Below are 132,306 nucleotides of genomic sequence, written 5' to 3'. Positions count from 1 at the left end.
TGCAAATTGATTATGACAGGAATTTTAAAATATAACAATCTTTTTGTTAAAGGGGATCAGTGAGGTTTCGCAAAGAAATCTCACAACAATATATGTTAGCAAATAACTGTTTTCACTGGTTCACATGGGAACAACAGAGAGTTTAACAAAAGCAGCTAAAACGGTCCACAAAAATAGGACTAGTTTTACAATTTCAAACCTTGCCTTTCTGAAAAAATAAGCTCATGGTCCCATGCATAGGAAGAAGCACAGTTAGTTCTCCTGAACATTTCAATTGTGTTTTTGTTGTGTATAAATCATTGAGTGAATAATTATCTAACAAGAAAACTCTTGTTTTCTTCTTATCTCCAATTAAAGATGCCTGAGAAGTGTTGTATTACCTTTGAGTAGCTTTACTGAGCTATTTTTAAACTCTTAAAGGCCATTTGCTAAGCAGCATAATAGCATCTACTCAGGGCAGTTGTATAAATGAACTGCTGGACAGAGAAATTGTAAACTTTAGCAGCTTGATTTTACATTAGCCTTTGAAATGTTATTGTCTTAATTAAAGAACATTACAATATTTAATATTTCTTAGCTATTTACACATCACAAGAAATAAAAATTAAAAAAAAAAATATTTAAAATGGTGAAGTCTTAAACAAAGACTATCAGACAAAATCTGAAACCAGCCATTAAGTTTTAAAAGAGAAAAAGAAAAAAAAAAACAAAAACAAAACACTTTATTTCCTTACATCTTATTTGTTTCTAAACAGTGCACCTGTTTTTTAAACTGTCAATGAAATAACATAGCATCATTAGCCCGGATTTACTTAGCTAGTCCTCCTTAGAGTTAACAGGAAATAAAGCTATTGAAATACTTCTTTTCACTAAATCTGCAGTGGTCCAGGCAGAAGATGCTTACCTAAATCTGCCAGTGTCAGAGAAAAACACGCACTGTGCATGGTGCCTAGGATTTTCAGAGCTGCCTAAAGCACTAGGTCCTCCCTAAGTACCAGGTTGAGGGAATTTGGGATTTCCAATGCAAAACTCAGTTTGGATGCAGCAGTTCATGGTGCTCATCTTCAGATACCTTAATGCAACCAGTTTTTCAGAGAGCAGGTGCTCGAGGCTTTCTGAAAATTTACTCCACTTATGGTGTCTCAAGCTGGATATCCAAAACAAACACAAAGAAAGGCAGGGAGGCCACTGATTAAAAATATCTTGGTCTCGGGTAATCTCTTCAGCGGGTTTTGATGTTCTCTATCCAGTATTGGTTCTACCACTTAAAAATGGAGAACTCCTTTTCCTGCTCTATGCTTGCTGAACTACGAAGAACTCAGAGGACCAACATTTGTATTTACGCCAAGTTTTATAGCTGCCCACTGTTTCCATGATTTAAAAGAGGCATAGTGGGATTTATCCAACTAGGACACAACCTGTATGCTTTCATGGATGGCTCGGTGTAGCTGTTTTCCCGTGGATGTGAGTAAATAAATCTCTTTCCCAGAGTGGTTGTGGTCCTGTTTTAAGACTCTGTGGGCAAACCAGGAGCTAGATATGGAAAGAGGCCATAAGGTGTATTTTATTGGAGTTCTTTCCCACTGAGCTCAGAAGCAAATTTCCATCCTCCTGGGGATATTTGCATCCTCTGTTGATATCTGTTCATACTTTACAGGTGGAGCAATCTCAGTGCCAAAGCCCTCCCCCGTTTTTTTTAATCCACTAGGAATTGGATTTTCTCGAAACAGTATCCCTTAGCTATAAATAGTGATTTACTATTCATAAAGTCCCTAAAACCATGCAACCTTTTTTGAACAGCCATTTTTTAAAATCTATGCCCATTTCACACATTTTCTCAGGCCGTTCAGAGCCTTCTCTGAAACCTTTGGAGAAAAAATTGGGAATGGAAGTAGAAATGTTAAGTATACAACCAGGATAAGGAGTGTGGTATGTGAAAGTGGACCATGATCAAGAGGAATACTTGTTATTCTCCCATCCAGCCTTCAGAAAATTTGGAAAAAAATGCCGACTGTTCTACAGATTTTCTTCTGAAGTTTGGACAGGGAGGTTGTGGGATGGGAAAAGCTGTAGAGAATATGCAAGTAATTACCACAGCTAGATCCAGAGCTGCTGTTAAGAGGGGAGCCTTATGCAACTGGCTCTACCCTCACCAAAGATCTGCTACACCTGGAGGAGGCTGCATGGTTTTCTTATTGCACAGAGGTGAAGAGACCCTCATGAAATTTTTATTTTTTTTTTTTATACCTCTCCAAAGAAACCCCGACAGGGTTTCACCCAGACACATTTTTATTTTTTTTTTAATTTTTTTTTTTTTTTTTGCAGGAATGGGGATTATATTTTGCCTGCATTAAAAAAAAAAATGAATAAATGAATAAAAATGTACACATCCAACCCACTCGTGGGGCTGGCTGAAGTGCCCTCACTGCTAGACCAAAGGCACTGCGGGAAAGGCCAAGTTCAGCCTTTCACCGACTTCTGCAACGCTCTGGAGATGGCTGGTCAGGTCCTAAATCACAGCAATCTCAGGCTTGCTCTTGTTTTTTGCCTTCTGTGTCCACATCTTCCCCGGGCCGGCCGCGGTCTGGGCGTAGCACCCCTGACCCTCCCCTGCCTCCAGCATCCCCCCAAATCCCAGCCCAAGCCCAGGAGGGTGGCTGAGCAGGCTCTGCACCACCCACCCAGGGGACAACCCCTGGCTTGGCAGCACCAGGAGGGCAAGGAGGGTGTCCAGAGGGATGCTGACCACAGGCGTCCCAATTTGGGTTTTGCCGCCTGTGAGTTGGCGTTGGAGACGTCGCTTGCTGTTGTAGGGGGTTGGGGGTGGTAATTTTGTTAATTTCGTGTGTGGAGTCGCAGGGTGTGGGCTCACACCCGACGTGTTGCTCACCAGGAGCTCGGTAGTCTAACCTGGGATTCGGTTTAGGTCTGTGTACTGTGCTATCGTAACAGCTAATTGATTCTAGTCCAGTAAAATGTGTTTGTGTGGGGAAAAAACACAAATAAGTGTGTAACAAAAAAAAAATTAGTTCTAATGTAAACAGGTATAAAAACCATAAGAAATGTATATGATTACCTGAGAAGTGGGCACAAATAGACAAAAAGACACTAATTATATTTATTTTTACAGCTAATGACTCCATTTCCTTTTGTAATGTCAAATGTCGGGATGTTTTTCTTATTTTCAACTAAGCTAGCTAGGTGCTTGAATAAAAACTTCAAAAAGCAGCTTAATAACTGGATTAAAGCCTGTGCTATTTTCTGTTCATGAGAGAATATTGTTAGCGTCGTGTTCTCTGTCATTATCTTCTATTTCACAATGTATCAGAATTTTAATGCCCATGAATTAACAACAATTAAATTGTGTTGTTCTTTCCAATATGATAACTTCTCCTTATTGACTGACTGTTCTACTTCTGTCCCAGAAAACACAAATAGGGAAAGGAACAGATCAAAATATGAAAATATTTAGTTTGCCATAGTTAACAACATGATCATAACACTAAGGGGTGGAAGGGGAAAGACTACTCTGTGAATATGATTCACAAATAAAATAAAGAGAACTGTGTTCCAAATCCTTTGGTTTATGCTTCCTTGAAGCATTTTTAAAGTAGAAGTGCAAGTACTAATTTCTTCTTCCTGCTTTCTGCCATCTTCTGAAATAAAATAAGCTGTAAATAAAGAAGGTGCTTTTAAAATTAATTTAAAGTTATGGTTGATATGGCACTGCACATCCATCTCAAGAAATCGGATGTAGGGCAGTGTTTCATGTATGAGAAAATTTATTAAACTATTTATATAATCCTCCAGCCTTATGAATTAAAACCCAACAAAAAACATCTCTCTTTGTAAAGTGAAACAAGAAAAATTTCCAGCATCAGGCAAGAATTAATTATTCAAAGCACTTGGCCAGATTTTCAGCTTCTGTAATCACTATTTCTGCATTCTCTTATTGATCTGTGCCAGAAAAGTTAACCCTGAAACTTGCCTGCACTGCACCACTTTGCTGGGAAATACTAATATTCCATACAGTTTTGGTACATTGGCCATGTTTAGAAACAGGACAAAAAGAGCAAACAGGACAAAAATTTGGAAAATTTGTCACTCAGAACAAGGGAAATCTGTGCTATCTTGAGTACACGACTGAGAAAAACATCCTTTTGCTTCTAACAAATTCTAACAATTTTGCTTCTAACAATTAAGTTTAAACAATTAAATTTAAAAAAAATTTAAAACTTGCAGCATTTTCACTTCACAACATTATTAAAATTGCCTTTTGTAGGAACAATCACTCAGTGATAAGGATTTTAATTCCCTGCAACGATATCTAGCTGTTCAAAACAGAGTCACTGTCTTCATGCTTGGAAGTGGCTGGATTTAAGACTTGATGGAAGAACCTTCAAAGCCAGAAATCGGAGGATTTTCACCCAAACTCTCAGAAAATTGGAAACACTGCCATGGTGTTCAGCCCTTCTCTCATTTACTCCAGAATGATACCAGGGGCTTTCTGTTCAACAACAACCAGACATCCTTCCTGAATGTTTCAAGAAGATGAATTTTACCCATTTTTAGCCATTTTCAGTCATTTTCTCCCTTTTTCAGAAGCAGTTACAACAGATTAACAAATACATTGTGGAGCAGAAAAATCTTAATGCCAGATAATTTGTTATGTAAAAAGATAAGATTCCTCTAATTAAAAAAGACAATTAAAACCAAAAAACATTAAAAAATCAAACCAAACCCAGCAAAAAAAAACCAAACCAACCAAACAAAAAAGAAACAAAAACATAAAAAAAAACAAAAGCAAAAAACCAAAATGAACACCCACCACTGATGGAAATTATGTAATGATAACAACTGAAAAATAATTTCTCCTCTTCCCGTGCCATGAACAGTGAAGGTCCCTTTAAAACATGCAGGCTGTTGAAGAAAAAGGAAAGAAAACACAAAGCAATAATTTAGTGCCTGATCTTTCACACAGAATATGTTATATTATAGTTATATATATATATATATAGCTATATATAACTATATATAACTATATATAACTATATATAACTATATATATATATATATATATATATATATATATATATATATAGTAATTATTAGGCTTCATGTTTAACCATATAATTTAAAAAACCCCAACTAGATCAATAGCAAACCAAGAGTTTGGAAGGGATTTTTAATTTTTCTTTGCAAAGCCTCAGTCTGGTGGATTTTTTTGAAGGGGGTGTCTAAGAATGTCTCAATCCATAAAGACACAACACTGTAAATTGTAAAGCCCGTCTATTTCTTCAATATTTTGCCAGAGGCAAGCACTTGTTTGACAAATGAAAACAGCCCTAACAGAGGCCTCAGCTAATGAATTATTCACTGGTATATTTTCCAGTGCACCCAGTGGGTATTTCATGGATTAATTTTTTTAAATGCCAGCAAACAGACCCAAAATGGTATTTCTTGGTACAGAATAAGGACAGATTGGGGCTTGTTCTTTGCCTAAAAAGATACATTGTGAGGCATTTCAGCTCATTACTTCCTACACGGATGTTCACTGTACTTATATACATGATGCTGTTTTCTTGCTACTTTCATCCTGATTTAATAGCTGGAAGAAAATCGAGTTCCTTGTTTGCAGAAAAAGGTCACGTTTAAAAATTTTGGCTTTCCAGCTCAAACACAAGAGAGACAAATTGAGAAACCTTCTTTGCAGCAAAACTGGGCCTGCTTCTTACAATTAACTAGGATAAAAAAACAAAACAAAACAAGCTACGTGAAATGAATTTACATTCTGTGCTAGAAACATGAGCAATTGGTGGCTCTACACTTCCCTCACTTTCAAGGATGTTTTCCATGAGGTTTTAGCTCTTTGTTAGTTTGGAATATTTCATTTTCACCAGGAACAAGAAAACCACACCTCAGAAACCAGCGGGAAGGATGTCAGGAGGAAGCCAACATCATTTCTGCCCTGTAGACACTCACACTTATGTTATTAATTAAGATGGAAGAAGAACTTAAACTCATTACTTGACCCTGCTTAGCCCTTCCTTGGACTTAAACGTCTGCTAGCCAAGTGTTTCTAAATTTTTGATTATAACAGAAATAGCAGTGATTTCTCTGGTTAGCTGACAATTTAAGTGCTGTGCACACAGGTTGAGGTCAGCTACATTAAAAAAAAAAATCACTGCAGTTAACTGAGGGCAGCCATGAGGTTTTGAAGTGCAGCTCCCAATGACCTCCACCTTTTTGCCCTTGGCCTCGTTTTATACAATTTCTGTGCATGTGATTTAGGTTCTCTTTGGAGGAAATTAAATATGAAGCTCAGGACGAGGTGGAACATCAAATCCCATCCATAACAGGGGCCTGAAGAAATCCCTGAGCCCTGGGACATCTTCAAAACACATCTACAGGGTGGGATTTTGTCTCAGGGCCTGAACTAAAATGCAACCTGGTGAAAGAAGCCCAAAAACTCAGCACTGTGCAGATGCAGACGTGTCTGGCTGTGGTCAGTACTGAAGATCCAGTTGCTCCAGTTTGGAGGGCAGCCACGGGACCATTCCCCAGATCCTGCTCTCCCTTTCCAAGCCCTCCCATGGAATTGTGTTGGGGCTGGGAGATGATGGCAGTGCTCAGACACTGAGTGCACCTCAAGGCATTTAGCCCTCCACCAGGGTTCCCAAGAACAATTACATTTTAAACACGGGGTTTGGTTTGTTTTTTGGGGTTTTTTTGTTTTGTTTTGGTTTGGTTTTTTTGCAGCCTGCCAAGAGAATGATACAAAAAAAAAACAAACCAAAGTTTGAGAGTGATTTTTGGGCTCTCAAAAGTGTCTCAAGCTGGCAGCACTAAACTGCAATCATACCACTTTAATCAAGCCTCCATACCCTAACCAGCTCCAAAGAAAACCCAAGTAATCTGGTTTCTGTCCATTCTTTTGGGGGAAACCAACAAAACATTTCTTTGTTTAGAGACCAATGCAGCAGAGTGTGATTATCATGCACCCAGTGTTGCTTTTGTGCGAAGCCAGTTAAGATTTTATGCTGTTACTGACTGCAATCAAGTGTATCTCAGCTTTACTGCATCAGCTTGTCTCAGGGGAGCTTCTTGGGATATTTAGTTCTGGAAAATAGAGTGCTCAGCACAAAACTAACGTTTGGGGTATTTTTAACCCCTTTTTTTTTAATATTTCTCTGCATCTCAGTCCCACAGTAACACCTTCACCTTTATTACCCCCAGAGGTGGCATCCAAATGCAGAAGAACATCCCCAAAACTCAGAGCTACGAAAAAGGCCTCCAATTCTCACAGCTTCTGCAAACACTTCTCAAGTTATCTCAGAGACAGTTATCATAAAAGGGCTGCATCAAGGATGGCGCCAGGAAAAACTGCCTTTCCCATTTTTAAAACATGACCTTCAAGGCTGAATGCTTCCAGAAAAGTTGAAACCTACGCTTACAAATTTCTAAAGATAGCATATAAGTCTCAATCTTCTCTGTGAAAGGGGATATAAATTGTAAGTAAAAAACTAAAAAGCTAAAGAAAAAAAAAATAAACACAAAAAACAGACTTAAAAATATATATATGCCCTGAGAAATAAGCACACTCATAGCACTTCTTCGTGATAATTCTTAATCACAATTAACATTATTTATAGACATGTCCATCTTTCCAATGCATTTTTCAAGGCTAAAGTTTCTGCACTGATCCACAATACAGATAAATTTGGTAATTTTCAGCCAATCCTGTGACAAATTCTTTAAAAAGGCTTTTATTGGATATGTCTAAGCTGCAGTAGCAAAGCATTCAAGCAATGAAGTAATCAGTCAAGCAAGGTTAGCTGTGCATGGAATTCAGCAGGACTTCTCACAGGTTAGAAGATTTCTTTATTTTATCTATATTGTATTTAATTTAGAAATTTCAGTAACAAGGGGTTGCTAACGTGTATAATATTATAATGTATCATATAATGTATAATATATATTCTACACATTCTATATATTCTATATATTCTATATTCTGTATTCTATAGTATATAGTATATAGTATATAATATAGATTATATATTATATAATATAGATTATATTATATATTATTTGTATTATATATTATATATTATCTATAGTATAATTACTCATGTGAATTTTCATTTGGATTGTCTTCACTTTTAAAACACAATCAGGGCTCAAAAGAATTAAGAGCTGATAGACTTGTCATGGAGAGTCACATGGGAACTTCTGCTGCCCCAGGTGGGGCAGTAACAAAAAAAAATAAATAAAATAACTGATATGATTCTATGTGTTAGCTTTGGATGCAAATAGAGGATGATTTTGCTTAAAAGACAACTCAAGCAGGAAGAGTTGCAAGGAGCAGTGTGGATTAAGTATTTCCCCACCCGATAGTTTTTTCAATCTCTGATGGCCAATGGAGATTAAATTATAAAAACCTTGTGTGAGAGACAGTCATCAAGGCAGTCCACAGCTCCAACACCTGATTTGGTGCTAAGAGGGAACTTAATTTTCTGTCTTTTATTCCTAAAGATCCCATGGGAAACGGGAGCAAAGAGTCAGGGGCAGTCACTCCATGCCAAGGGGATGAGGATGGAGATGGCTGAACACAGCCCTGCATGCACATATCGGTAGTGCTCCCTGGCCAGACATTGGACCTGGCCAAAAGACCTTGTTCAAGGCTTGATGGAAGTACCTCAAAGCCAGAAATGTGAGGATTTTCACCCAAACTCTCAGAAAATTAAGAACAATGCCGTGGTGTTTAGCCTTTCTTTCATTTCCCCAGCAGCTTTCTGTTCAACAGCAGCCAGTCATCCTTCTTGAATGTTTCAAGATGAATTTTAGGCATTTTTAGCCATTTTCTCCCTTTTTTCAGAAGCAGCTACAACAGATCAACAACCTTTCCAAGGTCTTAAGTCAGGGCTCTGTGGCTGCCCCTGGATCCCTGGAAGTGACCAAGGCCAGGCTGGACAGGGCTTGGAACAGGCTGGGACTGGGGACAGTCTCCCTGCCCATGGCAGGGGGTGGGCTGGATAAAGGTGCTTTTCAAGCCAAACTTTTGTCTGATTTCAAGAAAAAACATGAAGAAGATTTCGGGGTCAGAGCTGGGCTTGTCAAGCTTCACCCACAGCACCCAAGAGCCATCCAGGACCTTCCTGACTGCAGCCCCTTTCTCCTGAGTGCAGCCTCCTGCCTGCACGTGGGCTGAAAAACCCTCTGCTCAGAGGGCTCTTTTGGCAAAATTTGTGAGGCCTTGCACCCCACAATCACCACAGAACCATGATTTGTGAGTATCCCTCACGATGAAATTCAGGCCTGTCAGTGGGAAGAGGAGGCCGCGACCGACCAGCAGCTCGTATCTGCTCTTGCATAGCTTTCTAAACTTCATTTCCATTGCAAATTAAGCAATCATTTCGGTCCATCTTTCACACAGGAGTCCATCTAGAGCCATATCCTAAAACATAAACACTTTTATCAAAGCCTTTGCCTAAACCTTATGTAGCAGGTTACAAAATGATATCCAGGAAACGTGACTTAGATTGATGAAGAACTCCGAGATGAAGAATCTGAAGAGCAGTGTGGAATATTTCCATTGTGGCAGGGATTAAAAATTCACATTAATAAATCCACCACACTTCCCAAATGCAAAGAAATGGTTTATTAATCAGAACTCTTCAGCAAAAACTTGCTGCAACCACTTGTCCTAAAGTTGTAACATTTGCTCTGCTGCTGAAGGATTCCCCATCCATTTGGTAAATGCCTGTCTATAAGCACTAAAAATGCAAAGCAGAGTGCATATTTAATTTAGTGGGGTTTTTTTTGTTTTCTCTGAAGCTGTGACCCAAGTCACTGAGTGAAAGAAAACAAACTCAAGGACAAGGACTCTGAGGTCTCTCTGCTCCACCAGACTATTCCTGCACAAATTACACTTCTAGCAGCCTGCCCAGGCTGGAGAAAGCCATCAGGTGAACCTCAGGGACACTGCAAGGGTCACATTTCACAGCCCACTTGTTCAGCAACAGCCCCAGAGTGACACTTTTGTCCCAAATCACTCCCCCCGGAGCCTTCTTCAGCTCCTGGGTGGATCATTGAGATTTTCAGCCAGAAAATAAAGCATTCAAGGTTTAAGTCCTCAAAAAGTAATTTTAATTTAGCTACATTGAACAGAAGTAGCCTCCTTACACCTCTTCCAGGCTAACACTGCATTTAATCCTATTTCCAGGGGTCCTGATGAGGGATTTTGCTTCATTTCCCTGGATAATGGCAGCGAGGCTTCACAAGCTGCACAGAGCAGATGATCACAAACCTCCAAACAAAATAAAAGGCGTTGCCTCCTTTTGGGATAACATTATGAACACCCAAGAATGGCTGCAGCTCACAGAGATCCCAGATAGGCAGAGATGATTTAGGGCTCGCTGACAGATGCTAATTGGCTAATTACACAGAGCAATTTAGGGCTGGCTGAAGCAGACAGGCACTCCGGGTTACTGAGAGGAAGAGAGAATTGCAAAGTGGTGCTTCCCTGAAGATCAGCACATCCCAATCCTCCCCACTCATCCCAAACCAGCCCACTTTGGAGAAAAGTCCCAGACTGCTGGAAACGAGCACCTCTCATCTCATACTGCTGTGGGCTTGGCTAAAATTTCCCTAAATTTTCCTAAAATTTTCCAGTAGTGTTGCAGTAATTACATAAGGCATTAAAATCCTTGGCATCACGCTAAACCTACTGAATTATATTTAAATTCAATTTGCTTACTGCCCGGAATTACAGACTATTATTATTATTGTTATTGTTATTGTGTTGTTTTGTTTTGTTTTGTTTTTTTTTGTTTGTTTTTTTTTGGCCAAACCCCTCTGTGGTTTGTGTCCACCTCACAGGGCCACCATGAAAATGGTGGTGCCAGGATGAGAAGTGGTGCCTTCATTCCTTTATTCCTGACTTTCTCAGGTGCACAACCAGCAGTCAGAGGCCCTCTGGTAAATCAGCATGATGGGAGTGAAGTGAAAAACAGGAGTTCCCTCGCAGAACAAAGCCAAAATTCACTGGTCTTAAAGGATGTCTCTGTCCCCTTTCAGGTTTAGATTCAGCATTAGATCGGTGTCCTCGGTTTTAAGTTAGGACAAAATCAATTTGAGGAGGGGGCCAAGCAGTCGGTTACCATAGCTTAGAAACAAAACTGGAAGGTTTGTGCAGGACATTTCTTCTTTTGCAAAAATCAGTTTGTATTTCCTTGACTTTCTCTGTTTGTGGCAGTGGGGGCCACATCAAGGAGAGTGCAGGAGAGCCTCAAGGGTTTCCTGCAGCAGGAGAGCAGGAAAACCCTGCTCCAGAGATGTGCCTGACCCATCATACCACATTTCCCAGAGAGGGGGAAACATCACCAGTGCTGGTCCACAGGTGTGGATGTGCAAGAAGGACGAGCCCAGAGCAGGGAGGGATTGGCCTCCAGCCTCAACTCTGTCCTTGCCATGCAGAGAAACCTCCAACTGAGGCCCTGGCAAAGGGGCCACGTGGTAATTATAAGGCTTAGCCCAAACCAAGGGTGGGTCCAACTCCAGCACTCAGCTCAGCTTAAGAAATTTTCATTTATAATGCCCTATAAATGCGTTTGTTCACTTATTTGCACTTCCCCAAACTGAAAGTTGCTTAAAATACACAAAGAGTGAGATATGCACCTTTGGTGCTCATGCAGGCACCTTCATCCAGGTGATGGTGACATTTGCCACCGTGGGTTAATAATTGTGAAGTGCTTGGTGATCCCTCAGCACAGAAGCCATAATGTAAAAGGTACAGGAAATTATCACTGCTGGTAATGTGGTCATCCTGAATACTTCCTCCTCATCAGCAGCATTATGTTGAGAAAAAAAACATTCTAGAATCTGGCCTAATGTAAGAATTAATTGGCTTTCAAAATCAGAACACTTGGGGGAACGTTCCTGGTTTTTTCCCCCTTTGCTGGGTTAGGAGGGGACAGCACAGCAAAAGCTGGGCAATCTGCAGCAAACCCAAACCTTCAATCCTCTTACAAAAGACTCTTTTACTTTTAAAACAAGTGCTTGTCCTATGATCCCTTATACATCCCCTTTGTGTCTGTGGTGCTGTGCAATTTTTTTCCCCCTTGGATAGGGTATCCTTTCACTATTCTTCTGCTTTCCAGTGAGGGGCTAGGCAAGGACAGCAGGCTTATTTAAAGTGCTCTCCCAAGGCAGTGCAGCGTTTCCTCCTCTCCTTTTCCAGTGGCTGGTGGATAACAGAGACAGTTTGTGAAGATGTAGTCAAAAAAAACCTCAGGGTTTTCTGTGGGGCCGTTTGTTCGACGCAAAACCCACGGCGTGTGCCAAGCCCACGACATGGTGTTCAGAGCCAGAAATTTAATGGAAATTGTTTCAAGTTTTTATTTCCTGCCACAGGCTTTCTGAAGCACTCTCAGAATTTTCCTTTCAGGTTAAGCTAGAGCTGTTCTGTATAAATATTTATGTTAGGGTGTGAAGGGGGAATCACCTTCCGTGCTCCACCCAAAAAAAATGTTGGAAAAAATGATGCATTTTTGGTAGTCCATTTCAAACATGTGGACAAGGGCACTCTTTGACTGTATTTTACTTACTTTCTGGCTGGCATACACTGCAGCCTTTGCCAAAATCAAAAAATACAGAAAATATTATATTTTTTAGAAGCTAAGGGAGAAAATATTTTTCCCTGATCCCCACACTCCCCCACACCTTTTTTTTTTTTTTTTTTTTTTTAACTAAGTTTAAATGAGCAGCATTCTGTAAAAGCATGTCTTCTGCTCAGGAAGTCAGATGTAGACATGAGGAAAACACTAGCCCAATCAATTGACAGAAAAATGCCTTTCAATGATGTTTCCACACCGGAAAAATAAAATGGGCTGATTCTGTAAGGTGCTTTAGCAGCCAGAGATCCCTTTTTTGCCTATTCCTCGCTGATTTCTCGGAACACGGGGAGGAAGAACTCATCCTTAGGGGCCACAGGGCCGAGCAGATATATTTTCAGGTGGGGAAGGAGGGACCAGAGGCCAGTTTTGCACTTTTTTCTTGAGCTTGGGGTCTGGGGAGTTCAGGATCCTTGCATTTCTGTCTCCATACTTGATTCTTAACCTGTTTTACCTCTTACTTTCTTCAGGCTGGAAGCATCAACAAAATCATGGTGTTGACTGCACCTGGTGCTGTTTCACCCAACCAGCCAAAAGATTTGGGTCACAGGAGTTCCCACTGGATAAACAAAAATCATGGAACCACAGAGCAGTTTGGGTTGGAAGGGACAATAAATCCCACCCATTCCCACCCCAGGCACGGCAGGGCCAGCTCCCAGTGTCCCAGGAGCTCCCAGCCCCAATGTCCAGCCTGGCCTTGGGCACTGCCAGGGATCCAGGGGCAGCCCCAGCTGCTCTGGGCACCCTTAAAGAAAGGCCACTACTGACCCCAGCACTGTGACACTCTCTAAAGTAGCCTTGGAATTGTTTTCTTTTATTTATAGCAGGGGAATTAGGGAAGAAAACTGTGATAGTTGTGATGGCCAGATGACAGCACCCAGGTGGCTTTGAAGCCCTGTGGTTTTTGTTACCACATTTACCCCTCACAGGATGAGTTTGAGTTACTGATGTTCAGAATCTGCAGCTGAAACATAAATTTGGTGAGGCACAAGATCTGGCACAGTCAGATTCTGACTGAACAGAGCTGTGATTTAGTCCTGTGACCTTCCTGAAGGACAGCAGAGTCACAACTGCTGCTCTGATTTTTCCTACCAGACCTTCCCAATATTTTTCCCTCGGAGAGAGAGGGGGGAACACATGCACTGAGGCTAATGAGCAAAAGAATGAATGAAAACTGAGCCAGGATGTGCCATTTAATTCCCACACTTCATTTATTGGCTTAATTTATTTTTGAACTTACACAGCTAAAGCTCTATGCCAGTTCATGCTTGTAATGAGTTTAGATCACTGTTTAAGAACTCACTTTGGACATATTTGAAACTCCTGTTATGTTAAGTTTATATTGAATTAGTGACCGACTTGCAACATAAAAAGTAATTATAATGAAAACCTGGCAGTACACCACCACAGTTTCAGGGCAAGACTTCACAAAAGAGGCCATTCATTCTTCCCTAACTTATCCATAAAAACAAATATTAGGCCAAAAAAATTCTGAGGTATTGTTTCAATCAGGTTGAAACCGATGAGTTTGATGGAGTTTGTCATTTGTGGAAGTCCTCCATCAGTTTCAATTAATTTCCTAGCCTTTAAATAAAGACCAGATGACTTCTTAACAAACAGCACTTTACAGATAATTGGGACAGAACTGAAAGCCACTGGGTGAAATCTGCAGTTTTGTGGAGTCCAAGTTCTGCATGAAAGGTAATGGAAATTGTCCACTCTGAATTGCAAAGAGCCCTGTCTCCCTAATGAAATTTATGAAGGCCCCAGACATTCCTCAGCTGGCATTTTTCAGCTCTGGGGTTCTCCAGCCCTACCAGGTACTCACAAGGACTAAGTGAAAAATACACTGGAAATCCATCAGGACTGGGACACAAGAAAGGCCCTCAGAGACAAGTAAAGTCTTCAGGGAACATTTGCCTTATTAGAACAGGCAATGTAGCTGCTTTCCTGCCCTAAAAGATCCAAAATAAAAGCTTAATTCATTCAGTCTGGATCCATGCTGCCACACCTAGTACAGGCAATTGGAGAATAGGTGTTTCTTTGCAATGACCTTTTTTTTTTTCCAACCTGCTTCACACGTCCTGCAGCACAGAGAACACCTGAGCTGGCACAGTCCAAAAGGGAAAAAATAAAAAATAGACCATGCAGGGATGAAGGCTCATGAGTCAGCTTGTTTGTTTTCTCGTTTGTTGGGATTTTTTTTTTTAAAAAATCGGAAAAAAAGTCATGAAGTCATTCTTGTTTCCAGGAACAACTGAACTTTTCAGACTCCAAATTTCCCACTCCCTTCCTCCCCACTTAGGGAATTCATCCTAAGGGGGAGAAAGGCTGCCCATAACCCTTTTTTCCAGTCTATTTAGAAGGGTACAAGTTTACTACAAGCTCATCTGCTGGATGGTGACTCCAGATTTGTTGTGCTGGCTCTCGCACGGTCCCAGGGCGTGCGCACATCCTTATCTCTCCCTGGCTGCAGATGATTCCCTCCACTGCCTGCTCCTGCAGAGCTTTGTGCTCCAGACAGCTCCAGGCCTTGAGCAATCCCCATCCCTGTGCCAAGGAAAAGAGGCAGGAGGGAAGGGGCAGGGTTTCACATCACATTTTTCAGGTCCCTGGCAGACTGGTTCTTACGTCTGAAGTCACTGTTTTACCGGGAATTTGGGGCAAACACAGGCAGATTTTTCCACGTGGGTCCTGAGGGGTGAACTTTCCTGCACCTTTTTTTTGTGAAGGAACAGCCTTGTGAAGCAGCAAAATCTCCTGCTAAGCAAGCTGGTCCTGGAGGGAGAAAGGGAGAGATTCTCGGCCCTAATGAAGAGTGATCCCAAAATGAGCTGTGTCCTCCTGGCCCTAAGGGTCCACCACCCTCACTCCTTGGTGCCTTGCACCCAAAAAAAAGTGCTGCAGGGTACAGCCAGGCTTTGGCATCTCTGCTGATGTGCACCAGCCTGTCTGGCCTCTCCTTCTTCCAGGCAGAGTGAAAAAAAAACAACACAAAACCTTAAGCTAAACAGTCCGGGATAACTTGTCAGTAGTTTGCAGAATGGCAACACCCTTAAAGGCAAATCCAGCAGAGGAAAGCATAGGTTTCCAATGCATCCACCCCAAAAACTTCATTTTCCTCTTGAATGAATAGAAGCCCTTCCCAGTTTCTGCTCTTGGCTGGTTGGGATCTCTGCTGGGGTTTGGGGATGCGCCTCCTGCATCCCAAATCCCTTCCTGAGTGCCTGGACCCTCAAGCCCAGCTGCCTTAAACACGCCAGGTCCAGTTCTGCTGGCTGCACCATCCCTGCTCTGGTCCCCCAAAGCCTCTCAGGCAGCACATACTCGTATTTTACCCTGTCTGTATTTCCAGGGCAGGCTCATGAAGGCTCCAGCTGCACACAGCAGACTCAGGCTACAAAAGCAGCACCAAAAACCTGCGTGTGTTTGGGTTTATTTCCTACAGAGCAGGGAGAGGTCCTCTAAATATTTCCATTTAGATGTGGGGTGCGACACGGATCCCTGTCAGGCGCCTGACACAGAGTGTGAGGACCCCTGAGCACAGTCAACAGCAGAAAAACATGTCACTGTGTGGGACAGCCAGACGTGTGCCAAGGCCTCAGCTGAGCCCCAAGTGATTCATTGCTCCGAGTGTGTGACTCAGTTTTCGTTGGCACCTGCGCCTGGCTCACTCATGTTTTGGCTTGGTAGATCTTTTAATGAAAAAGAACAGTGGCAAGTCGCCTCACAGACTGATTGGGACAAAGAAAATGAGGAGGGAAAGCCAAGGAGCGCAGCACTTTCCGCATCCTTTTGTTAAAAGCCACGGAGACCTCGATTCGGAAGGAGCAGCTGCTGAGATGCCACCCACAAAAATGTGGCAGCGTTCAGGAATGGGGCATCTGTCCAAGGAAGATAACAAAGGCCACCCATGGGTGGAGGAAAACTTGGAAGGACAGCAAATTCCTATTACTCACACCATCAGATCTGGGGCCTGCAGGTGTCTTATCTTGCATCAAGTGACGGCAGAAGGAAATAAAGACATCAGTGCTCTCCTGATCCACACAGCACCAAGGGTTTGGGAGATAAAGCCACCGCCATGGCAGGGGTGGAATCTGTTTTTAAAATGTTGCTGCTTGACACTGTGTCAGCGCTGGATAAATTTACTCCAGCAAACTGAATTTGAGACCTCTGGGGCAGAAGGTGGGATTTGTTTTGAACAAACCCCCAGCCAGTCACACCCTCGGGTGTCACCTGCTCCTCTTCCACAGAACTGAAATGGGCACGTCCAGCTGGCCCAGTCACTGATGGACAGGGGACAAGGGACACCAGGTTCCTGCCACAACCCCCAGGTTTGTCCTGATGCACAAAAACAAGATGTTTTTCTTTTTGCCTACGTCCCTCAAACTCTTTAGGAGCCACAGCTCAGAGTTTCCAGCTGTGTTAATTACAAATATGCCCAAGATTCAAAGGTGTTTGGCCAAGGACTTTCTGAAAGCCTCACAGTCCTGGGTTTGTCTGGTATTTTATGGATTTTAGAGGACTCTAGGTCCTGCCCATGTCAGACCCCTCACCTCACCCATGGGGAAGACACAGAGACCCAGAAAGGCTCATCACGAAGTCCTCACGTAGCATCACGTAGAATTTACTGAAAGAATATTTTCCCTGCCTTGACCTGAAATTCAAAACTCAGGGAAAAGACCTCTTTAGGGAGCTGGGGGATGTCTCAAACACAGCACTGCCATGGCATCCACTTCCCCCCTGCCAAAAACATCAGCCTCCATTGCTCAGCTGCCAAACATTTACATGCTAGCTCACAGCACCGTGCTCCAATCTGCACAAAGATAGTGGAAGAAATAGTAAGGACCAATGTGTAACAAAAAACACAGCAAATACCCCCAAAACAGACCACAATTCCCCCTGCCAAATTCCAACCACCACCCATTTCCCTCAAGCTTTGAACATCCTGAAGGAACCTGTCAGGAGGATGACAAGCAATAAATTTCACTGGAAGCCACCGAAGGAGCACTTCACTTTGGATTGATTTTTTTTGTGATTGCCTCTCACTTGACCAGGAAATCTTCCTCCTTCTTGCAATGAGGTCTCTCCTAGGATGCAGGGAAGGGATCAGTGCAGGCTGGGTTCTGTGCAGGCATTTTGCTGGTCACAAAACATCTCACCCAGCTCATTTCTGTGGCTCTGGTGTGCACCACATTAAATGGAGATAACTTTGCTCCCTGTGGGCTGCTATCAGACGTGTGACAATAACCCACAGCCACTCTCCTCTGCTGACACAGATGGGGATAGGATGCAAGGGTGGTAGTCACAAAATATCCCCTAGGAATCTTGAAGATTTGTTGGTTTTTTTTTTTAATTTTTCCACTTGAGAGTGAAGGAGAAGCTTCTGGAGGGCCCTTTGGATCTCAGATTTCAGAGGGAGGATCAGGGGCCATTTGGAAACCAGCAGGAACTCGTAAATCAGACAGGAGAGGACTTTGGGCCCACAGAGGGGAGAAAAGGGAGATCACTAACCCCTTCATCTTGAATGTTGACTTAGCCTCATTGACTGGACACCTCAAGATAAACTGCCAGGCATCTTTTGAAGAGACAGTCCTGCTGCTTACTGCTTCTTGCCAAGAAATCGGCGAGTTTTGTCTGCATCTCAGCTGGAGCTCGCAGCTGTGGTCACAGGAGTGCTGGAAATGTCTAATCCAAATTCTTGTCTCATAATTCAGCACTTTGTGCAGCACTTGATGGCCCCCTTTGCTGCCAAGCTTGTGCAGCTACGGCTCCTCTGCCTCACCCCATTGCCACGAGGTGCCCAGGGTTGTCTTCCAGCAAATTCTCTGCTTGTTCAACCCTCTGACCCACCAGTGCACTTCAAATTGTTCTGTACTGCCTGGTGGCACTGGACATCACTGCCCTCCCTCACTTCTTCATGAGAAATGCCCAGTGCTCCTCATTACTTTGGCTTTCTTTTAAAAATACCTGCACAATAACACTCACTTTGAGCAATCATAAATGCACCACTTTGCTGCCTGAGCCCTGCTGAAGTTTGCCTCTTTCACCCACCCAGTTCCATGACTGAATAAGAAATTGAGCTGATGTTAATCAAGTTACAAAAGAAAACAAAAACAACTAGCAAAGGACACACACACACACACAAAAAAAAAAAAAAAAAAAAAAAGGCAAGAATCTAATGAAAATAGCTTCCAGGCATTTCACAGTAAACAAAGTTTAGATAAACAAATTTCACTCTGGAGGAGATTTTAGCTAGCAAAAGTAACCTTTGTCTCCAGGAGAGACTGATGCATTTGGCACGCCCAGCTGTTGGGTTTGATCCTCAGCTGTATTTCAACCCTTCAGTCGATGAAAAATAGATGCAAAGCTGACTTGGGTTGCACTAAAGGCATTCCTCTTGCAGGCAGTGTGCAAATAATTGTACATTTCCCAATCCTTGTCAATTTGACGAGTTTTGAGTGGAGTTTACAAGGATGCTGCACTGTGGAAATGAGGCACAGATTCTCAATCTTCTTTCTCTTGCAGGTTAAAACTCCAAAAATCCAGTTTTAACAGCAGCCCCATTATTAAGGGAAGAACACTGAATCACCTTCCACAGAAATCCTTTGTTCTACACAAGTGCTGCCTTTGGAGATTTTTTTTGGAGACATGTTTTTAGAAGAAATAAGAACCCATGTGAAAGTTGCAGAGGTTTGTGTCACTGACAGAAGAAACTGCACAGATGCCACTGTTGATATTTTTATTCTAAGCTGCCTGCATGCCACCTTACTTGGGTAAAATATTGCACTATTTCTAAAATTAGGGTTTGTATCCACCTTGGCTGGTTGGGTGACACACTAACAAAAAAAGGCAGTATCAAGGTTTCAACAAAGTCAGGGGCAAAGATGGGGGGTGAGTGTGCAAAGAAAGCATGAGGAGAACAGGAAAGAAAAAAAAACTTCCTTCAAACAAAAGAAATTTCTATAAATCAAAGTAAAGAAAAATATTGGAAACATAATGGTGGAGAAGGAGAAGGAGAAGGAGAAGGAGAAGGAGAAGGAGAAGGAGAAGGAGAAGGAGAAGGAGAAGGAGAAGGAGAAGGAGAAGGAGAAGGAGAAGGAGAAGGAGAAGGAGAAGGAGAAGGAGAAGGAGAAGGAGAAGGAGAAGGAGAAGGAGAAGGAGAAGGAGAAGGAGAAGGAGAAGGAGAAGGAGAAGGAGAAGGAGAAGGAGAAAGAGAAGGAGAAGGAGAAGGAGAAGGAGGAGAAGGAGAAGGAGAAGGAGAAGAGGAAGAAGAAGAGGAAGAAGAAGAGGAAGAAGAAGAAGAAGAGGAAGAAGAGAAAATAATTACTGTTTTTCCTGATATTAGGCAATTTTCTGTTGCTCATTAACAGTAGGTTGCATTCAAGCTGCAGTGGTGTTTCAATCATGTGACCAGACAATTCCCCAAACCAACAAGAGCATTCAGTATTGCTTTTTGTCTTTTTTTTTCATTTTTGTTTTTTGTTTGTTGGGTTTTTTTTGTAAATTCTAGGCACAAGGAAAGAGTTTCTACAAAAAAAGTGTTTCTGCCCCCTTAAAAAATAAATAAATAAATAGGAAGATCCATTTTATTCCTTTAAAATGGAGAAAAAAAAGACCCATCTGACTGAGAGTTAGATCTGCTGAGCGACGGGTTTTGAAACGGGTCCTCAGCTGATCCCACACGGGCGCGGGCAAACGTAAACACCCGGAGCTAATCAGAGCTCTGGCCAGCTGACAGCAGCCCATGAAAAGGCTGTTTCTCTCCTCTCTCAGCAGTGGGCCCTCGTTCCGTGACCGTGCTCGGATTCTTGTTGGGACCACAGGAGAAAACAGCCCTGTCCTGGCTGGCGTTTGCCCTTGGCCACCACCGCGGCGCGGCACCGCCGCCAGCAGCTCCGCGGGGTGTTTGGTTCCAGGAGGGAAGATGCTCATCCCCAGCTGCCCCAGGAGGAGCAACTCAGGGCACCAGCTAGGCCTGATCCCAGTATTTGGGTGAGGAAAAGCTGGAGAATCCTGCAGAAGGTCGTGAGTAGCCAGAACCACCATTTGCCCCAAGGGCGTTTTCCAGCAGTCGCTGAGCGCTGGTTGTATATGAATTTCATTGTTGCACGTCCACCCAAACCAAACCCATTTGAAATGTCACTGAATCCACTAAAAATAGTGAATTTGCCATTTAGCTAAAATAAAGATAACGCTCAGGTTACCCAAAAGGCCTCAAATCTTGGCTGATCTTGGAAGAAGACAACCGCCGGAGTACAGCTCTGAAAAATTAGACCTTCCTAAAAAGATCACTCAGTTACAAACCAAATAGAAATGTTCTCCTGCTTGCATTGATCCATGCTGGGCTCTAAAGCTGCCCTTTCACGCTGACAGCTTTATTTCACTCCAAACAGGCGCTGGTATCATCACACGCCGGCCATGAATTATTTATTTGATTAAAAGGCTGACATTTCTTGGCAGATAAACACATCTTCAGGGCACTCAGGCAAAAGACATTACGGCCTGGCCCCTTCCACAAGACATCACAACTTAGGAGTGACCTTTGTAATGCCTGGTTGTGGAGTCCTGGAGTGAAGGAAGCAGAGCCCAGCTCCTCTCAGTGATGCTCACTCAGTAACAGGAGGGGAAGCAAAGGGCACAAGCTCAGCACATTAAAATATTTAATTTAACTTTTAAATTATTTTTTTCCTAATATTTAATTTAATTTTAATATTTTAATATTTAATATTTTTATTATTTAATTGTGAGGGTGGTCAAACACTGGGAAAAGATGTGCAGGGAGGTTATAAAGTCTCCATGAATCTAATATAATAATACATAATATAACCATAATTGCCAGTCATCTTGGTCTGGCTGACCCATCTTCAAGCAAGGAAGTTTGCACAGGCTGACTCCAGAGGTGGTTTCCACCCTCAGCTGTGATTCCAACTAAATGAAGGTGTGACAGTGTCACATCTTCAATGAGACATTGCAATAATGTCACGTAAAATCTGAGCACAAACTGCTCTGTTTTGCTTTCTATCTTCACACCTTTTTCCCTGAGTAATTAAACCACGCTCTCTGTAAGCCAAAACCTCCTCCTCCCCCACCAGCACCCAGCTGGCTGTAAAAAGTCACAATCACTTAAGGTTTCAACTACTCCAGTCACCATTTTCTACATAATTTGTGACCATCTGGGGGATGAAAGTGAAGCCAGCCCTGGTGGATACTGACATTCTGCTGCCCTGAGACAGCCAAGCTTCACCAGGTGCCACTCACTCCTGCCCAGTATTTCTGCTCCAGAAGGGTGTCCAGGTCTACCTTGACCACAGCAAGCCACAGAAAGACCAGAAGTTCCCAGTGAAAACATGTTTTCTTTGTTCTTTCTCTTACTCTGGCACTGTTTGTTGGTCGTTCCTTCCCACAGTGACCAAACCAGAACACCTGGAGCTTTTTTCCCCCCATTCCTGGTTTATTTCACCATTTCCAAAAATACTGTAAACTTGCATTTTTCACTTGCTGACCCACAGACCTGGACCGGGGAGAGTGGCAGGGAAAGAAGCACACAGGCTGCTGGAGAGGTCTGAGGAACAAAATAAAGAAGATTTAACTCCCTGGAGGAAACCACAAAGATTTTAGAAGCCTGAAGATGGGGAGGACTTGCTGATTTTACACCATAAGATATTTTCCTTTGCACTTTCAAGTTAGCAAAATATACATTTTTTTTCATCAGATTCTTCCACATCACTAACGTATCTCTCTGTTGACGAGTCAAGTAACAAAAATACACAAAACTCGAGTTAGAGGTTCTGTGTTCCAGGCATCAATTAACCATTTTAAATGATTACCCAGTGATAAAAGCAACCAGACTGCAAATGGAACTATAGTGGGCATTGGGCAACAGTGGCGATTTTAATAAGAGAATAATATATATAATTCTCTTATTATAATATATATATTATGTATAATATTATATATTATATATATCAAATATTACGTATAATTTTATATATATTATATATTATAATATATATTATAATAAGAGAATAAGAGAAGACATATATTGTAATAAGAGAAATAAGAGACTCTGTTGATAGACATTATAAGACAAAACTGTCCCCCTACCCCAGAGTCTCCAAGTAATGAAAGGATTTCAAATAAGATTTGTGAAATTCTGCATGATTTGGGGAAGACTTGAGGCTCATACTTTAAAACCCAGACTTTAACTAATAAAACTACTGAACTTTACAACCAGGAAAGAAAATAATAAACCTTTTCAAAAGTGCAGTATAAAGCCAGCATTTCACTATTCTTGTCATTCCATAAGATTAAAAGTGAGGGTACTAATAAAAAGGTGAACTATCCAAAGTCAGCTGGGGAAACAGTCTGTGTGCAGAGGATATTTGTGGTTTCTCTGAAGCATCCAGGGCTGATTTGGCTTCATTTGAATTTCCCACATTGTCACCAAGACAAGCAAGAGCTGCAATTACTGTAGCAACTTCCACCAACAATCCTCCAGCATCTGAAAACAAAATTTTAAGTAATATTCACCTTCAAATGGCAGCCTCCCAGCTTCAAGAGAAATTAAGCAAGCCTTAATTAGAAGAGAGTCATGCTGAAGCCCAGAGGTCTGGGGACAAAGAGCCCAGACCTCAGCTGTTGGTCCTGTGACAGGAGCAAGGGATTATTTTCTCCTTTGGATAACTCATGGAACGCATCAGTTGTTTTTTGGGGTTTTTTGGGGTTTTTCTGTAGGAACCAGGCTTCATGCAGCTGCTGGTTAATCATGAGTTAACTGTTGTTTTTTGGGGTTTTTTGGGGTTTTTCTGTAGCAACCAAGGTCCATGGAGCCGATGGTTTATCACAAGTTAACCCATAGGTGCGGCGGAAAGAAGCGAAAACGAAGTAAAACAGAAAAAGAATTGAAATAAAATAAAATAAAATATAAACTAAAATAAAATAAAAAATAAAAATAAAATATAAACTAAAACAAAAAATTAAAATTAAAATAAAATAAAATAAAAAATAAAATAAAATAAAATAAAATAAAATAAAATAAAATAAATAAAATAAAATAAAATAACATAACATAAAATAAAATAAATAAAATAAAATAAAATAAAATAAAATAAAATAAAATAAAATAACATAAAATAAAATAAAATAAAATAAAATAATAAAATAAAATAACATAAAATAAAATAAAATAAAATAAAATAAAATAAAATAAAATAAAATAAAATAAAATAAAATCTCTTTCTGGCAGGCTGTTTCTCCGTGCAATAACCCTCCTGTGTGTGACATCTAGCGTTGGCTTGCTCAAAGGACAGGGCTCTGAGAGCCCCGTGCATGCTGCTCCGCAGAAAAGAGGAGGCAGGAGGGGACACCCGGGGCCAGGAGGTGATGGCACTGCTGTCCCCATCAGTGTCACCCCTGGGTCACCCCCTGGGTGCTGAGGGGATCGACCCTGACACATTTTCTAAAGGAAATAAGTGGGGAAAGAACCTGGAATTTCAGGGTTCATCCAGCTGATCCCAGCCACCCGGCAGTGGTGGGCGGGGGAAAGTGCGTTGTTACAATGCAATTATTTGATAACAGGCTGGAAATTGCCTTATCCAGGCTAGCAAGGCTATTACCTGTAATGAACCTGAAACAAATTAACCGAGTTTATTTCATTTGGAGAGCGAATAAAAGGAGGTTTCGCAGGTGCTCTCCGGGTAGTGCAGGAGGTCGGTTCATAACCAGAAATCAGTTAAGGAAAGAAACTTCACTGAGCGAGCTTTAGTGCTCTAATTTCCATACAAATTGCCAGGAGTGCCTGAGTTGTATTTCAGATCCTTAATTGGATACGAATGTAATAACCACTGCCAGGAGGAGGCATTGACATTTGCAATTTCAGCCCTTGTCAGTGGACAGGTCCAATAAATAAAGTGCAGAGGAGAGGTTTTTTCAGAGGATCCTGAAAGTATTTTAAGTAAAAAAAAAAAATAAAAAAAATAAAAAAAGGAAGTTGAACAGAAAGTGAACAATTCTTGTGTCCCTCAATCCTCTGGATACTATTGTAAACCCACCCTCAGCTCTGCACCTTCTTTGGAATACCACTTTTATCACTTATATTGCCAGGGGAAAAGTACAAAATCCTCAGGAGCCTTTCTTGTTGACTGCCTGATAGGAAGAAGAAATATGCTTTTAAGCTTGTGGTTTTTAGTTTCCATTTGAAACGTTATTTCTGGCTTAAGAATAAATTCGCTATTTTAGCCAAGGCTGTCTAGTGATATTAAAAAAAGGGAAAGGTTATAGGCAGGTAGAGGATTTATCATTCCTTTAACTGATCTAATTCAGAAAAGACATTTTTTCAGGGCAGGAAAAATGAAGCCATTTCAATCCTCTGTTTCAACAGAAAAACTAACATCTGCTGGGAGTGCAGCCCTTTCTTTTTTTTCCCCCCTCTCAATGAAGAAAATATTTAGGTCAAACTGCTGAGCTCTGACTTGAATCTGCACATCACCAAATTTTTGTGGCCCACCCATACACACAGAGTGACTTGCAGCCCACTGTGGTGACATCCAAGGATATTCCTCCTCCTCCTCCATGCAGGACAAAACACGTGGCACGTTTTCCTTGTAAAAAAAAAATAAAATAAATCAGAAAATACCATGAATTTCATTGGCCACATGAGGTCACTTTTTCTCTTGAGCTGGGAACATCAGTGGATGGGGTACCTGAGATTTTTGGTTTGGCCTCTCTGTGCCAGAAGCCAAATCAGGTTCTGAAAGAGATGCCTCATATTGCAGGGGGCCACAACTAATCACAGAGCTAATAAAAATAACTCTGCCCACACCCAGCTACTAATAGGAAATAAAACTCCTGAGGAGCAGCAGGGAATCAGATGCCTGGGAAACTAATTTAGAAAGTCTTGGCTTATAAAGCACTGATATTTAACACAAAACCCCTATCACAGTCCTTAGCTGGTTGCACAGGATTAAAAACAAGGTAGCATAATAACCTGAAAGTCTGTGGACACTAATCCTTAGCTAGAATCTGTTAAATCACAAACCCCTGCTAAATCTCTCACAGGAATTTGGTTTTCCTCCTTCTCCCTTAATTCACCTGCACAGATCCTTAACCACACCCACATTTTTATGCTGAAGGGGGAGAGTTTTGTGTGTTCTCTCTGTGTGCCTGAGCCCAACCAGCTGGTCCCTAAACTGTCCTGGTGTTATTTCAGCAAAATGCACAGAGAGGAAGGGAAAATAACCTGAAATCTCAGGTTGTTCTTGTGTGAGCACAGCCTGGGAGCTGAGAGCTTTACATGTGGCTGCTGAGGAGGAGGAAAACATTTTGCCCCCCTGCTTCAAGGTTCAACATGAAAACTGGTCCTGATCTGGTCAGAAATTCCAGTTTTCTCGTGGGGTAACAAATGCATGAGGATGAGGAAAAATCCAAGCAGAAGTTTCTCTGAAAGCACACTTTTTAACACTCTCATCAGTGTGGTCTGCTTCAATAAGGGATACACAGTGCCACTGTGAAGGCTCAAAAAGTGCAGATTATAATGTAATTATAAATAATATAATGTATATAAATATGTGTGCAAATATGGAATGTATACAAATAACATATGTAATATAATAATGTATTACATATCATATATATAATATAATGTATATTAATATATAACAATATAATAATATATAATAATATATTCATATATAATTTATATATTATATATTATCATATAATATATTACTATATATTATATATAATAATGTATTATTATATACTATATAATATAATATATTGCTATATACTATATATTATTCTACTCTGTTATTCTGTTATGTTATGTTATATTATGTTGTTATATTATATTATATTATATTATATCATATCATATTATGTCATATCATATTATATCATATTATATTATATCATATTATATTATATTATATTATATTATATCATATCATATCATATCATATCATATCATATTATGATATTATATTATATTATATTATATTTATTATATTTATTCTATTCTATTCTATTCTATTCTATTCTATCATATTATATCATATCATATCATATCATATTTATTATATATATTTTTTTTCCCTTTCAGTTCAAGAAACTTTAACAGAGGTCACAATGAAAAAAAAAAATAAATTAAAAGGCACTGGAAATTCCCAAGTCAGTTCAAAATAAAATTATTAACAAAATTCACACTGCAGCCATTGGTGCAAACCTTTATGTTGACTTTTGAGTGTGTCTGTGTCTGCCTGTCACCAGAGAAGCTCTTTTTTTCCAGTGTACCATGAAGGCATCAGATTCAGCTCCTACACCACAGGCCCTGTAACCTTTGTGGGGTTTTTTGATTTTCCAAATCACTCAGCTGTGCAGATTTCGTTGAGAGGCAGGAATGTTCAGCTCGGTAATCTCCTAGCAAAACCTTAAAAAAAAAATAAAATCAAAACCCAGTAACATTGCAGCATTTCCTCGTGTTAGCAGATTAAAGGAGTGGTTACCATGGGAGGAGAATTGGGAAAAGCCTGAGTTGCAGCCATGAGGGCAGGGAGAATTTCAAGATGCTCCTTGGCAGGGGTTGAAAGAACAGGATGGGCACAGGAGCCTCCAAGGCCACTTTTACAGACTTACAAGGAAACTTTAAAAACTAAAAACTGGTCTGTGCTGATGGCAAACAGTTTCCTCACGATGCATTTCCTGCCTGGGTGTTTGATCTTGCTGATAATTGTGTTCAGAGCTCCGACCCTGCCACTCCGAGCTCCTGAGCACAACAATGAAGAAAGTCACGGAGGTCTCATCATTTGATTTTGACTTTATATTGGTAAACATTGACTCTGGGCCCGGTGTTAACCACACTGCAAAATCACATCCTGTACCACAACCATCAGTTTTGGAGCAAAGCCTGAAATCTCAGGTGCGCTGAAACATTTTCTGTCGGAAATTTGTTTGCACAAGCCCGGATCTAAATGAGGAAAAAGGGGTGTGGAGGTTTAAAGTCTTGTAAAACCAAGTTCTTTATGTTAATGCATCTCCTCAGGACCCTTGGGTGTAGGTATTTACCTGCAGGATGATGCTATAAAAAAATATGGCTTTTTGGCATTGCTTGTACACTGATTAGCAATTAGTACAGTCATTTTTTAATCTATTGTGTGTTTTCCTTCCCAGCCCTGATCCATGTCAGATCAGATTACATAAAACTGGTAATGATATAAAACTGGCATTGTAGCCAGCCAAAGCAATCCTTTCAATAACAGAACAGCTATATTAATTATCAGTGAACAAAAATATATGCTACAGGTTTGCAAGACATCTCAAAATTATACCTCACCTTGATAACCTCCCAGGAATTAAAAGTCTCTTAGTTACTTGGGAATCTATCACCAACAAGGACAACATTTAAGGTAGTGAATTCTCCATAAAGATATCAAATATTTCCTCTGTTCATGTATTTTCTTCCTCTTGAGGTTTCGGGGTGGGGGACAAAAAAATCCTGACTAGTTTTCCATTTTTTCCTGAGTTTTTTTGTCTCACTTTTAAGTTTTCAGTAAGTAATTTTATTTTTAAATAAATAATACAGGGAAGCAAATAAAGATTTTTCACGTTTCACTCTGTGACTGAGGATATCTCAGATGTTAGGCAGCTGCAGGAAAAGTAAAAAAACAGAGGGATACAGCCCCTTAAAATGCAAAAATTTCCATTCTGCTACTAGCTGTTTTACCCAGGAATGTTTTGCCCTGGGGCACAGCTATATGGGTTTAATTTTTCTGCATGTGTGGAGTTGAAGGTGTTGTAATGATAAATAAAATCCATGTAGTTCCATCTTTCCTGGAGTTTATCTCATTCTTGAGTGTGGAGAGGCTGACCTTGGAAGGACACTCAGTAACATCCACCAAAACTTAGCCCCAGAAAATGAGCTTTTCATGATCTTTCTCTAGTCTCCAGCTCCTCCTCACCTACTCATGAATCAGATATGTGATATATTAATGGATTTGTATCATCTGATTCTAAAGTTTGTGATAAATTTGATGCTTTTCCCCATTTCAAGGAAAGGCTGCATAAACCACCTCCTTGTGCTTGAATTGCATGATTTCACAGAAAATAGATTTCACAGAACCACAGAGGTTGGGAAAGCCCTCCTAGGCCACTGAGGCCAGGCTGTGCCCACCTTTCAGTGACTAAATTGTTCCTAATATCCCATGCAAACCTTCCCTGGGCGGTGTAGGTGAGCAGACAAAATGAGTTTTCCTCACCAGAAAATGTCAGAGGTGGGTTTGAGGGAAAGGGAGTGAAGAGGTTTGCGTTTAGACCTCGGAGCTGCTGTGTTAATGAACGCTGGAACAGCTCCCAGGGTGACCCCAAAACACTCAACAAGCCAGGCAGGCAGGTCAGACTCAGCTGAGCTTCCATAAAACAGCTCAGAGGTGTGAAACTCAACATTTCACATCCAAAATCAAGTCACTTTTTGGGGCCAATCTAGCTAACCAGGATCCAGTATCTTGACAATCTCAAAAGACTTTTTTGTAGCCTCAACCCCAAATTTTTCCTTAACTTTCACATCTGGGATCTCTTCTTCGGGAAGGATCCCCCACTCCACTCCCAAGAGCAGCATTAAGTGATGCTGGATGTCCAAAGCTCTTATCTTTAGGAGACATTTCACTCCAGCAATATGTTAATATCACTTCAACTTGAAAAATCCCTTGAAAAGTCCACATAGCCTGCCATTTTAAACACAAATGTTTGGATTTACAAGTGCAAACAGCTGTTCCTAACAATTTTCAAGGACTGGAGGGTGACAGGAAGTGTAGCCCACTTGTGCAAACATGGGCTAAAAGGTCTTGTCCTAAAAAAGCTGCAATGATCAGCCTGGCTGCAGCACAGTTTAAATTCACAGAAATCCACGTTTTATTTAACGTGTTCCTGTGGAAATGCCCTTTCAGGAGACACAGGGAATGCTACCCTGCCATGTACTAAAAAAAAAAACATGTATTTTGGAATTTTTGATCCTTGGTAAGGATTTTTGATCCTTGGTAATCCAAGATCCTTTCAATTTCTGGATTTTGGATCCTTTCTAAGGATTTGAGCACATCTGGAAGCTGTCCGGGTTTAAGCAGAGGTGGAAGAAGTTCTCTTCAGGGGAACCAAAGGGATCCCTCATTCAGCAAGCAAACAGCACCATCAGAAATATCTGGTGCTTCTTCCACCCTTCCCAAGCTTATTAAAAGTATTTATTTTGACAAAAACAAGGTACTTGGCTGAGCCAAATGTTTGCTCTAACTCTGGTAAAAGTAAACTGGAATCCTGTTGCTCTTTGCAATTAAATCTTCCATCACCTGCTTAGAAAAGCCAGTTTTTTCCTTTTCTTCTTTTCCTTTGTTTTGTTTTTTTTCTCCAAACCTGTGGAAGAACAGGGCCTTTAGTGAACACCCATGTCTGCTGCAGTGACCTGTGCCAAACCTCTGCTTTGCTCTTTTTCCCTACCAAGCAGGAACATTACGTGCAATTATCACCTCGAAGACTGTAAGAATCACTCGACCCAAATTCCTGCCATTCTCCTGCTACCACAGACAACCACTGCATTTATTCCCTTCCTTGAAGTGACTGCCCTCCTGTCTCAAAAACGACTTTTACTGCCACCACTGCATGATGTAACTTCCAGAGCTTAATCCCAGCGCCTTGCTCCCTGCACTGCTGCATCCATGCAGGACCACCAACAGTGTTTGTCTTTTCCTCTCTCCTCCAGCCACCACAGAAGGTAGCTTGGTGGGCCATTTTCAGCTTCATTTAATTTCTCCCAGCTTTTGGCAGCTGGAAATCTGGAGGAGTTTTGGTATTGTCATGAATCCATTCCTGCCCCAGCAATAAATTCCTCACTTGCAGAGCTCAGGGCTCTGCTTCTCTGTTTTTTCAACATAGACTGAGCCTCTACAGCACTGACAGCTGATGGCTTATTTGCTATGGAAGACAGGATTTGCCATCAAATGACACTGTACAAACCCTTTAGCTTTCTTAAGTCTGCAGCTTGAGGGCTGAAATGACACACCTTTTTCTGCATGATGTTTTTGTCCTTACTTCTTGTCTCTGCCATGCTAACAGCTTTGTGTAGCCTCCAAGCCTCTGTCCATGTTTCCCCCAAGCGTTGTTTGCATCTTTTTCATCATTCACCAGGAAGAAGAAAGAGCCCATGGAGTCCTGCACACGTCACTGCTTAAAATCAGTAACACAAGTTGTGTGTTTTCTCTGGAAAAGAATGGATTTGCCTTTTTGCACCAGCTGTTTCAACTCCCATGGCCCAGGGATGCTCTCTGCTTGTGCTCAGGGCAGAGATGTCACCTACAGGAATGAAGAATTTTCTCTTGGGAAAGGTATCACATTGACCTTAGCCATACCCACATGGTGAACCTCAGCGTTCCTCCAGCCACTGCCCTGCCAAAAGGGCAAAAGATTTCTGATGCCAAAGCCCTCTTGGCAGCAAATCCTGGGCCCCAGAGGCTTGTGTTTTCTCCCACAGGGCTCCTCCATCCCCAGCCTCTGACAAGTTGTGATGCCTCAGGCAGGAGATCCCTTTTAACCAAAAGAGGTTCTGCCATCGTGGAGTTGTCTCTAAGTCCATGAAGTTGTGCATCTGTTAGGCTGTGGCTGGAAAACAGGAATGTGTGCCCCAAGCAACACCTTCTCTTGCTGTTTGGGAAGGTCTCCCAAAGGAGGTGTCCTGGCTGATCTCTGCCCTGTGTGGGGTCAGACTCTGGGGTGCCCGCTGGGAATTCAAACCCTGTCGGTGCCTGAAGGGACAGGAGGATGTTCAGAGCAGCAGTGGGTACACTGCAGAGACTGTCATGGGCACAAAAAATGCAAAATCTGTATTCAGATCATAGAACCATAGAACAGCTGGGGTTCAAAAGGGCCTCAAAGCCCCTCCAGTGCCACCCCAGGCACGGCAGGGCCAGCTCCCAGTGTCCCAGGAGCTCCCAGCCCCAATGTCCAGCCTGGCCTTGGGCACTGCCAGGGATCCAGGGGCAGCCCCAGCTGCTCTGGGCACCCTGTGCCAGGGCCTGCCCACCCTGCCAGGGAACAATTCCTGCCCAAGATCCCATCCAGCCCTGCCCTCTGGCAGTTTTGAAGCCATCACCCTTTGTCCTGGCACTCCAGACCCTCGTGACATCTCTGGTTTTGTCCCCTATCCATCCCTCCACTCCAACCCCAAGGCTGTTCCACAGGCTGGAGTTCAGGGATGCTCCAGGGGAAGGAACGATGGCATTTGTCACAGTAGCACCCTGGCTTCACAGCAGAGCCAACCCTGTGACACCAGTGTGTGCATTTTGCAGGGTGTTGGTACAGAAACATTTCGGGGTTTACATCAGTATCAGAAAAATTCTCCAGAGCTGAATAACTTGCCGTTCCCTGTCTAAATAAACAAGCATGGGTGACAGATTTTTTTTTTAGGGTTTTTTTTTGTTGTTTTTTTTTTTTTCTTTTAATAAGGAATGTTGTCAGTCCTACTTTATTATGCGTAATAGAAGGAGGTGAAAAAAAAATCAATATAAGCACTGCATCTAACCTAATTAAAACTACAATCACAATGTTATCTGAATGTCTTACAACATTGTTTAAATCCAACAAGTAGACAAGAAAACAACAAATCTATGCAGGGTTTTTTATACATATGGTGAGAAAGTTTGCAAAGTGTTAAAATATATTTTCTGTTCTGTGTGTTTCTGGTACAAGGAAGTGATGTGTAGATTAGTGTATATTTATGAACAGAGCCTTGACTTTTACAAGCAATAATCAACTTCAAAACATACAATGTATATCTTAAAATATCCCCTAAAGCTGCTCATATAAAGTCAAATCCAGCACCTACTAAAGTTCAGCCAGCTGACTCTTTGACTCCAGTGGGCACTTGACCAAGCCCATGGTAATTGTGACGTACCTGACAGTCTAGTTGTATTCATATGAAAAAAATCACATTGCATAGATTTAAACAGGAAGACATGCAATAACAAGACAAGTCACAGTATAGCAAAACCTTGTTTCTTTGGTGAAACAGAAGCAGATATAAAAGTTACAAAGATTTTAGACTTTCATTCCCCACCCCACCCCCCCCAAAAAAAAAAACCAAACAAACAACAAAACCCACACATTCACATTATACACTATACAAGATAATAATATAAATAGAGAAAAGTATTATGTGCATTGTTTTGGGGGCGAGGGGTGGGGAATGGACCGGCCAACGCCACAAGGGTGGGGAGCAGCCTCTGCCATTCCTCAGGGCCAGGGGATGCTGTCTGAGCTCTGGTTTCAGCTCCCAGCCAGCTGTGGCAAGGTCACTCCATGGGCAGCTCTGCCCTGTTGGCTGTGTTTCCATTCTTCTCCTTTCCCTCTCGGTTTTTTTCTCCCCCATTCGCAACCCCAGGCGAACACAAAGGTGTAAACCTGGCGCCTCTCTGTGTTTTTCATGTTGCTTTAAAAGGTACATCCTAAGGAGCTTAATTGATTTTCACTTTTTTTTTTTTTTTTAAATCATCATTATTTTTTCCTTTTTTAAACTTTTTTTTCTCTTTATTCTTTTTTTCTCTTTTTTTTTTTTTTTCACTTTTTTTTTAGTGTTTTTTTTGTCCTGTGCCCAAAGGTGTGCAAGGCACTTTTCAGGAATAACAATCCTTTCCGTGGAGAGGCCGTTTCAAACATCACCTCCTACCCTCACTGTACACATCCAGGCCAGTGGTGGCACTGACCAGGGCAAGAAACCATAACAGAAAACTCCTACGTACACACTGCACCAAACTACAACCTAGAACCAATCTGTGCACACACTTCTTCAGAGAAAGCCAAGATCCTGATTCTTCTGTCGGTCACGCACAGCTCTCACCCATCTAGCCGCAAACAAATGATCCTGTTTTAGCAGGAATTTTTGTCCTCTGGGGAAAAAAGAGCAAGCTGAACTGAGAGATGGTTCCAAAAGTGGAGCTCAGGGGCTAATACTGCACTTGGTGAGCTCTTTGAATCCTCTTTGTATGGGTAAAATAACATCCAATAAATTAAATCAGTATGGCTTACTTCATTTATTTATGTACGCTTCACAGCTGCAGCATTCATACACAAACATTCATTACTTTATAAAAAGATTAAAAAATGGTTATATATACAAAATTATTTATTTTTGCTTTTTGTTTGTTTTCTACAAAAAAAAAATCCCCCAAACACCAGGTCTACCTCCATTTTAGAATGCAGAGACCTGTAATATAGACCTTGTGGTTAATATCGTGAAAGTAATTTTTTTTCCTTTTTTCCTTTTTTTTGCCTCCTTCCTAAAAAAGAAAAAAAAAAAAAAAAAGTGGCCCTGGCTGATAAAGTTAATGTATTAGCACTTGGAATTTTACAGGCTCTCTCTCTGTCATACACAACTCCTCCACGCAGTCCTTTCTCATGTGTGCTGAAGCTGGAATGGAGAGCAGGAAAAAACGTTCCATATTGCAGTCCCTCCTTCGTGCTTTGTGCCACTTTTATGTGCTCTGTCTAAACTTTTCATCTCATGGGACACAAACTGTACCTTGGGTGGGAATTGGCACAGTTCCCATTAAAAAAAAAATAAAATAAAATAAAATAACATTTAAAAAAAAAAAAAAAATCATGTCACTTGTGTGTTTATCTTCACCTGATAATTGCAAATTTCAGTCAGTGAAGTCTTTATTTCAACCATTTCCAGCCTAGGTAAACAACACAGAAACAACGTCATAAACGACTGAAGACCTCCGACGTTCTAACCATAAATATGCCTGAAATTAGTGTGACTTTTCATTTTATATACACGATTTTAAAAACAACACACAGTCAAACAACATTAAAATCATCTTATTTACATTTTCATTGGTGCTAAAATTGAGCTGTTTAAATATTGCAGAAGGCTGGTACATATCATAAAATGGTCCACACCGATGGCATATAGAAAACTAATAATCTTTATAGGCTGGAAATGGTTTCCTTTTATCCCCATAAGCACTTCTCCTCTTTTTTATTTATTTCTTAAATTTTCTGATAAACACCATAATTTTTCTTTTTTCCTTTTATTTCTTTTTTTTTTTTAATTTTTTTTTTTTTTTTTTTTTTTTGCAAAACGCGCCGTGAATACTGCAGTCCCAAAACGATTCGATAATACTCCTATAAGTGATAGAAAAAGGCACAGAAAGTTACGACTTTGGCTGAAATGGTGGAAATCCCCAATTCACCATTTAGCTCTCAGCGCCTGGAGTCCTGCCACGTCCTGATCCAGCGGTGGTAGTGCTTGGACGAGTTTAACGACGTCCCCTTGCCTGATGAGGAGTGTTTGTAGTAGTATTTCTTAGAGTAAGTCCTTTGGTATGTGGAGGCTGCAGAGAGAAGGGAGGAGAGAAGGGGAAAAAAAGAGAAAAAAAGGGAAATTCGTTTAAAATAAAACTGGAAATGGGCTGCTGCACTTTGCAGCACAGTTGCATTTACTTTTGGTTAATTAGGGGGTTAACAAATGATTAACTGGAGCTGTGGAAGTGTTACAGGCACACACAGCTGCAGGAAGAATCACTGGCATTATTAGGAACCTGCTGACACAAGGATCTTCTAACTTTAAAAAAATCTTCATGCCTTCTGTAGTGATGCCTTAGGATTTTTGCCTTTATATTTTTCAAATACCTGCAGTGCACTGGTGCACAGCTCTGAGCTGCATGCAGAGTGTCAGCCACTGTCCTCACACTTTGGTCACACACAACAATCCCTCTGGGCCCGGAGCTCAAGGACACCCCACAGCCTCAGGCCCCAAAAGCACAAACAAAAGTGACTTGGGGGGAGCAAACTGGGGCTAAATGACTTCATTAGCTGAAGCTGTAATTGCAGGGTTAACCCTGATATGTGAATGGACCCAAGTTAGAACTGTCTGAAACACTCTCATCCATTTTGGGTGTAGCCCCTGGGAGGCTTTTCACTGCCCACGGTGTGTCTATAGAAGGAACCTTTAGTAAAGGTTAAGTTCTTTCAACTCTGTCTAGCCTCTGCTCTAGGCAGCCACTCCCAAGGCTACTCCAAGTAGAAACAAAAGAGGAAAATTTCCCATTATTTTTGGAGGCTTGGTGGGGTTTTTTTTGCCATAATCCGTCCTACCAGATTTGCTCCTCTCTTAAGATACACATTCATAACTTCCCCATCTTAAATCAGCCAGCAGTTTGTGATTTGTCACCGGTTTGCACTCAGAGAACTCACGATTCATGCAAGTAATTTTGGGCATATCCCATCGTCCGTTCCCCTGGCAGCGGATGGTGGGGATGTGGCGCTGGATGAAACCGTCCTTGCAGTGGTATCTGATCAGGGAGTTGATCTCATAACGGGGCTTCATCTTCCCGAAGGTCTTTGCGTTTTCCACGACAGGAGGCTGGCCACAAGCCACTGGAAGGAGGAGAGAGCATCACCCAAAACTTCAGTTTGAACTGGGACTGGCCTCTCTCTGAGCCCTGGCTAAGGGAAGGTGACGAGGGACCTCAGCTGGACTCCCGAGAGGAACATCCAGACCAGGACAGGGGGATCGGTCAGCCCTGTAGATCTCCAGCTTTGTAAATCAAAACCAATACTGATGGAAGTTGGAAAATGGCAGATATTGTGATCAGCATTGCCTTTTTGGCTTAAATTCTAAGTGTAAATTCAATATGCCAAAAATTTGGCATACTCACACAAAGAGGTTGTTTTCTAGAAACCTGAAAACCAGTGAAGTGACTACACGCATTGTAGGAAAAAGTCCTTTTTCCAGGACTCTTCATGTCATCCTCAATGACAGGCTGTTCAAAGGGACTGAACACTGCTGGATCCATCAAGGTCCAGGGAATATGGTAAGAAGTACTGAATGTCAATTTAGCAAATTATGCTTTTGTCACTGCCAAGTTTGTACCTGTTCCTTTCTTGCAGGTGTAAGTAAGGTGATAATTGCATGGGACATCATTCCACTGCCCGTTCTCATGCCAGATTATAACAACACAGTCTTCTCCAGCAGAAAAGAAGCTGTCTGGCTGGTTTGGTCTCCAGTTCTCATATTGCTGCAGAAAAGAGAAGCAAAACCATCATTCCCAGTGCTGGAGAATATTTACATTAACAAAAGAGCACATGGTATCACCTGTGGTGAAAAGTAATCTCAACTGTTTGATTCAGGCTGCTAAGCAAAGGTAGATTTTATAATTTCCTCCCACTGTATTAAAGGTTATCTCAAGGGGAAAAATATTCTGCTCTGCTTCTCATTTACTGTAAACTGATGTCAGGTGAACAAAACAAAGAGACACAAGGAAAACTGGGTCCTAAGGGTGTCAAAATCACTCTTTCCTACATAAATGCCATGAAGTATAATGCAAGAAAATAGAGTAAATAGTCCATGACCCTGATCAGTGCACATCTACTAAGTGAGAAATTACAGACCAACTTCCCAGATTTGGATTATTTATGACATTGGATGACTTCATTCAGTTAATGAAGTCATTCCACAGGAGGACGTGCAGAATTAGGTGCAACATAAGCAAAAGAGTCAGAATGTGGCCCCCAAAACCACTGGAAATTGGTGTTTCCACTGAAAATGCTAGGTGGCAGACTGAGCCCAGACATCAGCCTCTCAGCTTTAGAAATGGTGATTCAAATTCTGCCCTCTGTCGAAAAAACCATCCTCAAGCATCTGTGAAAATACATGAATAAAAGCAGAAAGTGCTTCTTCAGAATGCCCTTAATCTTCTGAAAGTAGAAATATGGTTTTTGGTATGTGCAAAACAAAAAAACTCACAAAAAAAACCCTTCAAATGGCTGTGAAATACCAGCACAATGTCATTTCTGGATGAAAGTTCAGGAGGATTCAGTCTGTTTTTACAATCAATCAGGAGGAAAAGTAGCAAGACTTTTGTCAGACTGATTGAAACTTATGCAGCAGTTCCTGTCAGGGGACATACAGCCTCCTGTCCTGGCAGCCAGCAGAGGTGGGATAATCCCTCACCTTGTTCCCAAAAAAAGCACAAGATTCTGATATTTGCATAATGTTATGTCAAGAAAAATGAGAAAATATTTGGAAACCACACCTAACGATTTTTTTCTGGGATTTCTGTTGTGTCACTCCAGGAAGAATTTAAGGAAGGATAAAAATAGATATCTGTAAGAACTGGAATTCACATAAATGCCAGACACTACCCAGGCAGCTAGCCCCTTGTATGGGCAAAATGACACCGTTTCTGCAGTGCTTATATTTTCCCCAGTGCTTACATCTTTCTGACTAGAGCTGGCCCATATAAATGTCATAAAAGTTTAGCTTTCTACTTTCTTAATTTTGTGAAATAACCCCTATTCACTGCCTGGGTGAACACATTTTAGAAATAAAGTTAACATACCCCACACAAGTAGTATTTACCTTACAATGAATCAAAGTATGAAAGGAAAATGAGTTAAATACTTAACCTTTTCCTACCACGTGTCATCTTACCCATCATAGGTTTTAATTATCCAGGCAATTTAACCAGCACAGTCTGAATAAATTTCTTCTGCACTGAATTTATTACCTCCAATAAAACATCCCCCTTTTTGTCTGGAACTAAATTAACTCCATCTCAACTTTTCAGTGTTTTACAGTCCTAAATTGCAGTGCACACCAACTCATGTACCCAAGCCTAAGAATCCGTTCGCTTTCAAGAGCGCGTGCATAGATACACACAAAAATTAAATAAAACTGTAAGGTTAGTGGCAGGAGGTTACATCAATAATGTCCTGAGAGCCAAGAGAAGATCTCCACAAGCCTTGCAAGCCTGTTTCTTGTGGAAGTGATACTGCAGAGCTGCTTGCTTCCACAGGGATGAGAGTGTGGGAACGGAGGATATTTAGCGGCTATTGGGGGCGTGTGAGCTGGAGGTGCTCAGTAGCCTGCCAGCTCCCAGCCTCAGCACACAGACTCCACATGCTCCCACTTGCCTTGCCAAAATGACTCCAAAAATTTGTGTTTGCTTAGCTGGCAGGGCTGCAGTGTAGTGGCAGAGTACTACATCTGGGCGCTGTGGTTTGTCCAAGAATGTCTGATATCCTCCAGCATGACTTGCTGTTACCTCACATCTGATATCGTCATTGCACAGATTTATTTTGGCTGAGGAGCTCTGATTTTGCCTGGCTCTGGTGCCAGAATTGCTTAGCAGAGGAAGTTCCAGACTGCTGAATTGCTTTCTTAGGTCTCCACCCAGCCCCTCTGTAGTTTTTCAATTCCTTATTTAGACACTGATAATGGGACAATGATACAAGGAGATTCTCACAGTTTAAGTGGAACAGGCTACTAGACAAATAAACTAGTATTTTGCTTTTCTCTTATGGACTAGATCTTTGCATGAACATAGGCATGAATCTGGTTTTTACTAGTGTAGATCTGGGTGACTGTACCATCTGCAGCAAACCCATACCAGCAAGAAATTAATGGGAAAATACCTTTGGCAATGCTCTTAGCTGTATCATTCATAAGACAAAACCTAAATAGAATCAAACACTTAGTGAATACATGGAAGAAAAGTTGCAGTTAGGTTTTTAGTCCTTGTCAGCTCTATTGACACTGGGTGATTGCACAGTGACCTAAAAACTGCCACTACTCTGGTTTTTAAGCAGCATTAGCACAACAGACGTGATTTTTTTTCTCCGTATTAAAATGCAAAGCACTTCCAGAGTGTACATTCCTGTACATATCATCTTAATTATGTACAAGACTCAAAATGCACCTCAGAGGAGGTTTGGCTGACCATGCCTCTCCTCCAGCTGAGGGGGGTGTGCAGAGGAAGGTCCAGAGCAATCACAGAATCTCGGAATGCTTTGGGTTGAAGGGAAATTTTAAAATCAACCTAGCTCCAGGGACAAGAGTTTGGTCCCTGTACCTTCATTTGGTCCTTGAGGAGTCTGCCTGACCATCATTTCAGGATGAAAACTTGAGTTTATACTCTTTATGCTTTTAATAATACTGTAATAATCAGTTAATATTGTACTTTTTTTTGGGTTTTATTGTTTAAATCAAAGTCTTCCCTGTCACACTGGGTTTATTTGTCCTGGCTTTCTCTGCTAAAAGGCCCTGAAAATTTTCCTGCAGAGTGTGGATGATCCATGGCTTAGAGATGGAGCTGAGCTGGGGTTCAGCTCTTCAGGCTTCCTACGAGGCACTAGATAATGCACTTGGCTGGCCATTCACAGCCCATAAAACAGGGAAAATGTATTCTCTTGCCTCACAGGAGGAGTTTGGGCATGATGGCTTCAAAAGCCCATGAGAATATTTTATAAGTTCCACATTTTTGGGGAGGATTTCCTTACATGGCACTGCATAAACTCACAGTCGTGTTGGGTAGCAGACTGACTTGTCACATGAAATGAGCTAAAAAAATCCAGGCCTACAGCAAGAGCTGTAAAGCAGAAAACTTTACTAGCCTATTTATTAGTCACCACCTATTCTCATTCAGATGACTGCTAATTAAACAGAAGGAGCATAATCTTCCCATCATGGACAAGATCCCACCTCATGGGAGATTTGTTGTTTAAACTGTCAGATAAGCAGCCTTTCTTGACTTAGGGCTCATTTCCTAACTCATGGGTAATCCACTCAGCTCTTCCAGGTGCTCACACTGCCCAGGTGAACCCAGGAGTATCTCAGCTTTGAGACACTCCTTTGGAAATTTCAGCCCTTCCTTTATTTCCAAAAGGCTCATGGAGAGCCTGAGATCAATCACTGGGATTTTGCATTCCGAAAGAGCCAGCAAGCATTGTGTTTAAGGAAGCACAATAAAAAATCCACTGCTGCCAACAAAACTTTACTGCCTGACCTCAGTATTGTGTAAAGGCCAGTAATCTTCTGCACAGCACTGAATCTAGGAAATCATTTACTTGAAATACATCTACTTAGATGTACAGGTTAAGGCTTTTCCTTCTGGGGAAAGGAAACACGTTTTCAGCATGTTTAAATAAGATGTCTTTACAAATGTGTCTTGGCACTTCTTGGAGCTTGTAGTTGTGACTTTTATTTTCTTTCATTCTGGCTACTTCCCTATCTGATTCCTCCTTAATGCAAGACTGATGAGGCAAATTAAAGAAAAAACAACAGTGGTTGTTTTTTACCTCTTAAAAGAGGTAAGGACTGGCTGATTGGATACTTTCTGTGCCATTTCACCTGAAAGTGAAGCAACATTTCCTGCCTGGTATTTATCACTAAGCTAAACCCACCACTGCAAACCTCACTATCACCCTTTTCTTCTCCTGCCATAGCTCTGATAAGAACAGAAATACACTTTTTTTCTTTTTTGTTTCAACACAATAGCAGACAAAGTCTTGGACACCTTTATCAGGAAAGGCCCTGAATGAGTCCCTCGCTGTGGGGGTTGTTATAATTGGACAGCTTGAGTAAAAATTACATCTCACTTTCAGTGAGTCTCGGAATTACTCGGTGGCTGAACTTCAACGAGATCAGCACGAGGTTACAATGAGCACAAGCCCAGGAAACCCTCATTTGTGACTCATGCTGCTGCACAGCACTGATGCTGTGACAGGAGACACTTGGAAAGTTCAAACATGACTGCACTTCTTTTCCATAGGAAAAAAAAAAAAAAATCAGATTTCTGTGAAGATTTGGAAATGTATGAAATATTTCCATTAAGGTCACCTAGTATTTAAATGTATTTTTACATGAGAAAGACAATAAGTTATCTTATAGTGCAGTCTGTAAATTCCCTCCAGTCCTGCAAAGGATTTTTCTGTTCAATTTTATGAATGGAAGCAGCTGACAGAACACACCAAAAGTGTTCTTGAGTTTAAAAACTCCATTCAATGAGAGCTTAAGCACACACCTTGATTTAAAGGCAGAGGTCATGCCTTACTGGGGACAATCACAGGAAGATCACATGCAGGATTCAGACAGATGCTAAAATAATTGCCTGAAGGAGGGACCAAGTGTGTGCATAAATCTTTGCTGGGAGAAACTCAAATCAAATTGAAGACAGCTCCTATATTTAAACCTATCTACAAGTACACACAAAAATCACATGTCGTGATCCTGACATTTTTTTTTAGGTTCTGGTTGAATGCCTTCCCTTTAGCTCCTAATCTGAGTTTTATTTGCCTAGGACTTGGGAAACTGGCAGGGTTTGGGCCAGGCAAGAACCCAACACTCCCCATGACTGAGTCACACTGTGAGCAAGACAAACTCCCAGGAGGAGCTTTGCTAAGTGTTTCTGCAAAAGATTTCACTAGCAGGGGTTGGGTTTTTTGGTAACAGAGAGATGGAATGTGTTGAAAAACTTTCTGTGTCCAGTGCAGCAGCTTGCAAAAGAAGAAAGGGCCTCTAGAAAACAGACATTTCTGTGCACCTAAGGGTACCCACAAGAAGTGACTGCAGATTGAATAAGCAGGAAAACCTCTGCAAAAAGAAATTATTTGGGGAATAAACCTAATGAATTGAAATTCAAACAGTGGAAAAAAGGCTACCTGACAAAATTGAGACATAAAAGCACCATCAGTCTTGTAGTTTTGGGAAGCAATGGTTGTGTGGTGGAGCAGATGACTAGCTCTGGGATGTTTTTTGAACAGTACCATAGAATGATGATTTTTCCATGAGAAGCAGAAAACTGCTAGTATGGCAGTGAAACCCACTAGGTGACGCTGTCTACTTGCTCCAGAGCCCAGAGTTGCTCCAAAATTATGATTATTCAGAAAAGACACCTCTTTCATTAACTCTTTCAGAGCTAAATGAAGCCGTGGACTTTTACCTGCTCTTTACCGTGTTCTGTTTTCACAGTAATAGCTTTCATCACACAGTTCAGTTTTGAGGGTATGCTCTGTGTGATGGACCCTCAGAAGTCACTTCAGCAGCTGAGAAATCATGTTAAAAATGAGTGGCAAAGAAAGCAGGGTGGCAAGTGCTGGTTTGGTGCAATTCCTGTTTGTTTTGGAGTCACACTGACATGAATATATATTAGCAGTGCGATGCAGTTGTGTGGGGTGAGATTTAATCTTTTTGTGCACAGCTACCAGGAGAACCACTGGGAAAGACAAAAAAAAAAAAATGGAAAATCCTGCACTTTGTCAACAATAACTGCAGGTTTGAAGCTGTCCAAGTATTTTAGCCCAGAGTAACAAGTAATTTCAGCCCAGCAGTAACTGCAGACCCCCCTGGTAAAAACAAGACAAAACCCCACTTTGTCCAAGAGCCCCTCGTTACAACATCCTGGACCAAAAATATACCTGTCATTAGTAACATTATATAGTTCTCCTCCATTTAAACTCAGGTCAAATGAGCATCTTAAAAAGAGGCCGTAATGACTGACTGCAGCACAGAACCAAAACATTTGGTAGGTTTAAAACCTCCTTCTCCAAGGATCCTGTGGGACGTGGGCACAATGAGCTTTTTGTTTGCAGCTGACTACAGCACTTTTTTAGTTTGTTTGCTTTACTTAACCCTCAGAGGCAGGCTCCTTCACTACAATACTCCCTGCCTTTTGAAGGTTTTGGGTTTTTTTGTGTGTTGTGTGTGTTCAATGAAGTTACTCTTTCTGAGAGGGGTGCAGTTACAGATTTGCTCAAGCTAAAGCCTTCTGATTCACCAAATAAAGGAAGGAAAAGAGAGAGCTTTGCTTTCGCCAGAATTAAGTTTCTGGGTTGTTTTCCTTTTTTTTTTTTAATTTTTTTTAATTTTTTTTTTTTTTATAAATGTAGCTACCTAACACTGACAGCCCGAGGAACCAGCTTTGCACAACACAAAGCATTAAACACCCCTGCGCCGAAGGGGAGGAAAAACCAAGGCAGGGTCTCTGGACAGCTTTAAAAGTGGCAATATGCCCCGTCCCTTTCCTGGCTGGCAGCATTCTCCCAGTGACAGACAATCTGGCCACAGACGCTGGCCAGCTCCTTATTACAGCACTAATCTTATGTAATGGCAGTGAGCTCACCGCCCTACAAAGCACTAATTATCAGCAGCGTTTTCCAGGGGATGTGAATAACCCCCCTCGTGGGGCGGGGGGCCCTGGGCACAGCCCCAAGTTGCTGTATGTGCTTAATCCATAACATGAATAGCTCCAAAGGGCTCCTTGTCTGCCGTGCCTGCTCACAAGGGTCCTTAGCAATCACAAAGGGGGAGCTGCCAAAAGCAACACCAGATTTTTTGGCTTTTTTTTTTTGCCTTTTATTTTTTGGCTTTTTTTTTTTTTGCTTTTTTTTTTGGCTTTTTTTTTTTTTTTTGCTTTTTTTTTCCTGTTTGGATGGGTGTGCTTTACAGCTGTAAAAGTTACCCATTCACAGAGCTAAGTGAATTATTTAAATTCGATTTCGCTGGCGTGTTTTCGAGCGTCCCGTTGTGTCCTCTCTCCCTTTGATCAATTATTAAATGCCTCCTCTGATAATGCAAGTTTTGTTGTTCTGTAGTTTGTATTGCATCACATTTAAAGCATAAAAAGATCCAAGCAGGCAAATTCCTCTGCTCACACAGTTGTGTGAGTGTTTGGCCCTTGCTTCCTTCTCCTGCATCACTGGGGTTTTTTTCCCAAACCTGTTTGTGATTACTGCTTAGAGCTCTACAGATAATTGTGGGATGAAGATTGTCCTTAATAGATACTTTAAAAGAGCTGTTCACTGTTAGAGAAATGCTGGGAAAAAAGCCTTGCTTAGTGAAGTGCAAGAACAATTTAAGTTCTATAATTTTCTAAATGTAAATAAAGACTACATATAACCATTTTCATTGCACTGTAGAATGTAAATCAGAGGGAAAATAATGTTCTCCCAAACCAAAGCAAACAGAACAGCCCTATAACTACCCTGAACAGAAGAAAAGCAGAGCTAGCAAAACATGCTCTAAAAAACTCTATATTACTCTCTCCTGCCTCTTGAATCAATCAATGTAATCATACCTGAAACCTCCTGAGCAGAAACTGGCTTGATTTTCAGGAAGTAATGAATAACAAAGCTCTAAAAGAGCTGGGGTGCTGCGAGTTCTCTGAGCACACCTCAAGGCCTGCTCTCACCACCTTCACTTTTGGGACAAATTACCTGAAATCAGGGTACCAAGCAGATTTGCCAAAGTTTGCAGCTTCCTGCTCGTGCACACAACCTCAGGTGATGCTCCCAGTCCCAGCCCAGCCTTGTGCCAGTGGCCCCTCATCTCCAGCTCCCACTGAACATGTGAGGATCTGGGTTTCCTCAAAGGACATGTGCTTTTTCTGCTGCACCAACACAGATCCCAGCAACTCCTTGCCCTTCACATAGGGAAAGGTGGCATTGTTTTGCCAAAAAATTGTTTTTCTGTGTGGCTCATCAGCTCCAGAACATGAATTCCACCTCTCCCAACCAACAGAACCACTGAAAAGTTCTTTCTTTCAAAAACAGAAAAATAAGTAAATAAGTGGAATTAAAAAAAATTTAAAAAAAAAAATTAAAAATTAAAAAAGAAGAGCAGGGGCACACTGTAGATGAGAAAAGATTGTTCCCTGACACCCAGGTACAGCACAGCAAATCAGAAGAGAACAGATACATGAGAACAGCCATTGGATCCCACAGCTTACTGCAATTATAGCCTTTTTTATTCTGCTTATTGGACAATGTGCCCTAAGCTTAGCCAAGGAGAGCTTGGAAGATAAGTTCTGGCCTTAGCCAAGAAGATCCCAATTTGTTTTTTAAAGAAAATTCAAAAAAAAAGAAAGACAAATATAAGCAAATTCATCTGGCCAAAAAAAAAATCCTGTAATGATAGGGCAGTTACCTGAAAACCATTTTCTTTATGGGAAGTGTCACCTGAGCTGACAATTAAACTTTAGGCCATGAGAGGTGGGACACAACCACTTTATCCAAGTAATTTTGGTCTTCTCTAGCCCAGTCTGTGTTTGGGTTGCAGTGGGTACAACAAGCTGAAAATGTGTGTTTTACCAGCAGATGGTGAGGCTTCATCTGCACAAGATTGTGACATTTATCCTGAAAGGCAGGAAACTGCTAACTAGCTCTGAATTAAAACCACTTTGCAGTTAAGAAATAAACTTGCCAAACCCCTGCTGAAATCACAGAGATAATGATGCATCAGACATTTCAGTCAGGTAGATCAAAACACCTCCTCAGGAGGCTCTGCTCAGGAGCAGAACCTCCAATATTGTGATTTAGGAGTGGGCCTGTTTCTATTTCATAGGGATAATTTTTCTTGTCCTAAAAGGTTGGTTTGTTTTGGTTTTTTTTTATGGAAAACAGGCAGACTCTGCAAATATGGACAAAAATCATGTGGGCAGAGAAATAAATACTATTTCTCGCTTTCTCACTGAATTTGATTGTACTCACTTCATTATTCAAGAATTGAGTTTTCCTCTGGGAATTCCAAGGGCCAGAGGGTGAATTTGCAAGATCATTCTTCATCTTTCCCTAAACCTGCTTACTGGCATTATTTTTCCAAGTTCAACATAAATTCCAGTTCAAGCACAAAAAATGTGCACAGGAATACAGGGGTTTTTGGGTTGCTGGTTTTTTTTGTCTGCTGCTGCTGGTTTTGATGAATTGTTAACAGGTAATATTTTCTATAGGGGTGAAAAAGGAAGAATTCCAAGGTATCAAAAGTGGCTGACTATACTTAGTCCACTAATCTTTTTCAGAAGGGCTGAAAGCCTGTCAAGGCTACTTAAGGTTCAGTGTAGGTTTCCCAGTAAGAACCTTAATTCTAGATTCTCATTTACATGCATTGCCCAAATATCATGTTTAATGGTGGCTGGCTCTTCGGCCTCAGTTTAAAAAAATCTGGAAAAACACAACTTGTCTGGGGCTGAAAATGTAAAAAAAATTACAATTTCCTTCCATTGAACCCATTGGTTGGAAAACATTTTAGGTGCAAAGAGAAAAAAAGGAATTAAAATGGTATTTTATCCCTTTTCCCAAAATTGCCAATAAAATATCTGGCAACAGAGTTGCTTGCTGTCAGTGTGCTGCATATTTCTGTTGGTTTCCTTGTGTTGGTGGGAAATGAATACCCGAGTAATATAAACCCTTTTCTGTGTCTCCAGTAGTGGAGCTTGTGTTTCAAGCATTCCCAATTCCCAGTTCTAGGGGTTTGTTTTGGTTAGGAAAGAAAATGCATGTGAAAGAGAAGCTTGTCACCCACAACATGCCTTGATGTTGTTTTTGTTGCTAATTTTCTTTTTCTTTTAAGTCTACAGAGCATCAGAACTGTTAGGGGTTTCATTTTAATCAATAAAACCACCCAAAGTCCTGCAAGCATGATTTTTTGGATTGAACCAAGCTGTTATTGGAAAAAAACCAAAGAAGCATCAAGATAAAGATGAATGTGCACCACTTGTAGCTGCACAATCACTTTTCTGATGGTATCTCCAAGAAAACTGATATCAGGGGATCCCCAGCAGGCTTGACAAATTTTCCCCCATGCCAGAATTGTTGACTAGAATTGTGGATAGATAATATTCTTTTGGAGAGTGCATAGAGTTGGGAAACAAATTTAGAAACAGCTGAATACAGATGCACCCTGATACATAAAACATGACAAGGCTATTTAAATTTTGGATATAAGCAAGATAAGCATCTCTAAACTCAGAGATTCAATAAGCACCTCTAAACTCAGAAATTCAATTTAGAACCCAAGTGTTGGTGTAATAATGCTGATTTTTATGATCACAAATTATGCTAATGCATTCCCAGACATCATGAATTCTGCTTACTTGCATATACATAAAAGAGGCAAATTTTCTACCTGCATAGTATTCAAATTTTAGGAGAACATCAGGAAAATAGATTGTATGCATATATTTAATTATGTTATCATTCCTATTAGGAATTTTAGGAGAACATCAGGAAAATAGATTGTATGCATATATTTAATTATGTTATCATTCCTATTAATTACTGGAGAAGTAATAAATCACTGCAACAACATGAGTGGTTAGAAAGTATGAGAAATAAGTTAAAAGCCAGGGAAAAAGGAACAAATGAGGCAGCTGCTGAGAACCATGGGATCCAGAAACCATATGGAATAAGTTATGAGGAAAATCTATTGGAGCAATGAACATAAATGATTTCAAGAGACACCTAAATTGTTTCCGAAGGAAGAGGCAGAGGGAAGTTGTTAAAAATGAAAGAAAAATAAGGTGGGAGAAAAGATCAATCAAAACAGAAATCTGTTGGACAGATGGTACCACTCTGTTCTTAGAATATCTTAATTCCTTAAAATTGAAAATTACAGTAAAAATATAATGTCCCATTTAGTCAGTAGCCTGAATAAAAAAAAAATAAAAAAAAAAATAGGATCTCAGCTCTAATTTTAATTTCCTCAAATTCATAGAATCATAAAATGGTTTGGACTGGGAGGGACCATGGGCAGGAACACCTTCCACTAGACTAGAGTGATTCATCAGTGGCACAACAGCTCTGTCTTTGGAATATACAGGCATTTATCTTTCTTTACACTTGGTGTCTGGAATCACCAGTGGGTGCCTTGGTACCACCCCAGACGCCCTGAGCCACCAGTGAGACAGCAGAAAGTTCCACCACCATTTCCCACCCCCCCTTTGCTCTCACCTGCCACTCACAGCCATGTGCCCAAGAAATGTCTCATTTATAAACCATTTCAGAGCACTTCAAGGCTCTGGTTATTTACATGGAATGGCAATGAATGAAGCCTGCCTTGCCCCAGGTGTCTTTCTACACCAGCTGCAGCCACATGGTCTGCAGCAGCAACAGGTGTGTTCTGATGCTCTCAGATTTAAAAGGCACAACTGGAAGGGAAAATAATAACTGCTTTGGGCTTCTTCTGCATGCAGGGTTCTTCACTGGGTGCTCAACAGTGAATACATCATCTGTTCCTCCTACAGAAGAGATTATTTTGAATGGGGAAGGGTTTGATCATTTCCTATGTCCATCAGCTCTTTGATTTAGGCTCATTGATGGTGGGTGAAGATGATTTCCCTCTCATTTGGCTGGTAGTACTTTTGGTTTTAAGTCAGCAAGAGGTATCAACAGCATCTTAAAATTTTATGGGTGAATTATGGGTTCCAGGCCTCCTGAACCAGGCTAAGAGCTGCCACACAGGGAAGATTGCAGAAATACTTGTGAGACTCCTCTGTGCACCCCAGAGACCCAGCAAAGGCAAGAGCTTGGATGCCAGATCATCACCCAAAAATGCATCCTGAGTGAGTGAGAATTGCCACACATGGCCTTGCACAAGGCAAGAAGATCTCAAACCAGCTCCAGCAGAGACCCTTAAATTACCACAGTCTCAGATTTCTGAGTATTTCTGTTTGAAACCTTCAAGAGTTCCCACACATACAATAACAGGAACTAAGAACAAGACCTTAGAGCTAAACCACAAAATATTAGGTGTCCCAAAATGAATTTACTGCCTGTTTGCTTGGGTCCATATTTAGTGATGGGGGGGGGGGTTTGGCTGTTTTTTGTTTGTTTTGGGTTTGTTTTTTTTTTCAGCTTCCCTCATTGCTAGTGGGAATTTGATAAGCCACCACAAAAAGAAATGAGTGAGTGATTTCAGCTTGAAGGCATCTTACCAGTGGGCTACCATCAGTCCAGCGGAAATCACGCTCAAACATCTTGTCATTGAGGCCAATCCACTGGTAGTCATGGCCAATACCTAGGGAACCAGAAGGGTATTTTTATTAACCTTCCCATAAATGGAAGAGATTTCACCAGAGAAAATGATTTTATGTGGAATGAATCAGACATCCTGTTCTTAAAATTGTTCTGCTCTTCGTGCTAATGACTGGTTTAGAGGTTCTTTTTCAGCTTTTCGGTTTTAATTTGGGATGTGTATAAAAATGCAGATTCTCATCTAACAGTTTTAAATGACCCCGTCTCTTTACTCCCTGTGATGTCTACCAAGGCAAAGAGAGTTAATTTCCTACCTGAGAGCATATGAGGAGAAGAAAAGAAAAATATTAAAATCACATATTCTAATCCACATTTTTTTCAAGTTTTGGCTAGGCTGTGATCAGTGTTGTCTAAATTTTACAATACAACACAGTAGCTATTTCTTTATGCCTAACTAACATGATAGATGGTGGTATTGGCTTGATGTCATATGCAGAAAATACCTTAAGTCTGTGGAAAAAAAGTGCTTCAAAAACTTTTAATGCCAAAGCAAAAGTTCCTGTTTTCATCCCTCCCCCACAAAAAGTATTTTCTACTTAACAAATAATAATTTAATAGTGATAGAGAATTTGTATTAACTGCAGAAGCAAACATTGATAACACAAAGTGTGCCCTTTAAACATTCTAGAAGTATGTTTTACGTTGGAGATGTAAAAGCTGAGTGGTGAGGAGGAGATCTCACCATCTCTAAACCCTCAGTGATCTGTCTTGTTTAGAGTAACAGAATATGCTGACTGGGAAGGGATGCACAGGGATCATCAGTGCAGCCCCTGGCCCTGCACAGACACCCCAAAACCCCACCCTGGCCATCCCTGGAGTGGTGTCCAAACGCCCCTGGAGCTCCGGCAGCCTCAGGGCTGTGCCCGTTCCCCGGGGAGCCTGGGCAGTGCCAGCACCCTCGGGGGGAAGAACACTTCCCTAAAATCCAACCCAACCCTCCCCTGACACAACTTCAGGCCATTCCCTCAGGTTCTGTCCCTGCCCCAGGGAGCAGAGATCAGAGATACCCCTCAGAGGATGTTGGGGACCACAATGAGGTGTGACCTCAGTCTCCTCTTCTCCAACTGAACCGCCCAAGTGACCTCAGCTCCTGCCTAGAGCCTTCCCCATCTCCACTCCCTCCTCTGGACACTCCCTGACACCTTCAGATCTCCCTGGTGTTGTGGCACCCGAGGTGTGAGGCAGAGGAAGGCCGTGGGTACGCACGGTTGACGAAGATCTGCTCCTCGTGGGACAGGATGCTGGTCAGGTGTGCTCCCTGCAGGCGGCACTCCCGCTCCGCCGTGTCCCACGTGCGCCGGTGCGCGAAGTACTTGTAGCACTGCCCCTGGAACTTGTGCCAGCCGTAGTCACAGGTCTCCGTGTCTGCAGCAGACACACAAAGCACATCGCTGTCAGTGCACCAAAAATGATGCCTTAGGTTTTGCCTTCCAGCGTTCCCAGGTTGTGCCCTGCCCTGGTGTGTGACTCTGAACTCCACACAAAGTGACAGCAAGCTCTCCTCACAGCTCAGGCACACACAACAATCCTTTCCCAGCCCCACAGCCAAGGGCAGCGCTGCAGCTTTGGGCCCAAAAAGCACAAACAGCCCCGAGCTGAGGAGAGCGAGCTGGGAGGATGGGACTGCATCCCCTGCAGCTGGAATTGCACGGTTCACCCCGAGGTGGGGATGGACCAAAGTGATCCAAGGGTGAAACTCCTGAGCCATCCTGGCTGGAGCCAGGGCCGGGCTCCTGCAGTGCCCAAGGTGCATCCTTGGAAGGGCTTTTAATGGATCCCTGCTTTATTCCTTTAACCCTGCCCAGCCACTCCAGGCATCAAACCCAGGCACATCTGATCAATCAACCAAACAACACACGTTAGATTAGTGCACCAAAACCAGGTACGTTTGGTAAATACACCAAAACCAAGCACATTTGGCCCATGGACCAAAATCAGGCACATTTGGTCAATGAACTAAAACCAGGCACATTTCGTCAATGCACCAAACCCAGGCACGTCTGGTCTACACCAGATTTTCTGTGGGACAAAGCTTTGAGAAAAACCCATCTGCTAAGGCATGTAAAATCAAGCACTCATTGTTGAAACCTCATTTTCAGGTAGTTCTGCTTACCCAGTTTCAGTACACCCATCCTTGAGACCTCACTTTCAGGCAGCTCTTTTTACTCACAGCACAAACTGTAAGAAAATTACTTATCTAAGGCACATAATAGCCATTGGAAACTTTGTGGTTTTCTGCTGATTGACTTAAGCTGAATCTGGGCAATTTCAGGGGGATGTCTTCATTCATACCCCTGGGTGGATGAAATGCCTGGATGTTGGACTGCAGTGAACCTACATTTCATCAGTTTTCTGAGCCTGTATGTGGGGATGGGAATTTTTACTTGCAAGGACAAAAGGTTCTTCAAGTGACTGTACAAACTTAAGTTTGGAAGAAACTGATAACTGAAAATTATATGGAGGGAAATGATTGTGATTGTTCAGTCTGCAGAAGCAAAGCTGCAATATTATCACTCTGAGCTCACGCCTCCAAATCCTCCCCCAAAACCCATCTTCCTCCATGAAGTCAACTCTAGGCATCAATTTGTTACGAGGTTTGCAAAGCTGAGCTACAAAGTAATGAAATTGCACTTGCATGAGGCAGGGTGCTGATAAGAATGCATCACAGAGAGAATTCACAGCAGCCACTATATCCTTTCAGCTCAAAGAGAAATAAACACAAGCCTTGGAACAGGAACAACCCATGGACTTGACCTTAATTATTCTGTCAAGGTTAGGCAGCTGTTAACAGAATAGATAGTAAAAAACAAGAGTTTTGCTTCCAAGTTTGCTTCTGCAGGGATGAATCACAGGAAAAAATCAGCGTTAATAAGATGGGAAAGAGAAGTGTGATGTCTGAATGTGTCTGGGCTGTGCTTGAGGACGGGAAGAACTTGCCAGCGATAAGAGGGAGTTTTAGGGAGGAGTGGGAGAAACAAGAGGGGAAAGGCAGAGAGTTTCGAGCCATGACAGATGCAATGGCACCATAAAGGACATTTCAGCACAAGATTACAGCCACAGCTATCTCAGCATGGGATGGCTCACCCTGAGGGGCCTCAGGATGCTGAGGAACAGAAACACAAGGCCTGGCCTCCCCCACCCCACCCACCCAACAGGAATCGGTCACTTCCCACCAAATTTTATCAGTCCCCTGAGCAAAACCGTGTCTGAAGCCAGCTGTTCCAGCTTTTCCAGAGTTATGGAGATGCTCTGGGCTGGAAACTGGATTTCCCATTTTCAGTAAGTCAGTGCAGTCAGTGGTCAATGACATGCTTTGGCCAAAAGGGTTCTTTCTGCCCGAGTACAGAAACAGCCAAAGATTGCAGTATATGCCAAGGACTGATGGCACTTAACTAAGGGATTACTTAGGTTTGAGCTGCTACCACCTGAAAAACAGTTTTGCACAGCACAGGTTCTTAATTCACAGCAGGAAGAAGCCATTTCCATCCTGATACACCAAATTGTCTATTTTTTCAAAAAAAGGGTTAAAATCTCCCATGGCACAAACTAGATTTTACATGTAGATAAATGGATTTCAAAGTGCAAACATGTCACATCAGAGGCTTATCAGAATTTCTCTGACACTAATAATGTAGTCATTATCTTAGTAGTCTGATATCAAAATAATTTCCCAAAAGTCAGCAGTATTGACATAAATGCACCAAATGCAAAGACATAATAAAGCTTACACTGATTATCTCCCTTCTGTTTCCAGGAAGTTGAACTGCAGAAAACTGCTTGTGCCTTGAGTCATCCCAGCTATGAAAAAAGGAATGTAACCTACATAACCAAATTGTTAGTTTTTTATCTTTTCCCTCTTTGTATTCTGTGTGAGGTGCAGGCTGCAGGCACAGTTTTAATCTCTGTCATCAAGGTAATTTTTAAAGTTTAGTCTGCCTTGGGCTTTCTAGAACATTTGTTTAACCACATGAGGCTGACTAAGAGACCTAGGTCCTTTGTGAAGGCACTTAAGGTTTTATTATTTATCCTGTTCAGCGACTCCTTTGTCCCACAGGAAACAAGCCAGATAATAACAAGGAGCTGAGAAAAACGTGGCCAGAGAGGATTTTCAGGCTATTCTAATCAAGCCTTCCCTGGCCTCTGCTAGGGAAGGAGTGAAGGATTTGAGAGAAGATCTGCTGAAAGGCACATTGGGGAGGCAAAGAGGCTTGAAAATACAAAACTGAGAGGACTGTGTTTACAAAGTTAGATATAATGGCCTGAGCATGAATTATAAACAACACAATTTCTCTTAAGGCAAAAGGTGCCAAGCACTGACAAAGGGAAAAGTAACTTCTGCACCTGCGTGTATGCCAAATCTAAAAAAAACCCCAAAGACAAAAACAAACAAACAAACAAAAAAATACCAGAACTGATGGTTATAAAATGCATGATGTTTTTAGATGGTGGAAAAGAGGATTTTTTTGTTTGGGGCTTGGGGAGTGTTTAGGGATTCTGGAGTTTGTTTTTTGATGAATTTTGATTTTGGTGCTTGCTGTTGTTGGCATTTTTGTGGGCTGGTTTAGGGTTTTTTCTTTAGAGGAGAGGTTGATGAGAGGAGGGAAAAAGCAAATGGGGAAAGGAAGATTCGAGATGGTAGAAGATGAAAAATGCAAACCAGGCAAGTAAAACTGTGGGGACAAGTTCATCTCTGCAGAGTTTTGTCCTCAGTGTGAAACCCTTACTCAATGAAGAAAGCTGAAAGGGTGGCAAAAAGGTAAAAGTGTTCCATATTGTTATAAATTTTTAGTGCCTTTACTGAACCAGTAGACACTCATTGCAGATGGCTGTAAATTTTCTGACCCAGCCCCACTGAGCAGAGTAGGTGCAAGCACTTATTAAGAATGCAGTACTTCACATCCATTGTGCACCCAGACATAGATTTCTGTAACCTTATTCCAGCATGTGATGGAAAGACTGAAGCACTGCTCACCCTGTTTGTGGTGTTCTAAAACTCCTCTGGGGTTTATGACAATTTACAGGGGGTTTCAGTGGTGTATGCAGGGAGTTGCTCTCCCAGCTTCTGTTCTCTGTAACCACAATTGAAGGTGTGCAACAACATCCCTAAGCACTGCCTTAAAAAAAGGGTTCTCTGTAGGTTTGATGCATAAATAGGGACTGCTTTTTTCAGTAGCTGGTGACAATAGGTCCATTGTCTTTAAAGAAATTCCAGAAGAGGCTTAAAGCAAATAGACTGACACAGGTACCAGAACATAATGAGAGTCTTAGCTGTGAATTTTATCAGTGACTCTCTGTCTTCAGCTAATGAGGAAATGCTGGAGGCCACTTAGCCCACACATCTTGAAGAGAAACCCATTTCTCTAGTAAATATCCAAAATAATCCCTTTTCAGCTGATAGACATCATTAAGAGACCATCTGTTTTCAGAAAGTATCTTTTCCCTGAGCCCTTCTCAACTACTTCAACACCAACCAAGCAAGCCCTGGGAACAAAGTGAATTAAATGAGACTGGAGTAATCACAGACATTGAAACAATGAACAAAGAACACACGATTCCTGATAGGGTGGTTAAAACTCACAGTTGTTTTGCTTTCAGAACCTGGAAGAAAGCAGCTAGTTGTATTATCCCAAGGAGGCACATTCTGATACAAACACACGTGCCATTTTTGCACACATGTCCAGCTGCAAGCAAGCCAAACCCTAAGCTTAAAACGTTCCTTGAAAGCAGGTAGACACCAGCTAGAGCAGAAAAAGGAGAAAAATAAAAGAAAACTCTAGCCAGCCAAGGAAGGAAGAGGAAAATCCACAGAGGTGCTCATCCAGTTCTCATAAATTGAGGTTCAAATTGCAAGTCTCTACCATTTCCTGAGAGTTGTCATAGGGGCTTTTCACAGAAGGATGACAATGGAAAGACTAATGGATCTGCTAGAATAAAACTCATGCCAAGATTTACTGTAGTCTCCTGTCAGTCTTTGGGAAAGTGTTTTGGGGATATTTATGAATTTTAATGGGTTGTGTTAAAATGTCAACAAGTGACAAGCAGAATATGCATCTTTGAAAGGATACAGGTGGTGGGCAAAAGAGGATATTGTCCCTTTTAATCTCACCTGCACCAGAAGTCATGCTGCCTTAACTTAAGGCAAACTTTTCAAGGAGCTTTCAGCTGCACTATTTCTAACATCTGACAAATTCAGTTCTCTTCAGGAAGATGTTCCCGCGCTCAGATTGCTGAACTCTTTCCACCTGGCAAGAGGAAGGGCTGTCAGGGAGCCAGTTCCAGTTCCCTGAGTCTCAGGACTGATTTGTCTCAGCCTGGATTAGATCACCCAGAAGGTTCCTTTCACTTCACCACCTGCCAGAGCTCCCTGACATGCAGCTGTGCTGTCCTCTGGTCATGTCCCCTCCAAATGCTGACACAAGCATGATACCCCTGTCGAAGGTCCCTTAGTCCAGAGCAGTCCCACAGGAGCATTTGGGTGAAATTCTGAGCTCTGCATTTTCCTCTGCACCAATGTAGTGGGTGTAGATGTGGTGACCTCCTACTCTGAGCTTCATTTCCAAAGGCAGTGCATGTTCCCTGCTCCCATTCCCTCCCACAGCATTTTGAATGCTCAGCACTGTGCCTAAGAAATCCCTTCAGCATGATTTTTTTTTTTTTTTAAAGCTTTCTAAAACGAATAGTAAATTTGAAATCAAAAATTAAAAAAAAAAAATTAAAAAAAGAAAGTAATGAAATATAATCTTGGTGTGCTGAGCTCCTCCTTTCCTGTGGCACTGAGGTGCACATTCTGTCGACCTGGCTAGTCTTTAAATCTAGTGAGGTCAGGACTGATGCCTTGAAATAAAGCCTGCTTGCCAGACATCCATGTCTGAATTGCCAACACAGTTTTATTTTGTCTGGTGGAGTGGAAATTTGGCACTAAAACCTTTTCCCAAGTCCCAAACCACTGCAGGACTTTAAGTGGAGGAAATTTAAATTCCAAAGCTGAGAGAGCACAGCTCTGGTTCTGATTGACAAACTAGGAAATGTTCCCACTAACCACCTAAAATTCACTCTCAGGTTGGTCATAAAAAGCAGCTTAAAGCTACCATGGCACTCAGAGCCACTCACCGCTACGGATTTGCTGGAATGAAGGGGAGGAGGAAGGGAGTGAGAACATTTATTTCTTTTGGTGTGAAAACATTGCCAATTTTAAATTTGGAAGACAAGATTCAGAAAGCCTTCTCAAGTTACAAGGTTAGCCTGACTGCTGAGAAGGTTAAACAGTAAAAATGCTTGGAGCTGATCAGCTCTGAAATTTTTCATCTCTAATAAACAGATCTCTACAGGTTGAGCTGGAGGAGTTTGCAAACTGCTCTTCACTAAAGCTGAGAAACAAACATGAAAATACACAATATTAATTAAACAACTCCAAAGGCTTAGTTCATTCACCTGTGACCAAAATCATTCAGCTGAAGGAAAAGGAAAAAAATATCTTCATAAGTTTAGCAAGCACATTGTAATTCACCATTTCTTTAATTTCTTTTTCCCACGGAAATGCCTTCATTAATTTTATTGACAGAAGAAATGTTGCTACCCTATTCCTCCTCCCACATATTGAGTAAGCATCTTGCTTAATGTTTCCTGTAAATGTTTCCTGTAAATGCAGTGGGGTTTCTTGCAGACAATCTTCTAACAACTACAGGCTTTGGATATTCAATCTTATTTCAGCTGCCCAGCTTAGAAAGCCTTTTAAAATCACCTTGCAGTGATAATCTTGCACCTACTCTTCCTAAAATAATTCCAGAACAAATAATTTAGAAAACTGTCGGATGAAATTGTCAAAGCTGTGGTCCCCAGTGGATGAATCTGTCTTATTTACTTATTTATATTCCTGCATCTCACTGATGCTTTTTGGATGTGATGGGTTCCGATACATCTTTCACACCACATGTAATTTTCTAAGAGAAACTCAGCCACAAAGTAGCTCTGCTGCCACTCATTAAGCAGAGTAATCACTAGAGTAATGAGAGAGCCTTGCCATCCCTTGCTTGTCATCCCAGCAGTTTGCAAGCCTGCATAAGCAAGGAGGCTTGGAGCCACCTGAAAATTGTTGTTGAACAGCAACACCTGAGAGCTGTTGTTTTGACAGAACTTTTAGAAGTTACCCCATATATCAGTTTATATTTTGTACATGGCAACACAGCTTCCATTCAGGTTAGTGTGTGGCTAGGGCTCGTGTCAAGTGAGAGATGGGAAAAAGCCCTGAACCACAAGTCAGGGAAGTCTAACAAAAATTAGGAGCTCTCCTCATCACCGGTGACTTCCCGCAGATTTTTGTCAGTTTCTTCCACCTTCTCATTTTTAGGAGGCTTTGCGCTGTTACTCCAGAAGGATTTTGGGCTGGAAATGGGTGTCCAGCAGCACAGGTGAGGGAACACCCCTTACCTTGCTCACAGAGAGCCCCGATGTAGCTGGGCAGGCACAGGCAGGTGAAGGTGTTGAGGCCGTCAATGCACGTGGCTCCGTTCCGGCATGGGTTGGACTGGCACTCATCGATATCTGCAGCAGAAAATAAAAGTGGTTTCATCACCCACCCAGCTCCCAGGAGGGAAATGTTCTGCAGCCTTAGTCAGGCTGCTGACTGGGACCAGTTCAGAGGAGAAGAATGAAGCATTGCAAAAGATCCCAGTGGTCACTGTGTGGTTGAGAAAGAGGAATGCCATGCAGCGTTATCCTGCTGGAAAATCTGACTCGTGTGTGTGTGACCCTGGCAAAACAGAAATTCCCATTAACCACCAAGGACCATGAATATCTTCACAAAACTCAAATATTGGAAATCTTATCATGTAATATTAAACAGACTGCTAATTTCAGTCTGCAGAGCAGCAGGCTCTGGAATCTCATTGATTTGCATTTCTCATTTCTTTCTTGCCCAATCTTATCGAGACAAGGACAGAACATCATATCACTCATGGTCTTGCACAGTAAAAAAGTAACATCAGTCCCCGCCTCCTCTAGCTGCTAAAATACCTTGTCTTCACCATTCAAATTGGAGCACAAGTTCATTTTATATAATTAGTTTCAGCACAGGTTGCTTTTGCACAGGTTATAAGCTAGTGTGTCACTTTGCAAAGATCATCTGAAGTTTCCTAATGGGTGCTATTCCTCTGAAACAGTAAGAGCATAAAATTCAACACAGATTTTGCAAACACCTCCATCCAGAAATGGACTGCTGGTTGTGGTTCGTTCATTAAAACATAAGAGAGAAGCTGGACATATCTACAAAGCAACAAACAACCAGGAATAATTGCTGCATCATGTAGAAGGCTTAAAAAAAATACATTTCTATTTTAAAATATGCTCTGGTCCAATTTTATGCTAGGTCTTACTTGTTCCAGTCATTTTTTCATACTTTGGCTGGCTTTCTGGAAGGAAAATTGGTTATTCTGAACCACAGAGGTGAGTCTCTTGAAATCTACAGTCACAGGAGGTACAGAGATGTCACAGGCAACTGGAAGAGGTTCCTCAGCTACAATTGTTACCAAAATACTTATTTGTATCCAAGAAGTATATGATTATAATAATATTTTAAATTTCCTGCAAGAATTTTCAAGTTTGTGTTCAGTGTTCAGCTTCCCATTCACACTTGAGATCAGTTTATCTTACCAGCCCTTCGAATAACCATGGGACTCTCTTACGGAACTATCCCAAATACTAATCTCTGTTTTGTTTTATATGATGTGGTTTTGAATTCATTGCTGTGAATTCCAGCTCCTGCAGTTGGTTTACAGCTCCCTTGAACCCTGTGTGTGTGCACAAATCTGTGCACTTCATGGGGAGAGGGAAAAGGGGGGAGAAAATGGGGAACTCTACACTTAATTGTCCCAAAGTAAGGCCTCGGTGTGGGATTTTTCAGATGTCCATGCAGCCTTCAGCTTGGAAGCAGACCAGATTTCATGTGCAAGAGCTTTAAACTCGAGTTTATCAGCACCCAGATGGCACCAGTTTACCTAATTCACACTGCTCCCCGTTGAAACCTGGCAGGCAGGTACAGATGTAGAAGGAACCACGTGGGTAGCAGGTACCACCATTGAGGCAGGGGCTGCTCTTGCACGGATCTTGGCCTGTTAAACAAGTAGAAAAAGGAATTTTACTCCCTAGTTTGAAGGAAAAGGTGTATTTTTGATTTTCAGGAGGAAAAAAAAAAGTCTTTCTTCATTGCTGCATTGGTGGTGCAGGCTTAACTGTAGTTACAGAAACTCTATTTAACATACTCAACTACTAAAAATAAGATTTATAAAACAGTAAAGCTGGTCTTCAAGCATCACTACTTTCAACTTTAACAACAATATGGAATTTACTACAAACCAGTGTAAATTACTCTTGGAATTATTTTTTTTTTCACAGCAATTTGTACTATATTTGGCAGTCATGATACTCTGTTGAGGATTTAGTTTGCAGGACATGGCAATTAATTATAGCTGAAAACAGTTAAACATATGCAAAATGAATGGAAAATGCTTTTTTCTTGAACAGGGTTAGTTTATGCAGAATGACAGGGTACACAGAACATACTGACTGGCTGCTTATATTTAATCAATCAATGCCCACAGAACCTTATTTCTTTTCTCACATGTGTGTTTCCCACCTGCCTTTCTTAAAAATGCATTTCAAGAATACAAACAAAGGCACTGAGTACATTTGTAACTGGACTGAACATTAAGATAAAAACTTACCTGCTGGGAAATCCTCAGTTGTTACAGGAGTTAGCATTTAAACACCATTTCCTTGAAGAGCTTTATGCCTTCCAGTGATGTTTATTTCCACTGAGTTTAGATACCTGGGTATTTGCATTTGATTTCATGCCTAGGAGCACTCACTCACACAAACAAGTCCACACTAAACCATTTCTAAGAGTTAGTTTCTCACAGTGAGAGGGAAATCCTGAAGACAGTCCTTCTGATATGCAGAAATAAAGCCCTGGCTTTGAAAATTTAGAAAATGGACAAGAGAGTTCTGTAAATCAGAAGCATGAGAAAAACTAAGATTTTCTGGTCATGTTTTCCCAAAACAATTTGACTACAATTTATCACACACACAAAAAAAAAAAATTAAAAAAAATAAAAATCTATTTTACTCTTGCAAGTTAGATTCAAAGTCTTCTTACAGTACCAAGTTCCCTGTCTAGGCAGGGAAATGCAGAAAGTCCATCTGAAAACCTCCAGAAGAAAATCCTACGTACATAAGTTTAGGACTGTAATGAAGTAATTAAGGATTTCACCCTGGAGGTTTTGGAAAGGATCTGAGCCCATCTATTCAACAGGGCACTTGTTTTTGGACTGCTTCACTGAAAGTCACAAATGAAGGGCTCCATTTAAGCACCTTAACGGTGGTTTTTGTGTGTTTGCTGTCTATCCTTCTACAGCCTGGATATTTCCACTGTAAACATTTTCAAATTGTCAGCTATCTGGATTATTTGAAGAAAAATAATAGTAAACCTATAAAATCAGACAAGTCCAGTTCTTTCCTCGGCTGTATCTGGACAAAATATGAATTGAAGTGACACTGCTGGTATCACCCATGTACTTGATGAAATGGTGCCCAACACTATAATGGGAAACAAAATACTGTGGCAAATGTTGTCTAAACAAAAAGCTCTGTAATTTTTAAGAGACTACACCGTATCAACCACTTAAAGCTACAGACAGGCTGAAAATAAGGTCTTGGTTTTCTCTTGTGTGGAAAGCTATCTTGTACGTCAAGAGAATTTAATTTTTATAAAAATGAACTAAAATGCACTAAAATGTGCGCTGTTGCTTTCCAAGCCAACTGCAAGATGATAAAAACAACCCTTTCATGGAAACCAATTGTGTAAGAACTATCACCACACTCACAAGAAAAGCCATCAGATAAAATCATCTGTTGGAAACTGGCAAGTGAAATCAGCTGATTTCCCTACCACAACCAATGCTACCTTCCTGTCTTTTAGAACTGGCTGGTTACCTCCAGTCTGATCCAGAGCTCCACGATGCAAACACCAATGGAAAGTCACTGGGCTTGGGTTTTTTTTGGCACCCCCATCCTCCTCCACTTTGTAGGGGTCACAACCAGGCTGATTTCTCAGCTGGAGGGTGACGAGGTCCGTTGTCATTTCACACAGAGCTCAGATTGTCACACCTCTTACCAGAGCCCAGGCAACACCTTCACAAGTACCACAACACACAAAACATGACAGGGATCATATTTGGGAAGTTACCTGGAATTTGCACTGCTGTGCCTTCAACTGAACCCACACTGGTGCCAATCACAAAATCTGATCCGTTCGTGACTTCCGGAAGGGAAAATGATGAAGTTACGACTTCCACAGTGTTTGGCTCCTCAGAGCTCAGTGTTGATGGCTCATTTTGGTAGGGGCTGTTTCCAGGGGCAATGCTGTTTGTTGCAATGTTAGAAGAGATGGTTGTGATCTCCCCCTGACCAAACAAAGCTGACTGTGTTTCTGTGCCTCCATCCAAAAGCTGGGAAGGTGAGGTTAGCATTGTAACTGCTTCCTGGCCAGGTTTAAATCCTTCACTTTCGATACTGTTGGGAGAGTCTGAAACAGTTGTGGACAAGAGCCAGGGGTTCTGTCTCTCAGTATTCCTGTCTTCCTCTTGGTGGGGATTACTGACTCTCCCTGAGGAAGCTTCGACTTTTGTCGTGCTGACTTTTGGAACCTCTGTGCTCGTTCTTTCCCCAAAATTCAGAAACGCAGTAGGCAAGACATGTATTGATGGAGAATCTCCAGAAACAGCAGCTTCTTCCTCACCAGCTAAATCAGTTACAGGGGTTTCTGTCTCCTCTATCCCAACTGTTAGAAGCCTACCAAAGTGAGGAGTGCTTTCCGTGCTTGTGCTGTCTGAAACAGGCTTGGGAGAAAGCTCCAGCAGAGAGGACGCTGTTGTGTCAAGAAGATCAGTAGTGGCTGGTTTATACGTTGCTGTAATATCAGAACTGACCTCTTTGAAGATGCCTCCTGATGGATGATTGGACTGATGTGAATCCTGTGATGATGATGATGATGATGATGATGATGATGATGTGCTCGTAATGATTACCTCAGGGTACTCAGAGACTCTGTTTACTAAATGAACAGTTACTGAGGATTTAGGAGTTTGAGGAACAGAATAAAAACTCACTGGATCTGTTTCCTCATACTCTGCTGATGCTGATTTTGTGTTTGTGTACACCGTGGGACGATTCCCTGCGCTCTTGGTAGGTGACACAGTTGTCAGCTGGGATGTGGGCTGTGTGCTGACAGCACTTAACTCAAGCTTGCCAGTTGTCAAAGCCTTTTCTGGCTCAGCAGTTACAACCGCTGTAAGAGAAGGAAACACAGGCTGATTATCAACCAGTCCTTCTTGGCCCATCCCAGAAAAGCCAGAGATTGTTTCACTTTGATCTGCTATTATTTGATTGTTTGCTGAAGTACTTGGCTCATAGGTGTCTTCTGTGGGGCTGGTTACAACAGGTTTAGACTCATGAGGCACCTGAGGGCTTGCCAGAGATGGCACTGTAGGAAGGAAAACGCCCAGTTCAGAGAGTTCAGTGGAGGTGAGAGTTTCTGTTGCAAAATTCATGTCATTCCCAGAACCCAGTTCCATATCATCTGAGGTTGGTGTGTGCCCAGAAGTCACTAACTCTCTACTTGGTGGACTGGAAGTAGTCAGAGGAAGATTATCACCAGATCCAAGTGTCGTTTCTTTGGCTATGGAAAACTTGGGAGTTGAATAATATTTCTCCCCTTCAGCTGTCGTGCTATCATCATAGCCATATGTTGACTGTGTAACAGGGTTTGGCATCGTCTGCACACTTATTATATCCTCAGGCATTGATTTTGAGTGATCCATATCTATAATAGTTGTTTCTTCTGGTGGGGTTTGCAGTCGTTCTTCAATCAGGGTGATATCACCATAAACAGAAACATTCAATATAACACTTCTTCTGTCATCAATCATGGGAATAATTTTTTCATATAACCCAGCGTCGCTTGTTAGTTCTTCTGAAGAAGCTGTCTTTGGATGAACAGCAGATGGATTTGCCACAATCTCTGTTTCTTCTGTAAAAAGGGAGGCTGGTCCTGTGATTGCAGTCTGTGATCCATCTCTCGGTGCCTCTGTGGTCATAACTTTGGAATAAACATGTCCAGGAACACTGGATGAGACATTTAGTTCTACTTTGGACACAGTGGGTATTGAGAAATGAGTAAACATATCAGGGGAAGATGAATCTGAAACACCAACCCAGCCAGATCCTTCCCCAGAACTCTCAGGTAATACTCTGACTGGTGTTTTTACTGTTGATGTTACAAGAGATTCCTCTGTTTCAGGACTGGGAGTTCCACTCAGTATAACAGATACAGGAGTTGTGCCACCTTTCATCAGAAAATACGAATTTTCCTCTTGAGAAATAGCTTTAGAAGTGGGTGCTGTCTTATCTGTTTCATTTTCTCCTCTCCTATAGTCAGTTTCCTTTTCCTGGGGTTCTTCATTTGCAACAAAATAATGTGTGGTGTCTTCAATCTCTTTAGAGATGAAGCTCTTGGAGCTGTCTTCTGCTAAAGCTGGGGAACTGGGGAACGTGGAGGTGGGAAATGGGTCTCCAGTTTCTGGCAGCAGCTCAGCTACAGCACTTGCGATTTCTTCATTAACTTCAACATTCGCTGGAGTGCTTCCTCTTTCAAAGTCTTGTGTCATGTCAGTGGAAGGTTCAGGTTGTGTATTTGCAGGGGGAGAAGTCTGAGGACTTGAGGTACTCTTGATTTCCTTGACAATAAATGGCACTACAGAAGGATGAACAGCAAGGTCGTCTCCCGACCCCTGTCCTGAAAACAGTGGATCACCAATGAGATCGGTACTTGGCAGTTTCTCTTCCTTAGGTGTCAGGAATGTTCTGGGAATATCTCTTGTAGGGAAAATGTTTTGCACCAGCTCCTCCTCTTGCTCTGTAACTGGAGAGCTTATGTATTTCCTGTCAACTGTCACAGGCTCGGTTACTCTGTCATCACTAAATGGCAAAAGTATTTTTTGAGCAGGTTCAGTTTCTAATTCCTTTTCTTCCAGATATGGACTGAGAGTCGGAACATTTAAAACCCCCAGATGCTCATGGCTAGTCTGTGTACCTTTAAAGAATGGGTCTGTTGTTGTTCCTTCAGAAGATTCCGTAGCTTTTGGTGAAATTTCACTTGGCCTCTCTTCCCCAGAGTGGATCTCTTCCATCAAAGGAATCTTTGTAGGAAAAGTTCTCACTGTCAGCTCATCAACTGTTTTCTCTGCAGTTCCCATGGAGGTTACCTCGTGTTCAGAACTCGTGACCTGCTCATCAGGATCTGTAGTGAAGGCAAGCTCCAGAGATGATGTGGTGACAGCTTGTCTGTCGTCCTCTTCCCATATTTCTGGACTCCCACTAGGGGCAACTGCTGTTTTTGCAAACAATCCAGTGGATGTGTCTGGTTCTCCAGATCCCTGGTCAGTAATTGAGAAATGACTTCCAGATATTTCTTCCGTAGGCCCATTAGACATAAGTTTTGTGGTGCTGCTGTCATCTTTGAATTCTTCTCCAGAGCCATGCTCAATCAGGAAAATCTTGCCCAACGAGACAGTTGAAGAGCCAACTTTTGCATCTTTGCTTTCTGTAGGTTCAGCTACTGCTTTTATACTGCCAGTACCATGTGTCACCACATCCTCACGAGGGCTGTTACTGACCACTGATCCTGGAGATGATGTGCCCTCTTCACCCATTTCTGAATCTCCACTTTCAATTCCCGGTGCAGTGTGAGATGTTATCTCTTTTATAGAGCCAGATTTTATGTCAGAAGGAGCTGTGTAGGTTGGTTTTGTTTCCACATTTGGCTCTCCTGGTTTTTTTGTACTAAACACATCCAGAGACATCTGACCTTCTACTCCAGACCCCTCTGTGAAGCTCTCTGACCCAGTACTCAAAACTGTAACCGCAGATTCATCTGCTCTTGCATGTTTTTCATATTCTGTTGTCACATCCTTCGGTGGAGCATCATCTGTGCTGTAAACTGTTCCTTCATACCTTTCTGTTTGTGTTTCAGTGACAGGCCTTAACGGAACTGAAGTCAAAGTAGGAGGCTCAATGATAAAATCTATGTCTCCAGAACCTGGATCAATAAACGGGGAGCCAATACTTACCACTTTGCCTGTGGGACCCCCTGAAAATATGTCTGCTGGCTCTTCTGCTGATCCTTCAATTACAAAAAGCTTCTTCTCTCTCAAGAGAGGAATGGTGGTGACCTTTTTGATTTCAGAACTTATGGTACCTGGTACTGTTTTTCCGAGTGGCTCTTGACTCACAGTTCTGACTTCACTTGTAGTGCTCCCAAGTTCATTCAAATCCAAATTTTCCTCTGCAGCAGTAGCTGAATTTTGGTGACCTGAATAAACAGTGGTGTGTATTTCTTTTTCATCATCAATACTCTTTTCAGTTACAAGAGGACTGGCAAACGCTTTTTCCGTAACAAGCTCAGACACAGAGTTGGTGGCAACAGTTACTTCAGGACTTTGATCAAAAGCAGAATAAGGAGTACTTATAGCTCTGGGCAAAGCAGAAGTGATTCCTGAATCAGTTACAGAAAATTCTGTCAGCAGTGCTGTGTTGGAGCCCAAAGAAATGCCTTGCACTGGAAGTGTTTCTGTTACTGCTATTTCCTCAGTCACAGCTGAAACTACAGTGATGCTATCTTTCACATCTCCAGAGCCTTCCAGAACCATAAAAGAAGCAGCACTCATCTCGGGCTTTGCTGTATGACTTGTTTCCAGAATATTTTCAACAGGGGAATTTGCATTAAGTTTAACAGTTGTTTTGTAATGGTCTCCCGGAGCAGGGGTTGCCTCTTCTGGGATAAGGTCAGTTAAACCTTTGTCTACTGTAGTAGGAATAAAAACTGACTCCAGAGAAGCAGTTATAGCAGAACTTTCCACAGTAAATGCATCAGGAGAAGATGTTATGCCAGAATTTTTTTCATCCTCTTCCTTTCTTGACCCTGTCACAACCTCTAAGAACGAAGTGGACAGATCAGATTCAGTGGAGCCATCTCCAGAGGATTCACCAGAAATCAAAAGCAGGTTTTTGCTCTCTTTAGTAGAGTTTTCCTCAGTTCCCTGACATGTTGTGGTTGCTCTACGGTTTTGCAGAGACTGTCCTTGTGAAGAAGTGGTGGCTATTGATTTATCTGTTGTAACAACTTCAGACTCCCCACTATAGACAGGTTCTAACATTGCAGCCCCTGAAGTTGGTTGTGTAACCTCAAACGCCCCTATTACCTCTCCAGCTTTGCTTGGTTGCATGGTACCAGAAGCTTCAGGTTCATTTATTATAAATGTGTTTGTCTCATTGATTTGAGAAAAGGTAACGTTTTTGGAATGTGCAACGCTTTCGATTTGGTCACTCCTGGCTTCCTCAGCTTTTGTGCTCTTAGGTGCACTCGTGACTTGTTGCTTCCCATTGATGAACTGCAAAGCTGGGGGAGTTGTAACATCAGTAGTATTTTCACAGTCTTCATCTTCTTCAAACTCTGAATAGTTTGGAAAGAAAGGATCCAATATTATATATTCAGACGAATCCTGCACAGAGTCTGAAGTACAGGGTTCAGTCTGAGCTGACTCTGCATCAATGTGGGTTTCATCTATTGCATGAGGAAGCATGTGGCGATTGAACAGATCCAAAAATTCATTCACCGGGTGATCTGCAAGAAAAAAAGAGCTTTTCATAATCCCTAAGTGACATAATCCCTAAGGCACATGAAGCACAAGCAATCCATCGGAGAAAAAAATAAACCAAAAGCAAAAAAAAAAATATGAAATTCAACGATTTGTTGTAAATTCAGTGTGTTTCTCTTTGTTGATTGATGCATGCCCTTGGTCCCAAACCCATGCCTGAGCTACCTTCTCCTACATTTTCAGCAAATAGGAGTAATGAAAACCATTTTTCAGACCAACCTGCTGCAAGTGCTTCCACAGATATAGACGCTAATTAACCTCCACCAATAATTGAACCTAGACAAAGCTAAGCAAGGCGAAGTCTAAAACAAAATAAGACATGAAATAACTCCCTCTGCATCCCCATTTTCCTTTAGTATAGAGTAATTCAAATTACTAGGAACACCACAGCACCGACATCAATCACTCTTCACTAGACTTGGACCCTAAGTCAGTGAATAAAGTCTTGCTTTATAAAATTGTTGCTATTTGGAATTTTAAAGCATTATGCAGCAAATAAGAAAAAATATCACAGATTCAAAGGTCAGCTCTCACTCAGAGAGCTGAATTACTGAAGTCCAGTAATTTTCTTCTGTTGACCACTCACTGTGAATTATTTACACACTCCCACAGGTTGAAAACCTCTCAGTTTTCCCCTAGGTAGCCTGGCAGATAAAGAGGAGGAAAGAAGATCCAAGAAGGCAAGATTTTAGCTCCAGAAAGCCTCATGAATTCCTCCAAGATTTATGGTCCCAGATTCCATAGACACTTTTTAAACTTGTCCTTTCAGCACAAACATTACTTCAAACCTTCTGTTCCAGACAATGGAAGCTATCCTAACTAAAATTAAATTAAAAAAAAAAAATTGGAAAAGGATACAACAGACTGAGAAAAAAGCCCCATATTTCAAGCTTGGCCAACTGACTTGAAATTAGAAACCTTGTGCTGAAATACTATTCCGTGAGTGCTTCTTTCTTCTGGATCTATGTTTATAACAAGTTTGGCCAGAGAGGATTACTTTCTTGCTGGTACAAACTGGTATGGCCAATGCAGTTTTGCCCAAATCTGCCAGGACAGGATCTGACCCAATTAAGAGTATTTCTCCTTAAAGCACTGTCAGCAACCTGAAAAAATTGCTTCCTGAAAAATATCTGCAGTATGTGACACAGCTCAATTTATAAATCAAATCTTCCTCACTAAAACTATCTGAAAGTGATAAAACAACGAGAACCTGAGGTGAAGCACTTCATCAATTTGAAGTAATTCCCCTACCTATGAAGCTCATTTAACCTCTGTGACTACTGAGTCCTCAGAGTCATCAGGTGATCATTCTGGAGAAGAATGCATTCAATCAAATTAAACTGACACAGAGCACTACGAAAGGTTTGTGATTCTTTGGGCTGGCTTGTGTGTGCAAATTGACTTCAATTTGGTTTTGAAAAGGTCACTGCAACTCCATTGAGAATTAATGTTCTAACATCTCACGCTGTGTTTACAGCTAAACTCATGAAGTATTACTGGATCTCAGCTTTCCTAAAGCTCCAGCTGAAGAATGCAGAGAATAAATCACCTTCAGCGTTGTTTATTTCAAATACAATGTCAAGTTTGTACAGCACTAAGCTCAGCGCTCCCTGTGCAACAAAAAAAAAGGGTTTTTTTTAACTTTGTGCCTGTTTGGCTGTTGTACATTGCCTAGAGAAGCCTGGTGTTTACCCTGTTTTATGACATCTCTATTATATGGCTACAGAACTGAGATTTCTTCTCTCTCCCTCACGTGTGTTTGTTGGGAGTTATTTTATGCAATGCTTGCAAAGAATGAATACTTCTCCTCAGTAAATTAGAAATATTTACAAAGGCTGCCCAATGCTGCAGGAGAATAAATTTTCTGCTGCCACTTATTTAAGATTTCCCAGATTTCCCTTTCAAATTTTGTGAAAAGCAGGAATGTGTTAATCTCTCCAAGACTGACAGTATGACACTGAGGAGCATGTCTAATACACATCCTTTCAGAATCCATGAATTTCAGCAAAAGACCACCCTGGACATACTGAGAAACCACATCTTCATAAAGGCAGAAGTTTCAATTGAGACAGAATTTCACACCTTCCTTTCAAATCTGTGCATGCAAAAACCCATGGGAATTCAGTCAGAGAGGAATGGCAAGACGAAGATAAGGAGCTCTGAGAGTTTCTGATTGTAGGTAAATTCACTATAAAATAACTGCACCCACACACAGAACCAGAGAACTACACACAGAAATTTGAATGGCACAAGATGCCTTGTGCTGTGTGAACAGCTGAAGGAGGGACGTGCATGAACAACCCGGTGTATAGACTGGTGTGCCATAAAAATTAATTATGATTTCACACACAGAAATTAGGACCGTGAAAGAAAGAGTGCAGCTTTGCACAGAAGTTGTACACTAAAAACAAAACATAAATAAAAAATTATAAAGCCTGGATGGGACTGGATGGGCTGTAGTTTGTAGGTGGGCACCATGATTAACAAGTTCTGACCAACAGTGCAATATTTTTGCAGGAGTGCACACCTGGGAGTCCCTCAAATTAGTAGCTCATGCTAAGTCATTTATGGTAGACAATAAATGTAGTGAACATCATCTGTTCCAAATTCACCTAGAAGAAAAATACAAATTCTTACACATGCAGAGATCTCTATCAGACCCTACTTTTACTTTGTTAGCTTTTTCAAGATCTCACATGCCACAGCAATTCACATAAAAGAACCTTAGCAAAAGGTATGATATTCTGATAATATACTTTCAAGGGGCTCTTTCATTGAAAAATAACTATCTTTGGGTTTTGGTGGTTTTTTGGGGTTTTTTTCTTTTTTTTTTTTTAATGTTTTGTTTTTTTCCAAAGAAAAAGTAACAAGCTTTTCAGGAGATAGTAAAGAATGCAATTGATGTTTTTATTTTTTTTTTATTAGAAATTATTTTCCTTCCTACAGGTTTGATTATTCAGTGCTAGTATTCAGGTTTTTCAGGGTTAAGAGCTATGAAAAATACTCTTAAACTCCTGAGATGGCAAATAATCTACATAATGACGTGGCTCATACATCTGTGTCAACTGGGCATAAGACACTGGGATGAAAACCTACCATAAAATATGAATAAATAAAAAAAGGTCTTTATCTGTTGAAGTGGCTTGTTAGACCCTGAGGGCAGAAACACAGACTCTTGAATTAAACTGTCCAGGTGCCACTGACTTATGCTGCCCCTGTTTATTTCACACCCATTCCTGCTGCAGGTAAACACATACAGACCAAAGATTACTGAAAAGGAGATGAAACCAGGACTTTAAAGGGAAGGAGGTTGGCTATCAAATCTGCTTATCAACAGCTCATGGGAAACAAGCCAAAAAAGAGCCCTTTTTCAAAGAGGTGCTTTGTTATTCTGGCTCCAGGAGGAGGAAAGTGAAAACAAGTAGCTAGGAAGGAGCAAAGCCAAGATTTGTCAGCTCAGAGTGCCAACCCAAACAAGTCCTGGGAGAGATTTATCAGCAAAGCCTCTCTTGGAGGGAAGTGATGAGGTATGCACTGAAATGGAGATGGAAAGGACAGGTATATCCAGCCTAGAGTGTTTCTTAATCCATTTAATACCTCTGGATATTCTAAATGACCTGCAAGAAACAAGCATCTATCTCAGAAGGAGTTCTTATACGTAAGAAATGGAAATCCCTCTGGCTACAGGGTGATTTTAGCCTGCTACTGCACATAACCACAGAGCCACGCACCAAGGTGTCATTATTTCCCATTACAACCCTTCCAACCCATCACAGCTGGTTCCAAACCCATGCCAGTTTTTCAGTGGATCAAACAGGAATGTTGTTGCCTCCCTGTTTCAGCTGCACGAGATAACGTTTGCACACATCCAAAAATGTGTAAAGTACAGCAATATTTCTTTTATTCAGAAGACTTTTAATATTCTACAAAGGGCTTTTCCAACACCATCTCTGAGAGGGCAGGCAGTAAAAGGCATTTTCTCTCTCAAAATCCATTAGATAAGCATCTGAAGAAGAATTAACAGGGAATGAAATAGGAAGAATATTATGATGTTTTCCAAACTTTCGAAACACAAACTATTTCATTCAGAAGACTTATGGTTTTGTGAAGTCCCTTTCAACTCTTAACATCTAATCTGGCATCTTGAAGATAATGGAATTTCACACTCCTGCAATTTGTCCACTTATTTCTTCAGAGCCACATGCTGAGTTATTTGTGAGCAGTAGTACATTTCAATCTTTTGTAGAAGGACTAGAGATCTGATAAAGCCATGAAATTCACATAAAATGTTCTGTGGACTTTACATCAGGCCACATATTTTGACTAGAATACAGATAAATTGGAAACAAAAAAAGATTTTTAGATAGCAGACTAAAACCATTTTGGACTCAATTTTGAAAGTACTTAATTGTATAATGTGAAACTAACACAAAATCCTTAACGTTCACCATCAAGAACTCACAACCAAGAGAGTTTTGCGTGAAAAATCGAAAGAGTTTGTATTAGTCAAATGATTTCCTGCACTTGGCAATCAGAATTTTTGAGGGTTGGCTTCAATAGAGTTATATCAATATCCAAATGTTATTAGTTACTGCTGGAGCCAGCCCAGAGGAGCAGAGGGACGGAGCAGCTCTGCTGCCAGGAAAGGCTGCCACAGCTGCCATTGCTCAGCCCGGACAGGAGAAGCTTTGGCCTCGGCTCCCTGGGGCCTTGCAGGGCCCGAAGGAGCCGCAGGAAAGGTGGAGAGAGACAATTGCCAAGGGCTGCAGGGCCAGGAGCCAGGGAATGGCTGCCAGTGGCAGAGGGCAGGGCTGGATGGGATCTTGGGCAGGAATTGTTCCCTGGCAGGGTGGGCAGGCCCTGGCACAGGGTGCCCAGAGCAGCTGGGGCTGCCCCTGGATCCCTGGCAGTGCCCAAGGCCAGGCTGGACATTGGGGCTGGGAGCTCCTGGGACACTGGGAGCTGGCCCTGCCGGGGCTGGGGTGGGAATGGGTGGGATTAAAGGTCAGTCCCAACCCAACCCACTCCATATTCTATGGTTCTATGAAGACATTGATAAAACACATGTATGGATGTAAATGTTTTTAATGAGGTGTCTCAAAACCCCTGCAGATTTCTGAGATGCTCATGGTGGGACCACAAAGGTTGTGATCCCATTCCAGAGAGAGCCTATGGACAGGAAAATCCAGACTCTGCTTCACCTGGAAGACAACAGGGAGTCCCCAGAGCAGAAGAGAGGGGAGATGGTTCAAACCCTGTGAAAGACCAGTGAAGCCTCACACACCGCCTTGGGAGAGGATCTAGGATGAGGAAAGACTTAACCACCTTTATTTATGTCAGGCACTGACTCCCCTGAACCTCAGCTCTGCCAGGAACCTGATCTGCAGTCTGAGTGGATTCAAGCAGCTTTATGACCATGGCTTGCTGAAACTCTTACAGCAAGAAAAAAGAATCCAAAACCTCAACCAATTCCACAGGAATGTGCCAGTTTCATTGAACATATTCTGTTTTAAAAGCATGGAGAGGAAATAAAAAGGGGGTTGGAAAAGCTGTCCCAAGTACAAAAAAAAAAAAAGAAAAATCAAAACCTTTCTATTAAGTAGGGTGTTCATTCCCCTTAAGATATTACATTCAAATTGGAACAAAACCATTCAATTTTACAGAAATAAATCAATCTGATAACATCTTTTGGGCTGTTTTGTTTCACAGAAGAGGTTTGGGGTTTTTTTAATGTATATTGCTCTTTTCATTTAATTTCAGAAAGAAAAAATAAAGAGAGATTTTGAAATACAGATATTTCCTGCTGAACCAAAATTACAAGTGTCAGGCTTTGGAATATGCAACTCCTCTAACTTGTGCCATCTTGTAGTATCATTATCCCACCGAAGCATGGTCAAAGTGCAACAGTGCTCCAGGCATATTCCTTCTCCTCTTCAGGAAATACTGGAGGAATACTGCCAAGGAGCTAGTCTAAGGCATTAAACAAACTGGCTACTATTATGCACAGCTAAGTCAAAAGATTTAAAAAAAAAAACAACAAAAACTCCAGAAATAATTAAATTTTTGATGCTGTTAATCCTTCTACCTCGCATCAACGTGACTAGTACACATGATGAGGTCTAGTAAAATCCAGCTCTTGATTACTGTTCACTCTAAATAAACAAAAGGTTTTATTTAGTTCACTTTAAAATGTTTCCCAGCTGGACATATATATTTCTAAAATTTTGTTAACTTTGGCTCCCTTTACAAATCCTTAAGGATGTAGGACAGGTTTCAATAATTTGGGGGTTGGATTATTTTGGTTTTTTTTTTTTTACCTTCTAAATTTTATCAAAATTTATGTTTTGTTATCGCTCTGAGAGTCAAAAGAGATTATTACATTACACACATACATATAAATTTACCTTGCATAAAAGTCTCAACGACTCAAGTAAACTTCTGGAAGAAAGTAATTTTAAGGAGTCACTTTCGCACAGCTGCCTGGGTAGGAGTTGAAAGTAATTCAAGGTGGGTGGTCAGTCTTGCCTACTAAAATTCACTTACTCAGTCTGTCTACCTTACCATATTTGGGTGTTTTCATGCAAAATCCATGAGTATCAATTTCTGGCACGTTCCTGCCCTGCAGCCTTTTTGCAGCCATGCCAAGACCCCAGGCTGGAGCTGCTGGCCACAGCCAGAGGCACCTGTGGCAAGTGGATGTCACTTAGGTGGACATGTGTTCTGCACAGGGCTCACTCACCCCTGCCAAACTCCAGCAGACAGGATGATGCAGAAACCATGTCAGAAAGAAAGGAACTCTTTTATTATAAAAGCGTATCATGGAACCCTCTGGCAATCCCCAGCGTTTCCTTTGTTCGTCTCCCCCACCCGACAATAAAAACTGTTAAAAAGAAGCAGACTGAGTGAAATGTCAAGTTGTTAAAAATGGCAGCTTTGCCATGTCAAGGCTGAGCCCCAGCACGGGCAGGATACAGCTCCCTGGGTAATGCCTGGATATTTGTCATGCAGTCATTCCCACTTCCTTTCTGCTCCAATGTGTCACTAACAAGACACGACTCCAGCCCCTGGTGCCACCTCCTGAGCAGTCCTGGGCGTGAGCATCCTTCCAATGACAACATTTCACTCCCTGCCTTCAGAGAAGACAATTCTAAAGCTCTGCGGGGCTAAACAACCCCAGCCCAAACAACTGCCGTGCAATAAATCATTTTTCTCCAGATGGAACCCAAAACAAAGCAAGGAGTCAGACTATCTGACTTAGCTGGTGTGTCTGGGTGTGTGTAGAGGGGAAGTCCAACTCTGGAGGAAAAGCTGGTTGGGAAAGAGCAGCTGCGCACCAGAATGACTTCATCCATTATTTCATGTGTGATATTTCACGACTGAGGTGGAAACGCTGAGGTATCAGTGAATTTTGGGCTTCCTTGTCCCACTTCACCACCATCCCTTCGTTACATTTGCATCCTGCTAAATGGGAGAACCTCAAATATGATGCAGCTGGCACAAGAAAGAACCAAACAACAAGAACCAGTTCTGGCCCTGCCAACAGGGAGACAGTGTGCCCTCCAAGAAGAATGAAAAACTGACACACCACAACATAAATGAGGGCAAAAGTCAGAATACTACACTTAGAATCTCAAAGCATGTGTCCACCCTTTGTCTGCTCCTGTGGCTGCTCAGGGCCTCTTCCTTTTTCCAGTAATGCCAAACCAGTTGGTTTTAGGAAAAAAAAAACTTAGAGTATACTCCTTAATGTGGCAGTTTGATAAAAAAAATAGGCTGACCCCAGATTATTTTAGGAGTAATAAAGGTTGGTTTACACACTAGGCACACATTAAAGTTTACTTTCTTGATCTGTCTCACGAGACAAATTTTATGTGGCAAAAATAAAGGCAGAAAATATTTTGCAGTTCAAGCTCTAATACAGACAGCAGCGTTTGTATTATGTGCATGTATGTTTGTGAGGGAAAAAGAGGAATGCAGGAGGAAAAGGAGACAGAAATGGAGGGAGAGAAGTGGCGGAAGTGGCGGAAGGAAGGGAGGAAGGAAGGAAGGAAGGAAGGAAGTGTCGGAAGGAAGGAAGGAAGGAAGGACAGAAGGAAAGAAGGACGGAAGGAAGGACGGAAGGAAGGAAGGAAGGGCGGAAGGGCGGAAGGACGGAAGAAAGGAAGGAAGGGAGGGAGGGTGGAAGGGAGGAAGGAAGGGGAGGAAGGAAGGAAGGAAGGAAGGAAGGAAGGAAGGGGGGGAAGGAAGTGGCGGAAGGAAGGGCGGAAGGAAGGAAGGAAGGGCGGAAGGAAGGAAGGAAGGGCGGAAGAAAGGAAGGAAGGGCGGAAGGAAGGAAGGGCGGAAGCAAGGAAGGAAGGGCGGAAGGAAGGAAGGAGGGGGGGAAGGAAGGGCGGAGGGGCGGAAGGAAGGAAGGAAGGGCGGAAGGAAGGAAGGAAGGGCGGAAGGGCGGAAGGAAGGAAGGGCGGAAGGAAGGAAGGGCGGAAGGAAGGAAGGAAGGGCGGAAGGAAGGAAGGGCGGAAGGAAGGAAGGAAGGGCAGAAGGGTGGAAGGGCGGAAGGAAGGAAGGAAGGGCGGAAGGAAGGAAGGAAGGAAGGGCGGAAGGAAGGAAGGGCGGGCGGGCGGGAGGAAGGGCGGGCGGGCGGGAGGAAGGAAGGAAGGAAGGAAGGAAGGAAGGAAATAAAATGTCTTTTTTTCTAAGAACTGAAGCTATGATGAGAATTAGCCCACCTGCTCTACCCAACAATGCTCTTTTTACAGCTATCTGGAGAAGTTTATTTCAGTTATCATGATTTTCTGGCACTTTACTATTCCTACTATTTCTCATGCATTTCTTAAGTCTGTAATCTCCCCTCTGCTGCAGCTGGAGTGACACAAATGACTCTCCACCAGACACAATCTCAAACAGTGCATACAGATCAGGAGTGTTTGTTTAACCACAGAATCACACAACTTTTTTCTTTTAATAACTTTTTTCATCTCAGTTTTCTCTTCTGTTTTGTTTTGTTTTTCCCTGACAAAACTGCAACAATTTTTCTGTAAAAATATTAATTTGTTTTTAGAAACACCTGGGGGTTTTTTGGAAAAGACACTTCTGTTGGACAATACTTGAGAACAGCGGTTTTAAACCAACTACTGCTAAAAATAGATGCCTTGCTGTGGTAATCTTACTGCACCACTAAAAATCAGCAGAGGGAGACATATTTTTGACTATAAACTACTGCCACAGACTCCATCCTGTGCTAACATGGTGATATTGCTGCAGAATTAGTTCACACCTGACAGGTTCTGTAAGTGGTCAGAATAAATTAAAAAATAATAACTATATATACACACACACATATATATATATATATGTCAAGAAGTCAAACAAATCTATTAAGGTGTGAAAAAATACTTGTCTGAAGAACATTCTGGGTTAATCCTTGGTCCTGTCAGTTGAACCAGCATTTCCCAAGGACTCATGAATTTTGCTTCTAATGTTCAATATTTAAGTAGACATGTGGCTGGAAACTCACTACAACCCAGAGTAGTGAATATGTAAGTAAGCTGAGAGTCATTTTGCTCACCCCTTTCAAGAAAAGAAAAGCAGTGGTTTAGAAAAAAATCCCAAATGAAATGCAATCAAAAATCTCAGCGCTACTCTGTGTACATATAGGCACATTCCTTGCTGCTATTTTGGCAAAAATAGCAAAAAAAATTACATCAAATATGTGGAAATTCTTTTTCTAATGCCAAAAAACCTCCCACAGAAAGTAGGGGACTCCTGCTTGATGAGGTGCTACATGTAAAATCCAAGAGCGTGGTTTAAAGTTAAAAATTAATGTTTCTTGTGCACTCTTTGAGCTAATGAAGGGTATCAAAATGGTAATGAAGTGTAGCAGAGGTAATGCCTAGGCAGGCAGGGACTACTGGAAGACTCTCCTGACCAGGAATAAAATCCCAACTGCTTTTCTTTTCCCCAGGAAGTAGAAACTTTTCATACTGGATTCTCCTCATTGAAGAAAAGCAGTAGTACAAGACTTGTCAGAAAAGTCCTAATGCACTGAGCAGCTTGGAAAACAAAAGAAATTACTCTTTAAAGAAAGACCAACTGATAACTTCAGCAACATGTTCCCAAAGACAACACAAAATACACAACAGCCACTCTGCACACATCCTCACTTGTGGCAGGAAAATATTCTGAAGGACACCAGTGGGTATTTTGTATATTATTGATCAAATTTATCACTTAATCACTTCAAAAAATGAAGAAGATTTTAAAAGACTGGCTGGATTAGCAAGGATTAATCCACTTATTAAACTGAAAATGTGCAAAAACAATCGCAAAAAGAGACCAATGAAAATTCCATACTAAGAAAGTTAACAGTCTAGTTAGATAGTTAGAAATCTGGACACATTCAGAAAACTTTGGTACAGAAAACCGCTTTCCTCAAAAAAGAAATTAAGTCATATTGCATCATGTGTAAAAGACAGCTCATCTTTTCTGCATTAGGATTTCTTAAGGCTTTCTCCACATGTAAACAAAACCTCTAAAAGGATTCCTGTTTTTCACAACAGAAGTATGAAAAACTACATTGTACCTATGAATAAAATTCCTTCATTTCTCTCATGAATAAACAAAGAGCTATAAGAAAGCTGGAAATGTGTAATCCCTGTGTCTAGATCTGAGACGTCTCCTTGGATACAATGCAAAACCAGCAGGGAATGTGTAGGCATCCTCTGAACAGTATTTAATGTGAGGGCACTGTTCCTTGTATCTATGGAAGTCTAGAAAGGAATGTGGAAAAATAAATTATTGTTCTATAATAAGTCCTTCTTCAGGAAGAGCCAGCAATAGTGGCCTAAAGACCATTTGTTAATTCAGTTTTAGCTTCTTGTGAGACTTTCTAAGTATCAAGTTTCAGCTCTGTTGGATATGGGGCTGGTGGGGTTGGTTTGTTGGGTTTTTTTTCCTTTGTTTTAAGAAAAGAAGTGCACAAAAAAGCTTGAATTTATTAAAATTACTTGGTTATTACTTTTGCTTTCATACAGGCATCACTGCTGCTCCATTTTAAATACAATTTACATGGGATGGTGGACAACCTATTTTAAAAAGCCTCCCACATCAACCATCAGAAAAATTTAAAAGGGTATTCCAATATAGAAAAAAACCCAACTGGTTTAATTAAACAACAGATCTACCACTTTGAATTGAACTCAAATGTGTTCTGAAGAAAAATAATCACCTAATTATACTATGACCCAGGAGCTACAAACTGTTATGAAGACATTGTGATACCTACTATCCCCACATGCCCACAACAGTTCTGCTCTCAATCACCTCATCGGAATTACTGTGGTGTAATTACACTGGGGAAGATGATATCAGCATCTGGCCACTTACTCAGCGTTTAACACTTCAGTTACTCCAGGCACAGGAAGAACGTGGCCATCTCTACTGCAGGTTTTATGAATAATACAGAGAGCTTGGTCATTCAGGACGTGAAAATTACTTCAGTCAGACCTGCTCCCCTGGGACATAACTTTAGAGCATTACAATTAATAAGGAGACAAGCCCAGCCCTCCATTAAGGGAGGAAAGAGAAAAAAAAAAAAAAAAAGAATCTGCATTTAATAAGGTGGGAAATTGGTCCTGCCTATGTGAGGCCATTTTTGCTGTTGCTTCAAGATCCCTCCAGAAATTAATTCAGGTCAGCCTAGCTGCAGGACAGCATCTTTCCTTACAGTAAACTTTGGTCTGATGTAGGTCCTATAAAGAAACCATAGCTCTCAGTAGTATATACCCTTCATTTGGGGAAAAACAAATGGTGATTTCAGCACACAAAAGACGAAGTCTCTTCCCCTTCAGCAGAAGTCTCTCTAACACAATAATTAGCAAAAAGGCACACCAAAAATTGCACCTAGCACATGTGTGTATACGACAAATAATTGTGTCTAGAGAGGTTATTTGCCAGTGGGCACAAATTTTAAAGGAGAGCAGCGTGGGTACAGACAGAGATGCAAACCTGGATGCTGCAGACTTTTAGGTTGTCTCTTGCAATGTCTGGAAGAGCCAGTGTGAGGCTTGCTGCTCCTGTCCCTCCTCTGCTCTGGTCATCCCAACACCCCCAGTGCCTGGGGCAGAGCCAGCACCATTCCTCCCCTGCACAGCACCAGCACATTCCCACTCTCCCATACCAAAAACCAGAGCTGAAAAAGGGGATGTGGTCATTCTCTGTGACTGAGCAGAGAAATAGAAGTATCAAGGGATAAGTGTCAGGAAGAAAAAGGACCTATTCAGGCTAAAGACAATGCTGGCAAGAATAAACATAGTATAAACTGGCCGAGGAGAAAGTCAGGCTAGACGTTAGAATCAGGCTTAAAGAGAGCCATGATGAACATTGACAGCCCTCCAGAAGGAGCTGTGAAGACAACAAGATTAAATGAATTTTAAGGCAAGGCCTAGGATGGACCTGAAAAGACTCTATTCTGCCTTCTTTGTTAAGGTTTTATGACTATGACTCATTACCATTCTGCATTTCATTCAGACTTCACATGCCCTCTCACACTGCAAAGACAGAAATATGCATGTCAGAGAATTACATGTTGAAACACAAAGGTTTGTAACCTCTTTCCATGAAATTCCACATCTACAAAGCACAAGTTCTTGCAATTTCGTTCCCTTCAAAGCTGGAGGGGACAAGAAACCAGTCAGAGCTGGTGTGAGTCCCAGGGTCCAACAAGCATTTTGAAACATATTCACTAAGTAAAGACTTTTAAATGTCTCCAAAAAACGCAGGTGTGCAAATTACTCCTGATTCAGACTGGAGTTATGTTTCCAGCATCCCCTCAACCACTGTTAAACAACACCCCCACAAGCATTTTTCAGTCTCATAAAAGCTTTATGAGCTGAAAAGTTCCTTCAGGTTTGGTTTTTCTTTTTTTTTCTTTCCCAGCTGCTAATCCATGACGTTCCAGCACCAGCAGCAGCCCTCACCAGTACGGAACATCGGAGCTGTGAGGACACAACGGGGCACAAGGTGGCAAATTCTGCATCCTCACAGCAAAAGACAAAATCCTGTGCTCCATCAGGTGCCATGTGCAGCTGGTAATACTGCAGGGGTATTTGGCTTCCTCACTCTCATGATTCCAAGGGAAAAGCTCCTGGTTCCACTCCAGTGGATGAAGGTCCCAGGCCCCTTCCATTCTGAAACATGTGCGTGGTCCTTTTTGCAGCATAAAGAGGGATGTTTCCTCATGTGCAAGGATATTTTCCTCATAAATTGAAACACCTCCCCTAGATCTGCCCACATGGGAGTGTGTGGATTGTTTGTACATTCTTCTCAATGAAAACTGATGTATTCCTACACAAATAAGCAGCTTTATCTGTTTAGCTCTGTGTTCTTTCTTAAAAGCCCTAGAACATGTCCTCCGGAATTTAAATTGAGCTTGACCTTCCACCAGGCCTCCAAATTACTTCTGTTTCCATGCCTTGTTTGGTTTTTTTTTAAATCTAAAAGTAAACTTCCTTTGTGAAATTTTTCATTCACTGCAAGCATGCACTTTAAAAGCTAGGAGCAAAGCTATTTACCTCTAGGATGAGAAAATAAGTCCTCTAGGAGAACGTTTTTCTGATCTAATAAATGCAAAGTCTAAGAAATGATAATATTTATAGCACCTTCCAGTTATATATATTGTACTAGTTCATATTAAGGGGGATGGGTGTATGAGACAGAATAATATCCTTGCCACTTTATTTAACTGAGTTTAACTCAACACCCTTTGAGTGCAGCTTCAGCCTGCAATAATAATGAAGAATAATATCCCCCCCACAAACGCCATGCATCCATAACACATTCCATGTATCAACAGCACATTCCAGCCCAGAGAGAAGTTGGTGCCAGTCTGGTGAGGGATTGAGAAAGAGGAGAAAGGGATAAGGGATCCTTCCTACCTCTCCTTCCACCTGTGCTTGGCCACAGGTGAGCTCACCTGAGCCAGGGCTGCTCCCACCACCACCACAGGCTCTGTCCTGCTCGACGGAAGCTGCTAAAAATACCCCAAAATAGCAAGAATTCACACATTTAGCACAGCCTTTCTCTTCCACGTGGAATGTTAAAACACTGCTCCTGCCTAGCAAAGCCTAATGGCACCTCCATGGAGCATTTAAATGTTATTGTGCCCACGCTGTGGATGGCAAATGGAGCTGCAGGGAGCAATATTCAGCTGTGCAATAGCAAGGTTTTTATTGTAATTGAGTGACAGGAAACAAAACATGGTGCTGAGTTTCTGCTGAGCCCTGCCTCCCTGTTAAACTGTTGCTTCTGGCAAAAGCTGCATAACAAGGAGGTAAAGAATGGGGGGGAGAGAATAATCTCATAAATAGTTCCAGCACTTCTGCATACACAAAAAGGAAAATATATTAATTTATAGACAATGCCATTTATATATAACCTCTCATTATTATTCCTGTTTGAAACAGTTATTTCTTGACGGGCTTTGGTAAGCAAGCTGTCCTTTCTTAGGGGGCATTTTTGGACTCTTGACTTGAAATTCAGTGAAGACCTTGGTTTATAACCCTCACAGATTAACTTTATCTAAAAGTGCTAAGCTGTATTACCTTGAAAACATGCCAAAGGAGGAAAGAACCTTGTTTTATCAGAAATGAAATTATGTAAACTGGATTTATAGCTGCCAATCAGCTGAGACTAAAAAGCCAGAGGTTCAGTTTATGTAGTTCTTTATGCTAGTGGATCAATTCTCAAATAAGAAGTGATAGAATAAGTTAAACTACATCTTAGTGAAAGACATATGTTGGTAATATTTGCCAAATTCATTCCTCTTCATTACTCCCTATACGCATTTTCTTCAGCACAAAGAAAAGTTTATGGACTAAGGAACAATGAAGGGAAACTAGGCCTGACAGGATTTTTCAGATGCTGTCCTTCGTTTCTGTAGCAATAAAAGAAACCAATCCAAACACTCAGAGAGAGTAAATCTTTGGCAGTTCTAACTGAATTTGGGGTAAGCAGATAGAGGGTGCCTTTAGTCTGTGGATAGCTGAGTGGAAGAATTCCTACTGCCAGGGCTTGAAAACAGAAAAATGAAGAAAACTCCTTCTTAATCTTGCATTAGACACATGATGAGGCTCTCTGTGTTTAAAGAGAAGACAGATAGAATAATTTAATAATTTATCAAGAAAATAAACTTCTTTCTCTCGTCACAGACTAAATCATTCTTAAAGGCAAGTTTTTAAGGATTTACAACTTTAAGTCTGCCTATAAACACCCAGACACATATGTACATCTATACCAGGGAAATGCATGCAAAGCTTTGAAAGTTTGTGAAGATGAAGAAGACAAACCATAAAAAGAGTTTGTTCTAAAGACATGATCACCCAAGACAGAGTAAGAGCAGCTGTGAAGAGCATCTGCACTCTGATCCACTGTCCTTTAGATAATTGACTTTGAACCAAATCCTAATTTAATGAATCACAGTACCCACATTATCCTGAAAAAAAACCCAAACAAAACCCAAAGAAACAGCAACAACTAAAAGAGGTGTAAAATAAGGCTCTTCTTGATGTATATGCAGAGAAATCTTACATCCACGCCCTTTCAGACCATCCTACTTCTTTCCATCACCTGGAACACACAGCTGCCCAGCACAACAAACTCTCCTGTATGATATTAACTGCAGCATAACTCAAAAATCTAACAGGAAAAACAAGGTCACTATTACCTAGTCCAGCTACTCATTATTAAGTCAAATTATTTCCACAAAGGACTTAATAGGTGGGTGAAGTCTTGTCTTCAGAAATTACCTTTCTGCTCTGACTTACTGGACTTGTATCATTTAATGGAGAATCTCAAGATACTGGTAACATATAAAGACAAAATAATGATAATATACTACAGAAACAAAAGTTTCAGAACTATCATTTTCTGAAATAGAAGGCTAAGCTGCAGATTTGCATCCTGTAAATATAAAGTAGGCTAATAAGCATAACGTGAAAAAATATACCAAGCCAAGGTATGAAATGTCCAACCAGGATATGGTACATCTCAAGGGAAAAACCACTACTGATTTTTGATTTTTGAATAGAGCCCTACTGAGAACAAACCTGACAAAACCATCCAAAAGACTCCCACAAATTATGAATTCTGCTGGATGAGTTCTTCAGAGGCACGGAAGTTACGGCAAAAAACCAAAGAGAAAACAGCTTCTGACACAACCACTCAAAAGCCATGCATGTAGTTAAGGTATATAAGACCAAAAAAAATCCATTTTTTACTGTGTTCCTTCAAAAAATAGAATAATTATTATACAACCATAAGATAATTAAACACAATAAAACATTGAATCTAATAGAAATTCTGGGCTTTGTACTGCGTGTCGCTTCCTTTACTTTTTGTTTCAAAATATAATGTTTTACCATGACATCTTAAATAATAGTCAGTTGCAAGCTTCTTTTATGTAAAATTGCACCCCCTTCAACATTTGCATTATGGAGACATATTCATCATCAACCCCAACAGTTCATTGCTGCTTTAGAAGTTTCTGTTCTGGATACCCATGGAATTGAAGCTACATACACATGTACAGAACCATCAGCTAAAAAATGTGGCAGAATTAAATACTGCATCAATTTGCACCACATATTCTCTAAGATGGATTTAACTATATATTATTAAATTATTTTATATTATTATAATGATATATTATTTTTTTAAAAAAAAATTAAAAAACCCCATTCCTCCAAATCACAGGAGGCAACAGAGAGCTTTAACCATTTTTTAGCTGACTACACTGTACATGGCATTGTTAATTGCTACAGACCAATGGAATGTTAACATAATCTAGTGCTTCATTTAGGACTAGTAATGCATGGAATGGAAGCTGTGAAATTAAAATGTTTGTTTCACAGACAGCTGGAGTTAAATTGGTGACTTGACAACATTAAAAAAGAAAACTGGACTGTAGCCATCATGACTTTTAAAAAGAAATAAAACAGTTTCATATTCATTCCTGCATAGAAATCATTCTTACCACACAGCATATATAAAATACATTTCTGAGGGGCGTTTAACGGAGAGAAAAATAGACCTACCAATATTCAGTAAGTTGCTGTCTAGACAAAAGTGGTATTTTGCCTCCTTCAGAACCTTCAGATCCTTCAGATCCAAGGAACATCTCCAGCACATTCTAAAGCACACCTGTTTGTCATGACAAACTGTCCACTCTGATGGACTACGGGTCTAAAAGGCAAAATCTTACCTGTGTCATTGCCTGTGATTTGAATAACATACAATCTTATGTCATTATCAGGGTGTGAAGTAGAAGGAGACACCTCCTGAGGTTGCAAGGCCTCTGTGGCCTCCTTCACTTGGGGTGGAGCAGTAGGTCGTGCCACTGCCGTGGCGGTTGATGCTGTGAAATATTCCTTATCGATTTCTGGCTCTAGCATCTTTCCTGGCAGATCATCCTCAGCAGTGGCTTTGCTGGGAGAAACAGATTCGTCAATTATTATGATGTCATGGCTTGTTACCTCCTCTTCTTCCTCAGGAATGATGCGTGGAGACTTTTGAGTGACAAAAGGCTTGGTTGCAGATGTAGGCTGAGTTTTGTCTACAACACCAGTGGAAGGTGTTGTCATGCTGCTGAGAATCGTTGCCTTATCTGTTGCAGTAGCTGCAAACACAGTTGGCATGGTTTCCTCAGGTTCTGTGGTCATTCCTGAACCCTCTGTAGCCTGGCTTGGAGAAGCTCCCAGAGTCAGGCCAGTAATGCTTTCCACAGTGGAATGTCCCGCTGGCATCGTATGGGAGGGTGGCACAGAATCCCAGCTCACTCCATCGTCTTCCTCCCTGGTGGGGGCTCCTGGGCTCTCCTGTGTCTCTGCTTCAGTTCCAGCAGTTATGGGCATCACCTCAGTGATCTCCTCATCCTGGTCAGGAGCAGTTTCAGCTGTTGGAGTCACCGTCAGGTGCAACCAGGTGCTGGTTTCCTCGGGTCCCAGGACTCCTCCGTGGTCCGTGAACATCATGGCAGGCACAGGTACCTCTGTGGCTGGGAACATCTCTTCATAAGCTGAGCCTGTCTCATCCTGTGTCTCCTGAACTGCTGTTTGAGGCCATTCAGATCCTGGTGACATCTCTGGTTCACGTGTGTGGGCAGATGTCTCAGCAAGCGTGGGCTCTGTGGCAGTTCTTGGTTCCAAACCTTGGTCCAGTGTGGAGAGCTCTGGGAACACCTTGATATGTTTTGCAGTTGTTTCTGTTGCTTCTGTATGAAAGATATCATCAAAAGGAGTCTGATCAGTAATTGGCATATCTCTAGTGACCTCACTGTCTACAGTAACTGGAACTAGGGAAGCATCATACTCCTTCTGTGGAACTGCAGTATCTACCTTTGTTACCTCTGTAAATTTAACAGTTCCCTTTGTCCCTGATGTCTCATCTCCTCCATGCTCAGTTACCCCCACAGCTGTGGGCACAGCACTTGGCAATACAGTTACACTTGAGGAGCTAAAAGACCCTAGGGTGGCACTACTTTCTTCCACTGGTATTTTGGATACTGTGGTCATTTCCAAATCCAAGGAGCTGCTCGTGTGGGATACACTTGTAGTGTCTCTACTCTGACCAAGATCAGCTGATACCACTTCTTCATCCCTTGTGGTCTCTGCTGGCTCCCTGCTCGTCTCAGTTGCATCTGCAGCTGCTGAAATTGGAGCTCCTGGATGCCCTGTGGATTCCACAATGTGCCCTGGAAACGATGTAGGCTCCATTCCAGAGAAGCCATCCTCTGTAGCAAACTCAATCACTCTTCCAGTGTGAGAAGACTCTTCTGTCATATACCCCTCCTCTCCATCTGCTGTCAGCCACGTGCCAGCACCTGGGGGGGCCTGTGTGATCTTCTCCCTTGCAGAACATCCCTCAGATTCTGCTGCAACACAAGGAGAAATGGTGGCTGTGGAATGAGGGACCCCCACACCTGTTGTCCTCATTTCTGGTTGTTTTGTTTTCTCCTGCTCCTCTAAGACAGCTGATGCTTCTGTCTGGTGAGATGAGGGGATAAGAGACACGGTGCCTTCTCCGAAGCTTGGCAGGGAATCTGTGCTTCCTGAGATGGCCACAGATTCTGTTTGATCAGCAGCTGACACAGAAAAGGATACAGGTGCTCCGGATGCCACGGTGGGCTGCCCATCCCTCAGGTCCTCTCTGCTCCCTTGAGCTGAAGCCTCACTGTCAAACGCTGTCGCAGAGCTAAATTTAACCCACGGCGTTGACTCTTTTGCTGCAGAAAACTGTCCAGTGGTTACTGTGTGCTCATCTAGGAGTGTCTCTGATGCAGCAGGCACTTCTGATCCTGGGGCATGACCAGCAGCCACCCCAGAATCTCTGCCAGGCACAGCGGTGCGCACGCTCTCACTGCCCTCCCTCTCTGCAGACTCATCAGGGAGCAAAGCTTTAGGGATTACAACAGTTGTAAGATTCTCGTCAGATTTTGCCTCCATGGATTTTAGTGTGGGTGCATTTGTGAGGTGGGCACTGTGAAACACATTCTCTTTTGCTGATGAATCTGAAGTCCCTGTCCTGGCAGCCTCTCTCCGAGAAGTCTGTAAGAAGCTATCTGTAGCTGTCCTCAGAGGACCCACTTCTATTTGCTCAGTCTGATTATCAGCATCATGCTTTTGTGCATCTCCCGTTTCAGCATCTTCCCAAAAACCAGTGGAACTCTTAGCTACAGCTGTGCTATCCTGAAAAATTACAGAGGTCAAGAAAGCGTCCTCAATGCTTTCAGACCTACCTTGTTCCTCGGGCAGCTCTGCTTCAGAGTAAGTGTGATCCAGTTCCAGATCTGGGGACGTGGTGTCTGTTAGCCTGGGTGAGACATCGTATTCAGTCCTTCCCAGTGTATCATAAGTGAATATTTCGCCGTCGGTGACAGTCTGAGGTAGAAGAGTGGTTAACGGAATGTTCTCCATGAGCACCTCCATCTCCCTTTTCTCCTCAGCCACATCAGTAGTCATTTCTGTCTCTTCTGCAGACTCTGGGGTTGTTTCCTCCAAAGAAACTGCTTGGGTGGCAGGCGCTTCAGTAAGCGGGGTCTCAGAGATGGGAGGTTCGAGAGGAACTCCAGCAGGTGACGATTTCACGCTCTCAGTTCTCAGGGATGTCACAGGCTCAACAGTTGTAGGCTCTGTTGTGACTTTTTTAGCTTAAAAAAAAAAAAAAGCAAAACAAAAAAAAAAAGGGCACAGTCAGTACATGAGTCACTTTAATTCATTAGTTTGAATGTTCCCAACAAAAACTAAATGCCATGCTGAAAAATAAGTGTAAAAGTTCAAAGGCTTTAGGCAGTTCTTTAGAGCACTGAATGACATGCAATAACACACTGTAAAGCTGCAGAACACCTAACCTGAAGTCAGATGAAGTGGAAAAAGTAACAATATTCTTCATATTTGTGGTCTACATAATTACCCCTAGAAGTCCTTGTGTTACATGGGTGACCATCAGCCAGCCAGGTATCTGATTTGGGGACATAAAAGTTTATTTCAATATGTCACGAATGAGCAGAGGTGTGGGTTTTCTTCAAAGCTTGATGCAGCATCCAACTCAGGTGTATAAAGGGAGTGAAATAATGCTTTAGTTTATTTTCAGCCCATAATTACAAACTACAAAAAGGAATCCTCACTGCAGTGAGAGTGTGCTCAAGCAGCAGGATCAAGCATGCCACTAGAAAATACTGCTGCTGCTGCCCTGCCTTTACATTCTGCTGGGAGAAATTTATTGTGGGGAAAGGCGAGAGTGTTGAGCCATAAGAACATAAACTTAATGCTACTAAAATGATGTTGCTCTTTGGAAAACACTTCAAAGATGCACGTCTGAAACTCCTCCACACAGAGAAATGCTTCCATGGGAGTGCTGAACATGCAAAGGCAAGGTGTTGAACCCTCTGGATGATGGGAGAGGTAAGGGAGTTGCTATCCTAGATGAACAGGAGGCACAAAGAAAGGTTCTTCCAGGGAACCAAGTTGTGATGTTTTAAACAACCTGGTGGCCTTGCTGTTTGTCTGCTCCGTGTAGCCCACATTTCCATGCCATATGAGGAGGAAATGTGTGCCAGCACTGCAAGGTGTGTCAGCAGATTTTGAATTCCTGGAAAAAGTGAGTGCTCAGAAGAGGTTTTCCTCAGGAAAAACCCAGGTTGGAAATCTTCCCTTCTGCCAGTTTTTCCAGGTCAGTAATCTTCTGAAGGGCAAGGAGCAGATGGGTGGAAGATGCAAATGTCTTAAACCAATGCTGTTAAACTGCTAAGTGACTGAGAATCAAAAGCCTTACAAGGATGCAAATAAAGAGCAAAATACAGCTTTTAAATCACACTGAGCATATGAAGAAAGCATTAAGCAGTCTGTGCTTATGAGGACTCACTGTTTATCAGGCAGATATGACTACATCTAGAACTTCTTGCAAAATAAAATCTTGCTTAGCTTGTAATAGATCAAATAAGTCTCTTCCCCTCACACACAGAAATCAGAACAGTTACATTATTTCACAGTTTATACTCAAGCGTAAGCAGCATGCATGCACAAATCAGTTTTTTTCACACACCCATGGCTAATTAGGTGCCCCTTTGATAGCTGCAGATATGAATTCTGCATGTGCAAGCCAGGGTGACACAAATATTTGTTCAGTTTCACACACTCAGCTTTGAAAATGCCACGTTTGCAGGAGACCCGTTGATGTGCCCTGAAGCAGGAGGGATTGGTCAGAGGATGACTGCTCAAGATTTCTAGAAGAAGGTGTAGAATTACAGAGCAGCAACATGAGGTAAAAGGATTGATATTTCAGCTTTCCTGAATGAGAAGTGAAAGTGAAAAGGAAATTGTGAGGGCAAGAAAGTATGACGTCGCTGTGTTTAGAAGTGGCGGCGTTCTTTGCCAGCAGAGAAAAAAAAAAAGGGGGGAGCAGATTCTTTTCCCTACCACACGTTAAAACTTTTTGTGGTTTTACAAAGAAGATTTAGCTACATATTTATTTATTTGTTTGCTTCTTTATTTTAAGTTAAAACATTTGGTTGAGCAAGAAGGAGTAAAGTTCATGAAACCCCACTAAGAAAAGCAAAGCCTGAACACAAGAGATTTTTGTGTTTGGGGTTCCAGAGATTGGAGTGGATGTTTGCTGCTTTTTTCAATCTGTGAGACACAATCAAGAATCAATGAATTCCTGCCATTTCTTCCTCCCTTCTCTGCTTGCATGGGGATGGTTTAAACCAGACAAGTTTTGCTTCACGTCTTGGGAAATGAAGGATGCACACAAGTGGCGTTGTTGCTGCTGAGTGGTAGCTGTTAAATCTCTACCAAAGAATTCACCAATTTTCCTCAAAGGCTTTTTTTTTTAAAAAAAAAAAAAAAAAAAAAAGGCAAAATGGAAAGGAGGCAGCAAAGTCTCGTTCTAATCACAGGATCAGTTTCCTGAATGTGGATGGAATTGGCTTTGCAGCCAACACAAACACTCACTCAGGCCCCAGCTGCCGTACTTCAAGTGACCATCAGGATCACCCTCTGAAAGAATATGAAAACGTTAATACCCTCTAACAGAGCTAGACAAAAATGAGGGCAATGTGGATAAATTTTTAAAATCAGTGGAAAAAAAAGGTAACTTTATTTCATCACTGCTGGGAAACTGTGTACACTTACTCACAACCACTTACACAGCTTCCAAATTTCCAAGAAATGCTTAGAAGTCCCAGGAGTTCACATATTTATGCTTGGGATGCAGATATTTATTATTCAAGACTTATTATCTGCTAATGACTTGACAGAATAGGTACACATTTATTATGCCAACCTGAAAAAACACCAAGCATATTTGGTTTGCTTATATTAATAACTGAATCAATAAATATTACCTTTATAGAGTGTTATAAGTAGAGCCCATATTTTTTAAGAGTTTATCAATAAACAGCCAGATTTTCTCCCATGGAAACTGTGTGCAATTCAGCTCTGGTTAAAATCAACTAGAGTGTCTCTAAAGTCACTTTGTCAAAACAATTATATGTAAGTCTTTTCACTCACATCACTCAGGATTGTAAACTTATTTGAGTGGATAAAAAAAAACCTGACAGCACTTCTTCAATGAGAAATCTATCCATGTTATATTTTTTTTTCCTGTGTGAAAAGGAAAAAAAAAATAAACAAAGGGAAGGTTACTTTTTTAATAGACAACACCAGTTTGAGCTGTCCTCCACTCCACCCAGATGTTTTGCATTACTGTACTACTTGCATCATGCATGCAATATGCTATCTCCTTTGTCCTCCTTCTGGTTCAAGACATGAGGCAGATTTTCCTAATAAAATTCATGAACATATTAGCAGCAAGAAAGCAAATTATCTCACCAACAGCTGCTCATATCAAAGACAATTTTATTTTTTTTAATCGATTCCTTCTACATTGAACAACATGCATGAAGTTTATTTTGGAAGGGCTGTAGGACTTTGCAAAGATGCTACACTTTTTCACTCTCTATTTAATTATTTTATGCTTTTACTGCACAGCATTTTTTCCCTCTTCTTTTCCACCATGATTTAAACAAGGATTCAAAATTATGGAGCAATACTGAAACTTATTATTTTTTTAAGGAAATCAAACTACACAACTTCAGACATGGTTTAACTTTATAATTACCAGATAAGGATTTTAGTATGTGTAATACTAATAATACGTAATAATTTAGCATGTGTAAAGTGTACCTGATGGAGGAGAAATGCTTATTATATAAATTATATAATTTATATACATGGTTTTTCAACATTACCAGATCTACCCATATACCTAACTTGAGCCACTTGAGCAATTTTTCTGCAGTCAGAAATACTGTTTATCTGCTTACATTTATGTGTGTATCTAAGAACCTGGAAGAACATAGACCCTATAGACAGAGATTGTTTTGAGTCCCTGCTAACAGCCAAAACAACAGAAAATTGCTTTAAGTTGGAACAAAAGCTGGAAATAGTGAATTCTTTCTGTGAATTACATCCAAAATAAATTATTACAAAATATAAGAAATGTTGAGACACTCAGAATTAATGTTTGACATCTTTGAGCCCAATTTGAGCATGGTGACAATGCAGAGAGCTGCTCTGCTTAATTTTTACATATTTTTATATGTTAATTTGTTACGTTTCTTCTTGGTGTCTGTTCCTTCCCTGCTACCAACCCTGGCAGAGAGGATAGCCTTGAATGTTCCCCTGAGTCCAAAAGTTTTGCCAGCTGGAGTTTAAATTACTGGCAGAACCTTCCAAGAAGAACAAGACTAAGATTAAGAACAGATTAAAAAAAAAAATAAAAAAAAAAAGAAACAAAAAAAGGGAAAAAAATATTGGTGCTCTGATTTAGAGACTGAGCAAGAAACCTCTGATCATGGCACTGATCCAGTACCTGCTCATTCACGCCTTTCCAGAAGCAGTGGTGCACAGGGGATGTGGGGTTTTGTTCATAAATAATGAGACTTTTGGTAGCAGAATTCAAAATCTGACAGTGCAGCTGTAGGAACTTCTCTGTAAATCCAGGTGTATACTCCCACTCACCTACACTCTGTTTTGACATCAAAATCAAAAGACAAATGTAATGAGAAAAATATGAAAATCTAAATGTGGGATTAGTGCCTGCTTACAAAGTGTGTGCTGTATCAGAGATAATCTTAAAAAAACAAGAAATTTGAAAGCTATCAATCTGCCTTATTTGCAAGAAAAGCTTAAAATGAAAATTTTGCATCCTCCTCACACCACTGCCCAAGGTCTTTTCTTCCAGCTAACAAAACAGCAGAGGCAGCAACCCTCTTAGCTCTGTGAACACAAACACTCAAGTAAAACCACTTGCTATTTCAAAACTTCTGAAGTCAGTGGTTGAAGGGGGAAAGATATGTTACGTTATCTCCTGGTTTCCCCACATGGAAGTGTAGTTCTGTGAATGAATTATAACCTGCCAATCTATCCACAAAAGAACAATAGCAAACACTATTTATCTTTCCACATTTTTTATTATGAAACTGCCAAAGAGGACAAAAAGAAAAAACCAAAACAGCAAGCCTCTTTAGACAGCTCTTCCTAATTAAATCTGTAACCCAGCACCAAATAAAAGCAATAATCTTTGCTTTGTGACCGCAAAAAACAACCGAAGAACAAAAAGGACCAACGCTGTCACTTGGGTAAGAACTGACAGCGGAATTCTTCATGCTCTGCTCCCCCCACCTGGTGTGAAAGGTGAAATCACCCCTGTGTGCCATGGGTGATACTCAGACCCCATGGCAGTAATGGAGCAAAGGTGACAGAGCAAAATCAATTCATGTTTTCTGCACTTGAACACTTAAAGGGGTGGGCCTTCCACTTCTCACATTGTTGTTCCTGATCCCATCCTTGTTACCTGACCCATCCAGAGACCTGAGGCAATGAAAGGAAAATGCCTCCAGCTGTGTCCTCTTCTCTTTCCTCTCTCCCTCTGGCACTTAGGGGTTGCTCTTAAAGCAGCCAGTTTTGAATCACTCAGGTAAATGCAAGTTCCCTTGCTCAGGCAAAAGAAGCATCTCCTCCCCTGCACTCCATGGTGCTCCAAACAGCTGCTCCTCATACATCAGTCAGGTTGATAAATCTCTGTTCCTACTTCACGCAGCATTTAAAAGGTTGAGCTGCACCACATCCTTCTCCTCCCTCTCAGGGTGAGATACTGCTGAGAAGTACAGCACGGGTTGGTTTGGAGTGGATTGAGGTCTTCTTGCTGCTTTCAGCAGTCTGGCAGAGCTCTCAAACCCCAGAGGCAGAGTGGGGCAAGGAAGGAGCTGTGGTGGTCACCATGAGCCCAGCAGAGAGAGGCAGGGATTTACTACAGCCACACCAAGAAATTACTGGGGATCTCTGCAGCTGTGCAGGTCCTGATAAATGGCATACCTGAGAGAAGAACATAAATCTACTTATCTAGGAAAATAATAAAAGGCTGGAGAACAGTTGTCTGGGGGTAATCTCTTTGCACAGCTTCACCTTCACAGGGAAGCAGCCTGAGCAGAGCCAGCAGCCCTGCACACCCTGTGGTCAGTGCCCTGACCTTGGGATCCTCACCTGCCCAAAGGCATCTGCCCATTCTGATACTGAACTCTGACATGCTGGAGCACACTGTCTTTATTATGGCCAGCACTATACTGTGCTTCTTCTGAGATAAATTTCTTTTTGGGTTGTTTTTTTCCCCTTCAGATTGGCAATTTTGCTCCTCCTGTGTCCACCACTCCCTATGTCTTCATTATTCTGCGTCCATCCCCAAACTGATCAGAAATCCACAGACCTCCGGTAACACAGCCCCTGACATCAGACTGGAAATTATTCCCTCATCCAGGAAATAGCTGGGACACGCAGGTACTGACGGTTGCTGTGGAGAAGGACAGAGCTGCCCAGCTATTCAAGGTTTTCCAAGCTAAGTCACATGCAGCAGAAGGGGAAGACAACGTTTCTCCTGCCAGCTTTCGAGCTGTGCCTGAAAGTCTTTATCCTTCCTGCTGCTGGACAAGAGGAGCAGTGTGGATCTTTCCTGAGGCTGAGCCTGCCATGGTGGTGGCTCGTGCCTCAAAACTCTGTGAAGGTCCTAATTTCCTATCTTTCTTCTCCAAAATTGTGCTCTGATTTTGAGCTTTAGATGGATGAAGCATCAAAGCAAGAGGCCCTCAGTCCCAAGCAGTGGCAGACCTGGATCCGCTCTCGATGGGGCTGTATTGAAACAATCAAAGCAGCGTGGACTCCATTCCTGAAGAACACACATGGCAACACCATCCCAGAACTGGAATTTTCCAATCTCCAGCTGAAATTAAATCGCCATGCCAAACCAAAGTGGTATAATGAAAGAGAAGCAAAAAAGGTGAATGAAACAAAGTCAAAAGGAGAGAGGAAAATGAGAAAGAGAATGGACAAATCCAGAGGGAAACAGTCAACACGTGTTTTGAGTCAAGGAAAAAATGTTTTGCTGAAAGATTCGCCAAAACCAATACAGGTCTATGAAAGAATTCAGCTTTAATAAATCAATGTTTTTCAGCAAAAAGGGGATTTATGTTTCAAAAAATTCAACCACCTCTGTGTACGAAGCTCATCAAGTTCAGCTTTGTTGCAGGTACGTAAGTTAAAAACATGAATGCATTTTGATTAGTAGATTTATGGAGTGCAATTTGTTCTACAGGTGCTATGGGATAAAAAGGGCCCTTCCAAAGTCACCTGAAGTCTGTGACAAGATTTCTACAAAGTCCAGTGAATTGGGCCTGGAGAGACTGGGTGGCTGAAGCATAGGATTAAATAAATCCCCTATAGCTCTCTGAAAGAAGTAGTTATTAAATATATATAACTATTAAAAAGGATTTTCTTAATAATAAAATGTTTTCATCTCTTACAAATTAACATAAGTGCCCAGCAACAGCTGGGGTTTTTGTTTTTGTTTTTTTTTTTTAATTTAAACATGTTAATATAAGTCCTATATGTTAACACTTGAAAAACTTTCCCTCTGATGATGGCCTCCAAGGAGCTGCAAGCACTTAATCATGTTCCTAACCTGAAACCTTTTCAGGACCCATCAGATACATCATTAGGTATCTCTCAGAGAAAAAAATAAATAAAAAAGAAAGTAAAGGTCTGGCAAAAGCCTTGGAGGCATGAAATGAAACACACAGATAATGTTTCAGAAATTTAGACTCATGTGGTTTTTGAAGAGTGAAAAGCACTTGTGATCAAAGGGAAGGAAGTTTCAGGGTTTTTTAACAAGACTTTTAGATTTTAAATCATGTATTATTAGTCTGGGCCACTCTTATTTTCATAAAGTCAAGACACTTCATACAATGTAATTCTGTACCCATAACACTGCTGAAGTTAAAATCCTGAACTTAACTGTACTTTAAAAGTTGTCCAGGTTGGCTGCTCTACTGAAACTAGTGAATATCATTTTTAAATTGAATTTAGTCCCTGTGTTTTTCATGTATTTCAATAAATACAGTTCCTCTGACATGCTGCGAAATGCTCAAAATACGGATTGAGGTTTCTTAAAACCACAAATTAAAACTAATATTTTGAGATTTTTCACCAGAGAGACTCATAATCACGAAACAGGAGTGAGGAGCCAGAGCAGGGATGAGGAAGGAGAGCTGCCCTTTCTCAAATGCACAGTTTGTCTTTGTGAGGACTGAAACAGCTGCCTGGTTTGGCACAGATGTGCAGTGTCCAGGTGAGGAGGGAGACTGAGAGCCCTGGTCCTGGGCAGGACAGTTTTGTTGTCAGGCACTGTGGGAATAGCTGGGTGAAATCTTCATGTCAACCCCAAAGCAGGGCAGAGCTGGGGGACAAGGGATTTTGTGATGGAAGGAAACTTTGAAACTGAGATAATGGGAAATTTCAGAAGAAACTTCCAGACAAAAGATGATTTGAAACAAAGGGCTTAAATTCAAGCCTTCTGCTCTCATGCAGAGCCATTTTTTTTTTTTTTTATCCTCTCCCTTTTTCTTCCCCAAAGAAGGAACTGGCTCCAAGGCCCCAGTGGGAGAGAGTGACTCACTCTAAAGCCACTGCACCAGGCAGCTGCTTGAGACGTGGAGGACCAAGATGCTGGGCAGGGAGTCTCATTACTCACCAATTGCATAAATCTTTTAGCAAAAGCAGTGAGGAGTCACAGCTGGTTCCTGTGGGATCCCAAGCACCTTCTGAGAGGGAGAGAGCTTGCAGTATCTTCTGAAATTTGTGGCATCCTGAAGGTGGGTGCAGTATGACATCCCTCCATTTCCCTACATAAAGCCAGATGTATCTAGAGGACCTGAGTCCCCTAGCCAGCAGTGTTTAATTAATTCTGATGTTCTGTTGTTTGTAATTAAAAGTGCTAGAGAGCCACTCAGTCTCTTCCAAGTTGTTTTTGTTCTGTTTAGTCTTATTTTCTCTTGTAAAAAGTTTGATAGTCCTGAACTGTCTATTCCTGGGTTGCAAAGGGATGAAATATTTATTCTTTATATACCGAGGGCAAGACTTTGCAGGAAAAGCCTTTACATAAAAGGCAACAACCCAATACCTATCAAGGACACTTTTAGAACAAATGGTGTGTTACCACAAACGGTGCTAACTAAAACTTCTGGAAAGAACATTGTAAAGGCACATCTTGCTTGAAAGCGGCGAAACTCAGAAAAACAAACAGCAGGTTGGAATTCGTCCTAACTAAAGACTAGATTACAGGCAAAATGTTCAGTTCTTACCCCAGTCTTTTAGAGGGACTTATGAAATACACCCTCATTAAAGTCTTTTTTATCCACAACACTTGAAACAGGTCATAAACAATTTGGAGCAGGAACAGAAGGAGTGATATGACAAAACGCTGCTCCACAGATTAGAGCACAGACTCCTGAACTTGAGTCCTTTTTCCTGTAAGCAGTTCCATTAGGACTATTTCCACATGCGAAGTTTTGGAACATCATACCCACAAACTATAAAGGAAAATTAAAACAACAAACCAACAGTGTCTGAGTACAGCCAGACCATAATGTTGCAGCAGATGTCGGGATTTGTTCTCAAAGAGTAAGATTTGCTCATAAATGGGTCTTCAGTGCCTGAGCTGGAAAGATCTGCAGCTGCAGTAAGTTCATCATCCACAAAAATGAGGACAGTACAAACTGCACATTTCAAGTAGTTCTGAGTTACAGTCACTGGACTGAGTCCAAAAAACCTAAATATTCATAGTTAATGACCAAGTTCTGAACTTTTAACTCAATAGAACGTTAATATCAGTCGTGGTATTTGCAACAGGGAACTTCCTTGGACAGAGAAGCCTGCAGGGAAATAGTTGAGCTGTCCAACCCCCCCTGTGCTGAGGCTGCAAGTCTCAGGGAAGCAGGACATTCAGCTGGGAAGCTGGTGAACCTTTTGGGACAACAGGAACTTATGCAAGGAGAGGCTGCAACATAACAGCAGAGCCAGGCAGCTGCCACTGAAGACAGATGAGGTTAGAGGGCAATATTTGACCCCAAAAGAAAGCTGGCAGGTGTGGAGGACATCTGGTTTAGATTGGTGAAGTCTACCATGAGAATGTGGCAAGCACTTGAAGTGCCTGTGAAAATACCAAGAGGGACACAAACTGCAATAAGAAAGGAAATTTAGACCACCCACTGGCCCATGAAACACCGAGTTTCTAAGACAGAGAAAGAATGTGATGGGACAACCTGTGTGGGATCCAGAGATACCCCCAAATTACTGGCAACTGAGAGACTTGAAAGTGACCAGCCCTGTAGAGAGCCCGTGAGCAGCTTCTGCTGCTGCCATCATTGGAGACAGAATACCCATTGTTCACCTTTAGGATATTTATCAGAACCACAGAAGAGATGTGGTTGGAAAGGACCTCCAGAGATCATCCAGTCCAGCCCCCTGCCAAGGCAGAGTCACCTGGAGAAGGTGACATGCCCAGGTGGGCTTTGAAAGTCTGTCTTGTGTCCATTGACAAGATGCAAAAGCACCAAGGTGCGCTCAGGCACCAAAATGTGGAGCACCTACAGACTCACGGTTAAAACACTGCTCAGGCTGAAATCTTACCTTAAAACTCTGCCTGTCTTCACCTGCCAATCTTACTTCAAGGCATACATTTAAGTTTCCAAAAACCCGCAAGAACCGAAACAAAACGCGCGGTAGAGAAACCACTTCCCGCGGCAAAAGCATGCTGGAAAACGCGACCGAAAAGAAATAATAATAAATGCTTACGTTCATAGCAGTAGGCATCAAACTTGCTATCGGGGTAAGGGAAGCCTGTTTGGTTCTCATAGCGATACAGGGTTCTCACCCCAAGTAAACCCCCGCCGCACTGGGGCCGCGCCACGGAGGCCGGGTACCGGACGCTGCCATCCGCCAGCCATCCGTAGTCACACTGGTCAAAGCCGTTCCTCCAGGCCACGTAGAGGTTCCCCACGGAAGCCAGGACACCGCCTCGCTCCTCACACAGCTGCCTAGCTTCCTCAAAGGTGAACTTCTGGGGAGCTGAGACGTGGACCACTTCATCTGGAGGAGGAAACAAAAGGGAAAAAAACAAAAAAACAAAGGCTGAGTAGAGTGTTCCACCATTCAATTCCCGCCCCTTCCTGCCCCAGAGTCCTGCAAGGTTGGGGCTTTTTCCCAAAACACAAGTAATTTTTTCCTTAAAAAGAAAAGTAATCAGAGAGCTGTAAACCAAATGTTCCAGGCTTGAATTTGAAAGTTAAACTGCCACAAAGCATGAGCATTTATAAGCAAACTTTATGCCATGAAGTATGGCTGGACACTGAGTCCCTTCCTTGACCTCCAGCAGAGGTAGCAGCAGCCCTGAGGCTCTTCTTTGACCCCTGTTGGAGTAGATTTTGCAGCTCAACTGAGTTAATTAAATCCAGTCCATCAGAATTTACTTTTTCCTTAAAGCAAATCTTCCACTTCTGCAAGTCTCCTACCTGGCCCTTTTAGCCATTGCTAGAATCTCACTTCAAACACCCCAAAACCAGGAAATATTCTTCACTGGCTGCTCTAGAGCAGCTTCTAATGTCAGATTTCCATCAGTCTTCATCTTGCCCCATGTGGAAACACAGGTGAGGAAATGCACAAGACATGTTGCATGCACAAAGCCCTCTTTGTGTGGAGAACCTGCATTAGTCTAGAATGTTGATAATGTAGCTCAGCTTCCAAGGAGTAACAGCTTATAAGTAATAGCCATCTAGTTGGAAACTGAAACAAAGCAAATAGCACGTCTAATATTTTGCTTCCAAGGTAAATCTCCATTGTGCAGTTGTCTTGGTTGCCTCATTCACCCAAACACTCTAAAGTCAAGCCTCTCATGTTCATGTCCTGGGAATGAAGCAGCAAACTGACCCTTTTCCAGGTTTTGCTTAGACTTCAGATAAAACCAACCAGACCTAAAATGAGGGTGTTCAAACCAGCAGCGCAAATTCAAAATATTTGTTGCAAGACAGCGATGCCCTCCCTCAGCCACAGCAGGCCAGGACACAACAGCCACTCTTGCAGGAATACACTGCTTTTCCACACTGGCCATGCAACCTCCCCTACCCCTGCACAGGTCTGAAGGGAACACAGAAAAATGAGACAAAATCTGCATCACCCCGAGCAGTTTCATTCACATCAATATGACGCTTGTCTGGGGACTGAAAGGAATGCAAGTGTGAAAGGAGGCAAGGTGCCAGCTTTCTTTTTCCTGCTAGGTAGAGGCTCTGATTTGTTATTACAGCTGTAGCACCAAGCCCAGAGTGTAACTTGCTTCATACACATTGTGTGCAGCTTCCAGCCTGGAGGTAGAGGGACAGAGCTTGTCTATTGAAGAAGGACAGATAAGGAAGGCAAGGAACAATTCATCCTTAGAATGGTTCCTTCAGCTCTTCAGACCACACAGATAACGAGGAATTTTTTGTTACATCCTTCTGCATCTGCATGCCAGCTCTGGTGCCATGTCCAGCACAGAGTGATGGATGCAGTTATCCCATAACCCTGTCCCAAAAGCAGCACCATGAAACAGGGGAGCAAAGAAAGGCCACTCCAGAGCAGCCTGCTCTGCTCTGAGGACTGTTCACTGATCCTCTCACAGCAGCTATGATGTATATGAAAATCAGTAGTTAAAATGCAATTCAACTGCAATTATATAGCAGGTATCGGTCCAGTTAGATGAGGAAGTGAGAAAAGTGAAGAACAATGAATTGTCGTGACTTCTGTAAACAGAAGACTAATTGCAGACAATCCTACAATATTCCTTCTGAGAGAAACTTATAGAATACCACAGGAAAATGGGTAGACAGTGCAAGATTACTAGAAAAGCAGTTTTTCCATCAAGTGATTTGGATCACTGGCTCCAAATGGAGCTTGTCCACAGCATCATTAAAGTCAGTGCTATTTATTCCTCTGAGCTGTCACCCAATTAAGGCAGAGAAACTTAGTGAGGGGTGATGTCTTGTTGTAAGATTTCAAAATGTTTTTCTTTAAGAGAGGTCACTTTGCAGAGAACTGACTTACCCAAGCTGCACTTTCTGGGCAGGAGTCTGCCTCAAATTTGCCTTGGAGTATGCCTGTATCTGCAATAGTGATATTCCTGCACACTTAAAAGATGGGTGTCATACCTTTCTCTGCACTGAATATATTCTACTGACCCCACATAGGCTTATTTTGTTCATCTCTTAAAATCAGGTGCTGTCAAACAGGTCTTTGTCAAGGATTGTTTTACAAAAACCAAACCAAACCAATTAAAAAAAAAAAGAAAAAAAGAAAGAAAAAACCAGAGAAACCTCCCACATATTTGAGAAAAAACGCTTCTTAACCGAAACAATCTAATAAGTGAAATCCAAAGTATTTGACACCTATTAGGTATATTCAATAATTTGTGACAATAACCTCACAAAAAAGGCAAAAAGGCAGCTGGGCAGTCAGCAAAATTCCATCATATACCAAGTAAATGCACATTTATTTCAGGAATGCTAGTAATAAAATACAGGGCAAAGATGTTAAAACATGTCATCTTGTAATTGCTCTAGTTAGCATTTTTCTATGCTCCATTTCTAGAGCATTTTCCTATGATTCCACAATTCTTATTTCTAAAAAGTCGAGTAGTGGGCAAAAGTCATATTGCAAATAGTAGTAATTTACTCTAGGAGCTATGACTCCTCAATTTGTCTCTCCAGTTTGAAAATAGATTAAAATTCTCTATGATTACATGTGCACTTATTGTGTTTAATAATTTTTGGGATAAAATGTGAAAAACAAAGGAAGAGTTTAATAAAGGCCTTGCTTGATATATGAATCCAGAAACACTTGAAAGTTTGTTCTACTTCTGCAAACTTCTCAAACCACCTTACAAAAAAAAATGCAAAATATGGGGGTTTTCCTGGGGTTTCTTGATCTCATTAATTTCTGGCATGTGGCTAAAATATCCTGATTCCTTCAAGGTATCAAAGAGAAAAGGACTCAAGCCTTGCACAGAAACTTCTTCTAAAAAGCAAGAAAAGTAATTCTGAAGTTAATGAAGTGTATTCACTCCACGCAGTCCCTACAGCTTACTCCTGTTATTGAGAGCACAACAGCTTCCATATTTAACAGGAGGACTGATCCCACCATGCTCTTACAGTGCTTTTATTAAGATTAATGGAAGCCCCTCAGTTTCTCAGCCAAAACACCGAAAACAAGGAAACTAACAGGGAAAACTCATCTGCTCAACAAACAAAATGACATGGCCACCAACACCAGGCAGGGCAAATTCAATTCTGTGTGTGTTAAACAGCCATTTTTTATACATACAGTGCATTGTTTTTATAGCTGGAGCACTGCTGAGTAACTCAGCAATACTGTGCAGGCAAAGCCCAGAGCTTTTCCCGCAGATGAAGAAAAACTGGTTCTTCAGTACCAGGGGGTGGGGTGGAGAACGTGACAGTGTTTAGGCTGCAGACAATAATGTAATGTGTGTTATTGCTGGCTCCTGTTCCAAACCAAGCTTCAGGATGAAGGAGCAGCCTCAGTGGCCACAGCACTCCAAGAATCCCCAGGATTTTCCTCTTACATGTATTTGTTTTGCTTGGTCAAAAGAGATACCTGATGAAAGTCAGGTTTTTTCCATCTCTTTCCAAAATATTGGGGCAGATGGAGAAGTCAGATTTTTCTCCTGAAGGCAAAAGCTGACTCACCTACAAACCCTCAGGAAAAAGTTTAAGTTCTACAGGAATCAGTTCTACAAATCTTATCAGCTGATTTTATAGCAAGTTTAATTGCTTTGATTCACTTTCTCTCCTAAGTAGATGTCTTGGTGAACTGGGCATGTTGGTAGATGTGATTGTCATGAATCACACAACTTAAAAGCAAGGTGGGAAGAAGGGCAGGCTAGAACCAAAGCCAGGGGTCAACACAGCCTGTGTTGACTGGGGTAGTGGTGCTGGGTTGATGGTTGGACTTGATCTCAAAAGTCTTCTCACCCAGCCCTAATGATTCTGTGATTGTGATTATCACATCTGGAACTGGGTGCTCATGAGCTTTACCTTGTGGTCAGGTGCTCAGATTCTACAACCTCCACAGTAATCCAAAGACAGACATTAGAAAACGCAGAGGGATATTAATTATACAAAGAGCTAATCATTCCCATAGGAGGAAATGCTTAACTCTCACAATTTAAACAAAACAAAACAAAAACAAAACACAAAACACAAAACCAAAAAACCCCCAAAGCTTTCCAGTGCCTTAATTCACTTTAGTTCTTCAGTGATAGTCTTGTTTAAGGAAAGGAAACACTATCTCCAACTAAGAATTTGAAAGCTCCCTTTTTTCTTTATTTTTTATAGCATAATGTTCCTGTGGTGAGCTCCAGACCTATTCATTTGTTTCTGAGGGATGGTACCCACCAGGTTTATCAGAGATGTCCTTTGGGAGGGTTAGAGCTCCTGGACTCTGTGACTACAACTGCAGATCAGGGTGCCCTGGGTCAGAGACAAAAGCTGGCTATAAGTGACAAAATTCCATCTTTTCTGATGTAATATAGAGCATTCTAAGGGCATTTTCTCACCTGCACCTGTAACCTGTGGTCACTGCTCCTCACCTGGACACAGCCAGCAGGTCAAAACACAGGCAGTCATAGGACACTGCCATCACAACTTTATTTTTCTCAAAAACATGGAATCTGTTCAAAACTTTGTTCCTGGGACATAGTAAAGTATGTAAAGAAGCAGGAATACCATGACCACTTGCAGGACTGAAACATTCACCCTTGTGCTTTCAGGACCAAGAACTCCCATGTCCCACTCCTCTCTTTCTCTGCTGTTCAGGGCTGGTTCTCTACACACCAGAGTAATAAAGAGATGTCCTGAACAAAGTCACTAATTACCAAAACCACTCTGCAGGGCTGGAAAACCACAAACATCTAAGCAGCTTGGTTCAACTTTAAAGCAGGAGGAGGCTGGAGGAGATGAAGTGTTTTTCTCCTGCACGTCAGAACAAGTCAGTTGATTCCTTCTGATGCACAGCAGCAATGATTTAACTAAACTTTCCTGAGTCTATCCTGTGCAGACCCATTGGCTGAACAGGAATCCTCTTGAGAACTTAACCCTTCATGATGTCACAGAATCCAAGGCTGGATAAGTGTCCAGAAAGGAAAGGCTCATAATTCTATCACAGACCCTGAACTAGAGAAAAAACATGCTTTTTTCACTCTTTTTTGTCCCAGTTTTGAAACCTAATCTAGCTGCTGCTCCAGACTCAGAATAGACTCCAGAGAAGATCCTTAGCTGCCCAAAACACAGAAGAAACTTCTCACCTGACGCCACATTTTAGACCATGATTCCTTTAATTATGACTATCATTCTCACTGAAATTTCCATGACAACAGCAAAACCGCATGAGACTAGGTGGAAAGTATTCAAAGAACATCTGGTTTTGGTTTTTATCCTTCTTCCCTGCGCTCACTGTTGGGGGGAGATGGTGCATAGGAGGAAGGCTGTGCAATCTTCCCCACAGACACCCCAAAAATAACTCTGAGAGCCCCATCTGCACATGGGGGAGGCTTGTCAGGCATACCTGGGTTCTGAGGGGGCCTGGCCAGGAGACAATCCTGAGGGGGTGGTTTGTGCTTTGGCTCAGCACAGCCCTCACTCCGCCACTGGGCTTTGGTGGTGGTTCTATCTCTATCTCTGGCACGGCAGCGCTGCCAAATTAACCACACTGCTTCTCTAAGGAATTCAGTATCTTCCTCACCCATCACCCATCTCCATCCAAGGGATTATACCACAGGAGACATCCCTTCAGCTGGTGGTGTTCAGAGATCCTCACCCAGACCTTTGCAGCTCAATCATTTTAAAATCTTTAATCATAAATCACTTCCTGCAGTTAAAAGTACCCTAAATGTATCTGTTAGTGCTTGGTTCACTGAAATAAGTGATGAAATATGAGGAATGTAAAACAGTTTGTAATAAAACACCATGCCTAATACCTTTTTAATGACACTTTGACTCCAGGTTCTCATTTTTATCTCCAGGAGCTCAGAAATTTTCAATCTTTCCCACAGCTATTCTTCTCACTGTCACAGCAAAACTCATATTATTTAAATTAGAATTGTGCAGTCTTTAATCTCTCTATCTTGGCTAATCTCTATAAATCTGGCTTTCCTCAGAACAAGGAAATGGTAAGAGTTAGCCTAGATAACTGGTTTCAATTTAAGCTAATAGCTTGTGATTTAAGGAGAAATCCACGTCTCTGGCTAATTTCCTGATTCCATATGGCCAAAAAGGAATAAAATTGAGATGGAGTTGCTCCTACAAATCCTCAGTGCAAATACCCAAATTAGTACTGCAAATTCAATGCACATTTATTTTAAAATGTATTGCAAGAATTCCCACCACCATTTATGGCCTTCTGGGGTAACACACCAACAGCAGCCAACAGACCAATAAGTGTTCAATGACTTCCATGGTGACATCCTCGTTATAGCCCAAATTTTGATATCATTAGTCAGGCTTGTGCCATGAATAGTCATTCCACCGACACAGACCCTCCAAATAAGGACCTCTTTAGTGAAAGCAAGTCTAATGGATCTGGCATTGAATCAGGGCAGGGTACACAGATATGAGCTTTAAAATTCACGTGGAAAAAGTTGTATTTAAGCTCACCCTAAATGCCATGGATTCATTTTGCTATGAATAAAGTCATGAGTCACACCTTGCAGGATCAACCTTTGGTGAACAGGGCCACCAGAAACCTGGCATAATTTTAGCTCTTGAACTCTAAGTTTCCTACCAACACTGCGATCTAGTTTAGTTTGAGTTTCCAGTAACTCTTTTGACATTCTGTCTAAATTTCCATCTTCCGCGGGTGAGCTGTTCTGAAGTATAAACTTGTAGATGCTGTGTACCTTCTAACAAGCTCCTCCTCCCTTGAAATTAACCTCTGTCCTAACAGAAACTGCACCTGTGCACAGACAAAGCCAGCTTGGCTCCTCAGCCCCGCTTGAAAAAGGGAGTCTGGCTCAGAGGCTCAAGTTTCTGTGAAGGCACTGAGGAATGGTTTATCCTGCAGTATACCACAATGTATACCGCATATGTATACAACGTATACACCACGTCTTCCTAGCATGTGTCTGTTTCTCCTCATCCAAAGAGAGTGATTTAACTCCTCTGCAGGTCAGCAGAACCTACCTGTACTCCTTCTATGCCCTATAAACCCCTTCTCATACCCATGAACTCCCCTGGATGTCACAGAAGATATTGTCACACTCGTGATCATTTTAAAACTCTCTCATTCTGAGAGAATGAGAAAATAATAAAATCTCTCTCATGTACACACACAAAAAAACCAACAAAAGAACCAACCAAAAATACCCAAAACAAAATAAAACAAACAAAACAAACAAAAGGAACCAAAGGGAAAAAAAACCTACAACGACAAAAGGGATAAATTGGGGAGTGTCTTTGGCTAACTTATAATAATCTGGCATTAAAGTTGTTCAATATAATGAATGCAATATAATGAACCAAATATCTACAATATTGTGCTCTAGATTTTGTATTTGTTAAAATCTGGATGTTTCGTATGCAAGCAGATCATGTCACCACAGCTAATAGGCCATAGAAGTGGCACCCAAGTGTGGATGCATCCAGAGATTTATGACCAGGTTATAAATCTTGGCAAATGAAATTTTGTAACAAAGAAGGACCAACTAATGTCCATGAGAAACTGAGGACCTGTGCATTTTCATCCTTGTGGACTGCACAGTCACTGCAGCCTCTTTGAACCACACAAGAGTCTGGTTCCAGGTTGTTCCAACGCAAAGACCATCAGCCTCAGTGAAAAATGTTTCCATTTTGATTTAAGTTTTATTTTTGAAAGTTTAGTGATAAGTTCTGACCCTGAGAAAACTCAGGGTCACATGCACCCAGGACAATCATCTCTGTATTAGTTATACTTCTCTGTCCTTGAAGAGGGAAAGGAACAAGGGATTGTCCTTCACCCAGGAATTATGCAGATTGGGTTTTTGACTAAACCTCATTTTTGTAAGCTAGGAAAGACACAAACTGAATTTAAAAGCATTGATTTAGAGGAGGTTCAGAATCCAATCCCATCAATGACTGGTGGAGGATCAAATGTCATGAATTGTAGATGTTCACAGGTGCTGCTCACTGACAGATGTAAATGGGACATAACTAAAATTAGGACAATGAAAAGCACCAACAAAATTCTGTCAGTTAATTTTCAAGTTCAAGTTATAAATTCTCAAGCATATGTTTTCTGGAAGCTTGGCAATACCTGTGTTGCTTGAATTGTATAAATCTCCAAGTTGCCAAATCTTCAGCTACTAAAAATAAAAATCTCACTGATTTCAGTAACTAAAATCTCTGTAAGTCACCAGCAAGAGAAAAATTTGCATGAACTAACCTATATCTTATCTAAGACAGATTACAAACACAGAGCACATGCATTTTGCAATTGCTTTTTAAAAATATATATATATACCTACAAAGGCAGCCTTGCTCAGAATTTATTTATTGTTTTGCTGATTTGTTGTTCTGATGACTTTTACAGCACTAAATTGAATGTGTTAATAGCCAAGGATCATCCCTAAAGATATTTAGTTAGGAATTATCTTGGAATTTTCTAGAAAGGAACTGGCATGGAATAAAAACCTGTCAAACAGAAGCAGTGTGACACACTTAGGGCACTATAGGAAGTGGAAAATGTACTTTAGTCCTGGTTGCAAAGTATCTCTATAATAATTTTACTAAACAAGACACAGAAACTACAAAGTTGTTTTTCTTATTTGTTTCTTTCTGAATCTGAGATCACCCATTATTAAAAAGATACTATTAAACATAGATGGCAATTCAATAGCTGTCTAATTTTATGCCATGGACATATAAAAAGACTTAACTGCATACTTGATGATCTATAATAGAGTTATCACATATACTGTATCTATCTTTGTATATACTTATTTATAGCATATATAGTCTCTCCAGCATTAAATGCATTTCTTTGAAAATACTTTTATATAACATTCAAAAAAACAAGATGCTTCAACAGCAACTTTTGTGAGATCTACTGCACTAACTATAGGCAGCTTGAACCCTGACTGCCTCTTTGTAGACTCCACACTGGCCTTTAATTAGGACCTGCAAGACCACAAACTATAGGTTCCCTCCATTTGGCAATTCCTGTCACATCCAGAGCAGCCAAAACTTAGTTTAAATGGAATTTTCTCCTTCTCTGCTCTTCCACATTAGGCTCCCCAGCCACTTTTTAAGTCTTGCAGTGTGTTTCCAGGCTTTGCAGACCCATCTCACCTTCCATGCGCTCCACATAGCAATAAACATCGTAAGTCTCATTAGGGAAGCGGCGCCCATATGTCCTGACTCCTTTCTTTCCCATCTTATCTCCAAAGCAGCCAACTCTTGGATGTCTAATTGGGTACCTGGAAATGCAGAAAATTTATCATTTTGATGCCTCAGGATTTTAGCTTTTTTATGTTTCAGCTCCTGCAGTGCCTTGGTGCACAGCTCTGAGCTGCATGCAGAGTGTCAGCCACTGTCCTCACACTTTGGTCACACACAACAATCCCTCTGGGCCCAGAGCTCAAGGACACCCCACAGCCTCAGGCCCCAAAAGCACAAACAAAAGTGACTTGGGGGGAGCAAACTGGGGCTAAATGACTTCATTAGCTGAAGCTGTAATTGCAGGGTTAACCCTGATATGTGAATGGACCCAAGTTAGAATTGTCTGAAACACTCTCATCCATTTTGGGTGTAGCCCCTGGGAGGCTTTTCACTGCCCAAGGTGCATCTGTTGAAGCCTTTAATAAATATCCACTTTTATTCTCTTAATCTTGCCTAACCTCTGTTCCAGGCAGGCGCTCCAAGGCATCAATTATGGCAAGACAGCCGTTTAAGTCTGCACAGGCGAGGCACACAAATTTTGGTGAAAAGCGTGAAGAGGGTGTTTTGAAAGCCTCACCTGACAGTCTGGTCAGACACCCAGCCAGCATCACACTGCTCAAACCCATCCTCGTAGGCTGCTTTCAGCTGCTCTGGGCTGGCCATGACGGCGCCGTTGTCCCGGCAGGTCTGGTGGGCCTGTGTGAAATTCAGGGTGTACCTGCTCGTGGCGGCCCGGTAGTGAAACACAACACCTGAGAAGGCAAAAAAAAAACCAAACCCTTAGTGGCACATTTTGCCTTGTTTCTGCAGCCATCACCGCTCTGCAAACTTACCAAGGTGTTGTCACAATGCTGAAAATGGATGGGTAGAATGAAAAACAGAAAGGTGAGATATTATGGTATAAATGATTTTCCCCCTCTAGTGGATGCTACCAGTAATGACAAAATACCCCCAAAAATGTGCTTTTTTGACTCAGATCTGTTAATCAGTGATGGGCCTGGTGGCAGTTTCTACACATCAAATATCACTACAAATATATCATTTATCACTACATGGACTGTGGTCAACTTTCCATAGCCTTATTTTCCTGCACACACCACATATGGTACAAATAAAACAGAGCATGATTTTATTTGGGGTTTTTCTACTTCTGAAAAGGACCCTGACAATTTCAGCAGTTTCTGCAGCACGTCAGACCTTTGGAGAGGGAGGCCTGGTGTGAAGATGGTTTTGTTTAAAGCAGGATCTGTCTAGAAGCCACATTCTGTTTTCTACACACACACAGTTCCCACTGAACTGACAACAACTAGAACAAACCATAAAGGGCACTGAAGTGGCAGAAAACAGCCATCCCACCTTACAAAATCATTTCCCCCTATTACCACTGTCTTTTACAGTTTAGTATCAAAGGCTTGTCCCTTGCAATACCTAACTAATTGCGCTCTAAAATCCTCAGAAGCGTTTCAACACCATAAAACATCCACAGAATGGAAACTAAACAAAACAAAACAAGCCCCTAAACCATTAAGTTTTCCTTTTCTCTAATGGTTTTACTGGAGTACTTCATGATGAGAAAACAACATACTGTAATACAGTTTGGGAAAATGTTGATATTGTAGCAATCATTAATTTTAAAACAAGTCTTCATTACTAGAGCATTGTTCAAAGATAAAGGAAGTCTGCTAGTTTACAAACAAATAGAAATACAGGTCACTTAGCAAATTGTTGATGCAAGAATTTCCAAGTTGTTTAGAAATCTTTTTTTCGTGCAGACAAATTAACTAAAATTTTGCCAGTCATCAAAAATCTGCATATAGCCAACAAAGCAGAGAGCACACATTTTTCTTCTTGTCATTATTCACTAAGAAATTAATACAGAAAATATTATCTGAAAAGTACTCAGCCATTAGACATCATTTTTTATCAAAGCCACTTATGTAGAAACAGGAAATAAAAGAGGAAAGGCTGGGAATCCCCATATTTCATCATTTAATAGGGAGTCACACACCAGCTGCAGCCACTAACTGGGAGCTTACAGACCACCAGCATCCCCATAAAACGCTTTTCAGAACTGACAAAACCCATCACAAACAGCTTCTTCCAAGCAACAGTGTAATTTCAGCTTCAAATGGATCCAAGTGTTGTTTGGCAACAGTGACAAGTGAAGAATACACCCCAGAAAATTATGGCTGTGTTTGTATCATTACATTAAACTTTCCAGGTGCCTGAAAAATCAGTCATTAAAGGTGTTAAATTGTTAGGTTATTTCACTGCATTATTTGGCTCAGGCCCCACAGCATGGTTCCAAACAATTTCTGGGCAGATTTCAAGAACAAGAAGAGAACAGGGACAGCTTCCAAAGGGCATCTCCATCCTGTTCTGGGAGCCAAAGGAGAGTTTCAGTGTGGATGGGGGACAGCCTGCTCCCCACAGCCTCACTGCTAAACCAACCCAGAACGCAGTTAGGCAATGTTGGCATTTAAACCTTAAAATCACAAAAAATATTATCTGGAGATTTGTAATTATTTTTTTTTAACATGCAGTATGCATAAAAATATTTATTTTAATATATTCAGAGTTTCGTAGCAGTGGTTGGAACTGTTTGCAGAACACCTGCTGGTATAAATTCAGATTGCTGGATTTATAGCATAGTAAATAAAAACAGGAGTTCAGACAGCCTGCTTGGTGTTCTGGATCTAGAATTTAGAAATGGGCAGCTTTTACAAAGTTCCCAACAGAAGCAGATAAAATATTTACCCTGTTTCATAACTATGAACCCATAATAATATTCCTAAGCTGTGCATTTGGCTTTACTACATGTTATTTTTGAACATATACAAATACTTTAAAACTTTTTTTTGTGTAGCATTGGTGTTTCTGTAATAAAGAATATTTGATGCAGAATCAGAAATGCCCAAGTATAGGAACCAATTTGTTAACTCAGTTTGTTGTTTTAATCATAATTAAAACGTATTTTATGTGAATTTGGACTAATTGTCTCTTTTTTGTAAGTTTTTTCCAAGATTGCCTAAGTGATAGTATATGACTTCAAACTGGGCTCAAGAGTTTCTGCTTCTCAGTACAGCCATGAAAATGTTTGTTACCTTAGAGGGAATGGCAACACACACCTCTAAAGCTGTATTTTTTAATTTTTTTTTAAAAAAATCTTCCTGCTACTTAAACATATATGTTTTTTATATGCATTTTCCACAATGAGCTATTTCACCTCTCATTCCTTGGTTTTTTTTTCCCCGTTTGGAAGCACCACTGCCCTTCCTACCCTGGCAGAGCCGTGTGACACCTGAACGAGGCAGGACTAAAGAGTTAACATCCCAGCCAATTTAAAGTGGATTTCGGCACGGAGAAAAAGAAGAGCCTTTGGTCATTTGTAAATCCTGGAAAGGAACTCGGGGAATGCTTTGTTCTCCTCGCCCTGATCCACAAGGTAAACTTCACCTATTCTCAGAGCTGGAGGCTCCTCCATTTCCAGTGAGGAGCTAATGGACATGAAAGGGCCTCGGAGATGAATGGGAAGGAGGACGTCACTATGCATAAGCCTGTGCAACAGCTGCAATAATTAGAAGACCCCTGGGGATAAGAAGATTAAAGTGCAGGACTTTCATTGTTTCAGTTAGACAGAGAGAGGGGCAAAACCCATTGTCCCGGCCTTTGCACTTTAAAACATTTGTAAAGGATTTTTTTTCCCCCTCCTTTGTCTATTTCCTCCCTGAAAGAAAAGGCAAGAAAGGAGTTGTCCTAGGAACAAATAAAGCAACTGGAAAACAGACTACAGCGGTATAATGTTGTCACTGAACATCTGGCAAACAAAGTCAGAGTAATTACAGGAAGGAGTAGCAGCAAGAAAGAGCACTCATAGCAAAGTAATTTGTAGTATCCAAAATTCACTTCTGTCAGAGCAAGGGTGAACGTCTTTTCCTTGTTTATCTCACGTCTTAGACCAGAAAATAAAAATGTGAAGTGCTTAACTTTTAACAAACAAGGGTTTCCAAGGGTAAGAGCCTGGTTCTGTGGTTACACCCCTTTGGGCTGCAGCTTTATTGTGTATCATGCATCAAAACCCTGTGGAACTGCAGGGGAAGCTAGTTTATTAGCTCCTGGTATGGCTAATAAATTATAGTTCACTTTCACTCGTGAGCTCACGCTGCTGCCACATGCAGTGTTGGATGTGGAAACATAAAGCCTGAATCTCAGAAGTTGCCTCACCCATCAAATACCTAAAGGGAAAAGATTGTGATGGCAGTGCTTGTTATCCTGTTAATTTTTGTCTTCAGACCTCAGACACTGTGGGGCAGACCCCTGAAATAACCCTCGGCCCGGTGCCAGAGCTGCCACGCAGTTCAGTTCATAGCTCAGATCCTCCCTGGCCTTAATGCAGAAAGCAATTTACATCACAAATATACCCCAAAAAGATGGGTTACAGGACAGAGCACTGTAGGAAAGGAAGGAATTGGGCAGCATGTTCAGTTCTCCACATGAGTAATTCATTTGTGTCTCTCTCTCTCTAGGCTTTGCACCCATCTTCTGACCCCTGTCTTGGGCTTTGGCAACCTGAGCAGAGGCTTGCCTTTCCAAGAGCTTCAGAGAACTCAGGGTGGGGAGGGAAAGTGCCTTCCCCCCTGCCCTGCCACGGCTCTCCAGGGACAGACACTCCTGCAGCAGCTCACACTTTACTCTCCTGTGCAGGATGTTTGTGTCCATCAACACAGGACTCCTCTGAACAGCTCCAGATAATGAGAGGAGGGATCAGTGCTGAGCTCCACCTGTGTTTTTAGCCCTTATTACTCTCCCACCACAGCTCCTGCATCCAGCCCAGAGCAGAACCACCCCAGCCTGTGCACCCACAGGCTGCCATGCTCCCAAACTCTACCAGAGGGACACGGCAGCTTGGCCAGAACATTTCCTTCCCTCTTCCTACAGGCTTTGCATGTAGACCCTGGGTCTTTATCACCCACAAATTAATTTCCCTTTGCCATCCTTTGATGCCTGCTACCAATGGTGCTCTTCCCTTGTCAGGAAGATTCCTCGGGATCCATCAGGCAGGAGAGTAAAACACAGCTGAAAAATGCAGCAGCCCACAATAATTTACACAGAAGTTCAACATCAAGAGGTGGTAAGGTTTCAAGACAGGTAAATCCCAAAGATTAGGTAAAAGCACCTCTTCAAATGCCTCCTTAAGTGATTAAAGAAAGGGATTTCTGCTGCAGAGAGAGTAGATCAATTAGGTTGTCAGCACACAATCTCCCAGGGCTAGCAGCATCACCGAGTGGCAGCGTTCCCACTTGGGAAACAACTTTCATTTATTATCATTATAATGCTTGCAGGAAAGACAAGTTTGCATAAAAAGGAAAATGTGAATTACCATCTATGCTGCCTCCCTAATTCTTGTTTCTTTCCATTAACAAGATCAGTGTCTCAAGCTTGGGATTGTCTTTACAGGCTTTAAAAAAGAAAACATATAAAAAAAATTTTGAGAGGGAAAAAATAAGACTTTCAGATTTCCAGAACCAACCAGAGACTGAGAAAATGAGGCCCATGAAAAGAGTGTATTGCCAAAATATCAATTAGAAAAGAATAAAGTGCTCTCACTTATTGACAAAAAAAATATTCACTGAGAAGCTATGACAAAAGAGTAAGTAAACTAGAAGGATCCCGTTTGCCACTTTGATCCCTTTAAATCCAATTATCTCCAAGGAGAAGAAAAAAATTCAGGTCAAATGAGTGGTTTATTCAGATTTCTTACTCTTGAATACATTGGCTTATACATGTTCTTCTTAATTGCCCAATATCATAGCACCACACAAGTATTTCATTAACTATTCAGAAATATTCCAGACTGAAAGTACTGTGTCATTTCACTTCTAGGTCAGATTTTTACAAGGTGGCTCAAACGTTTCTTATAAAAGTGGACTTCATTACAAGTAGAGAGAAGGAACAAATGTGGACACAGAAAGGTACAGCAATATTTTTTATAAAATCCTTTCTGGAATTCAGATCACCCAAGGTAGCTCTGCCTGAAGGTTACAAGTTGAGTCTAAAAGAGTCATCTATAAATCTCCCTAATTGGTGACCAGGGATATTTGATGCAGAGAGCTTACCTCACCCAGAAATATCCAAAAGCTGAAAGGCCAAGGACTCCCAGTGTGAGACAGTCTGAACTGTGGGCTTAGTAACACCAAGAAAGGTTAGGAGAAAAGCACAAAACACTGTACAGAGATTAAATTACAGAATCTGACAAAGGAAGGGTTGCTCCTGAGACAAAGGAAAAATTTTGGAGGAGCATGCACAGAAGGCAGAGAAGAAAACACATGGAAGTGAGAATGAGTATGTATGATTTGTTCTGCATATCCAGCACTGGACTAGGATGATTCTAATGGGTCCCTTCCAACTCAAAATATTCCAAGATTCTTCATTCCTCTCCTGGTGAGAAGCTGAAGCATCTAGCACTGCCATGCTTTTAGATCCATTTTGAACACAAAATATCCCTGTCTGGGAGGTCAGTGCAATTATAGCAGCAACCAGGATGTCAGGAATGCATTCTCCATGATTAATAACAGGAAAGGGGCTATCCAGTGTGAGGAAAGTGCCCCTCCAGTGATCCTGCAGAGCTGCCTGCCCCAAAGACAGCCCTGCAGGCCTGAATAATGAGTGAGGCAGGCACCTGGCTGCCCCAAACTTCCTGCCTGGGCTGAAATTAAGTGTTTCCCTTCACCCTCACCAAGTGCAAAATACAAAACAGTAACCCTGATCTCAGGGGTGAAGTGTGAAGAGCACCTAGCCCCGTGGATGGGTGTTCTCTGCTGGGTTTGGGCACATGGCTCAGCACGTACAATGGACACTTGCAATGCCAAAGGAAAACTGGATCGAGTAACCCAACGTGTCATCCTCCTCCTACACTCTGCTGTGCCTTTCCCAGATCCCCAGGGCTGTGCACACAGAGCCACCCCAGCCAGAACACAGCTGCTCACGCTCCTAGACTTAAACAAACATTCAAGCCAATTCAGGTCTTTTGCTTTAAGATGAGACATTTAAACAGATATTCAGATCAAAATATTTGATCTCTGTTTGATGCACACACAGCCAAGCACTGCTCAGCAGATAAAGGATCCCATGTGAACTCACAGTGTCTTGATGTTGTCTCTGAAACAGAATTATTAAATGGTTTGGGACCGAAAAAACCTTAAAGATCATCTATTTCCGAATATAAGCAGCTACTGATACCCAAGTAGGTGGCATTGTTAATTCCCATAATCGAGGCAAAGGAAGGCCACAGAATTACATCAATTTCCAAGATCCTGTCATGGTTTAGAAAACTTATACCTTTCAAAAAAACATGTAGCAGAAATATGCACTGCAGGACAAAGGTGTTATGTGTGATGAAAGGTGTCTTCCTTGTGAATAATAACCAAGATAAGCAGGAGTCCACCCATGGATAATGAAAATCTACAGACATTCAAAAAAACAAATGGGAGAAACCAAATCTGCATCTATTCAGGATAGAATAACAAAAGTCTCTGTGTGGGTAATTCCACTGGTGACAGGTCTTTGACAGCAACAGGGTACATGTTTAAGTTTGCTCTTTGATATCAGCTGCTCTCATTGGAATAGGACTCTGGGCAAGCCAGACCTTTTGTCTGAACAGTTTTTTGCTAATAACATATGAATCTGACTTCAGAAGTCCATTTGGCATCTAAAACAGCAAATTAACTGGATATTTGCACGCAGTTATCAAATTTGTCTGCTGTGACAGCTAAACCACCCAGGTTCACAGTTACAACTCTTGGTCTTGAGCTTGAGACCCAGCCAAAAGAAATAATTTAGGCATTAGAAGTTCTACTTTCAGTGACTAATACCCACTATTCAGCTTAACCTGGGAAAATCTATATGCTACTGAGAAAATTATACTTCCTCAGAAATCCCATTTTTCATTCACAATACATTCCGTCAGTGGCAAAATACATTCATTTGATGCACAGTGTGTTCAACAGCAGCTCTGTATTCCCAGCACACCTAAAGGACAGAAATGGCAATTACAGTAATTTTATTCAAGTTAGCTCTCCCAGCTATCTATTATGCTACAAAAGTTAATTTGAAAAACAAGTAGGACAGCTGTCTAATCTTATCTTCCATCTTATCTTATGGCTTCATTCATACTGCATTATGCTTTTTGTTTGAAAGTTGAAAATTAGGGAGTGTCCATAAAACAAATGGAGACCCTTAACAAACCTACAGCAAAAGTCCTGAATTGGTTTAAAAACATCCAAAGAAGCATTTAAAAAAACCCATAAATTCATCATAATGGCAAAAGAGGAATTACACCTGCTTCAGCAGAACTCTGCCAAAGAGTTTTGGCCTACTTAATTTGAGGATAAAATGAGCAGAATAAAAAACCCGGTGATAATTTTCGCAGAGCTTCAGCAGCCCCAGCTCCACCCAGGAGAGCTGACCAAAGCACAGTGCTGAACCAGGCTATCCCTCAGCTCTGGAATTCCCTCAGTTAACAGGGAATACCTCACTGCACCCCAGCCAGGACAGGCAGTGCAGAATGCACAGAGGGGGAGTACAGGGGATCACGTCTTTTCAAATGGTGTCACTTTGGGGTGCAGGTTCAAAAATAAACAACGGAGATCATTTGTATTTGGGACTAATGTTTTTTTTGCTTTATAAATAGAAGCTGAAATCATAAGAAACCACAAAGAACAGAAGAGCAGAAGATTTGAGCAGCAACATTCACATGAAGTTCTTATGAGTCTTATAAATGCCATTTGTTTACATAATGGAGAAAACTGAGAATGGATGGCACAAATGACAGTCTAGCAAACCAATTTTCCATTTGGATCAAGACTTAGCTTTTTTCCTCTCCTGAAATCCTGACATTAAAGTAGTGATGGAAAAGAACAGTTGCAGAAAGAAAATGGAGTGTGTGAAACTTTCACTGAGGTAAAATCGTAAATCTAAGCAGTTCAACACTTTGCAGTGTTTTTGCAGGAGCAGCAACTACAAAAGCTACAGTATCACCATAAATCATCTGATGTTTTATTGTCATAAACGTCTGCCGTTCCCGGATATAGATATGTAGTCATCAGAACACTTGAAAAAGGGTAAGGAATGACAGGTACACTCATTATGAAAAGTAATGCTCAAAACAGGATTTCTTTTGCTTTTGTCATTAGGACCTAACAGTTTATGAAGTTATGCAGACATTAATGGCTACACTGATTTATTGTATTTCCAAATTAAAGCCACACCTTCGAATCCTTTTGTCGAATCAATGCCAACAGACTGTTCACATTAGGTTAGGGAGGTTGGAAGAACAATACAGTATTAAGCTCACCAAAAAAGCCTTAGCCAAAGCCATGGTTTCCAGCAGCAGATATTAATGTTTGTTTTGGGATTCATCCACCTGAGTAAATACTGAACTTCCAAAAAACACCAAGCTGCAAAGGGGTGTGCAAGGCAGGGCCCAAAGCAAGGTCCATCCCCACAGCTCAGTGTTGTTCTAAGCACAGGCAGAAACCTGGGTCCAGAACTTGCCTGTGCATGGCACAGAGCCTGGGTTAATGCCCTGTCTTTCAACACAGCCTGTTAGCTCAGGCTCAGTGCCAGCCCAGCAGGGCTCTGGAGCAGCCTCTGTGCCATGCTCCACCAGCAGGTTCTGAGGGCAGAAACACCCACACATCACATGCTCCTTTGGCCACTCACTCTTTTGCTTTGTTTAAACCCATTCAACACTCCAGGCTGGGGGAAATGTTTCTGGCAAGCTGGGGAAGGCCCTGGGGGTGCTGGTGACAGCAGCTGGAGCGGGGCAGTGCTGGCACTGCTGAGGCCACACCTCGAGTGCCGTGTCCAGCTCTGGGACCCTCAGCACAGGGAATTGAGGGGCTGCAGCGTGCCCAGAGAAGGGAACGGAGCTGGGAAGGGGCTGGAGCCCCAGGAGGGGCTGAGGGAGCTGGGAAAGGGGCTCAGCCTGGAGAAAAGGAGGCTCAGGGGGCCCTTGTGGCTCTGCACAAGTCCCTGGCAGGAGGGGACAGCCGGGGGGGTCGGGCTCTGCTCCCAGGAACAGGGACAGGAGGAGAGGGAACGGCCTCAGGCTGGGCCAGGGGAGGCTCAGGGTGGGCAGCAGGAAATAGAATTTCACTGAAAGAGTGGTCAGACATTGGAATACACTTCCCAGGGAAGTAGGGGTGACATCATCCCTGGGAGAGTTCCAAAAATGTTTGAATGTGGCATTTGGGGGCCTGGGTTAGTAGTGAACATGGCAGTGCTGGGACTTGATAATCTTAAATGTCTCTTCTCCAACATCAATATTCTGAAACTCCTGTCTCTTCTCTCAACACAGGGACTTCCCCCTCTCAAAATTTCAGAGGCTATTTCCTAATAGAGATGGCAAGCAAACTGTTACCACTGCCTGCCCCATATTTAGCTAACACCTCCCTATCTCTTTTCTTGCAGCTTCTCCCAGAAGAGTTTTCCTTCTGCCCGTCCAAAATTTATTACTGGCCAAAAAGAAGCACTTCCTTCATGCTTGATGTTCCTTTCCCAGAAAGAGTGGCTCCCACCTTTGATGGCATAGTTTAGGACATCAAGACAGGCCAACTACAGCCTCAGTGGCTTCTTTTCATCCTAAGTTTTCATCCTCTCCATCATAAGTTGCCTCTTTTTGCCCTACTCAAAGGGCAAATTGCTAAAAACACTCCTTTAAATCCTCTCTAGTTTTGTGTTAATTACTAAGTTTCACTGATTTAACTGGATTCACTGCTGGCCACAGATGAAACAGACAAATCCTTACCCTCAACAGCCAGAGAGATGATGCCCTGTGTGTCCTCCACGCCATACATGACATCGCAGCGATAGACCCCAGCATCGCTGGCGCGCAGCTTGGAGAAGGTCAGCGAGGCGTCCCCGCTCTCCTCGGAATGGCTCGGGACAGACACCCTGTCCTTGTAGCTCTGGCCTATTTTGATGTTGCCATTTTGGGCCACCAGGACCGTGGTTTCCTTGGCGTCCTTCCCGCTTTTGTCCAGTTCCACCTTGGACCATTTGATCCGGAGGTACTCGGCGGCGTAGCTGGAGGATATGGTGGGTGTGGTTGAAAAGAAGCATGGCAGGACTGAAGTTCCAGAGAGAGATCCCTTGACCAGGGTTTTTTTTTCTGCTTTAACTAGAAAAAAGAGGAGAGGGTGAGGAGGGAGAAAGGAGAAATCACGTTAGTGTAATTTGTAAGAGCAAAATCAGAAACAGATATATTTCATTGTTAAGTAATGATTCACTAATGCAAAGCCTGAAATCCATGGACCTTAGCTGATTTGTAACAGGACTGGGGAATATAAACTGAACAAGAGTTTGTATCAATCTTTGTACACCTTAGGTTGATGATGGAGGATATTTCTCTTTGGGAAAATTCCATTCTGACTTATTTTCTCCATTTGTTATGGTCACCAAGTAATTAACCTTTGGAGACTGGTCTGAAATTTTCGGTGACAGATGTACTGTAAGAGCCATTTCTTCAATTCACAGGGGGAAGACCACTCTGAGTGAAAAATGATGAGTTACCTCACTGGCCAAAACCCTGAATGGAGGGGGGCTGCTGGAGTTCACACCTTGCCTGGCCTCACAGCAGCTGTTCCTGTCCTCAGAAGGAAACACAGCCCATGGCTTTGCACCCCTGTCACCCCTGACCCCACTGTTCTCTCAGGGGTTAATTCTTTTTATGTGCCGAGACAAAAGCCTTTCCAGTGAGTCTCCCAAACAGCCACTCTTTCAAAGTTGTTTTCCTTGTAGCCTCAGGGCCTTTAACACATTGCAGAAATGAAATATTTCAGGATGTAAAAGCAAAGAAGGAAGTAAAGCGCGCAGAAAGTCCCTACTTGGCTGAGACTTGACATGATCAGGACTTTTATCATTTTTTATGTCATCTCCAGCTGCAAACATTTCACAGTGAAATGCTTCCATCTGACAATATCCTGAGGGGGAAGTTGACTACTATTCATCCAAGCTTCACACTGCAACTGAAGAGAGGGTTTCTGATGGATTTACCTTTTTTATCTGATGTTACTTCATGACACATAATGGCTTAATGAAGATCAAAAGCTGATGCACAACAGTGACTATTTTACCACTTTCACAGTCCTTCAGTCTAACATTTTTGAAAGGTAGAACATGATCATCATTATTTTGAAGGGAGCCAGGATTCATAAAATTTAGATATATAATAACTTAAAAATAGCCATCAAGAGAGTGATACATAAAACAGGAGACACCAGTAGATGAAAATCATCTGTTCATCTATAATAAAAAATATCACCTCTCCATAAAGAGTAGAAGATTGAAGGGTGGGATGGAAGGGTGGGCAGAGAGAGACAATTGAAGAAGAGGAGCAAAAAGGGACAAGAAAAAAAAGAAGGGGGGAAAGAAAAAAAATAGAAAACATAAAAGAATGGGGGGGTAAAGGAAAAAAGAAGAAAAATGGAAAATTGCTCATTAATCTGATTATTTTTATCAGAGACAGATGGTTTTCCACAGGACAAAGTCTTAATGGTATTATCTAAACAAGTTTAATACAAGAGGCATCAGCTTAATGCCCAAGCATTTCAATAATAAAGTGCTAGCCAGAAAAAGAGAAAAATGGACTGACAGGGAAGACACAGAATTCTGAATGGAAGTTCTTGGGTCCTTTCCACCCATGACTACCAAACTAGAATTCCTTGGGCACACAATTCAGATAAGAGTCAAGATGACAGCAGCAAAACTGATGAAACCAGAGATCTTTTATATCACTTTATTTTATTGAAATCTAACCACAGTTACAGTGGTTAGAGATAAAGAAAAGGAATGAATTCTCAGTTCTTTCAGTTGTGATGGAATTCCTGCCAAATTGCACAGGTGGGAGATTAAAATCAGTCTCAAAATATTTAGAATTTATTATGATCTCTTGTCATCTATACACCTTACAGGAACTTTCTTCTTAAATGAAGAATGACTTAATTATAATTTTACTGACTGACAGAACTTTAATAAGCTTTTTAAGAACATTGTTTCTGATTATGAGTGACCTGGAATATCAGCGCTGAACCCTGAGGAAATTTCCTCCCTTTAAAATTCGTGTCTTCACATCAGCCAGCTGGAAGCCTTGGCAAACAACATGTATCATCCTGATATGCAGACTAGATCCAGCCTAAATTAATTCCCAGAACAGAAGATTCTGTGTAGCTGCAGTTCTGCCCAACTGTAGAAAGCATTATATCACACTTTATAAAAAACTATTTGTTGTGGTGAGGGGAGGGAAGAAGGAGAAGACAAGAAGGAGGAGGAGGAGGAGGAAGAAGGAAGAGATAGTTTTTCCCTACAGAAAAATAAAGTATTTGGCTGACATAATATCTGAAATACAAGATTAAGTGATGTTCCTGCACAGTTCCAAAAAGCCTGATTTCTCACAGCAGTCATAATTAATGTTAGTTTGGCAGAAGTTACTGACTAATGCAGAAGCTGTCAGTATCTTATATGAATCCATATAACCCTTTCTTTTTTTCCCCTTTAGCATTTTTGCTAAGCTTATATTCCATGTCAGCCCCTATCAATGGGATGTGGCAGACCAAAGACACAGAGTTGGGTGTCTTCCTTTTGAGGCAGGAAGAAAGGAATTCTTGCTTGAGAACAAAGTCTCTTTTCTCCAAAATGTGTTCCCTTGTTCTGTGGTCCTACAATTCTTAAAGTAGGAGTCTAGATAATTTTTTAAAAGGACAGAATTCTGCCCTTCTGTATCCCATTAACCACAATGCCTAGGCCAATACATCTGCAGTGGACAAGGAGTCTGAAGAAAACAGTGCCCTGCATGGTGTGACACTGCTTAGAGGAGTGAATTTGCCACATAATTGAGTTTAACTGAACAGAATGTTGCTGCTGACTATGCAGACAAACCCCACATGCTTAAAGAATAAAATATTCTGTTTATTTTTAGCTAAATTTATGGGGGGAAAAAAAAAATGTTGCATCTCATTTTTTAGTTCATCAACAACCTGCTGGGACATATGGTACATTGCCCTGTCTAGCAGCAGAAATAGAAAGGATCAGTGAAATTGTGTGTTTTGTCAATCCAGCTACCAGCACTGAGCCTAAGAGAAGCCTTTTCATTAACCACAAGTCTTTTGGTGAAGATAATAGTGAATTAAAATGAGTGAAACTTGTAGGAAACGCTGACAGGTAATGGACTGAGACCCAAAAAAAACCTTCCCCAAGTCCTTTACCAGGTGGTTTTTGGTCTGAACAAGCAGAATAAGAAAAGGACATGCAGAGTGATGGAGAACTACTTTTATACTCTGAAAGACATTCACAAGGAGCCAGGCTAATGCAAATCTCAGCTGCAGAACTCTACAAAATGCCACAAATGGTCACTCAAAATAGGAAGGAAAAACTCCAGCGTTGATTATAACCACAAGGTCCAGGTTGTAAACCACAACAGTGATAAGCTGGGAATTGGTGTTTCACAAAAGATTTAAAGGCTTCAATTTTAAAATCCAAGTTAAGGATCTAAAAAGAAAAGGTTAAAACTTAGGGTGTTTATCTCTTCAGAATGCTGAGTTGTATTTTCTTTTTAGAGTATTTTTAAACAAAAGCCATACTTATATAAAGATTGTGTGTAGTCTTCTAAAACTCATCCTCAAAAATATTTTTGCACCAACTGACTTTTCAACAAAGCATAAAGACATGAGTTGATCCCACAGATTCTTTGGGATCGTGAATTAGATCAATCCACAAAAAAGGAAAATTTTTTTTCATTCTTATTCTCCTCACTATGGGCATAGCTTGAAAATGGTTAAGACTCTGTAGGGCAAAAGAATGGCCCCCAACTTAAAAAGGAAACTCCACAATGTTCACAGTGTGTTCTGGGAACATCAAGGTCTTTCTGAATTTCTTTGGAAAAACTTTCGGCAAATAAGGATGGGTCACAACCTGGTCTACATTCCAAAGAATGGGACATTCATAAAAAACTCCTAAGTAACAAGAATTCCACTCTGGAGATAAGATGAGCCATTTAAGATGCAATAAAAGGTGGAGTAAGTGAGAGGACATGTGATGATGCCATCCCACGTTTTACAGCTCCAAGGATCCGTGTGACTCCTCCCCACGTACAGTGCTGCCCTCTCAATCCCTGTATCCCTGAATTCTGCATTTGTGCAGGGCACTGAGTCAGGTCTGTGGTCTGATCCAGACCTTTCTTCCTTATAGCCAGTGTAAATCTATTATCTTTTTTTTTTTTTTTTTTTTATTGGTTCCACTCATGAACCAGTCCTTTTCTTTATCATTCAGGACTACTTAAAGATGCTACTAGCAAGTGTTCCAGCTAGGTGAAAAAAAAAAAAAAAAGTAGTAAATTCGATTTTCCCAAAGGCTAAAATCAGTTTGAGGAGTTCCTGGAAAGAAAGGGGAAAGAAAATAAAGAAAATCTTGCTTTGAGACTTGGGAAAACTGCTTTCCCAATTTTGTGAGTCTGCAGCAGCTGTTGGGACATTTCCCTTACTTGGAGACCTGACCCAAACTTTCAAATAACCATGGCAACCACACATGGATACACACTCCAGTTTTAGCATGCAATCACCAAGAGAAGTAGTAAGGGTTCCTTCCTTTCCACCCAAACCTGCAGCTGCCCTAACACCTCCTAGTTCCAGACCCCAGCAGCCAAGGAACCTGCCCCAGCTCAGCTCATGGCAGCCCAAGCACAACAGATATAAATCATCACCGCCTTGTGGAGGACACAGAAATTAAATTGGTGACACAGTGCAGCATGGCAGAGACAGAGACAGTCAATTTCCTGAGTTTGGGCTGTTTCCTCAGTCCTGTGAAATGCCCTACCAATTAGACCACTAAATTAATTTTAATGAAACATTCTGTGTACAGAAGACTTACCTTTAGGTAGCATATATGTTATAACTAACGTAGAGTACATCCATAAGATACTTTTTATACTTAACAACATCTTGACCTAGAAATGAAGAACAAAGTAGTAGGTGGTTAGTATTGAACTGTGTCCTTAGCAAATGTTGTAACTCAGCACATCAGTATTTGTCACTGCTATCAGAAGCAGTCCTTCCTCCTTTCAGGGCATCTTCATTTAACAGTTTATGGCAGAGATTTATTATAATGACCACGTGCCTCCATGGAATACAGATTTATAATTCTCTGACATGTCAGTTTCCTTTGGCTTGCTTCTAACTTTCCTTTTCAGGCTCCACCTTCCAACAGCTGGAAAGCTCTTCACATGTGTCATATGTATGCAATAACAAATTGCATGTTCACAACATTATTTCTCAGTTTTCATTTCAGTTCGGTAGTTACAAATGTTGAACCTGTAAATATCCCCAAAATTACAAAAGCATTGCAAGACACACAAACAGCAATGACCACAAAGGATTTATAAATAGTCCCTCACCCATACCGTTACACATATGTGATATGAACGTCCCAACATAAGAAATTACTTTCAGCAGCAGTTTGTCAAAACGCTGACAAATTTCTATCATGACCTTGATTTTCCTGATATTGCTGCAAAATCTGCAACCTGAGCTCTTCTCTTGGACAAGTAACCAAGCTGACAGGTTTTTTCCTGTTCAAGAGAGCTTGCAGTTGAACTGCCTTAAGGATCAGTGAAGAAGAGATTTAACAGATGTGTACCTGCACTGCACACATGTACAATTTAAAACTTCCACTTTTAAAAACTCCACAGGCTGCACCGAACATGACAGCAAAGACACATGAAGAAGCAGCTTCAGAGAACTCCTGGTGACGTGTTCAACCCCAGGACGGTTCTCTCCACAGCTCACAGCTGCAGCCCAAGCTCCACATGAGTCTGTGTGAACTGGCACACATCCTGTAACGTCTGAGCAGCACGGGAAAGACGCAAAACATCTCCAACCAAGCCTTTCCAGTGAGGCAAGTTAAAAATTCCCACCCAACAGGGCTGAAAACCCCAGAGCCTTTCATTCCCTGTACATGGATGGCCAGAGCCAGCTGGTTGCACTGGGAAACATGTGCTACAACCTATTCCCTGGGTGTGGAGGGAGAAATGCAGCTGCTTTACACGGAGCAGGCTGCACACTGCCAAGGACGCCCCATCTCTGCTGCAGCTATTCAGGACAGCTGAGTGTAGAGTGTGATATCACTTATTTTGCAACATGAACTTCATGGAATTTGCACTTTTCACAACTGGGTCCCAAGCTAGAATCAGGACTTCATTTAGTTTAAGCCCTACGTGCCATAAAACTTCTACTGAAGACCCTAACACCTACCCACCCCTCAATACCACTAAGCCTTGTATCTCTTCCTAAGTTTACAAGTAGCACGTGGAGAAAAAAAAAGTGGCTATTTATTAGCTAACTTTAAAATTTTATACCGTGCCCCAGTGCAAACTCCCTACAGAAGGTTGTTATGAGTGAGGAGGTTGCACAAGATCAGAGCTGCAGACATCAAAGTCCTTTGAATGCAGTGGACCAGCTCTGAAATACAGTCACGTGCTTGCTTAGATAAACACTTAAATGATCCTCATTGTTACACAACAATTAAAAGAAAAAGTGATGTCAGTCTGAGCCTACAGATGTGCAGAAAGACCTTCAATATCTGTATCCCAAAAATGCTGGAAGCCTCAATCACCAAAACCACTGGAGTGAAGTTCCTATGGTAACACGAGAGCTCTGATGAGAGCATGAGAAGAAGACTGACAGAATTCTCCACCTTCCAAGGTGCTGAATGAAGGACCTGCCTGCAAAACAAAGTTCTGGCCCCTGGGAGAGCTGAGTGGCTCCAGACCTTTGGAGATGTTCTGCCCACATGTGCTCCCATGCGTCACACACTGGCCACATCCACAGTGAAGCCAAGGTCCAGAACAGAATATTTACAAGTTCAGCTCTCCATGTTTACCCATAAGTTTTATCTCCCTCCTTCCCCTGAGGGCAACCTTGCCTTTTGGGACCAGAATCAAGGCAATCAAAGAAATCGGACAAGGAAAAGAACAAAGTATTTTCTTTTTCCTGACAGTGGGGGTGTTGCACCTAAACATTTTGCATTTTGCAACCACCTGGCTCACTTCCCTGGCGCTGACCTAGCATACCTGGGTCCCTGGCATGTGTCAGTGGAAGCCTGTTGCCCCTGGAAGTTCATTGCAATTGCTGTCATAACACAACTGCTTCCATGTTTGGTAAGAACACAAACCCTGCTGCTACGCTTCCAGTCACCAAACACAACACACACAGCCACAGGGATAGATGGGAACAGAAAGGCAACTGTGGAAGGGCAATTTTCAAGGTATCCATGGGAACAGAAGAGAACATTCCTGGCTGTGATGGCTCCTAGCCTTTTACTGAGTAGGGCAGTGAATTATACCTGCTGCACCAAGGGCTCAGATAGTTCCAAAAAATTGCACTGTTTGAGCACGCTGAACACGAGACACTTGCCAAAAATCCCCACTTGACTTGGAAAACCACCTCCTTACTTTTTATAAATCTTCTTTACCCTAATATGCTCACTTAACCAATGAAAAACCCTGGGAGAATGGTCTGATTTTTAGCCCTTAGGGTCAGGAGTGTGACTCCCACACAACCCCTCCACTCCTGAGGGTTGGTTTTCATGCTCCAGGCCTTGGTGGGTTCCCATAAACGTTCCCGGGGTGCCGAGTGCTGCTCCCCTCCAGCTGCCAATCAAAGGTGAAATTACCCCTCCCACCCGCTCCAAACGTGCAGACCATAACAGCATCACCTTGCTCAGCCCCACAGGGCAGCCTGGCTTAGGAGGAGACAAAGCTCTGCAGGCCTGGTGCCAAAAGTCCTCCTCAGGACCCACACATGAGGCAGAGGTTGCTGCTTACACCTCACCCCGATTCCTGCCCACATTTCCAGGCTCTTGGATGTGACTGCTCCTGCCCCTCTGCTGGCAGAGGCTGCAGCAGGCTGTGCTCTCTTGTAGCCTCCAGAGCTAAATCCCTGCTCTGAAGCAGGTTTGTGTTTCCCATTCCCACACTCTGCAGTTCACAGAAGTCTGCTGTCTGGCTGCTGTAGTGCCCCTAAGTCCACTGCAATTAGCCAAAATCCATCTAAACATACCTTTTTCCACAAGATTTTTTTTTTTCACCCTTGGTGTCACTACACCCATAGTAAAAGAAATCCATAACAGGATGGACACAGTGAGCAAACCTTGCCAACTCAAGCTGCAAGTCTTGAGTAAGTGTTTAATTTCCACCTCCTGCTAAAAAAGTACCTCACTTGACGCGACCAAACCTGGGTTGCCCTGCTGGCTGGTTTCCAGCTGGGTTGATCCATTTTATTAGGAGCTACTACAGGCAGATGGATCTACAGTAGGAATTTGTGTTACATTTCTAAATGAGATGCAACCCTGAGAGCAGCATCCTTTAACCAACAGATGCCAAAGTCCTGGACAAACTTCACATCTTTGAAAACTAGGGGTTCTCTCTGTGGGGAAAGAGCATGGCTCCTGTTTTTGCAGGCGCTGCTACCTTCCCTTACTACAGCAAAAACTCAGAGGAGCAGTAAGTTCTGACCAAATTCCAGCTTGTGTTTAGTTTGCAGTGTAAGCTTGATCTCACACCAATGCTATTTTAATTTAATCAGATGGGAGAACATCATGTCTCCCTTTCTGTTTAAAACTCCAGGTTCAGAGAGTGAATTGTCCTGGTGTGGAAGAGACTAAAGCTTGCCATCCTAAAATACTCCTGATTTTTCTGAAGCTGAGACAAGGAGGAATTAGCCATTTTCACAGAGGTAACAATGTCTCTAAAATCTGTAACTTCTCAGGTCACACTGAGATTGGTTCTGCACATGCTCTGCAGCTGCACTGTGAAATCTGGATATGTTCCTTCAACACGTAAAAAGCAGCCTCTGCCCATCTGACCCTCATAATGAAAGTCAGAATGACATAAAAGATTAAAAACATAAAAAAAAATAAGAGGGTGGGACCCAACAGAACCCGGCAAGAGAGAAGGAAGGCTGCTCATTCTAATGGGTAAAACAGTAAATTACAGTTTCCAGTGGGACCTGAACAAGCTAGAAGTGACCAATCCCAGTCACACCACATTCCTTGCTACCTCCTAAGCTTTGAAGGCTTCACAGGTGCCATCCTTCCTCAAATGCACACATTCTGCACTTTTTTTTTTACTTCTGCAGTCCTTTGATCCTGGTACTGTAAATTGCTGGCATGTATCCGCCTCACCATCAGCAATGCCTACTCAACTTTGGCAGCTTCACCACCTCTCTGCCGCGTGATAAATTAGCCCACTGTGCCGACACATGGAGCATCAGCCTGCATCCGATTCATCAGTGGCCCCTGCTTGGCCCGTTACCCCTTGGAAAGGTGCTCCCGAAGCCTCGGAGGAGGTCTTCGGGGTGTGCATCACCCCTTCCTCATCACCTCCAGCAGCTGGGGCGGAAACTCCTCCAGGCTGAGTTTTTGCGGTGCTGCCTGCAGGCTGGAGCACAGACAGGAGCAGTGACCAGAGCACAGCGTGTTCTGGCGCTCCTGGCTGCAGCAGCTGCTGCCTCGAGACATCCCTCACAACCCTGTGCTTTTATGCCAGGAGCAGCTCCAGGCTCTGGGACAGCCACGCAGAGACACAGTGGAAAACTGCCAGAGGCAGCGCGTGGAGCAGCAGTGAGCACACTGCTCCTTCTGCATCACCCCAGCTCCACCTTCTTGCTCCTGCCTTCCAGAAACATTGAATATCCCGAGCTGGACACACAGGCATCACCAAGTGCAGCTCCTGGCCCTGCACAGGACACTCTGACAATCCTCTGCTGTGACTGAAAGCATTGCCTGAGTGCACCTTGACCTGTCTGACCCGGTGCGCTGATGAGCTTGTTCCAGGAGAACTGAGGGCTTCCATCTCTCTCAATCTGCACTGGAGAAGGGAGCACAAGGTGGAAACCATGTGAAGGTGTCACTCATGGCGCCCAGAGGTGTGACCCCACACTGCCATCATGGGGTTAGGCACCAGGACACCCCTGTGGGCTCCAACACAGTTCCTCGGTGCCTCTGGGGCTTCACCCAGTGCCACTGCTGGGCACAAGAGCAGCCGTGGGTGCCCTCAGCTCGCTCTGCCATCCCCACAGCCCTGCTCCCACCTCACACCTCCAGCCCAGGCACTGAGGGGCTGCCCAGAGTCAGAAATACAACAGTCCCACCCCGCTGCCCATGGGCACTGCCTGCTCCTGTGGCACAGAATCAAAGGATGGTTTGCATTGGAAGGGGCCTTAAGTATCACCCAGTGCCACCCCAGGCACGGCAGGGCCAGCTCCCAGTGTCCCAGGAGCTCCCAGCCCCAATGTCCAGCCTGGCCTTGGGCACTGCCAGGGATCCAGGGGCAGCCCCAGCTGCTCTGGGCACCCTGTGCCAGGGCCTGCCCACCCTGCCAGGGAACAATTCCTGCCCAAGATCCCATCCAGCCCTGCCCTCTGCCACTGGCAGCCATTCCCTGGCTCCTGGCCCTGCAGCCCTTGGCAATTGTCTCTCTCCACCTTTCCTGCGGCTCCTTCGGGCCCTGCGAGGCCACAGGGAGCCGAGGCCAAAGCTTCTCCTGTCCGGGCTGAACAACCCCAGTTCTGCCAGCAGAGCTGCTCGATCCCTCATCCTGGAGCCTCCTCTGAACCCACCTCTTGTGCAGAGGACTCCCAGGGTCAGATGGGGAGTGCGACGAACAGCGGCGACAGGGGTTTTTTTTAAGGGGGCGTTGGGTATTTTAAATTATTTTATGACAGCGGTAATCTGGGGAGTTTTTTCCCCTCACGGAGCCGGGCCCGGAGCCCTCTGGCGGGAAACCGGCGGCCGCGGGGCTGCCATGCCGCCGCTCGCCGCCCGGGGGCGCCGCGGGGCCCCCGCGCCCGCCCCGTTCCTCGACAGCGGCCGCGCCCCCGGGCCGGGACCGGGCCCACGACCCCACGGCGGGACCAAACCCGTGGCCCCAAAAAGGTACCGAGCCCACCACCCCAAAACCGGGACTAAACCCGCGACCCCCCTGCGGACACGCGGCACGGAGATCCCCCCACAGCCCAGCCTTGCCACAGGCTGCCCCCGCCCCGGCAGCGCGGGACCGCGCCCGCCCCGTCCCGGCGAGCCCCGCCGAGCTAACTCGCTCCGTGTGGGGGAGGAAACTTCCCCCTTCCCTCAGACCGAAAGGCCAAAAAAAAAAAAAAATTAAATTAAAAAGGCACGGAAATCAAGGCGATCTCTGAACCCACCCAACATTTATGCTCTCCCATCCTGGGATGGGTTTTTGGTGGGGTTTTTTTTGTTCATTTGGGGTTTTTTTGTTGGGGGTTTTTTTGGGGGTTTTTTTTTGGGTTTTTTTGCAGAGCATTTCAACGCTCACGCCTCAATTAACAGAAAAAAAATGGGAAAGAAAAGAGGGGGAAAGGTGGAGGGAGGAGAAGAAAAAGGGGGGAAAGGGAAAGGAAAGGAGGAAAAAAAGGAGGGAAAGGGAAAAAGGGGAAGAGAGGGAAAAGGGAGGGACAGGGCAGAAAGGAAAGTGGGGCAAAAACGGGTGGAGAAAAGGAAGAAAGCGGAGTGGGGCGGAAACAAAAAGAAGGGGAAAAAGGGTAAATAGAGAAGGAGAAGGGGAAAGGGGGAAAGGAAAGGGGGGAAAGGGAAGAAAAGGAAAGAAGGAGAAAAAGAGGATGAAAAAGGAGGAAAGAAGAGGCTGGGGGAAAGGGAGAAAAAGCGAGCAAAACGGGCGATAAGAAGTGAGAAGGGGAAAACAAAAAAAATAAAAAAATAAAAAAAAAGGGAAAAAGAAGAAGAAAAAAAAGCCAGGGGGGCTTAATCCCGAGAGCCGGTGCAAGGAGGGAGGGAGAGGGGGTGGCCGGGAGGACGTGACCAGGGGGACAATGAGGGCCGGCCCCCGCCCGCCGCCCCTTTGTGTGGGGACGGTGCCGGGGGCCGGCGGAGGCTGCCACGGTCCCGCTGCCGTCCCCTCACACACACAGACACACACCCCCGCTCCTTCCCGCCGTCGGAACTCCCTGCTTGCCCTCCGCCGTGCTCTCACTTTTCCTTTGTAACACAAAGGCGAAATCCCGGACAGCGGAGGGGGAAGGCACAGCCCGTGCCCCAGAAACTGGACGTGGGTGTAAGAGGGGGCGTTTTGCTCCACTGACCTTGCGATCCTCCTCACCCACCGCCCCCCTTTCCGCAGAGAAAATGTGGCTCGGGGCACGCTGCTCTCTCCGGCTCCTCCGGAGAGATGCTGAGCACCTCAGAGCCGCTCTGCCCTGCGAGCAGCTTTCCAGGAACGTCAGGGGAAGGGATTGGAGAGGGAAAAGAAAAAAGAAAAAAAAAAAAAAAAAAAAAAAGGATGTGGGGAGCACGCAGGAGTGGAGGATACAGAGCGCACGCTTTTCCCAGCGCTAGGAAACTGGTGGCCGGGGGGGAGAGGTCCATTCTCGTCGCTCCTGCCACACGGGCGCTTTGTGTACTTAACACCCATAAGGAACAGCTTCCTCCCCTCTCCCTCCGGAGCCCCGTCTCACGCCAAGGTGCAGCTCTACCTTCCCAGCCATCCAAACCACCAGCACCGAGCACTTCTGTCAGGGCTCCCAACCCAAAGTCTTCTATTCCCTAGTTTTCTTTGTTCTCCTCTTTGCACCTTTTTTTTTTTTTATTTTTTATTTTTTTTTCGGTGGGTTCCCTAGCATCCTTCCTTCTCCTCTTCCCCCGCGTGTCGATGAAGTTACCCCAGGTTGTTTAAATTCACCAATCATCGCTATTCCCTCCCGCTTAAGATTTGCAGTTCAAACTCTTTGTTGGTACAAGCAGTAAAACAATTGTTTTAAATCTTAAACTAGGTGTTTGCTGGCATTCATATCTATAGAAAAAGGGGGCGGGGGGGGGAAGAAAAAGAACCCACCAAAAACTAACCCTCAATAAAAGAGTTACAGTTACCTTAAAAGGTAGCGTATTGCAGAGATCGCAAAAAATCACAACGTGGTGGCTGGGCTAGTCCAGAGATCCCAGTGGCCGCATGAAAGAGTAAATCCCCTCGTTAGTGCTGGAAGGAGCCGGTGGTTCCGGGGTCTCCCCTTGTGCCGGAGCTCGGTGTCCCCTCCTTCGCTCGCTTCCCGCCGGCGAGCACCTGACTCCGAGCCGCGGAGCCGGGACCGAGCAGTGGGCAAAGAGAGCGAGCCTGCAAGTTCAAATGCGAGCCTCAGCCACCCATCATTATTATATCGTTGTACCGTCAGCGCTGCAGAGGAGGGGCGCTGGCTCGGGGAGAGGAGGGTTCACAAGCTCTGCGAGAGCCTCCTTGCAATTTCCAAAGCTCCCGCAGCTGCTGGGCGCAGGAGAGCCCCCAGCGCCCGCCTCCGCCGAGCGGGGCCCCCCCGCCCCCGGCCCCCCCCTCGGGGCTCCCCCCGGCCCCCAGACCCGGAGCAAGGACCCGCAGCCCGGTGCGGCGGGACGGGTCCCTCCGAGCTCGCCCGGAGCCCTCCGCAGAGGGGCAGGCATCTGCGAGAGGCGCATTGTTCCCCAATTAGACAATTAACCGGGAAGAGAATGGAGAGACCTCCTCCACCCTGGCTCCCGAAGCTGGTTGAAGTGGGGAAAGTGACTGGGACCGAAATGCCTTTTTCCCCTTTGCCTCCCCAGTCTCAGCGGAGGTTGCAGAGAAAGAATAAATTGGTGCCGGTTCCAAACTTCCCCTGCCGATGCCAATTCACAGGCAGCCTCACATCGGCAGCCGCCCGAGCCAAGCTTCTCCACCCATGCATCTCCAGCCACTTCTTTTTTTCTTTTTCTTTTTTTTCTTTTTTTTCTTTTTTTTTTTTTTTTTTTTTAAGATTAGACTCTG

The 132,306-nt window shown here is 42.3% G+C and overlaps 1 protein-coding gene across 3 annotated transcripts; it reads right to left on the bottom strand.

The window, feature by feature from the left end:
* Positions 1–33,302: 33,302 nt before the first annotated feature.
* On the bottom strand, positions 33,303–132,086 carry VCAN (versican). 3 transcript variants are annotated; one of them, XM_014258241.2, is made up of 16 exons: positions 132,022–132,086; positions 131,403–131,643; positions 123,375–123,450; positions 118,261–118,632; positions 108,031–108,205; positions 107,364–107,491; positions 97,795–98,088; positions 84,318–87,260; positions 61,537–67,029; positions 59,291–59,404; positions 57,726–57,839; positions 50,505–50,663; positions 49,199–49,281; positions 36,586–36,730; positions 35,907–36,089; positions 33,303–35,044 (listed from the first exon to the last, which is right to left on the bottom strand). In XM_014258241.2, the coding sequence occupies exons 3-16, from the start codon at positions 123,442–123,444 to the stop codon at positions 34,914–34,916; spliced, it is 10,404 nt and encodes a 3,467-aa protein (XP_014113716.2). In that variant the 5' UTR covers positions 123,445–123,450; positions 131,403–131,643; positions 132,022–132,086; the 3' UTR covers positions 33,303–34,913. The 3 variants fall into 3 exon arrangements, with proteins under 3 accessions (XP_014113716.2, XP_014113717.2, XP_014113718.2); XM_014258242.2 differs by lacking the exon at positions 132,022–132,086 and having other exon boundaries at positions 84,318–85,325; positions 86,850–87,260; positions 131,403–131,752; XM_014258243.2 differs by lacking the exon at positions 132,022–132,086 and having other exon boundaries at positions 86,850–87,260; positions 131,403–131,752.
* Between the last annotated feature and the right edge of the window lie 220 nt (positions 132,087–132,306).

The sequence above is a fragment of the Pseudopodoces humilis genome, chromosome 4, assembly GCF_049639895.1.
Source record: "Pseudopodoces humilis isolate 2021_Gansu_Grassland_sample_001 chromosome 4, ASM4963989v1, whole genome shotgun sequence".
Lineage (NCBI taxonomy): Eukaryota > Metazoa > Chordata > Aves > Passeriformes > Paridae > Pseudopodoces > Pseudopodoces humilis.
The sequence above is the reverse complement of the archived record's forward strand: the minus strand, read 5'-3'. Positions and strand labels throughout refer to the sequence as shown.

Excerpts from the sequence above, each read along its gene's own strand:
- VCAN (XM_014258241.2), bottom strand. The coding sequence starts at position 123,444 with ATGTTGTTAAGTATAAAAAGTATCTTATGGATGTACTCTACGTTAGTT. Across the intron at positions 87,261-97,794 it reads TGATGCCTACTGCTATGAAC|CTAAAAAAGTCACAACAGAG; the intron begins GTAAGCATTTAT and ends TTTTTTTTTAAG. Across the intron at positions 59,405-61,536 it reads CACAGCAGTGCAAATTCCAG|GCCAAGATCCGTGCAAGAGC; the intron begins GTAACTTCCCAA and ends CTTGTTTAACAG.